This window comes from Amyelois transitella, chromosome 24 (assembly GCF_032362555.1).
Source record: "Amyelois transitella isolate CPQ chromosome 24, ilAmyTran1.1, whole genome shotgun sequence".
NCBI lineage: Eukaryota > Metazoa > Arthropoda > Insecta > Lepidoptera > Pyralidae > Amyelois > Amyelois transitella.
Genome location: NC_083527.1, coordinates 6,277,772 through 6,421,950, shown reverse-complemented (window position 1 = coordinate 6,421,950; position 144,179 = coordinate 6,277,772). Strand labels below are relative to the sequence as shown.

The window sequence follows — 144,179 nt, the reverse complement described above, 5'->3', positions numbered from 1 at the left end:
AGAAGCAGATACGTCGGACGCGGTTACGAAAGAATTCCGAAGCGAATTGATATAGAGACTGGTTGCTAATTTAGCCTTTTCTTGTTTATTTAAAAGTGAAGACTAAAGATGAATGAAGAACACAATATAATATGACAGTGTTCAACAGTTTCACATTAAGACGCGGTTGCATTACCTTGGTCATCTATCAAAAGAGTAGAGCGGATAGTGAAGAATAGACAGTGGACAGTATACATTGGACAGTGTACAGTGGACAGTGTACAGCGGTCAGTGATAGTGGACATCGGACAGCGCGCAGTGGTGAGTGGCCAGAGGACAGTTGTCAGTGTACAGTTGTCAGTGTACAGTTGTCAGTGGACAGTTGTCAGGGTACAGTTGTCAGTGTACAGTTGTCAGTGATAGTGAACATCGGGCGGTAAGCAGTGGTGAGTGGCCAGAGGACAGTTGGCAGTGGACAGTGCGTAGTGGGCAGTTAACAGTGTACAGTGGTCAGTGATTGTGGTCATCGGACAGCGCGCAGTGGTGAGTGGCCAGAGGACAGTTGGCAGTGGACAGTGCGTAGTGGGCAGTTAACAGCGTACAGTGTACAGTGGTCAGTGATAGTGGTCATCGGGCAGCGCACAGTGGTGAGTGGCCAGAGGACAGTTGGCAGTGGACAGTGCGTAGTGGGCAGTTAACAGTGGACAGTGTACAGTTGTCAGTGATAGTGGACATCGGACAGCGCGCAGTGCTGTGTGGCCAGAGGACAGTGGGCAGTGGACAGTGGACAGTGGCAGGGGACAGTGGACAGTGAGCAGTGGTTAGTGGCCAGAGGACTGTTGACAGTGGACAGGGGACAGTAATGAACAGCAGATAGTGAACAGTCTAATATGAATAATGGTAAATACATACATTCATATAGTCACGTCTATATCCCTTACGGCGTAGACAGAGCCCATAGTCCCGAAAAGACTGAATGGCCGCGTTCAGCGGCTCGGCTTAATGATGGAATGGATCGATTTTATAAGCCTATCTATCCCTTAGTCGCCTTTTACGACATCCATGGGAAAAATATGGAGTGTTCCTATTCTTTTTTGCATCGGTGCCGGAAACCACACGGCAAATAATGGTAAATAAAACCGCTAATACCTCTTGACTTGGCCCTGCCTCATATGACACACAATAATATGACAGCGCTAAACAGTTTCACACTGAGATGCGGTCTCATTTCCTTTACTACGTATCAAATGTACGAGTTTAATATCATTTGGACTCGGCTCCATGAACAATAAACCAGTGACGCGAGGGCAATATGTGTCTGACAGCTGCTAACTATCGGTTTTATTATGTGTTTCACTAGCTGTGCCCGCGACTTCGTCCGCGTGGAATAGTTATTTTGGGCATTGAAGAATTCAAGGATGAATAATGTTCCCCGTTCTTTTCACATGTTCCATTATTTCTTTGCTCCTTATAGTTGCAGCGTGATGTTATATAGCCTAAAGCCTTTCTCGATAAATGGTCTATTCAACGCAAAAAGAATTTTTCAATTCGAACAAGTAGTTCCTGAGATTAGCGCGTTCAAACAAACAAACAAATTCTTCAGCTTTATAATATTAGTATAGATTAACTAACATCGAAGAAGGAGGTTCTTGATGAATCTTAACCTCATCATAAAAGACAAGGCTATTAAACTTGGGATTCTTGTTTTAGGTGATGGGCTACCAACCTGTCGTTATTTGAATTTCAATTCCATCATTAAGCTGAACGTGGCCTTTTATTTTTTACGACCCTGTTGACTTTGTCTTCTATGTAAGGGATGTAGACGTGATTATTAAATACATACAATTACGTCTATATCCCTTGTGGCGTAGACAGAGCCAACTGTTGTTTGGCTTAATGATAGAATTGAGATTCAAATAGTGACAGGTTGCTCGTCCATCGCCTAAAAGAAGAATCCCAAGGTTACAAGGCTTTCCCTTAGTCGTCTTTTACGACTTCATGGGAAAGAGATAGAGTGGTCCTATTCTTTTTTCTATTGGTGCCGGGAACCACACGGTACGACATTATTGTATGTATGTCTTCTTCCTCGTGGGGTTAATACTGGTTATATCCTCACCTCCCTGGAGAAGATCCCGGGGTGCGCCTTTGACCAAGATCCCGGATTGGGTAAGTGAGGTATTAACACGAAGCGATTCCCATCTGACCTCCGCGACCTTTGCAAGGAAACCTAATCCATTTTGAATCATAGTCAAGTAATGGCACAACAAGATATTTTACGGAACTGAATCATATTTCATTTTGACTGTTTTTAAAATCGCACCATGCCCTTGAAAGCAGAAGTTCATTTATAAAAAGCTCAGTACCAAAACAATAAGTTAATAACAGTTTCAAACGAAAATGGTACTACAGAGTGGGGGTATTATTCTGAAACCAGACCGGGGTATAAATCATTGACCCACCAGAAATAAAGCTTTATACTTTGAAGAAATGCCAAGAACTTTTTTGGGTTTGTTGGTTTATAAAGATAGAAAATGAAAGGAGCGTTGGTTCGACGTTTTCATGTTTATTTCAGAACATTGGATCGGAATCGGAGGAGTATAAAATCAGTGCATATCGGTAAAATCGTAACAATGCCATCTAGTGCAAATCGGTTGAACTACAAAAGGTGAATTAAGTGATGTTTGAAATGTCCCATAAACTTATATATAAAATTCTCGTGTCACAATGTTCGTTCCCGTACTCCTCTGAAACGGCTTGACCGATTCTCATGAAATTTTGTGAGCATATTGGGTAGGTCTGAGAATCGGCCAACGTCTACTTTTTTCATATATGTCCCATAACATTTTTTTTAACTAGAAATAACTTAAAAATAATTTATATTCACAACGTTTGCCGGGATGGTAGTGATGAATATATTTTTTTTTAATTTTATAGCCTAGCCACGTAGATGGGTCCCTCAGGATGAATTTGATCGGGCTGATGCCAAAATGATGACATATTAAAAAAGGGTAAATATATCCGCTGATGTATATTTGTAAAAAAAACAATAAGTGTTAAATAAATGTTGTTAGTGTGGTTCTTGGCACCGATAGAAAAAAGAAACGGGGCCACTCCATCTCTTACCCATGGATGTCGTTAAACGCGACTAAAGGAAAGGCTTATATACTTGGGACTTCTCTTTTAGGCGATGGACTAGCAACCTGTCAATATTTGTATCTCAATTCTATCATAAAGCCAAACAGCTGAACGTGGCCTTTCAGTGCTTTGATGACTGTTGGCTCTGTCTACCCAGCAGGAGATATTAACGTGATTATGTGTTATGTTATAAATGTTGAAACTGTATTTCTAGACCATCGATGTTATGTGATTGTGGTCGCAATGCCGGAAGCCACTCGAATAAAGTTAATATTGATAAGTTATGAGTGTTCCACGCTCGTGGATATTTGGACTGTGAAGGAAAACATACTTACAGTTTGTCATCTTATCTTTGGATATACATACACTATCTTAAGGGCATCGGTGGACAATGAATAAAATCTATACTAATATTATAAAGCTCAAGAGTTTGTTTGTTTGAACGCGCTGATCTCAAGAACTACTGGTTCGAATTGAGAAATTCTTTTTGAATTGAATAGACCATTTATCGAGGAAGGCTTTAGGCTATATAACATCACGCTGCGACTATAAAGAGCGAACAAATAATGGAAAATGTGAAAAAAAAAACAGGGAAAATGATTCATCCTTGAGGGCTTCAATGATGCCCAAAATAACTATTCCACGTGGACGAAATCGCGGGCACAGCTAGTGATGATATAATAACTTCTAAACTTACTTACAACGTACATTAAAGAAATATAAAATTATTCAGTCTACGCCGTGTCGTTGCCGCAAATGCCGCAACTGAGAATAGGACCACTTAACTGTATTTTCTGGACACTGTATATATGCGTGATGTTATATAGCCTTACGCCCTCCTCGATAAATGGTCTATTCAACACAAAAAATATTTTTCTATTCGAACCAGTAGTTCCTGAGATTAGCGCGTTCAAACAAACTCTTCAGCTTTATAATATTAGTATAGATTTACCTTAAAATGCTTTTACGTCTTTTACAGAAAGAAATGTAGTCCTATCTCTACTTTGCTAACGAAAGTGACTTGATAATATAAGTCTGTAAGCACATTATCAATTGTAAAATATAATTAAGTATTACACAGTATCAGCATATATTATAATTAAATTCATCCCGAGTGTACACAGACTGTCGCCTTAGTACCTATAAATTTATATATTTATGTAATGTGTCTTTAGCATAGAATACATTAAGGAGTCCCAAACATGTCGTAACTCGTTCTAAATACTAAAACAAGTCATGGTTTTAATTAAAACTTGGCATATTAAGAGGGACGAGATTGGTAAAGGTTGGCGGACTGTGAAAGTTTTTAAATTTCCAACCGACCTCAAAATCACGTCTATATCCCTTGCGGGGTAGACGGAGCCAATGTTCTAATAAAGACTGAAAGGCCAAGTTTAGCTGTATGGCATTGATGGAATCGAGATTCAAATAGTGACAGGTTGCCAGCCCATCGCATACAAGATGAATCCCAAGTTCACTAGCTTATCCCTTAGTCGCCGTTTACGACATCCATAGGAAAGAGATGTCCAAAACTCATCATTTCTCATTTGGTCCCAGTCAATTTCGGTCGATCTGGGTCTAAACTGTTTTTTTTTAATAAAAGATTTGAGTAAGTTTGACCTCAATCTAGCTGGTGGTAAACAAGATGAGGCTTAAGTTGGTGCACGCAAGCTCAAATAATGCTCATTTCCTTAGTATACCTAATACATACATACATATGATCACGTCTATATCCCTTGCGAGGTAGACAGAGCAAACAGCCTTGAGAAGACTGATAGGCCACGTTCAGCTGTTAGGCTAAATGATAATGACAAAGTAATTTATTTGACGTCAACCAAGTTGTTAAACCATACGACAATTATTAAGCGATATAATAATATCCTATAATAATGAATAAAAATTTTGAATTTGAATTTTTGAATTTTGATAGAATTGAGATTTAAATAGTGACAGGTTGCTAGCCCATCGCCTAAAAAAGAATCCCAAGTTTGTAAGCCTATCCCTTAGTCGCCTTTTACGACATCCATGGGAAAGAGATGGAGTGGTCCTATTCTTATTTCTATTGGTGCCGGGTACCACGCAAAGCAAGCTCAAATACCTAATGCTCATTTCCTTAGTATACCTAATCAATATGAGAGTACCGTACTGACAAATTCTGAACTTCTGCACAGTATTAAGAAATTGGATTTTCAAATATTCAAATCGGTGAAAAGCGAACAAGAAAATGTCAAACTTTAATACTCGTATGTGATTTTGGTAAAATTTATCGCTTTGTTTGTTAGTGCCGAAGTGATTTTAAATTCTATGATTTAATGGTAAAAGTGTGACAAAATTACTACTTTATACATATACATACAATACAAAAAAATATAGGATTACTCTATCTCTTTCCCATGGATGTCATAAAAGGCGACGAAGGGATAGGCTTACAAACTTGGGATTTTTTTTTAGGCGATAGGTTAGCAATCTGTTACTATTTGAATCTCAATTCCATCATTAAACCAAATAGCTGAACGTGGCCATTCAGTCTTTTCAAGCCTGTTGGCTCTATCTACCCCGCAAGGGATATAGACGTGACCATATGTATGTATGTATGTATACATATAATCACGTCTGTATCCCTTGCGGGGTCGACAGTGCTAACAGTCTTGAAGAGACTGATAAAACTTGGCATATGTGTAGAATGAAACTTGAAATAAAATAATGAGTTCTTTATATCTCGAAATTACCATGTAAACTAAGCCTTACTAATTTTTAAATACATACATATAACAAGGGTGCACCTAGCGAAAAATAATTAGTATAATAGTAGCCATTGCTTATAATGAAAATAAAAAAAAATTCATACAAAGATTGATTGATGATCATTCATTCGCGGCATCCTTTATTTTGTCTGCCGCATTTTATTTGGCGGGAAAATTTCGCTTTTGTTTGCAATTTTGCCGGGTAATTTTGCGGCAAATGGTATAGGGTAATATTTGTAAGGGAATTTCACAATGTACCTACCATATATATAACTTAACATAACATAAAATCACGCCTTTTTCCCGGTGGGGAAGCAGAGACTACATCTTTCCACTTGCCACGATCGCTGCATACTTCCTTCGCTTGTACAACGTATATACCATGTACATATATAACTAAGAACAATGGAAGTTGTGCCGTGTGGTTCCCGGCACCGTTAAAAAAAGAATAGGATCACTCCATCTCTCTCTCGTCGTAAAAGGCGATTAAGGGATATGTCTATAAACTTGGGATTCTTCTTTTAGGCGATGGGCTAGCAACCAGTCACTATTTGAATCTCAATTCTATCATCAAACCAAAATGCTGAACTTGGCCTATCAGAGTTATGCAGGAATATGGCCTGATTTCTCAAGACACAATCGTGAAATCTCTCTAAAGATGACCGTAATTTTATTTGTTCAACACACAATAAAACGCTAAAAGCCAAACTGTTTTGGAAATACTTTGAAAATTAAAGTTTTAAATCTTTTCGCGCGCACTCAGAAGAAAATTTTAATGTTCAGGGTGCTTAGCTAACTTTAAGATATTTTGTTTTATAAGTACCTAAGTTATATTGAAGAAATTCCTTCCTGTTTTAACGGGAAAGGTCAAAAGTACCCGAAACCGCCGAGCTTGCATTAAGAGAGTTATGAATGTGGATGAAGCGAAGGAAGTATGCAGAGATCGTGGCAAGTGGAAAAAGGTAGTCTCTGCCTACCCTGCCAAGATATGTATGTACATACATATGTAAAAGTGAATCAAGATATAGGCTTATAATGTCACAGAGTTTAAAGTGGCCTTCAAGTCTTGTGATCAATAGCTCTGTCTATCCCGTTAGGTGTTAAGACGTGTTGTTTTTTTGCCCATTGCTCAATAGCCACATCTCTATATTGATTTGCACGATTTTAAATAAAAAAATGAACAATGGTTTCCTCTCAATTTTTTGACCGCTTTTTATCAACGAAATAAATTTCAATAAAGTTGAATATATTGTTCTTATCGTTCGGGGTATACGGTGTTTTTGGCCCGGGCGGATATCCGGGCGGCCATAATCCGGCCAAGTGTGATTCTCACCTCAGTTTTAATGGTTCCGTACGTCCTCAAAGTTTATATTAAGGGCTGTGTGTTTCCGGATTTCCAAACGGCGTTTAAGACAATAAAAATTTAGTTATCTTTTACATACACACATACATATATTTACGTCTATATACCATGCGGGGTAGACAGAGCCAACAGTCTCCAGCCCACGTGGCCCAATGGTAGAATTAGTGACAGATTGCCAGCCCATCTATGCCTAAAAGAAAAATCTCAAATTTATAAGCTTATCCTTAAGTCGCCTTTTACGACATCCATGGGAATGAGAGGGAGTGGTCCTATTCATTTTTTTATTGGTGCCGAAAACCATACGGCATCTTAGTTATCCTTTGGTTGCAATAAAAAATTAATTGTTGTTGATAAAATAACGAATCGGTTAGTTTTATTTTTTTGACTTTAAACGATTTGGTTTTGGAGATAACTTGTATAAGCAGTAGTGATATTGAGAGTCGGTGGTCGAATGAGTAAGGAGGCGAAAGAGCGCCTGCAGTCACAGGTTCGAATCCCACCGCGGCCATGGACCAATGACTATTTAGGAAGTTATGTACATTAGTTTGACAACTAACCAATGCTTTTACATCGAGGGAAAATATCGCGTGGAAACCTGCACATTCAGGCAACTGGATGTGTAATTTGATCCAATACGGCCGAGGTCAGAGGTCAGATGCGAGTCGCTTCGTTAAAACCTGACTCACCCAATCCAGGATACATAATCACGTCTACATCCCTTGCGGGGTAGGCAGAGCCAAGAGTCTTGAAAAGTCTGATAGGCCACATTCAGCTGTTTGGATTTATAGTAGAATTGAGATTCAAATAATGACAGGTTGCTAGCCCACCGCCCGAAAGAAGAATCCCAAGGTTACAAACCTATCCCTTAGTCGACTATTAGGACATCCATGGTAAAGAGAAAGGGTGATCCTATTCTTTTGTTTCTATCGGTGCCGGGAACCACACGGCACATAGTCTACATTCAGATATTGTAAAGCAAAGCCCTCTCGTGTGTATGACAAATGTGACTAAATCCCAGGAACAGAATAATTTAGCACTTAATATAGAGTACCTGAATGCTAATGGCTTGTATAAATTTGTATCGTCTCTATGTTTAATAGCCTAGCTCTCGAATGTAAATCTGAGTTTTGAGATTCGGTCGCAACTCACTATTCACATACATACATACATAAAATCACGCCTCTTTCCTGGAGGGGTAGGCAGAGACTACATCTTTCCACTTGCCACGATCTCTGCATACTTCCTTCGCTTCATCCACATTCATAACTAACTAGTTTGAAGGTTTAATTGACATTCTTAATTGTATCATCAAAAGCAACGGTCCTTAAGTTATACCTAATGTTACAAATGTACATACATACATACAATGTGCCGTGTGGTTCTTTTAGGCGATGGGCTAGCAACCCGTCACTATTTGAATCTCAATTCTATCATTAAGCCAAACAAGGGTAAGGGATAAAGACGTGATCATATGTATGTATACATACAATATATGTACATACATACAAAAATGTGTTTTCGCCTCAAGTTGATTGGTACAACTCGATTCCTTCGCAAACAAAAAAATATTGGCGATTAATTCGCTTTTTTTGGATAATGCTAATTTCGTCCATTTTTTTTCAAAGTAGCGTTAAATTTGTCGCTTTTTATAGATTGGCTTTAAATTCACGCGGGCGAAGCTGCCGGTAAGAGTCCATCAGGACATCCCTAAGTCGTTCTAGTTTCAAATCACGGGTATACGGGTTTCTCTTGAGCCGCGAGGGTATTTAATACCTATCTATAGGTAATCACTACATAGTATAAAACAAAGTCGCTATTTTAGTCTGTTTGTCTATACATATGCTTAAATCTTTAAAATGACGCAACGGATTTTGATGCGGTTTTTTGTAACAGGTAGAGTGATTCAAGAGGAAGGTCTTTATGTATAATAATATTTATAATTTTGCACCCGTGCGAAGCCGGGGCGGGTCGCTTCGCTAGTAAGTAATAAGTAATAAGTAATAAGTCTTTTCACTCATTTCAGTAATCGCTGCACCTATTTATTTATGTATATTGTTTATCTATTGTATTTATTATGTAGGTTTATTATAATTATGTTATTTAATATTTTGTGTAGGTATACATATATTTATTTGGTTTAACCCCACATAAAGTTCTCTGTCAGACCCAATGGTTGACTGGAAGATAATGCTTCTAGCATTAAGTCGGCTAATTGTGCTATACATTTGTATTTTATGCAATGAAGTTTAAATAAATAAATAAAAGCTTTTAATATGTATCTGCTAAAAATATTGAGGGCGATTAAGCTGAACAGTAGACAAAAACACCTGTCCTTTTGTCTGTTAATCTGTTTATTTGTATGTCTGTTTATACACGCTAATCCCCGGAAACACTGCACGGTTTTTAATAATCCTATTTTTATACCATTTTTCAGTCTGGACTGAATTTGTTTTATAAATGATAAAATAATAGAATGCCAGATGAACTAAATATCTCGAGTTCGAATCCCGGCTATTGCATGATGAGAAACGAACTTTTTCTAATTGGCCTGGGTCTTGTCTTGGATGTTTATCTATATAAGTATTTACTTTAAAATATGCCGTGTGGTTCCCGGCACTAATGAATAAAAGAATGGAACCACTTCATCTCGTTCCCATGGATGTCGTAAAAGGCGACTAAGGGATATGCTTATAAACTTCGGATTCTTCTTTTAAGCGATGGGCTAGTAACCTGTCACTATTTGAATCTCAATTATATCATTGAGCCAAATAGCTGAACGTGGCCTATCAGTCTTTTCAAGACCGTTGGCTCTGTCTACCCCGTAAGGGATATAGGCGTTATCATATGTATGTTCATAAAAATGCCACAATAACTTAACTGGTTTTTTTTAAAATTTTTGGTTTAACAAATAATAATTAAAATGAACTCAAATTAAAACTAGATTTCTGTTTTTCTATAAGTATCGAGGTTCATTGCTAGTAAAACAGTATAAGGCTGTATTAAATCTATTTCAAACGTGCTATAAAACTTTATAACAACTATAACTCACCTTTTGTGGTTTAGCTGCCTTCATGAAGAATTGAAATTGCTATCCTGGAATAGGTTATACTCGAGTCTTCACTCATAAATCCCAATCTGAGCTAATATTAAAAATGTTATTATGTGGATGGATAAATATAATAAACTAGCTGTTGTCCGCGACTTCGTCCGCGTTAATTTCGATTTTTCCTTGAGTTCAGTCAAATGACGATAACTTTTTTTTTGTGAACCGATTTTGATGAATAAAATTTTAAATGTTTTTCTGAGTTAAAACAAAGCAATCGGTGAAAGTTTTAAGTAAATCGGTTCAGTACTTTCGGAGATAAGCGTGATCAAACATACAGACAGACTTGACATAGACAGACATGAATACTTATATATGTAAACATCCATAAATAAGGTATTTCTCTTTCAGATTTCTTTGAACTGTTGATCAGATAAACCAAAGTTGCTGAGAAAAAGCTGGTGTTTATAAAGTGACCCAGTATTTTTTAAATAACCCATTTTTTTTAAAACCACTTTACCAACACCCGTTGACATGGATTGCCTTTCAACACGACAGGTTAAATATTTTGAAAATGTTCCTAAAAATTCAGTTAGCTCTGTAGGAACATAGATATATATCTTAATAGATTATGAAAGTACAAACACAAGTAATTTTTTTGATTTTAAGAATAGGATCGTGCGGTCTCGTCCCTAGCACGTTGTGAGGGGCGACTAAGTAAAAAAGCACTTTCTGCCTAAGGAGAAAAAAAAATACAGGAGAATGATGATGTGAAAGGCGATTAAGGGTCAATTTCAACAAACATGTTAACCATATGAAAAAAACAGTTGTTTTAAATCCAGAATTTCAGAAGTGAAGGTCCGAATGGTCAGAGCTCCTTTTCTTTAGTCACCGTCTACTATATTTACAGGAAGAAATGGCGTCTCTCCATCTCTCTCATCTTTGCGTGTTCCCCGTTGCACTTTTCAAGGACATGCTTCTGGGCCCAACTCCTATAGCATGTCACGCGCGACGCCGTTTTTATCGCGCGAAAAACTATTGCCGTTTCGCTTTTTATTACGACCTAAAACGGGACAGCGATAGTTCGTCGCAGGGGTGAGGTCAGTTAACTTCTTGTTACTTAGTCCGCTCTTTGGCGTTCTCAAATTGAAGTCCATTGACTACTAATATAAATGAAGAGATTACAGAAATCGCGATAATATAGATTAAAAAAAATAGAGTGTCTATTTCTATGCATGTCAATGGGAAATCTTATTGAATTTTCCAATCAGAGGTGCACCCAATAGTTTTACAACGTCAACTAAATTAGAATATTTTTTCGATTTTTAGTTAAACCATTTGACAACGTGCCGTGTGTTCCGGCAACTGAAGAATGGGACTCCTCCATCCCTTTACCATGGATGTCGTAAAAGGTGACCAAGGGATAGGCTAATAAACTTGGAATGGGCTAGCAACCTGTCGCTGTTCCAGGCACCGAAGAATGGGACCCCTCCATCTCTTTACTTTGAATGTCGTAAAAGGCGACCAAGGAATAGGATAATAAGCTTGGATTGGGCTAGCAACCTGTCACTGTTCCAGGCACTGAAGAATAGGACCCTTCCATCTCTTTACCTTGAAAATCGTAAAAGGCGACTAAGGGATAGGATAATAAACTTGGAATAGGCTAGCAATCTGTCACTGTTCCAGGCACTGAAAAATAGGACCTTTCCACATCTCTACCTTGAAAATCGTAAAAGGCGACTAATGGATAGGCTAATAAACTTGGTATGGGTTAGTAACCTGACACTATTTAAATATCAATTCCACATATAGCCATTCAGCTGAACGTGGCATTTCGGTCTTTCTCAAGACTGTTGGCTCTGTCTGCCCCGTAAGGGATTAAGTCGTAGTGTGTAAGCATAGCCCCGGACACAACTAGTATAGCGATAAACCACTTCAACACTTCGCATTTAATTGCCTTGCTAGGACACTCACAGGGCCGGATTTAGGACGAGATAATAAATAAATAAATATAGATAAAAATAAATAAATATAAATAAATAATTAAATATAAATAAATAATTAAATATAAATAAATAATTAAATATAAATAAATAAATAAATATAAATAATTAAATAAATAAAAATATACGGGACAAATTACACTGATTGAGTTACAAGGACAAGAAAATGAGTATATAACAGCTAGTAAGTTTGTGTAAATTCATTCATTCATTCATATAATCGCGTCTATATCCCTTGCGGGGTAGACAGAGCCAGCAGTCTTGAAAGGCTGAGGCCACGTTCAGTTGTCAGGATTAATCATAGAATCTATATTCAAATATCCCTCTTCGCCCAGTGACTTCTTAGTGAGTGGACGTGTGCGCGTAATTTTGCAATAATTCTGTGCAGTTATAGTAACAAGTGCAATCAATACAGTTTACTGGGGCTATTGACCTAAGTGCGACTTTCGGTTCCAAAGCATTAAATAAAATTTTAAAACATTCCACTACATTTCGCACGGTTTGACAAGCCGCGGAGCGGGTAAGCGAGCGGGGGGCCTCCTTCACCTCCGCGAGAACAAACAGCTGCATTTTTTAACTCTTTCCCACACCGCTCGCTTCTGCGGTCCGCTGCAAGCTACGACATTCTACATGTGCTACGGGCTACGAGCTACGAGCCCCACCATCAACTACTTGCAACGTGTGCGCGGGGCCCGGGCGGTGGAGCAAACCCTCTACGCCACTATACGTGTCGTAGCATATAGACTGCTTCAATCAGCACTACTTAACTCAGAGGTCTACGACATTCCTTTCCGTCGCCTGTGCTACGAAATAAGGTATTATCCGTTTAAGCATACTACGGCTGTTGTGTACTGTAATAGATGTCGATGTTAAAATTAAAACGTACTCCACCACAAACACCGACCTCGGCTTCTGCGCCAAATATTTCGGCCTTGGAGCTGGATACTCAAGTTGCGCAAACTTCATGTGAAAACGTTACATTAAGGAGTTTAAAACGCTCCCGTGATGATTTTGCTGAATTAAAAGAGTACTTACTTGATATCGTCACTGCGTCTAAGCAAGAACAGAATGCCAAGCTTAATACTTTAATCAGTGCAGTATCGGAAATCAAGGAACAAAATAACGATATACGCAACTCTGTGGAATTTGTTTCTGCCAAGTACGACGAGTTAGCTACAAAAGTGAGCTCCCTTGAAGAAGAACGAAAACACGATCGTGCGTACATAAAGGATCTTGAGACCAGAGTTGAGATATTGGAGCGACAAATAAAATCTTCATCTTTGGAGTTACGAAATATTCCATGTCAAAAAAACGAGACTAGAGAATATTTACTGAATATTGTTAAAGCTACTGGGTCAGCGTTAGACATTCGTGTGGAGCCGTCAGACATCAAAAATGTGTATAGAGTGCCTGGCAAGACTGAAGACAACAAACCAATTGTTGCTGAGTTGAATAGTGTCGGGTTAAAAGATAACCTTATCAGAGCGGTCAAAGCTCACAATAAAAGGAATCCCGAAAACAAGTTCTCAACCTCTAACCTGAACTTAAACGGTCCGTCTAAACCAGTATACATATCTGAGAGTCTTTCTTCAAAAACCAAAAAACTATTTTATTTGGCCAGGTATGCAGCATCGACCAACGGATATAAGTTCTGCTGGGTCTATAATGGCAAGGTCTTTCTTCGCAAATCCGAGGGTTCACCGCAGATACGCATAGGGTCAGAAGAGGATCTCAATTGTGCAATCACACAATAGTTTTTGTCCTGCTCGTTCATTACATCAAGAAAAACACTAGTTAGTGTTTTTCTTTTTATTATTATTTTTGTTTTGTGTACACTATACTACGTGTTATTTACTTAACATTTTGTAATCACTCCACACGCTCGGGAAAGAGGTATCTCCTTCGGGGTTGATTTGTTCTGCAATTAATTAATCAGAAAAAAACTAGTAAACATATTAAATTTATTCGTTTCCCTACACCTTTGCATTTGCCTATATCTTCTTTTGGCATTATATATATATCTTCTCTTTCTAATTATAATAACTCTTATACAATGGAGGAAGTTCTTAACCAAATAGATGAACTTTCAATAGCTAGGGCCGTAACGTGTAGTCCCGAACAAGTGTCTAATACCATCTTGAGCTCAAATAACAATCTAACTGTACTTACCCAAAACATACGTAGCATTTCTGCCAACTTCTCCCAATTTTTGGTACTCTTAACAAGGATGGGTATAGGAATGGATGTTATTGTGCTCACTGAGTGCTGGCTTTTGTCCAATCCCCTCATTCCCAGTCTAGAGGGTTATTCACACTGGCTTAGTACTAACAATACCCTGCAAAACGATGGAGTCGTTGTTTACGTCAAAAACTCCCTATCAAATGTAGTGACTATGTCATTCGACTTACTTGATGCAAACAATGTGATCATTAGATTGGGGCAGCATACTGTAATAATGGCGATATATCGGTCTCCGTCATTTCAAGATACTACAAACTTCCTCCTTTCTCTAGATAACATTCTCACTAAACTAAGTTCCTTTAAAACATTATTGTCGTTGGTGATATAAATATTAATATTGCAAATAGCCATGATGAAAAGGCGTGCAAATACTTGGATCTCTTAGCATTTCACGGTCTTCTACCGGGCCACAGTATTCTAACACGTGTTGATTCGTGCCTAGACCACATCATGCTTAAAACTTGTTCTCCTGCCGTAACTATGGTGGTGGATTCTGTGATAACAGATCATCATCCAGTACTACTCGCCCTTTCAACAAAAAAGTCATCTAACTCCAAGTCAAAGCGAATTAATATTAACTACTCAAAGCTTGCTTCTGAAATTTCCAACATAGATTTTACTTCATTATTTGATTCATCTGATCCCGATTTCGCGGCTTCCTATTTAATCAACATTTTAAAGCAATGTATCAACTCCAGTTCAAAATTAATTTCTATTTCATGTCGCAGACGCCCTTTAAAACCGTGGATCACTCCAGGATTAGTCAGATGTATGCAAAACCGGGACAACATGCACAAAAGCCTGAAACTTAATCCTAATAACGAATCGCTTAAAATAACTTACATAAGATATAGGAACTATTTATGCAATCTAATAAAAAAGTTAAAAAGACAGCATGATAAGGAAGAAATAAGAAAAGCTGGTTCAAATTCCAAGAAGCTTTGGGAGGCAATACGTAGGGCAACGGACATGAGCAAACAGACCAACCAATCTGAATCTCTTTTGTCTATAAAATCAACGCCTGGAGAATCTGTAAACTTTGTCAATGAATACTTTTCAGGAGTTGGAGCAACATTGGCATCGAAAATCACTCCAAATTCTCCATCCTTAATTTTGCCAACAACTGCTATGTTAAACTCCTTTGTTCTATCCAGCGTCGACGAAATAGAAATATGCAGCATTATTGACTCTTTAAAAGCAGATGCCACCCCGGGATGGGACAACATCTCTTCTAAATTGCTCAAAAAATTTAAAAAACAATTAGCCCCAGCTATCACACATATTTGCAATCTGTGCATTAAAAAAGGTTATTTTCCTAAGTCGTTCAAAATTGCTGTAATTCACCCAATTCTCAAGTCCGGAGATAGTGATCTTGTTGATAATTACCGCCCTATTAGTATTCTTACAGCACTCTCTAAAATCATGGAACGTATTATTCATAACGCCTTAATTAAATACCTAGAACGAAATTCCGTTCTATCTAAAAACCAATTTGGTTTTCGTCACAACTCATCCACTTCTGAAGCTGTAAACTCGGTGGTTGGTAGTGTTGCTCAGGCATTAGACTCAAAGTTAAAGTGCGTGGTATTATTCCTAGATTTTAAAAAGGCCTTTGATACCGTGTCCGTTCCATTGCTGATCACCAAGCTGGAGAGGATCGGTATCAGAGGCACACAACTCAATTTGTTCAGGGAATATCTAACTGATCGTGTTCAACGTGTGAAGATTGGCATGTACACAAGTTCAGACCAGAGCGTCAATTATGGGGTTCCTCAGGGGAGTATATTGGGTCCTTGTCTGTTCTTGATATATATGAACGATCTGTGCAATCTCCCACTTCATAACGGTAAAATCGTGTCATTTGCTGATGACACAGCCCTTGTTTTTACAGGCACGAATTGGTCAGAAACTTTTAGATCTGCACAAACGGGTTTGGATTGTGTAAAAATGTGGCTAAATGATAATTATTTGACACTGAATGTTACTAAAACCAATTATATTGCTTTTACTATTAGAAATGTAAACCGACCAAACCCCGTTGAGCACTGCTTGATTGCACACTGTCACAAGTCTTCCCAATGCAATGATAACTCATGTCAATGTCCCAATTTGAAAAGTGTGGGCACCACCAAGTACCTTGGCATCACCATTGATCAACATTTGAGTTTTGAAACCCATATCGTATTACTAGCTAAACGTACAAGAAAACTTATATATATTTTCAAAAAATTACGCTATGTGGCAGATGCGAAGGTCCTCCGTATGACATACTTGGCTCTATGTCAGTCCATCATTGCTTACTGCATCACTTCCTGGGGTGGTGCATCTAAATCCCACATTCTTCTTCTCGAAAGGGCCCAAAGGGCTGTATTAAAAGTATGTACCTTCAAACCATTTAGATATCCCACTTCCGATCTCTATAAATTATGTGGTGTCCTTACAGTAAGGCAGCTTTTTATTCTTGCAACTGTCATGCTACAACACTCTCGGCTTCCTTACGTACCCCAACCGGAAATTAGGAACAGAAGGCTCAGACTTCCGTTGCCAGACGTTGAAACCCAATTTGTAAAGAATTTTTTTCACTATCTCGGACCATATCTTTATAAGAAAATTCATTCTAAGTATTATCAATATATATAGTCTCAACAAATTTAATTGCAAAAAAACTGTAAGCGTCTGGTTACAAACCCTCACTTATGACGAGACTGAGGATCTAATGATCTCATTGTCTTAGTCTTAGTCCAATCTTTGTCCATGTCAGTGATATGTCCCCCTATTGTCTAGACTCCTATATATATATATATATTTTCGTTGATATCCCTTGAGCACAGACACAGTTGGGTTACAGTTTTGTCTGTGTACCTATTGAGCAACCATGGTGCTTGTGTGTGCTCACACAGTAACCAAAAGTTATTTTATAATAATAATTTTCTCGCCTGGCCAGGCCATACGCAACACATACACTCCACATACTTTAGAATACATCTGAATAAGTACTAACATAGATTAGTCTTAACTTAATTACTGGGTGAGACCTGGTGACCCGTAACACAGGATCTTCGGAGCCTAGCACGGGCACCAGTCTCCACTCCTACATGTTTTGAATTATTTACTGTAACTAGGTTAATACTTTGTTTATTGTGGAGAAAATAAATAAACTTTTTATTATTAAATAGTGACAGGTTGCTAGCCCATCGCCTTAAAGAATTCCAAGTTCGTAAAGACGTTCGAAGACGTCGTAAAAGGCGACTAAGGGATAAGCCTATCCCCTAGTCGCCTTTCGACGTCCATTGTAAAGAGATGGAGTGGTCATATTATTTTTTCTATTGATGCCGGGAACCACACGTCACAGTATGTGTAAAATAAGCAAATAGTTTAATCCTTCGAGACTTAGTATTAGTATTCTATCTAGGCTTAAGAGCTTAAGTGCTCGTAACGTGTTAACATGAACACGCTTCTTCATCAAAGGAGTCTTAGTCCGTACAATTTGCAATTAGTTTATACTTACGAGATGTATAAGGTGTGTTCGAATCCCAACATACATACATATAATCACGTGTATATCCTTTGCGATGTAGAAAAAGCCAACAGTCTTGAAAAGAATGATAAGCCACGTTCAGCTGTTTGGCTTAATGTTAGAATTGAGATTGAAATAGTGACAGGTTGCTAGCCTGTCGCCTAAAAGAAGAATCTCAAGTTAAAAGTCTATCCTTTAGTTGCCTTTTACGACATTCACGGGAAAGAGATGGAGAGGTCCTATTCCATTTTTTTTCTATTGGTGCACGAGAACCACACGCTACTGTAGAGTAGAGAGATTATGTACAACTAACAAAAAAGATATCACATCAAAGTAGGTACCTAAAGATAAAAACTGTACCCAGTCCGTATTTTTATTTATTTATTTAAACTTTATTGCACAAAAACAAAAATGTACATAAGGCGAACTAAATGCCGTTTGGCATTATCTACCAGTCAACGAGCTGACCAAACAGAAAAACTTTAAGTTGGTGGTGCGATAAAGTGCACATGTATACTGACAAAATACATACATTACAAAAAAAAAATGCGTAAATACATACAAGATACATAATATACACTATAAATACATATACATACATAAAATATCAAATTAGGATGAGTCCGTACCTGGCTACTACAATACAACACTGGCTAAATGCCAAACGCATGCATTTTTTACGACGTATCTGCGTCGCTAGCCATGATGGCGGACGGATATCACGGAGATAGATCAAGCTAGACCATCATCGGCTAAAGCGTGTATACATATACATACATATAGTCACGTCTATATCCCTTACGGGGTAGACAGAGCCAATAGTCCGTAGCAGAAAAGACTGAATGGCCACGTTCAGCTGCTCGGCTTAATGATGGAATTGAGATCCAAATAGTAACAGGCTAGCCCATCGCCTAAAAATAGGATCGCAATTTTATTAGCCTATCCCTGAGTCGCCTTTTAAGACATCCATGGGAAAGAGATGGTGTGGTCCTATTTATTTTTTTATTGGAGCCGGGAACCACGCGGCACTGCCGGGAACCACACGGCACTGCTGGGAACCACACAGCATGGCTTAAGCGATTAATTTAAATTTGACATTCCATTTTAAATAATATTATTTTGTTTGTTTGTTAATATAACATATACAAAAACAGTTATTGGATTTAGAAGAATATATACGTACAATGGCGGACCAATTAGGATTTCTCCCAGTCAACCAAAATTACTTGAATACTTGAACTTTATTACTTGAATTTCAATAAAATAATTTTCATAGTAACAATGTTTTCTCTCGTCCACATTTTGATTCTAATTCTATTATAGTTTGAATGATTCTGAAATTGACGTCATTGAAGAAAATGCTGCGGTGTAGTTTGTTACAGCTTCTTCGGCAATGACACTTTTGGAAGCGGCGGTAAACTTAGTTTTAAATAATTAAGTCGATGTTGTTTGAAACTAATTTTACCCCGCGCGTTTAGTACAATCACTTGCAACAAAATTGTATACAAATATATACATATAGTCACGTCTATATCCCTTGCGGGGTAGACAGAGCCAACAGACCTGAAGAGACTGACAGGCCACGTTCATCTGTTTGGCTTTATGATAGAATCGAGATTCAAATAGCGACAGGTTGCTAGCCCATCGCCTAAAATAAGAATCCCAAGTTTATGAGCCTATCCCTTAATCGCATTCACGGAAAACGAGATGGAGTGTCCTGTTCTATTTTATATTGGTGCAGGGAACCACACGGCATTTGACTTTATGTCAGCAGAAAATTTGTCACCCTAAGTTTTCACACACACGATTTAACTGGCGGTATCTAGCTAAAACTATGTCTGTGGATGAAAACGCTTTGAAAAACTTTGTTCAAAAATGTATTTTCTGTATATAGTTTATTTGAGAAAACTGAATAAATGTTACGATATTTTGTTACGAATAAAATAAAATAAAACGATTTTGCGATTGTCATTGCTACACATTTAACAACTCGAATAGTTTAAATTTGTATAAAATTAATGTGTGTCATGTGATTATGGTTACCGGTACTTGAAGATACGATCACTTCATCTCTTTCCCATGGATGTCGTAGAAGGCGTATAAAGAAATAGGCTAGTGTATAAAGGTTTCATGCTGGTCTGGTGGCAAAGAAGACCTATGATGTATGCCAGCTGTTCTCATTTTGTAAAGATTATAAAAGACATTCAACCAAATGGCTAATTCATTTATTCATCACGTCTATATGCCTTGCGAGGTAGACAGAGCCAGCAATCTTAAAAGACTGGCAGGCAATGTTATGCGGTTGGGCTTAATGATAAAATTGAGATTCTAATAGTGACAGGTCTATAGTAAATCACATAAAAGAAGAATTTCAAGTTTATAAGCCCTTTAGTCGCCTTTTACGACATAAATGCCTAATAAATTTGGGATAATTATATAGGTCGCTTGTCACTATTATTATATCTCAATTTCATTATTAAGCCAGCATTATTACAGCTGAACGTGGCCTTTCAGTCCTTTCGTGAATGATGGCTCCGTTAGTCTCGTAAGGAATTAAGACGTGACATATGTATGTAAAGATTAGGTATAAATTTCTATGTTTGGTTTATTAGTTACGTAAAACCAACTTCTGAATTAACCCGTACGACGGAACATATAAACTTTTTTTTCAGGAAACTCCCAAGAACTGGAGCGAAAACACAAAAACATATGCTCGCAAGTATAAAAATAAAATATCCACTGATGAGACTTGGTACATCCTTCCAAACGATCCCTAATACATTAGTAGAATGTTTGGAATATATCCAAATAGGACATACAATTACATATATAAGCAATCAGTAGATAGTTTGGCGTAACGTTGCGATGTTATAACGATTTTAATCGGTTGTTAATTGTAAGGATATTAAGGGAATTAAGGCTCAATAGTTTATTTCTTTGTTTGTAAACTTTTTATTGCACACAAAAAGAAATAAGAAATGCTTATAAAATTGCGATCATTTTTTTTAGGCGACGGGCTAGCAACCTGTCACTATTTGGATCTCTATTCCATCATTAAGCTGAGCAGCTGAACGTGGCCATTCAGTCTTATCGGGACCATTGGCTCTGTCTACCCCCTAAGGGATACAGACATGACTATATTATGTTTGTTTGTATAAACATACGTAAATAAGAATATGGATAAACATATATTATAAACAGACGAACGTATCTTGATCAAATTAAGGACGTCCTGGTAAAGGGTCAGGTCAAAAGTACCCGAAACCGCCGAGCTTGTATGAAGAGAGTTATGAATGTGGATGAAGCGAAGGAAGTATGCAGAGATCGAGGCAAGTGGAAAGAGGTAGTCTCTGCCTACCCCTCCGGGAAAGAGGCGTGATTTTATGTATGTATGTATATATTATAAATAAACGCTCTTTTTTTATCAATACCTAATGTTTTACGGGGTAGACAGTGCCAATAGACACAAGACACGAAGGCCACGTTACGTTTGGCTGGTTTAATAATAGAATTGAGTTTCAGAGAAAGCGTACATAAGCCTTTCCCTTGATTGGCTTTACAATCCGCGCGGGAAGACAAACAGCTGGCAACACTTTGTGCCCCACGTTGGGCGCCACTGTAGCGTTGTAGTAAAATTTTATTTATATATATAATGTCTATATCCCTTGTGGGATTGACAGAGTAAAAAGTCTTGAAAAGACTGATAGGCCACGTTCAGCTATTTGGCTTTAAGATAGAATTGCGATTCAAATAATGACAGGTTGCTATACCATCGCCTAAAAGACGAATCCCAAGTTTATAAACCTATCCCTTAGTCGCCTTTTACGACACCCATAGGACAAGTAGGAGATGTTGTCGAGTTAAGCCAAGAGACGTGATAATAATGGGACGTATTAAGAAAATGCCGAAATACGTAAAGTGACGAGCTGTCAACTAAACCGGAAAGAGATGGAGTTAGCCGGAAACCACACGGCATCTGTTCGATTTTTTAAACAAATATTTCAAGTTTGAACAATTTGTATTTTTCGAACAAATTTAAACGAAGGAGGGAGTCTGTTCCAAAATTAAACTTTAAGGTATTTTTTTTTCATTTTCAGTCTTACATGTTTGAGCATCAAGCACTTGGTAGATTTGCAGCGCTTGGATGACACAGTGCACAGAAGCCCACCGTCTGTGGCGTTCAATGCTCTGTCCTCATCAACTGTATCTGACAGCGTCCTAAGTTTTGCCCAATACGAATTAATTCGGCGACTAACTTTCACAAAATTTAAAGGAGAAACCATAAAATCTAATTATTCAGATTTCTATGATTCACTTTGATTCAAAAATTAACGAAAGTTTCTTATGTTGATTTCATCAAGTTAGTTACAATCGCTTTTTAGAGTAAATTCAAGTTATTAAGATTAATTTAAGTCTTAAGTTCGTTTTTTTTAATGTTATGTGTTTAAGTAGTGTGGTTTATCACCAATGAAAAATAAAAAATAGGACCACACCATCCATCCATGGACGTCGTAAAAGGCGACAAAGGGATATGCTTAAAAACTTGTGATTCTTCCTTTGGGCGATGGGCTATCTCAAATACAATCATTGAGGATGGTCAATGTCAAATCATCAAGGGATATAGACGTGATTATTTGTATGTATGGCAAACTTTCAACACCCCTCTTTTATTCGGTTCGTGCACCAGTGTAAACTATACTATAAAATATCTGAATCGTTAAAAAACATGGATTGACTAAAATCCACCACGATGGATGCACTCGGATTTCCCCGCGGGTCTGCCTGATCCCGGCCGTATGTCGACCCCCCTCCCCTCCCCCCCTCTCCTCCTCCCCTCCTGACCTCCCTAGGGAAATACATTCAATGTGGAGACAGTCATACATTCCACTGAGAGAGAATCCACATATCTTTATAAGTCTATTTTTAAAGAACACTGGCATATTTACAAGATATTTTTTTTTAAGAATGTTTAAAAAAAATTTAAAAAAAGAAATCTCTTATGATTTTTAATCTATGCGTAATGAGTTACGATAACTAATCAATGAGTTACGATAAAGGTTTATGAGTGACATACATATGTACATACACACATGCATACATAAAATCACGCCCCTTTTCCGGAGGGGTAGGCAGAGAATACATCTTTCCACTTGCCACGATCTCTGCGTGCTTCCTTCGCTTCATCCACATTTTGTGTGGTGAGGATGCAACCGGGACTAAAGCCAGGAGGAAGAAGACATAGGACATTAATAGCACTCAAGGTGTTAAAGAGTTTGCTCTCTTCTTGTCTTGCGCTAGGTCTTCCATCAAGAGACAGGACCGGACTCAGTAGATATTTAAGTATGATATAATACATATAATAAAAATGTTCAAATGTTAATTATAAAAATTTATATAAAGCAAACTTAAATTTATGTTAACCTAACACCCGTGTACAATCCAATACTTAGGGCTCAACAACCAGTGATATTGGACTGTTGGCTCTGTCTACCCCGCAAGGGATATAGACGTGACTATATGTATGTATGTAACTAGTATTTACACCCATAGTCAAAAGACACGTAGACCCAGTTTCTGTATACTATTCACTATATTTTTCAGAGCCAGGTCATTGCTCTAGCGTGCGGGTATCAGTAACGACGTAGCTCTCAAACCGGCGGTTGAAAACAATAGGCTTTTGCAACCCGCTCTGCAAACAGACGTGGATTTATTTTTCTAGATGAGACTACTGCTCAATTTTATAAAATATAACACCAAAAAAAAGTCTGTCTTGACTGACTGTACCTATATACAATCACGTCTATATCCCTTGCGTGGTAGACAGAGCCAACAGTCTTGAAGATACTGATAGGCCACGTTCAGCTGTTTGGCTTACTGATAGAATTGAGATTCATATAGTGACAGGTTGCTAACTCATCGCCTACAAGGGAGCTCCCAAGTTTATAAGCCTATCCCTTAGTCGCCTTTTACGACATCCATGGGAAAGATTCTACATGAAGTGACGGGAACCACACGGAATGTTTATAAATAAAACAGGTTGCTAGCCCGTCGCCTAAAATAAGAATCCCAAGTTTATAAGCCCATCCCTTAGTCACCACACGGGAAGTGAACCGGCTGGGTTGCACATATTTATTTCTAGACCAGAATGCAAGGTGGCGTAATAATCTATACTATTTCTATACTAATATTATAAAGCTGAAGAGTTTGTTTGTTTGAACGCGCTAATCTCAGGAACTACTGGTCCGAATTGAAAAATTCTTTTTGCGTCGAATAGACCATTTATCGAGGAAGGCTTTAGGCTATATAACATCACGCTGCAACTATAAGGAGCAAAGAAATAATATAATATGTGAAAAAAAAACGGGGAATATTATTTATCCTTGAGGGCTTCAATGGGCGTCAGCCCATAATAACTATTCCACGCGGACAAAGTCGCGAGCACAGCTAGTAAATAATAAAGGTGCACATCCAGTAAAATGTAAGCTATAAAGAATGTTCCGCAGCTGCATTATGTCCGCGCGAGGGTCGTTTGTAAGAACCAACAATAAGCCATTAATACGCTATCCTCATTAATGGCAGACAAGGCTTTAGACACAGTTTAAGTTTTATCCGAAATTTTATAGCTCTTCTTATTATTAACTAGCACACACATAGTCACGTCTTTATCCCTCGCGGTGTAGACAGAGCTAGCAATCTTGAAAAGACTGATAGGCCACGTTCAGCTGTTTGGCCTAATGACTATCCTATAGCGATAGCCCATCGTCCAAGAGGAATTCCAAGTATAAAAGCCTATCCCTTAGTCACCTTTTACGACACTATTAACTGGCATATATAAATTTTTCGAAAATTTAACACAAATATATATTTCGCCCGCGCGTCGTCATCGCGCGAAGAACTATCGCCGTCGCGTTTCGCGTCTTAACGAAAAGCGAAACGGCGTCGACTTTTATTAAGTGTCGGGAACCACACGGCATAATAATAAGTATGTAATATATGTTTCTACCTGTCTCAAAAAAGCATCGAACGAATCCAATCATGTTTTCAATAGAACTGCGTGTGAGTTACAAAATTCAATTCAATAAATTCTCCCTATCTTCTAGCAGTCAGACTTTGAACATGTAATATTATCTAGACGAAATCTTGAAATAGTGTATAATTTATATTCAGTGGTCGATGAAAATAGTGAGTTCGATCGAAAAATATGAGAAATGTTAAAGGGAAGTGCCGTGTGGTTTCTTGCACTGTAGAATAGGGCCAATAATAAATAGGCAAAAACTACTTAACCGATTAAGATTGAAATTTGATATGTAGATAGATGAAAACCCAGCATATAGGCTACTTTTTATCCCGGAGTTCCCGCGGGATTGATAGGGTTTCCATGCGGACAAAGTCGCGGGCACAGCTAGTGTAAGATAAATAACAGTTCAACATCAATAGTAATTTAAGACTTCAAGCAACCGTCGACCTCTTTTCGTCGGAATTAAATCTCATTCACCTGGCGAGAGAGCAATTAGTGTCAGAGAGCGAGACGAGACACTTGTAGCGACACTTTACACCGACACCAAAATAATGTCAATACAGAAATTACTAGTTCGTGAGGGAACGCGAATTCTGAATTAGAGAATTCACATTCAGGCAAATGGATGTGTAATCATTGTGTTGGTCTCGGATTCATATAAATGATTAGACTTGAATTAGGTTACTTGAGTTTATTAAATGAACATAAGAAATACAAGTGTCGCGAGTAATGGCTAGCCCTCAACCCGGTTGGGACGCCATCTTTTTCTACTAGTGATGTAACACAACAATAGTGACGTGACATAAACATAATCATAACATGTATGTAATCATAATTGTACTAACATAATAATAAGCACTACTAACATATTATGAGTCTTTTGTTACTTAAATAAATAAATTCATTCATTCATTCATAACAATCATGATCCAATGCAGATTAGGTTCCCAGATAAGGTTGCAAAAGTCAGAAGGTAGTCGCGTCGACGTGGAGCGAAGCGAAAAGCTGACTCACCCAATCTGGCACCATGGTCAAATTCGCACCCTGGGCTTGATTCAGATGAGGATGTATTCAGAATTGAACGACGGCGACGGCCTCTGTGGCGCAGCGGTAATACGCTTGTCTGTGACATCGGAGGTCCCGGGTTCGAATCCCGGCCAGGGCGTGATGAGAAACGAACTTTTTCTGATTGGCCTGGGTCTTGAATGTTTATCTATATAAGAATTTATTATAAAATATAGTATCGTTGAGTTTGTATCTCGTAACACAAGTCTCAAAGAACTTACTTCAAGGCTAACTCAATCAGTGTAATTTGTCCCGTATATAGGTATTTATATTTATTTTATTTATGAAGCTAGAAAGTAGGAGAAATGTCGACGTAGGATAATACGATTTATTTCTCGTTTAGAATCCTACGAAAGTTTATAAATTTTCCATGAAGTTTGAAAACTAGCTTGCTTCTTGTTACTTCCCGTTGACTATATGAACATATATGTATCAAACTCGGTCGGCACCCATATAAAAAATAATAGGACCACTTCATCTCTTTCCCATTGATGTCGTAAAAGTACTAAGGGATAGGCTTCTAAACTTGGGATTGGGACTAATATTTACCGTGTATTTAACCGTGTGGTGAAAATTGGTAATTTGGGCTAAATTAAAAAAAAAGGACAATGCAGCATAAGGCTAGCGAAGTAAGCGTGGTTGGCACTTCTATGTACAGAATATAATTTTAAAAAAATTCGTTTATTTACTCCACAACAACATGGCCTTAAGTAAAAATGTGTGGTTATACTTATTATCTCCTGTAAATATATCTGTGGACAATAATCGTTGTGGAGATCTGGTGCCTACGCTAGGTGTCAAAAGAACCTATGTATTGCAGGTCACCAGGTCCCCCACCCGGTATGACACAATTCATAATTATTAATAGAAGTTATTCTTCTGTGCTCTCATTATTCTGTGCTCGTGGCGACACTCCGTTCTTGCATTCGTCTAATTAGGTGATTCCTGGCCGTTATTTTTTTAACTACTTTTTGTCAGTGACTTTGTCTGCACGAGGCATGATTGTTATTGACGGAAATGTGAAAATTCTTACCGTTTTGTCATAAACTTGTTTCTTCCAGTGATGTTTTTGAAATTATACATATATATAATCACGTCCATATTCCTTGCGGTGTACACAGAGCCAACAACAGTTTTGAAAATCTGAAAGGCCACGTTCACCTGTTTAGCTTCATGATAATGTTAAGATCCAAATAGTAACAGGTTGCTTGCCCACCGCCTAAAAGAAGAATCTCAAGTTAGCTAAGTTGGCCTATCCTTTAGTCGCCTTTTACGACATCAATGGGAAAGAGATGGAGTGGTCCTATTCTTTTTTGTATTGGTGCCGGGAACCACACGGCACCACGGCTACGGCGTTTAATACCTGTATTATTTATAAATTGATTCATTTTATCAGACTTTTTGGATCAGGTCTTTCTATCTTTTAGACTCAAGTGAGTGAGTCAAGAAGTAATTGGTCAGAAGCCCTTTGAAGATATACCTTGAGGTTTATTCAAAATTCCGAAGTCCTTCTAACTAAAATACGCAACAATAACACTATTACAGAAGCCCCTAAAGAAATATTTATTTCCTATGATTCGCTAAGGTTACTTATTTCTCAATAAACATTGTCACGATTAAAAAGTGTATATAAAATTGAAAAAAGTCCATCAATTTAATTTTGAAACTTATTTCGATATACAATGGAAGCGTGTTCAGTTAATAATAAATACTTATAATCACGTCTTTATCATCTACGGGGTGGACAGAGTTAACAGTGTCCCAAAGGCAGAAAGGCCACTTTGCTCTTTCTAACCCCGTAAGAGATAAAGACGTGATTATGTGTATATACTCGTATGTATGAGTAATATTCATTAAATTAAAGAATAAAAACGGGTGTTATTATTTTATTTATTTATTTATTCTTCATTGTAACTATTACAATTTGTAAAGTACATAATATACTTTATGTTTAGTTCAATGATATTCACCAAATTAAAATTGACTATCGCTTCTCATACTATTTGAATATTTCACAAAGTTCTTGAGTTCAACTTAACGCTAATAGCATTATCTAACAGCCTACCATTGGGTTAAGCAGATAACCTTTGTGTGGTGTTCTTATCTCTAGCATTTTTTTCCCGCCCAACTAATAGAAATCTTGTATTTTATTTCATACTAGCTGTGCCCGCGACCTCATCCGCGTGTAATAGTAATTTTGGGCATCATTGAAGCCCTCAAGGATGAATAATTTTCACCGTTCCTTTCACATTTTCCATTATTTCTTCGCTCCTTATAGTTGCAACGTGATGTTATATTGCCTAAAGCCTTCCTCGATAAATGGTCTATTCAACACAAAAATAATTTTTCAATTCGAACCAGTAGTTCCTGAGATAAGCGTGTTCAAACAAACAAACAATTCTGCTTTATAATATTAGTATAGATAACAGGCAATATATATCAACGGTTAAGTAAAAAAAAAGTAAACTTAGCGAATCTGGGAGACGTGTCGAGTAGTAATGTTAAGGAGAAAACGCGATAAAATCTATTAAAACTACAAAAGGTTTCCCGTTAGGGGTTGAGTGCTCTTCTGATGTTAGATGTACACATTTTGATTTAATTAAACCTTTTTGGACAGAATAATTTTGTTACGAGTATATCCCAACGCGGCCATGACTCATTTCTGAGTTACTATACATTAGTTTGATTGACAACCATGCAAAAACCATTGCGAGGAAACCTGTAAGGCTGTATGAGAAGTGTTACCATAGAAGTTAGACGGAAGGCGCATTCGTGTAAAATGATCATATTATATGATCTTCATGATTCTCATTAGGATTGAGCGCGTCGTATTTTGCACTGTGATTGGCTGATGGCGTGTGACGTCAGTGAAGTAGCTACCAAGCAAAAGAAGTTAGCAGCGATCGTGTTTCGTCGAGTTTGAATTAAGTTATAAGGATAACATTGAAATGCTATAACTTTAGCGGTGCGCGAAGGAATGACAAATATTTACATTTGTGATAGAACACCCTGGATAGTTTTAAGACTATGCTCTAACAAGGTTTAGTGTAACGCTTGTTAAGAATTCCACGTTCAGTTTCATAGCGAGAATGGCATTGTTTACATACATTCATATAATAATTGCATAATCTCTATCCCTTCAGGAGTAGACAGTGCCAAAGTGGGGGTTAACAATTAAATAAATTGGTCCTAATATTTGTCCTTGTGGAGCGCCATCTCTTTTGTCTAGAAGAAGAAATTAAAGTTTATACCCGTTTTTCTTATTACGCCTTTCTCTTGTGGTTTCGATTTGAATAAAAATTAAGTTATATATGGCGTGCAACCCACAATTATAAAACAAGCGGCTGGCAAAAGTATCGTATACCTCAAAGCTCCCATAGTAAATTGAGACTCTTGGACTCACTTATTAATTTCTTCGCAGGTTGTGACTTATGTATTATTGTACCTACAGACAGACATACATACATAAAATCACGCCTCTTTCCCGGAAGGGTAGGCAGAGACTACTCTTTCCACTTGCCACAATCTCTGTACACTTCCTTCGCTTCATCCACATTCATAACTCTCAATGCAAGCTCGGCGGTTTCGGGTACTCTTTCTCTCACTTACCTAGAGACTTTATAGAAAACATTTTATAACTATTGGACATTTCTTTGATTCGATTTCTTCTAGTATTCGATTCGGTACACAATCGATTCTGTAAGTGCCCGACGATAAACTTGTTCGAGGATTTGCTATTTGTGGAAATATCGTGAAGTTTCAAATCGATTCCAATTTACTATCGGCGATTATTTGAATCGGGAATTTCTACAATAGGTACTTGAATTCTTTGATGATCATTATGTTTATTGGCAATACGAGTTATTTTTAAATTGTCTTTATTTATTTGACTTTATTGTGAAATAATATAACAGTCAGTCATGTCTGTAATTAATTTTGCTATGTATTACCGTGTGCTGTGTGGTTCCCGGCACTAATAAAAAAAGAATAGAACCACTCCATCTCTTTCCTATGGATGTTGTATAAGGCGACAAAGGGATATGCTTATAAACTTGGGATTCTTTTTTATGCGATGGGCTGGCAAACTGTCGCTATTTGAATCTCAATTCTTTCATCAAGCCAAATATCTGAACGAGGCCTTCCTGTCTTCACAAGACTGTTGGCTCTGTCTACCCCGCAAGAGATATAGACGTGACTATATGTATGAATTACCATGATACCGAAATTATGCAGGAATCAATTACCCGGGGTCACACATATGCTACTTTTTCCTGGGATTTTTTACCAGAAACGGAAAAGGGATTTTCGTAACGGCGAAACAGTTCAATAAGTTTTTCTATAAGAGGTTCAATGATCTTAATGTAAGGACTTTTTACTCTTTTTTCCAATCCTTTGAATGGGGATTAAGCTTTAAAGGGCTTTGAAAGTAGCACCCTTCTTAGAATTGCCGACGCATCATACGATCCGCACGGACGGAGAACCATACGGTAGTATTTTTATAGGGTTTTAGTGAAGGTAGGATTTACTGCACATTATAGCTGTATTTCAACCGACAACATTTAAAAATAATAGGGATTTATAAAGCAGTAATAAATATGTTATCAATTTTTGATTTACGGACGTCCTGGCAAAGCGTTAGGTCAAGAGACCGAAAACCCACCACCACCAAACCACCCGAAACCGTCGAGCTTGCATAAAAAGTTATGTGTAGTGGATGAGCGAAAAAAAATCGTGGCAAGTGGAATGATGTGGTAGTGAGAAAATGCTCGATTTTATGAAATGTTTTTACGAAATGATTTTATGTATGTGTTTTATATTGATTTATTTATTTTTTATATTTTTACTATTTTATGTTAGCTTTATTTTAGATAAGAGATAACTCTGAAAGTAAAGGAATATTTTTTGCTGGAAAATAATAATATATATATAGAAACTGAAAATGGTTGATTTTTCAGAAGATCACCTACAGCTGAAAGACAGGGGTATAGAATAAATACAACTATGTGAAAAATCTCTTAAAATTTATTTACTTACAAATTTACAATATGTAAAATACAGTTAGTTATATACACACTATTTACACTACCAAACGACTAGATCATACAAGTATATTGTAGAAATGAAAGCTGATTAATAAAGATAATAAAATTTATCAGTTTCGAGAAATTTGTATTGTCTAGAATTTATCTTTAATTGTCATTTTTAGTGATAAATCTTAAATCCGAATGAAGTTTCAAATTTTCCTTTTCTACAATATTATTTAGCTCAATAACTTTAACTGTTTTAGGCTAAGTTTCACAAAATCTCTTAATTGCATTTTATGTGCGTTCACTTATTTCATCGTCATTTTCAATATCAGTGGTTAAAAATATGATTTATAGTCATAATGAATAACCACACATTGAGTAAGCAAACTAACAAAGCAAAACAAAATTTACATTGTAACATCATCATATTTACATCATTATAGTTAAAAAATAAATCGGTTCTAGTATTTGCCCTTGTGGAACGCCATCTCATTTTACAAAATATTTCAAAAATTCTTTGAAGAAACAAATTAACTCTGACATTGTGCACTGATTAACAGCATAAAGAACTACTTTCGTGACATTTCTCGGTTGGAATTCTTGCAAAGTTTAAATTTGACCAGCGTAAACTTCAGTCAAATGCTTTTGATGTTTTATAATAACAGTTTTGGGGCAACATTGTAAGTTTATGATTCATTTTGCACTGTCGTTTGATAACTATAAAAAAAGGAAAACTTTATCTCAAAGTCTATCTGAACTATAAATATTATTGCATATTTGGCAGTAGCATTTTCATTATCACTAACAAAACATATTATTATTCAATATTACTTCGAGGCTAACTCAATCCGTCTAAAAATATATAAAAATGACTAGATAGATTTCATCATAATGATTATATTACGCCAGTGGTTTCCAGATGTCGTAAAAGGCGATTAAGGGATACTTAGGCTTATAAACTTGGCATTCTTCTTTTAGGCGCCAGGCTAGCAACTTGTTACTATTTGAATCTCATTTCTATCATTAATCTAAGCAGCTGAACGTGGCCTATTAGTCTTTTTAAGACTGTCGGCGCTACCCCTATCTAAAATATAGACTACTTCCCCGCAAGGGATATAGACGTGATTATAATAATATGTATGATATGATTATATTATATTATGATGATGCAAAAATAAAGCAGAACAGACTTTTTTAATTAACAATAATGCTGTCTGAATCTGCAAACTTATGTTGTAGGTAAACCTTTATTGGATCCTGGTTACACATCCAGTTGCCTGAATTATATAATTCTCTCACAATACAGTAAACCGAAAGAGAATCGGTTAGAAATATAATTTACATTTGTTACATGACTCAGGAAAGAGTCAGGGGTACTCTGCAGACAGTAAATTTGAAATTGAAGTTACATATCTTAACTACTCGCATATCAATGATAAATTATTTGTGACATCCGATTGAAATGATTTATTTTTAGATACACTCTTCAATTTTATCGAATATGTGAGCGGCGCTTTAAAATTATTATCTATCACTAGAGGCCGCCCGCGACTTCGTCCGCATGGAAACCCTATCAATCCCGCGGGAAGTCCGGGATAAAATGCTAGCTTTTATGTTATTCTGGGTCTTCAGCTACCTACATACCAAATTTCATCGTAATCGGTTCAGTAGTTTTTGCGTGAAAGAGTAACAAAAATCCATACTGACAAACTCACAAACTTTCGCATTTATAATATTAGTAGGATGTATATCAAGTTTGACCTCATCAGGCTAGCGCTGTTTTTGGGAAATATTCCCTTCACAATTTCAGGGAATCCTCGTTTTAAGGCTCTGGTACTTTCATCAAACGTTATATTTCATACCACATTTCAGTTTCCTACGTTTAGTTGTTCGGTTTCGTTGTCTGTCAGTTTGTCAGTAACGTTTGATTTTAGATTTTTATAGATATAACTAGCTGTCCCGGCAAACGTTTTTTTTGCATTTTGTGGATATGAAAAATAGATGTTGGCCGATACTCAGACCTATTCAATATGCTCACAAAATTTCATGACAATCGGTCAAGCCGTTTCGGAGGACGGACCGTACGGGAACGAACATTGTGACACGAGAATTTTATGTTAGATTTTAAGATTTAATAAATTTCATATTTAATAAGCGTAATGAGGTCAAATTAATTACAGGGGTTGTCATGCTTCTACCATCAATCCAAATAGGAGTGACAGAATTTTATAAAATGACAATGTACGAGGTATGTCTGGCTGTTGCATCGAAGTCAAACGAATGGATAATTTTAAAATTTGATTATTTAATCGTTATATATAAAAAAGTATGCCTGGAAAACGAGTTTATGTTTAAAAATTCATGGAACCATTAATGTGCTCATAGATTCCTATTTAATAAATATTTGCTTTAAATTAATTTAAATTCATCATAAAGTAATACAATATTAATCAAGAGATTAAATAATTCTACCATCGAATTCACTATTATATACAAAAATTTGATATTTAACGCGTTTTGTGCGAATAACAAGCATTAATTTTTATTTGGTCTACTTACAACTACTTAGTTCCACTTGCACTATAGCTGCCTGCCTCCGGAATAAAGATATTATCGTTAATTAAATAAATATATTTTGAGGGGAAGTTCCAAAAATAGCAACATCGGTATTCTGATATTAATTTTTAATCGGTAATATATCATCGATTTCACCATTGGGACGATTCTACCTTCGAAATATAAGTACTCAATATTCGAATCTTAATAACAAATTTACATACATACATAAAAATCACGTCTTTTTTTCCGAAGGGAGGGAAAGACTTTCCACTATAATAAGAAATTTTAACAATAATAACTTTACAATATTGACAAATATTTTTTTAGGTTAATTTAAATTCAAACATTGAAACAATTTATCAAACACGCTAAATTAAAATAATAATAATAATTTATTTTACAAAATTTGCGACTTCAAATAACATTCTTTTCTACAAAAATATTTATAGTACTAAGTATATCCATACCATTCAATATAATGCAAATATTTGAAAAGTTTTCCATATTAATGACTTTTGTCTTTAAATTTTAAGACATGTCTCCTTTTAAAATTCCTACCATCAGTTTTGACCAAATGAATTTATCATACCTCGGAATTCATTTTAACCTCTTCCGGAAAAGAAAATTATTTAAAAAAAAATTTAATCACAAAAATTTTTGTATTTAGCCAGGGATCATTGTTTTTTAAATCTGCTGAAAATATATATTTTTTTATTATTAATTTAGCAGTACTGACCCCTTTTTTCCGAAACCTTATGATGCATTAATTTATAATGGTAACCAAATAAAATAATCATTGTATCCTATTTAACATGTACGTAGTTAAAAAAAAAACAATCCATAATTTAAATTTAACTACATTAGATTTAAACATAGCAAGTGGTCCATCAAACCCGTGGCTTTTTAATAACATTATCTCCGTTACAACAGGTTAACAAGACAATTAAAAAACATGTTTTTTTATCTGTAAATAAAAAAAATAAAATATGAGCATGACATTAGATAAAAATTTAAAAAAATCCGACATATGCCTACAATCTGAAGAATTAGGCCTTAACGTATCGCTAACAACACTATAAACATTTCAAAAATCAAACATTCGTTATCTGGGGGCTTCTATGTCAGCCTTTACGACAAAAGTTTTATGTCTCCTACAAGGAGAGTCATCAACTCCATAAAAACACACAGTCCTTTGAGGGTACACTTTGGGCTTCAACTCCACAGACGAGCCAAGATTCCTCGGCAGCGTTTTCGACTTGAAATCACTTTTTAAACAATAATCGTAAATAATTTTTGGTCCTTCGCCAAAGTATTGGCTGTAATACCCGTTGTAGTCGAAAGAGGTGCTCTTTGACATTTCGTAGTAACAGTGGGGTTGGTGGGACCCTTCCGGACATGTTCTGGGCTCCGTCGGGTCCCAGAAGTCCGGAGGGGTCGGGGCCCAAGGCGCGGGCCCCAGGGGTCACCCTCAGCGAATCGGTTTGGACACAATGATGACGTCAGGGGCAGATCTCGTAGTTTCCGTGCTCATCGGTCGCCGGTCAGGAATTTTCTTCACTGCAACAAGATGTAAAAAATTAAGAATACATACATACATACATACATATCGTCACGTCTATATCCCTTGCGGGGTAGACAGAGCCAACAGTCTTGAAGACTGAATGGCCACGTTCAGCTATTTGGCTTAACGATAGAATTGAGATTCAACTAGTGACAGGTTGCTAGCCCATCGCCTAAAAAAGAATCCCAAGTTTGTAAGCCTATCCCTTAGTCGCCTTTTACGATATCCATGGGAAAGATATGGAGTGGTCCTATTCTTTTTTGTATTGGTGCCGGGAGCCACACGGCAATAAAGAATACATACAAATAATCATGTCTTTACCCGATAAAGGGCAGACTGAGCCTGAAGGCTACGTTCAGTTTCACGGGTTAATGATGGGGAATTGAGATTAAAATAGCGACAGGCTGCTAGCCTAAGTTTCTAAGTTTAGGTGTAATTTGAACCTCAATTCTATCATTAAGCCGAATAGCTGAACGTGGCCTTTCTGATTTTTTAAGACTGTTGGCTCTGTCTACCCCGCAAGGGATATAGACGTGACCATATGTATGTATGTATGTATCTATCTATACTTACACGTTTTGCTAGGGGCCTGAGGCGTCACTTGGCTCAGTAATTCTATAGTGATTTCAGAAGTGGCCGTCTGTGGCGGGGGCGAAGGCCTAGCGATCGTTGCGCCGGAGTACCCGAACGTTGAGAAACCCCGGCTGTTGCTGCCCGAGCCTGTGGGAAAGAGATAAAAGATTGTGCAAAAGAAGAGAGAGATTTTTTTTGAACAGATTATTATTTTTTATATTTGGTATCTTAATTTTAAAGTCACCATGAATTGGATGAAAATAGTGGTTGTTTTTAAAAAAAATAAAAATAAATGGTTATTAATATCAGTAGGTTCCTGAATATTCCAATACCAACTTTATAGGTGCTTTATGCGTATGTGAGTTTGTATATTAAAGTCTTTACGCTTTATTTTGTCTTTATCAAATCATTACATACATATATTCACGTCTATACCCCTTGCGGGGTAGACAGTGCCAGCAGTCTTAAAGACTGATAAACCACGTTCATCTGTTAGGCTTAATGATAGAATTGAGCTTCAAATAGTGACAGGTTGCTAGCCCATCGCCTGAAAGAGGGATCCCTAGTTCACCTCTCTTTCCCAATTTATGAATGAATACCCCGAAAAAAGTAGGTACTGTTTAAAAGCTACTAATCAATAAAATCTTCTTTTCGCTAAACCAGGAGGTAATTTAGGCACGATAAATAATAACGCGTTCATTTAACGTTGCCGCATGCATAATTGATCGTTTGTGGCCGTAGAAATTAATCAAAACACGAACAAACTGACAAATTTCCACACCGAATTGAAACTGTAATAGCGGCCGATGTCCACAGGTTAGTTAATATAGGTACATTTGGTATTCTCATAATTTGTCAAAGTTCCACACAATACAGGAGTAAAACGTGAATTATTTGGTAAATTGTTGATGGAAGTTTTAGATAGGTGGGTGGGAAGGCCTAGACGAACGTATTTTGATCAAGTTAAGGACGTCCTAGCAAAGGGTCAGGTTAAGAGTACCCGAAACCGCCGAGCAGAGTTATGAATGTGGACGAAGCGAATGAAGGAAGCAGAGATCGTGGCAAGTGGAAAGATGTAGTCTACCTACCTAGCCTACCTTTTCGAGAAAAGTTGTGATTTTATGTTATGTTATGTTATGTTAAAAGTTTTAATGACCTTGCACGGACCAACCATAAAATGTCTATGGAGAAAGTAATTTCTATTTTATGGGTAACCTTCCTCCCTCTAGAATTAACCTCTCTCCCCCTTTTCTTGTATAAATCCAGGAAATTGCGCGTGTAACCATATGATCCAATACGTAGGTTCAGCAAAGGGTTGCGGAGGTCAGATAGGAGTCGCTTCGTGTAGAAACCTGACTCACCCGATCCAGGATCCATGTTTAAGAGCTTACCCCGGATTCCTCTCCAGAGTGGTGAGGATGCAACTAGGATTATAGCCAAGAAGAAGAAGAAGTCTCTTTCGCGCAAAATCTTCCGAACAAATTTAACTGAATCATAATAACAAATAGACTACAATCCACACAAGAGAGAACAAATTTGACTGTAACCTTTGAGAGAAACCTTGGGTAAACGCTAGTTAACCTTGGGTAAACGCTAGTTAACCTTGGGTAAACGCTAGTTAACCTTAAGTTAAATAACTCACCATCAGAACTAGGGGGCGGGTCAGTCTGGAACAGACTCTCTCTAGTTTGACATCCAGACTCCTTAGTATCAGGCGCACCAACCGATGCATCTCTTATCTCCCTCTTGTCCTTTCTCTCGTCTCTTCTCTCTTCGCTGTCTCTTTTCCTGATAGACTCCTCCTTTTTGCTAAAGTCGCTCCGTCTCGTTCTACCGTTGCGTTCGACTTTCACGTTGTCTGCGTCAGGGACGCTGTTCACGTCTCGTCTCCACGGTTCATCGTCAAGGTCTAAATGAGTTTCTTGAATGAAGTCTGATTCGTCAATGCTGCTTTGCTGTTGATAAAAATGTATGTGAATGAAGCTATCACCAGCTTGCTTTGGGTGAAAAACATAATTATAATAACTAAAAACAATGATTAAATAAAAATCTTTAGTTGAGCGTTGGCGGTCGAATCGGTAAGTTGCCCGGTTAAAATGCGTAATGAGCAGAAAGGCACAGGTTCAAATCCCACTTTGGCCACGTTCCAATGATTATTTTCAAAGTTATGTACATTAGTTAAAATACCAACCGATGCTTTAACGGTGAGGGAAAACATCGCGAGGAGACCTGTACTGCCTGAATGTGCAGGTCTCCTCGCGATGTTTTCCCTCACCGTTAACCGTTAACTCACTGGATAAGAAACCATGATCGATCCAACACGGGTTAGGTTTACCCGCAAAGGTTGCAGAAGTCAGATGGGAATCGCTTCGTGTTAAAACCTGACTCACTCAATCCAGGATCTATGGTCAAAGGCATACCCCGGGCTCCTCTGCAGAGAGGTGAGGATGCAACCGGGAAGCTAGGAGGAAGAAGAAGTTTAAATCAATATATCTCTAGCCTTTTTATATTCCATCATTAAGCCAAACAGCTGAACGTGGCCATTCAGTCTTTTCAAGACTGTTGGCTCTGTCTACCCCGCAAGGGATATAGACGTGACTATATGTATGTATGTATGTATCTCTAGCCGCTCCCTCATTCCTGAACCACTGTTCCAAACAGAACAGTATCTTACCCATTTAATAAGTGAAGAATCAGTAACAGAAGTACCTTATGTTTGGAGAAACTCCTCTGCTTCTTCACCATCTCATTTGTATGGTTCTCCCTCTCTAAACTGGCCCTGGGCTCACTGTCTCTTTCCAGGCTCATGGCGTCCAGCGTCAATCGTCTTTTGGCTAAGTTGTCCAGACCGTCTTCACAGGATTGTTGTATATGAGCCTTAAATATTCATATCATTAGAGAAAAAGAAGAATTAAGTATTAAGTAAAATAAAGACTTTTCGAGACTGTTGGCTCTGTCTACCAGCAAAGGATAAAGACGTGATTATGTGTATGTATGTTTGCACTCACTATACTATTACTCACTTCCATCCTAATGTGATATTTTATGTATGTATATGTATTTATAATGTATTTTTTTGTTTCTTGTATTTATTTTTGCATCTTTTTTGTAATGTATGTATCTTGCAGTATGCATGAGCACTTTATTGTACCACCAACTTAAAGTTTTTTTCTGTTTGGTCAGCTGGTTGACTGGTAGAGAATGCCAAACGGCATTAAGACCACTTTTTGTACAATAAAGTTTTAAATAAATAAATATACTTTAATAGTATGTGTGACCTAACAAGTAATAACTATATACTCACTTTAATAAGTTTATGGTCCTGGTATAGTTTCCTGATGCATTTGAACAGGAACACGAAGGTCATCCCGGATAATATCAGGGAGAATATAACTAGGATCACCAGGATGTGTGTTTGACTGATTATTGATTCGGTTTCACCCTGAAAAGCATTAAATTTATTAAATACTTAATAATAGGATCGTATATCTGACAAGAAATAAATAAATATGTACGGGACAAATTACACAGATAGAGTTAGCATCGAAGTAAGTTCTAGACTTGTGTTACGAGATACTAACTCAATGATACTATATTCCATAATAAATATGTATATAGATAAACATCCAAGACCTAGGCCAATCAGAAAAAGTACTTTTCTCATCATGCCCTGGCTGGGATTCGAACCCGGGACCTCCGATGTCACAGACAAGCGAACTACCGCTGTGCCACAGAGGCAGGTTTGACAAGAAATAATAAGATATAGGTATAGTTCCTCTTGTAGGCGATAGGCTAGCATCCTGTGACTGACTATTCGAGTCTTTATTCCATCTTTATCCAGGATAGCTGAACATGGCCTTTCAGTGTTTGCGAGACTGATAACTCTGTCTGCCTCGAAAGAGATGAAGATGTTATGATGATGAGAGGTATATAAATACATTTGGCAATTAGTAGAACTATATGTAACCAATTTTATATCAAGTTATCTGATTTAATTTGAATTTAAATTCTATCCAGCTAATGTGGTCTATCAGTCTTTTCAAGACTGTTAGCCTCGTCTACCTCGTAAGACATATAGACGAAAGAAAGATAAACAGGAGTATCAGCCTTTACCTTACAAAGATCAGCTTCTTCATCAGCTTTCAGCCGGCAGTTCGCATAAGAATTGCATTTCAAATCTGCTGCTATGCACGTGCTGTCTTGACAGTCGAATTCTTCGTCTTCGTCGCATTTGTCTGAAGCAAACAAATTGGGCGACTAAGGGAATGTGCACACATACATATATATGGTCACGTCTAAATCCCTTGTGGGGTAGACAGAGCCAACAGTCTTGAAAAGACTGATAGGCCACGCTCAGCTATTTGGCTTAATGATACAATTGAGATTCAAATAGTGACAGGTTGCTAGCCCATCGCCTAAAAAATAATCTCAAGTTTGTAAGCCTATCCCTTAGTCGCCTTTTACGACATGCATGGGAAAGAGATGGAGTGGTCCTATTCTTTTTTATCCTGGTGCTGGGAACTACACGGCACTGTGTGCACACGTTCTTTACAAATAAACAATGAGAGTGTGAATAGGATCGTTTGAAGGGAAAGACTGGAAGAAAAGCGAAAGGTCAGGTCAGGAGACTCTAAACCAACGAGCACGTGTGAAGAGAGTTACAAATGTGGATGAAGCGGGAGAAGTTTGCAGGACTGAATCGTGGAAACTGGAATGATGTAATGTAGACTTGGGATTAATTTCTTTATTTTTGACATGACCTTTCACGAGAACTTTTTTTAAAATTTGATTAAACTACGTTGATGTTATGTAGATATGGGATTTATTTCTTTATTTTAGCTTTGTTTATTTTTGACATCACCAGAACTTTTTTTTTAATTTGTTTAAACTAGGTTGGTCCTTCGAACGTCTCTATTTACGCTCGCCTTGTGTAACTTAATCTTATTCAAAGTATTTTAAGAACGAGAGATATTTATATTTATATAGGAATGAGGAAATTGGTCATAAAAGTTCTTTCTCAAAATTTTAGATGTTTGATAATAACAGAAATAAAAAGAGTGTGATAAATATAGATGTTACTGAAATCTGTAAAAAAAAATTTTTAAGACTTTTGTTTATGGTGTTCAGACATGACAATATTGATTTCAAACAATACGTATTTAAATTTTTCCATCTCTTTTCAACAATGTGATAGGCTCCTAATTTTGCAATCCTTTTAAGCGATGGGCTAGTAAACTGTCACTCTTAATTCCATCATTAAGCAATACATCTGAACGTGGTTACTCATTTGAAGACTGTTAGCTCTGTCTATATCATAACATAACGGATAGACATGATTATATGTATGTAAGTTTAGTTATTGTTCTTTAACCTTTATTTTTTACATTATTCTTATTTTGACACCGTGTGGTTCCCGGCACCAATACAAAAAGAATAGGACCACTCCATCTCTTTCCCGTGGATGTCGTAAAAGGCGACTAAGAGATAGGCTTACAAACTTGAGATTCTTTTTTTAGGCGATAGGCTAGCAACTTGTCACTATTCGAATCTCAATTCTATCTTAAAGCCAAATAGCTGAACGTGGCCTATCAGTCCGCTCAGGACTGTTGGCTCTGTCTACCCCGCAAGGGATATAGACGTGATTATATGTATGTATGTATGTATGTATGTATGTATGTATGTATTCTTATTTTCGTAGCTATCTAAAAAGTTCACTTACCATTTTCATTGGTAGAATCTAAAGTCCTAAAAACAGTGTAGTGAGCAGTGAATTTGGTCTCGTCTTTAGCAGATTTGGACGCATACAAACGTACGTGCATGACGTTGCCTTCGTCATTAGGAGTTTTAGTGGTATCCGTTTTGGTTGTGACAGAGTTGGCAATGGAGCCACAGTAATGAGCCAGTCTGTGAAGATTAAAACAAAGAAATTGAAAACTCTGAAACTTATTGAACCATAATTCCGCCAAATAAGAATTATTTTAAAGGCGTTGGAATGATTATAAAACAAAATGAGAATTGGACTGCCTTTGCCTTTAAAACCTTTGATAACAAGCAAGATGAGGTGGTGCATGTAAACTTAAATTATATTCTTGCTATGGCTTATTAAAATATTGACGTATTGCGAAGTTTAATTTGCAATGCAATAGCATCATTGGACGATACGGCGTGGGCAGGGATTCCATCCATATGTGGTCCATACGTTCCACCCGACGTTTCTCACCATTTTTCAAATACTTTATTATGCGAACTGCTTGAATTTGGAATTCCCTTACCGCGACTCTCTTCCTTGATAGCTTCAACTAAGTAACTATTAAGTCAAGAGTCAACAGGCATTACTTAAGTTTGCTTGTACCATTTTTATTCTCATCTTGCTTACCATCAGACAAATTGAGGTCAAAAGCGCTGAAATTGTCAATAAAAAAGTTCAGTTTCTCAAAATAGTTACACTTACTTAGCGTCAAACTCAATGACCGAACCGAATACTTGGACGACATTGTCTTCGCAGGCATTGGGTTTAGCCAACTCGAACAGCGTGAAATTCAGATATATCTGAAAACAAATTATGTTCTATCAAATGTCAAATCAGCTTTTATGATATCTACAGGAAAAGGTCGAAACAAAAGAGTTTAGAAAAAAATTTTAATAAACAAAAGAAAAATTACACAAATATAGGCACTTAGCGATAAAAACTTTGTGAATTTCATACAGAGAGACCATATATTTTTCACTTACCTACATCAGCTATGAGTTTTTAACAGCTAAATGTGGCGTATGAACGGTGAGAGGGTATGGTCAAGTGTATATAGTGGATGTAAAGTTTAGTATATATGGATGACAAGAGTATTTGTTTGTTTGTTTGTAAACTCTTTATTGAACATAAAAATAAATATAACAAATTACAAAACAGTTCTTGGATTTAGAAGAATATGTACAATGGCGGACTTATCCCAATTGGGATAAGTCCGCCAGCCAATCGAAATATAAAAGAAAATCTATAGATGAAAAGGCAGCGCACATAAAAAGCATTGAGGATGCGTTATATTTTATTTAATTATTTATTACTTATTTATTTTGTAATTATTATTAAGGTTACTTACCTTATGGTTCGGCTCAGCTTCTATAGTCCACAGCACGTCCAGTTCCTGATTCTCACTGTCATCTTTACACTTTTGTTCAATCGTCTTTATGTCGAGGATTCCATCGGTACCGCTAAGCATGAAGTGACAACTTTCTGGTATAACATCTGAAATATATAATCACGTCTATATCTCTTGCGGGCTAGACAGAGCCAACAGTCATGAATGATAGGCCACGTTCAGCTGTTGGGCTTGATCATAGAATTGTCATTCAAATAGGTTGCTAGCCCATCGCCTAAATTAAGAATCCCAAAGAATCCCACGGCCTCTGTGGCGCAGTGGTAGTGTGCTTGTCTGTGATACTGTAGGTCCCGGGTTCGAATACAGGCCAGGGCAAAATGAGAAACCAACTTTCTCTGATTGACCTGGGTGTTTATCTATATAAGTATTTATTATGGACTTTAGTATCGTTGAGTAAGTATCTCGTAACACGTAAACTTACTACGAGGGTAACTCAATCTGTGTAATCTACCTCGTGTCCTATTTATGTATATATGCGAAGTCGCGCGGCCGTCCTCAAGTAAATTACATACATAAATCACGCCTCTTTCTCGGAGGGGTAGGCAGAGACTACTTCTTTCCACTTGCCACGATCTCTGCATACTGCTTTCGCTTCATCCACATTCATAACTCTCTTAATACAATCTCGTCAGTTTCGCCGACTCTTGACCAGACATTGTGCGAGAACGTCTCCAATTTGATCAAGGTACGTTCGTCTAGGCCTTCCCACTCCAACAGTCCCATTCACACTTCCTTTGTATATTTGCTTAGTCAACCAGTTTTTATACATCCTCTCGACACTCGACGAAAAAACTTATATGCTTTTTTCAACCCTCATGGTTGAAAAAAGCATATAAGTTTTTTACGAAAGTTTCAAGAAAGATAAGAATTAAATATTTCATGTTTTTTATTAATAAAACGGGAAAATATGAAAGAAACGGAAAAATACAATAGGAAAAGTATTGATTAGGTACCTTACAATATGCATCATTGTTTTAAAAATTTAATAATACATAGAATATATATATAGATTTCTAATCGTTTTTTTTTTATTTTTCGAAACAAACGACGAAAATCTCAATAAAACCGTTTTTCCCCAAGGTTTTATTCTGATATACATATTTCAATGTAACAAACCAATAAAACGGTAAAAACCGAAAAAAACAAGTTGTTTCTTTCGGAATTTTCAACGCTAGACATGACCGAACCATAAAAATTATAAAATAACTTACGGTTTTTAGACACTGGTTTCACAGCGATTTTGATATGGAACCCCTCATATTCAATGGTGTCATCTGAATGGAATTTCAACCATGCATACGGCCCAGTCGTGTGGATTGGCCTGGGGAACTGCTGGCCGCAGATTTTCTTGCCCCCCAATAGTGGTGCGTAGCCTCGAAGACCGTCGCGTATCTGAAAAATATAATTTAGTTAGAAACTTTTTTTTTTTTTTTCTTTTACGATTATCCATACTTACATAGATATTAAAAAAATACAAATACAAATACTTTATTTGCTATACCTAAATGCGGTACAATTATAGGTGTTACAAAGCATAATGTATTTCGCGCATTTAACCAGTCATGGCATGCAAAAAATGCAATAAAAATTACACAATAAAAATTACATAGGTACCTTTTAAAAAAAAGAAATTGAAAATTATGTATATACTCACCTCTAAATAATCGTAGTCACAATCAGGATGGTCTTCTATACGGAATATGTCTACAAATGTTAATTCTAGAATGGTACCCTCTGAACCTGAAAACAAGTGACAGTATTAGATTTACATACATACAGAAATCAGATAGCTATATATTAATCCGACTATCCTACTAATCCTACTAATATTAAAAAGGCGAAAGTTTGTGAGTATGTCAGGATGATCAGTATGGATGTTTGTTACTCTTTCACGCAAAAACTACTGAACCGATTAAAATGGAATTTTGTTATGTGGGTAGCTGAAGACCCAGAATAACATAAACGAGACGTGACTTGATGTATGTGTGTATATTATACATAAGTCATGTGTACATTTTATAAGTGTTTTTCATATAACGTCTTCGAGGCCGTGACAAAAATTTTACGTAATAATATCAGCCAACCAACGTCGTTGTAAATTGTTGAAACGTGCAGTCCCATACTAAGGTAGAATTGCAAACAGCTTTGACAGCCCCGGCTTCGCACGGATTCACAGCCGATACTAAATATGTATATCTCTATTAGAACTAACCAAAATAAAATATAGTCTATGTTACTCGTGGATAATGTAGCTTTCGAATGGTGAAAGAATTTTTAAAATCGGTCCAGTAGTTTTTGAGCCTATTCATTACAACCAAACAAACAAACAAACAAAGTTTTCCTCTTTATAATATTATTATGTAGACATACATAAAATCACGCCTCTTTCCCGGAGGGGTAGGCAGAGACTGCCTCTTTCTACGATCTCTACATACTTCCTTCGCTTCATCCACATTTCGGGTACTCTTGACCTGACCCTTTACCCTGCTCTTACGGTGAGGGAAATCGTGAGGAAACCTGCACATTCAGGCAACTGATGGGTAACCATAGATCCAATACGGGTTCGGTTTACCTTCTAAGGTTGCGGAGGTCAGATGGGAGTCGCTTCGTGTAAAAACCCGACTCACCCAATACAGGATCCATGGTCAAAGGCATACCCGGGCTCCTCTCCAGAGAGGTGAGAATGCGACCGGGACTAGGAGGAAGAAGAATTCTTGAAATACGACAAGATGGCGAATGTTTTTTCTCATGTGTAATATCAGTTACCGCAAATCCTTTGGGCACAGTATTGATTTTCAGGCACAAAGGCACCATGTGATATGCCCTTTTCAATATATCTATATTTTACAAAATTTTAAGAACTCTTGCGGTTACGAGGTCATAGCGAGAAGTGGTAACAAACACACAAATAAACAATCAAGTAAGGACACGAAACGATTCCGTCTGCGCGCCACAACTTTTGCAGGAGAACTTATTTAATATTTTTATTTTATTTATAAGAAATAGCGACAGCCATTCTTAAAAAACAATACAATATGTCTTAATCTGATACAACACGTTTCCGGCCATAACGTTGTTTACCGCTCAAAAAACAATTTTATGTAACACTTATAAACTTATACACTTTAATAAACCAACTTTCTTAGTATAAACTAGGCGCCCACATCAAATGCCGTAAAAAAGTTATATATTATTTCAACCTGCCAACACAACTTTAAGCAATACACTTAACCTATACATACATACATACATATGGTCACGTCTATTTCCCTCGCGGGGTAGACAGAGCCAACAGTCTTGAAAGACTAAATGGCCACTTTCAGCTATTTGGCTTAATGATAGAATTGAGATTCAACTAGTGACAGGTTGCTGGTCCATCGCCTAAAAAATAATCCCAAGTTTGTAAGCCTATCCCTTAGTCGCCTTTTACGACATCCATGGGAAACAGATGGAGTGGTCCTATTCTTTTTTGCATTGGTGCCGGGAACCACACTTAACCTATACCTTAATATTAATAATATTCTATGAATAAACGTTCATGAATATTACTTACCATTTATAACAGTGACACAATCAATTTTCCTATAATAATTAGAATTGCTCGGATTATCTTTCGGATGTGGATGCCATATGTCTACTTGATCATTATCAACAAATTTGAAAGCTGCACATCTATCATCATCACCATTCCTTTTCACTCTTCTATTAACTGTTAAACTAGTATCATTAAATTTTCTATTAAATCCCCTCAAAGTCGTTTCATTAAATACTCTTAAATTATTTCCCTTATCTAAAGCAACCATAGTTGGTGTAACAAAATTGACTTTATCTTTAACGCTATTGGTCCTTGCTTTTGTGTTATTGTTTGTATTTATGTGTGTGTTATATGTCCCATAATCAGCTGTTACGTCCGTGGCGCCGGCTTTGGTACAAACTGAAACAAAAGAAAATTTTACGTTAGTTAAAAAACATTTGTAACATCATTTATTCCTTGAGATGTAGACAGAGCTGAGATCTCGGACGGCCTCTGTGGCGAAGCGGTAGTACGCTTGTCTTTGACACCGGAGGTTCCGGGTTCGAATCCCGGCCAGGGCATGATGAGAAAAGCTTTTTCTGATTGGCCTGGGTATCTAAATAAGTATTTATTATAAAATATAGTAACGTTGAGTTAGTATCTCGTAACACAAGTTTCGAACTTACTTCGAGGCTAACTCAATCTGTGTAATTTGTCCCTTATATATTTATTTATTTATCTGTAAAATACCACGCACTGCTAGATGGCTTTAGAATGGAACGCAATTCACATGCTCATGCGCATCTCTTGAACGATGGAAAATGGGATTGTCTGCGTCACCGAAGGTCCTGAGTTTGAATCCCGTCAAGGACATTATGAGAAACGAAGTTTTTCTTGGATATTTACGAGTACATATTAATTGTAAATTGATTATGATTGACTTAATCCCAGAACGCAAGTCTCAAACTCACTTTGGGACTAGCTCAATCTGTGTAAATCGTCCGGTAAATATTTGTTTATTTATCATAATCATAAGCATTTATTCTTGAATATTACTTTATAGGTCTTAATTATAAAAACTGCTTAATTATAAAAATCCCACGGGATAGTTCCCGTAGTGTTAACAGTGATGTAAGGTACCCTATGTATTTTTCCAGACTCTTAATTATATAAACGTGATATTTCAAAAATATTAATTTAGTAGCTAACCCGTAACAATTAAAAAAAAAAGACTTTTATTTATACACATTTATTATATTATTTGCCAAGTGGTTCCCGGCACCAATACAAAAAAAAAATAGGACCACTCCATCTCTTTCCCATGGATGTCGTAAAAGGCGACTAAAGGATAGTCTTACAAGCTTGGTATTCTTTTTTAGGCGATGGGTAAAGCTACCTGTCACTATTTGAATCTCAATTCTATCATTAAGTCAAAAAGCTGAATGTGCCATTCAGTATTTTCAAGACCGTTGGGCTCTGCCTACCCCGCAAGGGATATAGACATGACCATACACGTATGTATGTATGTGTATGTATTAGATTATTTGAAATAGTTGGAAAACAGAAGAGAGTTTATTATTAGTGATATTGTCCAAGAAATAAGTAACACGTAATACTGATAAAATAGTTTTTCCCACAAAATTTGTCATCGCCTGTTTTCTGAAACGCCTATTATGAAAGCGCTCACATTACGTGAACGAACGTACGCTTTTTTCCATATAGAGCCGCTGATTTGTCTCTGTGATGTGTTCATTCGATTTATTTATTTCAAACCTTCATCTTCTTTTTTGTCCTCGTTTTGACAGTCCCTTAAATTTTTTTTTCACGTCACAATAAAAAGCGAAACGTCGAAAGTTTATCGCGCAGTAAAAATGGCGTCACGCGCGCATTTGAAAAATATTTTTAGGGATTCCATTTTTCTTTTCTGGCAACTGTATACTAAATTTTTATTTCTTAATTTTCTCCCATAAGTGCAATTAATATTTCCATTCAAATCTCTTTTTTGAACCCAAAAGGACACCACCACTCTGGTTTAATAAAAGACGGGACCAGAGGTATATCGTTTCCCGCCATAAATTTCCAGTTGGCACAGATAATAAATCATTCCTCTGTGTAGGGCCGATACCAGCCGGCATTTTTGACCTTGACGGGACGGCGAGTGGAAAAAGATATTGTACACGCTAAAAAAAAGATAATAAAAATGAGATTAACTTTTTATCTTTTTACATGAACAGCTGATCGCGGTGTTACACTATACAGGTGTAAACTACATGACTGCAGGCTATGATACATACATACCTACATACATACATAAAATCACGCCTCTTTCCCGGAGGGGTAGGCAGACACTACCTCTTTCCGCTTGCCCCGATCTCTGCACACTTCCTTCGCTTCATCCACATTCATAACTCTCTTCATGCAAGCTCGGCGGTTTCGGATACTCTTGACCTGACCCTTTACCAGGACGTCCTTAATTTCATCAAGATACGTTCGTCTAAGTCTTCCCATTCCGACCTTTCCCTCCACACTCTCCTTGTATATCTGCTTAGTCAACCTGCTTTCATTCATCCTCTCCACATGACCGAACCATCTGAACAGGCTATGATATAATCAGATAATTATTGGATTATTAATTATTCATACCGAAAGCCAATGAATACTTTTATAGTACAGTCACGTAGTATATTCATTGGGCATGATATTATACCTTATCGCACATTAAGGGCTGGCCCTAGCATAATGGGAAAAGGGCGTCTGTTCCAAGCGCCGTGTTTTAGGGGGCGCCAGTATATACACACATTGATCTAGTGTAGCTTTCTTATAATAATTCTAAATGTTTAAGGTTTTTCTGAAAAGTTTGCGGAGGTCAGATTGGTGTTGCTCGTTGTAAAATCCTGACTTACCTAATGCAGTCCAAAAGCGCACTCTGTGATCTTCTCCAAAGATGTGATGAAAGAAGCAGAAGGGCTATAATTTAATCTAAAGCCCACTGCTAAAACCTGTCATGGGCCGGCACCACCACGCTGATTATATTACTCCGGGTAAATGCTGCGTACGCACAGATTTAGACTTAGTTAGATACGGCAAATTCACCAATCTGTTTGTAAACCAACCTTTTTACTCTAGCTTAAGCTCATTGTTAATTAACATGGTAAAATATTTAACAAAGTCTTTTTTCTCGACCAATTCAATAGTACTTAAGTATATATTTTTTTATAATTAAATACATATGAAGTTTACTTTACATGACTTTACACTTACTGGAGAGATAGCTAACAGTCACAGGAATCAAAGGTTACTTTCAGCTGGATGGCTTAATATGGTAGTGAGGTTAAGACTTAGTAACATTACTAGCATATTATACTTCGGTTCAATACGATACATACATATGTAAATCACGCCTCTTTCTCGGAGGGGTAAGCAGAGACAACATCTTTCCACTTGCCACGATCCCTGCATGCATACATCTTTCGCTTCATCCACATTCAAAACTCTCTTCATGCAAGCTCGTCGACCCATTACATGAAAATGAATGACATTGAATGAAGCAGTTTCGAAAAGAGTTGGTGACGACACTAGCTTACTACACGATTTAGAACTTCAACGGAAAAATAACTTAAAACTAACCTTCTGGTTTTTGTGAAAGGGATATTTTCCTCATGATTTTATTTGTCGTTGATTGTAGGTACTAAAGTCACGGGATCTAGCTAGATCTATGTCTGTTTACAAACGCGTGCAGTCGTGTTTACTGACAAAATAGGGATGGAACGAACGAATATTGTTCAGGAATTTTAATTGAAGGTTTATTCGGTTTGGGCGTGTGGTTTATAAGGATATATTTATAAGCAATGATATGTGGACGCCGCACTAATCAGTGCAAATATTTTATAAGTGAATAACCCTTGATATTATAGGCGAGGATAAACAGGAATGTTGGTAGGGGAAGGCCAAGATGAAAAGTCCAGTTGTAGAGTATAATATAATGTCAATGTATATAATGTAAAGATTACATACAGATATGCCGTGTGGTTCCCGGCAACAATAGAAAAAAGAATAGGACCACTCCATCTCTTTCCCATGGATTGCGTAAAAGGCGAATAAGGGACTGGCTTTTAAACTTGGGATTCTTCTTGTAGGCGATGAGCTAGCAACCTGTCACTTTTTAAATCTCAATTCCTTCATAAAGTCATACAGCTAAACGTGGCCTTTCAGTCTTTTCAAGTCTGTGGGCTCTATCTACCCCGCAAGGGATATAGACTTGACTAAGTATATGTATGCCTGTACGTAGTAAATCTCATGCAGTCCAGTCGGTTGAATACCTTTAACGTATTTTACCAGAACGTTCCTAAATTGAACAAGGTCTCGTCTAATCACGACTTATAAATAAAAAAAATAATAATTCATGCCTTTTCTTTTTCTCCCTTGCTAATTAAAAAAAAAACTTCGAAGTGCTCAAAATAACCGACCGATAGTCTTAAAGACATTACAAATTCACGATTCCTTATTATTACGTTCCGTTATACTTAACTGCGAAAAGGCAGAAGTAACTTTGATATTTACAGCAGTTAGAAACTCCCCGTTTCGGGTAACGGAGCGTAATCCTAAACCGTTGAAGTTTATAGGTTTATTTACTTTTGGTGAACGTTAAATTACTGTTTATTTAAACAGATTCGTGGTAAGACATTATTTTAGGAAATAATTATAACAACGTTTCATTGTTAATAACTTATCATACCCCACATAAAGTTCTCTGTCAGACCCAATGGTTGACTGGTAGATAATGCTTCTAGCATTAAGTCCGTCAATTGTGCTATACATTTGTATTTCGTGCAATGAAGTTTAAATAAATATCATGCCGTGTGGTTCCCGGCACGAATAGAAAAAAGAATAGGGCCACTCCATCTCTTTCCCATGGATGTCGTAAAAGGCGACTAAGGGGTAGGCTTATAAACTTGGGATTCTTCTTTTAGGCGATGGGCTAGCAACCTGTCACTATTTGAATCTCAATTCCACCTTAAAGTCAAACAGCTGAACGTGGCCTATTAGTCTTTACAAGACTGTTGTCTACCCCGCAAGGGATATAGACGTGATTATATGTATGTATGTATAAATATTATACTATAATCTGCGCCTTCTCCTCTGGGAAAGAACGTGATCTTAATAATAGAATACTATCATGTTAATATTTATAAATGCAATAATAAAACATTTTTACGCAACGCGAATATTAAGAACGCGAAAGTAAAGTTGTTTGTATCAAACAAACCTACTTAACTAATCTTTTTGAAAATACCTATGCGTGTGCACCCATAGAAAAAATTAGAGGACCACTCTATCTCGTGCCCGTGGATGTCGTAAAATCAAGTAAGGGATAGGCGTGTAAACTTTGGACTCATACGCGATGGGCTAGTAACCTATCATTATTTGAATCACAACCCTATCATTAACCAAATCATTAAGCCGAACTGCCGACCGTGGTCTTTCAGACTTTTGAGGACTATTGGCTCTGTCCACCCCGTAAGGGATATAAACGAGACTATATGCATGTATGTTTTTCTTTTCGCCCGACTGCTAAGAAAAAGATCGTTCTTTTAGTTGATTAAATAGCAATCTCTATATGTATTGTATTTATGTATACATATATACTAACAAACACAGATTCGAATGTTAGACATAATAATGTATTATTCTAATACCATTGAACTTTGACTTAACTATGACATCGGCTTACCAGCAGTATACTTAATTAATGACATACAAATATGAGGAACGATAATTAAGATATGGTTAATTATCTGAGAGAGATCTTCAAATAATGTGTACGCGGATATATATCCCGGATTATTTGCTTTAATTAGCTGTCACAACGGGAATAATGGCATCCCGTTTGGTGTATACATATAATCACGTCTATATCCCTTGCGGGGTAGTCAGAGCCAACGGCTGCAGTGTAGTTTGTTCCACCGCTTAAGCTGAAGCGGTAGTAGTTGTAATTAGATTTAAGTGATGTGACGTCGATAAGTGATACCTTGTATCCTTTGAAAATAAATCTATTCTATTCTATTCTTGAAAATAATGATATCACGTTCAGGAATAGGCTTGTAAACTTGGGACTCTTCTTTAAGGCGATGGGCTAACAACCTGTCACTATTTGAATCTCAATTCTATCATTAAGCCATACAGCTGAACGTGGCCTTAGTCTTTTCAAGACTGTCGGCTCTGTCTACCGCGTTAAGGATAAAGACGTGGTATGAATGTATGTATGTTCTCTTACAGCTTAGAAGTGAAAAATGTCTGGCCGCTCAGCGTTGTGAATAGAAGGAGTTCTGAATAAATTAGAGGTTAGCTCAGGGCGCGTCCCTCGGGATCAATTCGTGCTAGTGTTGTGCTTCACCGTCGCTTGTCGATAATGAGACGTACTAGGGATGCGCAACTATGTTTTACCTCACCTGCAACATTTGAACAGTGAGCTAGCAAAGATTTTTGGATATTCTCACAAATAAATATCGTTAACTACTTAGTTAAATTAATGGCACAAGCTAAAATTACTCAGACCACGACTTTGATATGTAAATACATACATACATATTATGGTCACGTATATATCCCTTGCGGGGTAGACAGAGCCAACAGACTTGAAAATACTGAATTGGCCACGTTCAGCTATATGGCTTAATTATAGTATTGAGATTCAAACAGTGACAGGTTGCTAGCCAATCGACTAAAAGAATCACAAATTTATAAGCCCATCCCTTAGTCGCCTTTCACGAAATCCATGGTAACGAGATGGAGTGGTCGTATTCTTTTTTTATATTCAGACGTGGCTATATGTATAGATAGATAATTAATTTATTTGATTTTGAAATTGTAAATTGTGTGTAGCACACACAATTTACAATTTCATATGTAATACAAATCAATTAGGGAATTAGTGTATGTACCTATGTAAAGCCGAGGGAAAATGCTTGTGTTACATAAATAAGGATCTGTTTATGTTGTTCGTTTCATTCATTCACAGCGAACTGCCATAAAGCAGCGGAACTATCACAAGTTTTCCCATAACTCTTCAAGATGGCGTTCCTTTTAGGGATCCGCTTGTGTAAAAGTAATATTTTCTTTTCTTGATAAAAAAATATAGGTACCGTGCCGTTTAGTGCCACGGCACTAAAGAATAAAACCACTCCATATTTTTCCAATGGACGTCGTAAAAGGCGACTAAGGGATAGGTTTATAAGCTTGGGATGCCTCTTGTAGATGATGGGCTAGTGACCTGTCACTAATTTGAATCTCAATTCCATCATGAAGCTATACAGCTGAGCGTGGCCTTTCAGTCTTTACGAGACTGTTGGCTCTGTCTGCCCCGCAAGCAAAAAAGACGTGACTATGTGTATGTATAAAAAATATATGAACTTGGCGTTTTTGACTTTTCGAATTGAAATTTTTATTTGCACGATATGAGTATAACACGAACATACACTTTTATAACTGATCTTTGCATAAACCCTTTCGGATATTGAATATTATATGGAGCTAAATTATACCTATAATTAGTTTCTAAATATATTAAATGAAAATACTGTACGTAAGACATTTGGCTCTGTCTTCCCAGTAAAGGATTAAAACGTGATGATATGTATAGTATGTAAGTGGAACCTCAGTATGGAAATACGACTAACGCTTGGCATCTCTTTATTACTATACGGCGACAGAAAAGCCAATCCCTTACGACTTTGCATTTATCGTGTGTTAAGGGTGATGGGCCGTGTGGTTTCCGCCAGTTGAATAAGACCACTTTCATATACATAACACGCCTTCTTCCCGGAGGGGTAAAATAATAATAAATATATACGGGACAAATAAAACAGATTGAGTTAGCCTCGAAGTAAGTTCGAAACTTGTGTTGCGAGATATTAACTCAACGATACTATATTTTATAATAAATACTTATAAAGATAAGTAAGTAAGTAATAAATACTTATAAAGATACTTATAATAATAATATGTAAGTTTATATATTAAATATTAGGTATGTACACAAGCCAATGCCTTTCTTTACACTTTCCTGTCGTGGGCCTGCTGGAAGAAATTTCTCTAGAAATAAGTAGTGCCCTTGTACTGAATTTCTCTTTATTTTAAGTTTTTTTTGCTAATTTTTCTTGTTGTACATAAATATATAAATAAATAAATAAAAAAAGATTAACATCCGAAACCCAGGCCAATCAGAAAAGTTCTTTTCTCATCATGCCCTGGCCGGGATTCGAACCCGAGACCTCCGGTGTCACAGACAAGCGTACTACCGCTGCACCACAGATTGAGGATGCAACTGGGACAAAAGCCAGGAGGAAGAAGGTTATATAAATTCAACGTATTCTCTCGTCCACATTCTATTCTAAGTTTCAATGATATTGTGAAGTTGGCGTTATTGAAGAAAATGCTGCAGTGCAGTTTGTTACCGCTTCTTCTGCACTGACGCCTTGAAAGGGGCAGTAAACTTAGTTTTAAGTAATTTATTTGACGTCAACCAATGTTGTTAAGCCATACGTTTTGACAATTATTAAGCGATACGAAGTATCCTATAATAATGAATACAAATTTTGAATTTGAATTTGAAAAATGCTACCCGCGCGAATGCGGGGCGGGGTCGCTAGCTAAATATAAATTAACATTTCATACAACAACGCTTCACAGTCAACACAGCTGAACTAATTTAATTATTTATGGCGCAATGGAAATTCATGTCCAGGTGAAAGCGATTGTTCTGATTATAATGCGGTTTTGGTCAATCAGTAGTTGGGATCGTTAATTCGTTGAGATTAATGTGTGAACATTTAATTGATAATTTAATTCATAAAATGCTGGTCAATTAAATTGCGATGTTGATTTAATGTGCCGTGTGGTTCCCGGCACCAATACCAAAAAAGAATAGGACCACTCCATCTCTTTCCCATGGATGTCGATAAAGGTACGTACAAACTTTTTATTATTATTAGAGCTAGATGTGCCGTGTGGTTACCGACACCGATACAAAAAAGAATACGGCCACTCCGTCGTCTTTTTCTCGTGGATGTCGTAAAAGGCGACTAAGGGATAGGCTTACAAACTTGGGATTCTTATTTTAGGCGATGGGCTAGCAACCTGTCACTATTTTAATGTCAAATTCAAATTCGTTTATTATACGTAACTATTACTAAATACTAAAAGAATACAAAAAGAAAAAAATATATGCAAACTGTATTTATGTGTGACAGTGTGTATGTGGTACTCTCATTGTCATCATGTCAATTCTATCATTAAGCCAAATAGCTGAACGTGGCCATTCAGTCTTTTCGAGAATGTTGGCTCTGTCTGCCCCGCAAGGGATATAGACGTGACCATATCTATGTATGTTGATTTAAATATCACAAAACGTTGACAATTAAATGAGGTGATAAACTTTTAACTGTCTACAATTTTTTTTACAACTTATCATTTCGACCAACAGCGTTCATTTTGCGTAATAAATAATAGATATTAAATTTCGACTAAAGTACAGTGAATTCAAATTAAAACTAAAACTACTGATAAAAAAGAAAGAAAAAAAAAGATGATTATGTAGAAACTAAAATTAAATTTACAAATTGCGCAGTCCAATTGCATAGCATCATCTTAATTAAAGTCTTTAAGTAATGTTTATGTAATAAATACAAAACTGCAGCTTATTTCAAAATAACACCAGTAAAACATAAAACACGAGTTTTATAGCGAGCCCAGGCTGTTATCAAAATCAGTTTACGTTATGATTGCGCCCGCCCCGCCTCGCGAGCAGATGTGTTTCTATTGAATTTTGATGTCGCTACAGAAGCTGTCTTACGAAACTACTTATAAGTTTAGGCAAGCGGTTCGCTTTTTATTTATCTTTTTATTTATGTACACAAAATTATACTACTCTGTCAAGAAAGTAGCAGGAAAAGATCAATAATACACAAACTGTTTGTTATTCATCCAAATTTATTTTATCACCTTCAAAATATGCTCCTTTAGAAACGATACACTTACGCCAACGAATAATCCAATCATCAAAACATTTTTTAAACGCTGTTTCCGGAATTGAGGTCAGTTCTCGCCGCGAATTCTCTTTTATGTCTTCTACCGATTGAAAACGGGTGCCACGAAGTGGTAATTTGAGTTTAGGAAAAAGAAAAAAGTCGGCTGGAGCCATATCTGGTGAATATGGTGGTTGCTCGATGGTATTTGTTAAGTGTTTGGTTAAAAATTCGTTCACAATGATGGCCTTGTGCGAAGGTGCATTATCATGGTGCAAAATCCAAGAATTTTCTTTCCACAAATCTGGCCTTTTTCGTCGGATTTGCTCTCTTAAACGCCGCATAACACTCAAATAATATTCCTTATTTACCGTTTGACCTTCCGGCAAGAATTCCGAGTGCACAACACCGCGATAGTCAAAGAAAACAGTCAACATGACTTTGACTTTTGAACGACTTTGGCGTGGTTTTTTCGGTTTCGGTTCAGTTGGAAGGCGCCACTCCGAAGCTTGTTGACTAGTTTGCATGTCAAACTCGTAAACCCACGTCTCGTCACCAGTAACAATGCGTTTCATGAATGTTGGGTCGGAATTGACTCGTTCTAGCATGTCCTCAGCGACTCTCATGCGATTGAGTTTTTGAAAAAAATTCAGGTCTTTTGGGACTAGCCGAGCGGCAACATGTTTCATACCCAAATTATTAGTTAAAATGGTACGGATCGACTCGTGAGATACAGAAAGTTCGGTGGCTATCTCTCTCAAAGTTGAATGAGGATTTTCAGTCACTATTTCCTTCACTTTTGCGATGTTAACTTCAGTTGCAGACGTTGATGGCCTACCAGAGCGAGGCAAATCTTCCATCACATCTCGACCGCTTTTGAACGCTTTGTACCACTCATAAGCACGAGTTTTTGATAAAGTCGATTCACCGTAAGCCTTCTGTAACATTTTCAGTGACTCCGAACACGATATTCCATTGGCAATGCAAAATTTAAGACAAACTCTTTGTTCGATGTTTTTATCCATTATGAAATTAGCAATACACACTAGATATGATATAACTAAAAATAGCACTGTATTTAATGTAAACAACAGATGCAACTCAAACTCCGCGCCAAAATGGAAAACAGTTGTGCCAATCTAACAACAACAAAAAAAACAAAAATTTGAATTTGGAACCATAAATAAATAATCCATTCCCGATACTTTTCTGACTGAATGTATACAGGAGCATTTAATACAGTAATTCTAGTACGTACAAACTTTTTATTATTATTAGAGCTAGATGTGCCGTGTGGTTACCGACACCGATACAAAAAAGAATACGGCCACTCCGTCGTCTTTTTCTCGTGGATGTCGTAAAAGGCGACTTAGGGATAGGCTTACAAACTTGGGATTCTTTTTTAGGCGATGAGTTAGCAACCTGTCACTGTTTGAATCTTAATTCTATCATTAAACTTAATAGCAAAACGTGGCCATTCAGTCTTTTCAAGACTGTTGGCTCTGTCTACCCCACAAGGGATATAGACGTGACCATATGTATGTATATATGTGTATGTAGAGCTAGATTTTGGCTAGGCGGGTAGTTAACTGATAGATAAATTACAATTCTGCTATCCACATTTCTATTCTAATTCGGAGTTTGGATAATTGTGAAGTTGACGTTATTGGAGAAAATGCTGCAAAGCAGCTTGTTATCGCTTCTATCTGAACTGTTCGTGCTTTTTCGATTTAAAAACAAACTAGTTTTGCTTTTATTTCCACTGCTTCTACGGAGCCAGACGGGAAGAAAATTAGCGTTTCTTTTTCGTTTTTCAGCAAAAAAAAAAGCATAAAAAATTCGCTTTCGCTCGCAAAGACTTTGGGAGAAATTAAAAAAAAGAAAAAAATGTAGATTAACGGTTATAAAGAGTCCGGCGGAGCGAAAATGTTTGTGGAATTAATTTAATATCCCGCACTAGTTTTACACTGTTATGCCGTGTGGTTCCCGGCACCAATACAAAAAGAATAGGACCACTCCACCTCTTTTCCAGGTATAGGCTCACAAACTTGGGATTCTTTGTTTGATTGAAATTCAAATAGTGACAGGTTGCTAGCCCATCGCCTAAAAGAAGAATCCCAATTTTATATAAGCCTATCCCTTAGTCGTCTTTTACGACATCCATGGGAGAGAGATGGAGTGGTCCTATTCTTTTTTCTATTGGTGCCGGGAACCACACGGCACTCAATTCTATCATTAAGCCAAATAGCTGAACTTGGCCTATCAATATTTTCAAGACTGTTGGCACTGTCTATCCCACAAGGTGCATAGACGTGACCATATGTAAAAAAAGGGGAGATGTTAGGAGTACCAGTCATAGTCGAATATGCATGAAAAGTGAAAGGAGTGTGGGGGAAGCGGGAGAGGTCTTTAAGGATCGTGGTAAGTGGAAATCCACAGTCTCTGCCTACCCCAATGTGAGTGATGGTATGTTTGTAATGTAAGTAGGTACTAGTTAAGCATGTTTGTTGCTGCATGCATGCATGTTTTTTTTATGTAGACAATGTGCATTCGTCCACGATTTAGATTTAAGAGATCTATGTTTGTAAATTGACGTCCTGTAAAAATGCTGCAGTGTAGTTTGTTCCGCTTCTTCTACACATGCGCTTTGGAAGCGGAAGTGATACCTTGTATCCAATTTTGAAAATAAATATATTCTATTCTATTCATGAACTACAAGCTACTTACTTAAATACATACTAATTTTGCAGGCAGCCTCTGTGGCGCAGCGGTAGTGCGCTTGTCTGTGACACAATATGTCCCGGGTTCGAATACCGGCCTGGCCATGATGAAAAACAATTTTTTTTTATAGTTCTGAGTCTTGGATGTTTATCTATATTAGTTTTAAAGAATTAAGTATCGTTGTGCTGGTATATTGTAACACAAGTCTCTCGAACCTATTTCGAGGGTAACTCAATCTGTGTAATTTCATTAATTCATTCATATAATCACGTCTATACCCTTTGCGGGGTAAGTAGAGCCCGCAGTCTTGGACGACTGATAGGCTCGTAGGGCTTTTAAGCTTAGATCCCAGGGTGCGCCTTTTCGAACATGATTCAGAATTGGGTGAGTCAAGTTTTTACAGAAAGCGATTCCCATCTGACCTCCACAACCTTTGCATACGTATCTAACCCGTATTGTATCATCATCATCATCATATCATATATTACACATTCAGTTATCTATGTTATATATATGTCTATGCTGCAGTGTAGTTTGTTCCGCCGCTTCTTCTACACATATGCCTTGGAAGCGGTAGTACTTAGTTATAATTAGATTTAAGTTATGTGACGTCAATAAGTGATACCTTGTATCCAATTTTGAAAATAAATCTATTCTATTCTATTCTATTTACCTCACGCTATTTTCCCTCACCTAAACAGCTTTGAAGTAATTGACACTTTTTGTGTGAACCCTTACATAACATAACATAATATAAAATCACGCCTCTTTCCACTTGCCACGATCTCTGCATACTTCCTTCGCTTCATCCACATTCATAACTCTTCATGCAAGCTCGGCGGTTTCTGGTACTTTTGACCTGACCCTTCACCAGGACGTCCTTAATTTGATCAAGATACGTTCGTCTAGGTCTTCCCACTCCGACCTTTCCCTCCACACTCTCCGTGTATATCTGCTTAGTTAACCCTTACAAAGATAAAAATAATGTCTCTCACCTACCACGCCCACTGGCACTCTTAATCAGGGCATTTAGTCTGATTTCAGCAATATACCGAATTTATTAGCAGGTAGGCCCTTATTGGACCTTTTTGGTTGTAACTCGACACGCCCAGGACGTAGTTTTCTGGTGAAATAGTGCAGCCGAGCGGTGTTAGGATTTTTTGGGCCTATGTCAGATAAGGGTGGGGTGCGACGTTTTGTTGGCCTAAGTATATTTTTTTTTAATTTACACAATATTTGTTTTTTATCCAAAATTTTTATTTAAAAAATAATAGGTTTTGAGGCAACCGTCTTTATGTACGCCATAGCAACGGTTGCCATGGTTTGTTTAGTTAGCAAAATATGCCAGATAAGAATTATTTTTATTGTCAAATATTTTTCATTTTATTTCCATAATAATATAGTATAGTGTGGTTCCCGGCACCAATACAAAAAAGAATAGGAACACTCCATCTCTTTCCCATGGATGTCGTAAAAGGCGACTAAGGGATAGGCTTACAAACTTGGGATTCTTTTTTAGGCGATGGGCTAGCAACCTATCACTATTTGAACCTCAATTCTATCATTAAGCCAAAAAGCTGAACGTGGCCATTCAGTCTTTTCAAGACTTTAAGCTCTGTCTACCCCGCAAGGGATATTGACTTGACTATATGTATATACGTTAGATATTTATAACCTGTTGCGTAACCCTAAATCAATAAATAGTGTGTGTGATCAATGAATAGGTAAGAGTGTTTAGAGACAATTAAAACATATAAGACTAGCTATGACCGCGACTTCGTCCGCGTGGAATAGTTATTTTGGGCATCATTGAAGCCCTCAAGGGTGAATAATTTTGCAGCGTAATGTAATATAGTCTAAACATTTTTGTAAGTAAGGATCTCTGTGTCTGCAATAAAGATTTTATTATTATTATTATAAAGCCTTCATCGATAAATGGTCTATCCAAAACAAAAAGAATTTTTCAATTCGAACCAGTAGGTCTTGAGATTAGCGCGTTCAAACAAACTCTTCAGCTTTATAATAATAGTATAGATAACGACAACGTTTAGTTATTTGCAATAGCATTACAAGTTTTACGAGAGCGTGGATATACATGTGTATATTTTCTAAGAACAGTTCATGAATACTACAGAGTGATCGGATTTGTATCTTACCTTCGTCCATTCATCTAGAATTCCCACGGGAGTTCGCTCCCGGAAAAATAACTATTATAATGATAATGTTCACACTGGCACCCCACCCATTTCTTTAGATTTATCGGCACGTTTCTCCCCCACGGGAATAATAGGGGGAATGTGCCGAAATATACATTTTTGAATCGGTAGATTTGCGGATTTATTTGTGAGAAACCTTCCCGTTTTGAAATGACATTCTTATTCAAATATCTTAAACTCGATGTTTACAAAAATAGGTATGTAAAAAAAAGTAATTTAAAAAATTATGCTGGTGCCTGAGCTAATAATAAAAATAGGGCTAAAATATAAAATTTACAAAAAAAGTTTATAAAGGCGACTAAGGGATAGGCTAATAAACTTGGGATACTTCTTGTAGGCGTTGGGCTAGCAACCTGTCACTATTTGAATCTCAATTCTATCTTAAAGCCAAACAGTTGAGCGTGGCCTTCAGTCTCTTTAAGACTGATGGCTCTGTCTACCCCGAATGGGATATAGACGTGACTGTATGAATGTAAAAAGAATTTTTCAAATTACACAAAAATACGGTCGAATTGACAACTTCCCGCATTTTTGTAATCGACTAAACGGTTTTTTTTAGCCTTATTTTACAGCCTCGACAGTCTTCAAAGAGCTCATACCGTAAGCCAATATCACGTTTTCCCATCAATCACGCGTCGTACACCCGATCATATCCGATATCCGCTCAGCGGATCCGACAAAATTCGAATATCCGCACACGAAATTCCGTTCACTATTCCATCTTTACCTAAGTCGGAAGTGAATAATACTTATTGCAAATATGTATACTGGAGATTATTGTTATGTTGATTCCGCCGCCAATACAAAAAAGAATAGGACCACTCCATCTCTTTCCCATGGATGTCGGTAAAAGCGACCAAGTGATAGGCTTACAAACTTGGGATTCTTATTAAGGCGATGGGCTAGCAACCTCTCACTATTTGATTCTCAATTCTATCATTTAGCCAAATAGCTGAACGTTGCCAATCAGTATTTTAAAAGCCTGTTTGCTCTGTCTACCCCGCAAGGGATATAGACGTGATTATATGTATCTGTATGTAGGTATGTATGTTTGTAATAGATTTTTAATCTGTGCACTATCCTACAAAAATCAAAAATAGATTTTCAATCTGTGCACAATCCTAAAAAAATCAAAATAGATTTTTAATCTGTGCACTAATGGAGACCAAGTGAAGTTGTTCGCAACTAATCTAAGTTTCTCCTGTTTTCTTAGCACTTGAGAATGTGTGCTATCTGGTACGGAGTTCAGTAATTATCCAATTAAAACCTCAGAAGAAAATTAAACGAGTGAAATCACTTGTTAAGTCGGCTTCAACGAGTTTCAGACGCAAAAAGTCTTAGTCTTGTCTTCCGTTGTCTAAACAGAGCGTAAAGAGCAAGAGTTTAAATCACTGGCCGCCAAAAAAAGTACGCTATGCGCCTAATAAAATACATACATACATTTAATCACGTCTATATCCCTTGCGGGTTAGACAGAGTCAACAGCCTAAAAAAAACTGATAGGCCACGTTCAGCTTTTTGGCTCAATGATAGAATTGAGATTCAAATAGTGACAGGTTGCTAGCCCATCGCCTAAAAAAAAATAATCTCAAGTTTGTAAGCCTATCCCTTAGTCGCCTTTTACGACATCCATGGGAAAGATGTGGAGTGGTTCTATTCTTTTTTGTATTGGTGCCGGGTACCACACGGCCCAAAACACTACGCCTAATAAAATACTAGTTACGAAATTCCCACAAGAAAGACGCCTCAGTTTTCACAACTGTATTTTATATATGTATAGTTATTTAGCAAAAAATATATTGGTAGCCGACCACAATGAATTGTTAAAACAAATTGTTATTGTATATTAAGTGCCAAGTTTCGTTCCCTTACTCGGCGGGCACTTAGCTAGAACTTTGTACCATAAATATCTCATGAACGGTGGTGAAAAATGAAAAAGTTTGATGAGAAAAAGGCGCGTTTATTTTTATCCAATTTTAGGTACTAAGCGTTAGTACCTACTTACAATTTGAAATTATTGTCAAACTTTTTTTTGAATGCGTTTTCGTTTGCAAAATTTTCGGATAAAAAAAATATTACCTATGGGTTGTGGAATGTCTGTCAGTCAATCAGTTATATTGATTGTCCTATAATCTGTACCGGGTTCGAATCTCGGCCCAATCAGAAAAGAACTTTTTCTTATAGGTTTTGGGTCTTGGATGTTTATCTATATAAGTATTTATTGTAAAATATAGGTAGTATTGTTGAGTTCTCGTAAACATATCGTTGAGTATCTCGTAACACAAGTCTCGAACTTACTTCGAGGCTAACTCAATCTGTGTAATTTGTCCCGTATATATTTATTTATTTAATTTAATGCACATCATCCGAAATGTAGCTAATAAAATTTAGACACACACGTTTAGCAAACTATGCAGCCGTCCGGCCATATAATGGCGTTGGCATGTCTATATGTTGTGTGTACCTCTCACACAGAGCACAGAGCGCGCCAAGTCTGATCTTTGCTCTGTGCTCCTGAGATTATACGGCCTGCGATGTGTACCGATACTGCCAATCTATACGGTCAGCCGTGCAGAAAGGAGAGTTACAGTGCAGTTCCACTACTGCGTATAGTGTGTTCGTAAAATTGAACTAAGTCTTTTACACTACGATTATTGTGGGTTTCTAGTAGATATGTACTTAGTTTGTATCTTTCTCTCTCATAATAAGGTGTACCAGCATTGGAATTGTGGTTTTTAAGGACGCTTGAAACCATTGATTATTATATCTGAAAACCTCTATATCTAAATTTGGAATGGCAACTGGATATGTGCAAAAATGAGAGACTCAATCAATGATCTTTACGAAAATAAACGGGTCATTATTTCAAAGCACAAAGCCCGTATAGTACTTATCATAGTTCTTGCTCTGTGCTCCTGAGATTATACGGCCTGCGATGTGTACCGATACTGCCAATCTATACGGTCAGCCGTGCAGAAAGTAGAGTTACAGTGCAGTTCCACTACTGCGTGCGTGTTCGTAAAATCGAACTAAGGTTTTTACTCTACGATTATTGTTTCTTGTGTATATACACTTAGTTTGTATCTTTCAGTTTCTTTCTTTCTCATGAAGATGTGATCCAGCATTGGTACTGTGGGTTTTTAAGATACTTGAAACCAGTCATAAAACAACAAATTGATTCTTTTCAGAGTAAAATTTTATGACTGAAACCCCAGACCCCAAATTTAGAGTGCTACTAGAAATATGCAAAGACGAAGCACTCATACATGATAACAAACGGGTCCTTTTTCAGAGCACAGAACACGTAAAGTACTAACTATATTTCATGCTCTGTGGTGTTGAAATTATACGGCGACTGTCAGGCTGCGATGTTTGCCGATACCACCAATCTATCATTCAGCCGTGCGGAAAGGAGAGTTACAGTGCGATTCCACAGCTGTGTATGTCTCTCGTGAACTAAGTCTTTGGCAAATATATTTAACAATTTTTTTTCCACGTTGTTAAAAAACTCTTTATTGCACCATAAGAGTAAAACATTCAAAACAACACAAAGCAGATATAGATGGTACAAAGGCGGACTTATCGCTAAAGCAATCTCTTCCAGTCAACCTTTGGGTGGAAGGAAACCAAACAGGAGATCGGCGTTGGCGCAGAGCAAGATAAATAAAACGTACGTCGTCGTTTATTGCAAATCTAAATTACATGGATAAGAAAGGATTTTTCAAAAATCTGTTCAAATAGAAAATTCATTCATTCATATTAAGACGTTTATATCTCTTGCGGGGTAGACAGAGCCAGAGGTTTTGAAAGACTGACAGGCCAAGTTCAGCTGTTAGGCTTATTGATAGAATTGAGTTTCAATTAGTGGCAGGTTGCTAGCCCATCGCGTATAAGAGGAATACCAAGTTTATAAGCCCATCTCTTAGTAGCCTTTTACGAAATTTTTAAGAAAGATATGGAGCGGTCCCCTTCTTTTTTTGTATTGGTTCCGGGAACCACACGGCATATTAATAACAGTTAGAATAGGTAAGTACGGTTAAAATGATTTACAACTGAATAACTTGTGCGACTCTGTATTTATGTAATTGACTTCTTTTTTAGGCGATGGGTTAGCAACCTGTCACTATTTGAATCTTAATTCTATCATTAAGTCAAATAGCTCAACGTGGCTATTCAGTCTTTTCAAGACTGCGGGCTCTGTCTACCCCGCTAGGGATATTGATGTGATTATATGTATGTATGTTACTGATATTAAACTTTCACGATGCATGATACTTACCTACACATCGGCGATATTTATTTCTCAACAATTTTGAACTTAGCAACGGATTCGTACCTTTCGGGTCAGGCAGGGGCGAATTGATATCGATGCAGATTATGCAAGGGGTGAAATGGGCCGAGTTATTGACGTACAAGGGGACCAAGGGTTTTTAATAGCCACGGCGTATGTTACGGCTTCTGTGCCTATCAAAATTGAGAATAAACAAACATACTCGTACGTACATAGAAAAGGAAAACTCTAAAACGTCGCCTTTGAGTCGAAATAACATGTTTCGTTTAATCTTTGTAATAATATTTGGGATACATACATACATACTTACATAAAGTCACGTCTGTATCCTTTGCGGGGTAGACAGAGTTAACGGTCTTGAAAGGCCACGTCCAGCTCTTCGACTTTATAATGAAACAGATCAGAATCCTCTTATTCTTAATTAATATTATAGATGTATTGAATTAAAGAAAGGTGCTAACACTGTTCTATTTGGTACTTGTATACAGTAACATCATATCAACCTACCCAGATTCACTGCAAATTCGCCTCTATTACTGGGTCATACAGTTCTATGCAGAACTTGATATGCGGTTGACTGTACACTCTATACACATGAATGAACAAAAACACGCTCAAATTAGTAATCAAAATGATCCAAAATTATTCCAACTCCGAATAGAATTCGGGAAATTGAAATTATTTGGTTTTGACGCAGTGTGATTAAATTACTGTTCTAAATGAAGTACAGTGACGCGGAAAATGATAATGGAACATATATACATATAATTACGTCTTTTTCCCCTGTGGGGCAGACAGAGCCAACAGTCATTAAAATACTGAAAGACCAATGATAGAATTGAGATTCAAAAGGTAGTGACAGGGTGCCAGCCCATCGCCTAAAAGAGTATATAAGCCTATCCTTTAGTCGTCTTTTTCGACATCCATGTGTAAAGCATGGAGTGGTCCTATTCTTTTGGTGCCGGGAACCACACGGAAAATTAGAATGGTATATATTTACGCCTTGATCCCTTACGTGGTAGACAGAGCCAACAGTCTTGGAAAGACTTGTAAGTTCAGTCTAATAATGGAATCATGGCTTAATAATTGGAATTGAGATTCAAAATGGGACAGCTAGCTATGCGTATAAAAAGTGTTCTTATTCTAAACAAGAGGTCGCCCGCGACTTCGTCCGCGTGAAAACTCTATCATTACTTAACAATCAATCCCGCGGGATAAGTAGCCTATATGTTATTCTGCGTCTTCAGCTACCTACATACCAAATATCATCGTAATCGGTTCAGTAGTTTTTGCGTGAAAGAGTAACAAACATCCATACTGACATCCTGTCATACACACAAACTTTCGCATTTATAATATTAGTAATGGAACCTTTTTTTCTTAAACTTCTTTTTTGAAAATAAATGGACGAATTTCAAAAATCGAACGTGGAATATTCAATGTTTTCTTTTTTACCGAATTCCAGAAGTCGTGCCGGCGAATTTGATACAGAAATATTTTATTCATTTCATTCGGAAAAAGTCGTGTGCGCTTTGGTGTATTCAATATATGTATGTAAAAAAAATTGTGCTGGTTCATGTAAACTGTAATTGGCAACAAACAAACCCAACATGTGCCGTGTGGTTCCCGGCACCAATACAAAAAAGAATAGGACCACTCCATCTCTTTCCCATGGATGTCGTAAAAGGCGACTAAGGGATAGGCTTATAAAATAGCAATCGTTTTTTAGGCGATGGGTTGGGAACCAGTCACGATTTGGATCGCAATTCCATCATTAAGCCGAGCATCTGAGCGTGGCCATTCAGTCTTTTCGGGACTGTTGGCTCTGTCTACCCCGTGAGAGATATAGACGTGACTATATATATGTATGTATGCAAACCCAACATTCCAGAAGTTATTACTTAGATAGATAGATAGATAACACTCTTTATTGCACCATAAGAGAAAACATACAAAACAACACAAAACAGATAGAGATGGTACAAAGGCGGACTTATCGCTAAAGCAATCTCTTCCAGTCAACCTTTGGGTGGAAGGAAACCAAACAGGTGATCGGCTATACTTACCTTAGTTTTAAAAAATCATAGATATAAAAAATACATTGTATTAAACGCGCACGTAACGTACCTTTATTTTATTTCAAACATTTTGAATCATTTTACAATGATCCGTGGTCACCGGTTACACGCGCGTATTAAGGAATTTATATTAATTATTGACATGTTGCTAGCCTACAAGAAGAATCTCAAGTTAGATATCTAAGTCGATCTATTTGTTTAACACGTAATATATTTTTAATATTGGCATGATAATAACTTATGTAATAACTGAAGATTGGAACAGGTAGATTGAATTGGGGTCAATGAACTGAAACGTACATATATATTGATATGGACATGCCTCCGTCCGGGATTGCGGATTTGTAAATTATAAGGATTTTTTCCGGAATTTTTACAAGTGGGATGAAGAATATATTAGTGGTAGCTGTTTTCCCCCGACTTCGTTCACGTAAATTGTAGTCCTATGTTACCCGCGGACAATGTAGTTTACTGTAAGTGTAAGTACTGAAATGGAATCCCGGAAAAGAAGTTTATCCATGTTATGCTTTCTATGGTAACTCATGATGCAAGTACATAAAATCAATCTACCTATTCTGATCTCTGGCAATAACTTTAAGCAGAAGGTCCTTTAAGTAGAGACTAGATTAACCGACTTGGTGTTACATGGATCTCACAACTTTTTACGGTAGAAAGGAAAGACTGAGCTGCGAGACTTGGGTTTTTTTTACAGGATGTTTTTGATGGTACCCTTTTCTATTCCTGTAACTAGATACATACATACATATGGTCACGTCTATATCCCTTGCGGGGTAGACAGAGCCAACGGTCTTGAAAAGACTTAATGGCCACGTTCAGCTATAGATATGTAACTAGATAGATAGATAATTCATTTATTTGTTTTGCTACACACAATTTACAATTTCATATGAAATACAAATTAATTAGGGTGTGAGTTGCAGCAATACAAAAAGGTCACAACTCAACTACATCGTCTTTCACATCACAGCATTCCCTTATCACGCATATTGATATATATATGTTATATGTACACACTAGAAATTAATATGGCTAGAGTATAGTTCTAACACAAACGGCGTATTGGCAATGCAACCACAAATGAAGTTAGGATCTCATTTGATGCAATGGCGGATATATTCCACGTAAATTGAGAATAGCATTCGGAAAATGAGCAATACGTCTGCGGTCGAGCTGAAATTAGAGTGAAATCCAAAAATACAAACATTGGGTCACGTCTATATCCCTTGTGGGGTAGACAGAGCCAACAGTCTTGAAAATACTGATAGGCCACGTTCAGCTGTTTGGCTTACTGATAGAATTGAGATTCAAATAGTGACAGGTTGCTAGCACATCGCCTAAAAGAAGAATCCCAAGTTAGTAAGCCAATCCCTAATCTAAAAATTGTATCCTATAAAGTGTATTATTGTAGCTGAGCGTGGCCTATCAGTCTTTTCAAGACTGGTGGCTCTGCCTACCCCGCTAGGGATATAGACGTGATCATATGCATGTAAAGTGAATTAGGGGCTTATTATTGATACAATCTAATACGCAAGTTAACAGAAAAATTTACATACATACATATATTCATGTCTACATCCCATGCGGGGTAGACAGAGCCAACAGTCTTAAAAAGACTCATTACGAGGTAGACAGAGCCAACAGTTTAGAAAAGACTGAAAGGTCACGTTCAGCTGTATGGCTTAATGACGGAATTGAGATTAAAAAAGTGACAGATTGCTAGCACATCACCTACAAGAGGAAGTTTATAAGCCCATATATACCCTAGTTGTCTTTTACGACATCAATGGGAAAGAGATGAAGATGGAGATATATACTTAAGCGTGAAAAAAGCATAAAATAGAAACGAAAAAAAAAATTTTTTTTTACTTAAGAATTGGTTAATCTCTTTCCCATGGATGTCGTAAAAGGCGACTAAGGGATAAGGTTACAAACTTGGTATTTTTTTTTTGGCGATGGGTTAGCAACCTGTCACTTTTTAATCTCAATTCTATCATTAAGCCAAATAGCTGAACGTGGCCATTCAGTGTTTTCAAGACTACGGCTCTGTCTACCCCGCAAGGGATATAGCCGTGACCATATGTATGTATGTATGTAGGAAAACCAAAAAGATACTCACTAAAAGCCAGACTGAGGAGTACAAAGACCGGCGCTGTCATTGAGCTGCCGGATAGAATGCGCTGGTCGCCACATCGACGCGGGTAGAACCATCAAATCGTATCACTGACACATCACAATATCAGTAAGTCTGTGGCATTTGGTGCACTGCATATGTTATCTGTGGACAAAGATGACATAATTATATTATTTGTCAAATAACGGAAAGTTTATAATTTTGGGGTTTAGGGGTAACAACTTATGAAGAGCACTGATTAATGACATATACCAACGCATAACCGAAGACGTTGTTATTGTATCCAGGGATTTGAAATTTGAAGAGTAGGTTTCTAATGTGGTCTAGTTTCTTCATTAAACTATCTGAACATGGCTTTTGAGTTTAAAAACCATCGACTCTGTCTATCCCGTAAGGTAAAAGCCGTGATAGTTTTGCATATTTGAGTTTGAAGCCAATTACTGACTGTTGGCTACAAAATGACAAAAATATTGTACCCAAGTCCTTTGTTAAGAAAAATTCTGCTTCACATAGGTATTGCTGTTCAGTATAATGAAAATACGTCTTGTTAACAAACCTACATACATACATACATATGGTCACGTCTATATCCCTTGCGGGGTAGACAGAGCCAACAGCCTTGAAAAGACTGAATGGCCACGTTCAGCTATTTGGCATAATGATAGAATTGAGATTCAAATAGTGACAGGTTGCTGGCTCATCGCCTAAAAAAGAATCCCAATTTCAAGAAATCTTTGTTACAATAGATTCTGCAAGATATTATGTAACTTCTTCCTCCGGGCGTGAGTTCCGGTTATGTCCTCACTTTTCTGGTGGCGGGAACCACACGGCACCAATAGAAAAAAGAATAGGATTACTCCATACTCTTTCCCATGGATGTCGTAAAAGGCGACTAAGGGATTGGCTTATAAACTTGGGATTCTTTTAGACGATGGGCTAGAAACCTTTGTCAATATTTGAATCTCAAACCCATCATGCTATTATGTCATACAGCCGAACGTCTTTTCAAGACAGTTGGCTGGGTCTACCCCGCAATGGATATATACGTGACTATATGTATAGATAAGAAAATGTATGCAAAGGTTTATTTGCTGTTGGAAGATAGAACGGACAGGTAAACGGAATCATCTTTAATCTATTATTGAATCTGCTTTCCAGCTTGAAGCTTCCAAGAGAAATAAGATTATTATCTTTACGTTTTCTGAGATTGAAGAAAGAATCTGATTTCGCTGAATATCTAGTTTTAAAAAACAAAGGTCTTCTAGATATACTAGAACGAAGTCAGATAAGTTTAATCTAGATTATTTCTAGGTATTCATACTAATAGCTGATTAAAGATTACCCTGTATACTGCACATTTATTATTAGCAGCCTTCTATTAATAAATCTGCAAGTAAATGATGGCTTTACATATGTAGCGGGAGCGATGATTCGGCTCGACCGCCACCAAAGGGAAGATCTTCCGCCAGGCTAGGTGTGATGCCTGGGGAACCGCGCGACAGACGATGCTGTGTCGGAGGTTGTATATATTTAGCTCCAATCCGTGAAATCTTCACTTGCGCGATTTAGGTCTTTCGCTATTTTAGATTGATAGCGTCGCGTAATTTTATTTTTGTGAATTTTTGCATATAGATTTCGCCACACATACATACATACACATAATCCAATTGTGATATTTCTCCTATTGTGAGATTTCTACGCCACAAGTCACAAAAACAAAATCCCGCGACGCTATCAGACAAAAACAGCAAATACTTAGTCTAAATCGCGCACGCAAACATTTCACGGATTTGAGCATATATACAACATACATACATATATATGGTCACGTCTATATCCTTTACGGGGTAGACAGAGCCAACAGTCTTGAAAAGACTGAATGAAACTGAAAAGAAAGAATGGCCGCGTTCAGCTATTTGGCTTAATGATAGAATTGTATTCAAATAGTGACAGCCTATCGCCTAAACAAAACAATCCCAAGTTTGTAAGCCTATCCCTTAGTCGCCTTTTACGACATCAATGTTAAAGAGATGAAGTGGTCTTATTCTTTTTTGTATTGCTGCCGGGAACCACACGGCACAGTAATTGAATTAAGTGCAATAATGAAAGATTTCTTTATTATTGAACGTAGAAATAAAAACAGGGATAGAATATTCTGCATTGGGTTTGATACAGCGGTCGGTAACGTTCTAATGGTCACTTCAAACGCGGACGAGTGTCGCGGGAGTGCTACGAGAGTGCTGTACAAGAGGCAATGCCGGAGAAATGGAAACATGTACACACACACACATACATTGTTGGCAAATCGTTGTGATGTAATTTTAAAGAACACTTGCATACATAATCACGTTTAATCTGTACGTCGCCTTTCGGTCTTTTCAAGACTGTTTGGCTCTGTCTACCCCGCAAGGGATTTAGACGTGATAGTATGTATGTATTGAATCACGTCTTTATCAATGTAGACAGAGCCAACAGTCTTGAAAAGACTGAAAGGCTACGTTCAGCTGTGTTGGTTAATGATGGAATTGAGATTCAAATAGCGCTAGCCCATCGCCTACAAAAGGAATGCCATGTTTATTAGCCTTTCCCGTAGTCGCGTTTTACGAACTGTTGGTCTGATTTTGATGAATAATATAAATGTATGTAGGTATCATAAAGCTATATCAATAGAGTGTTTAAGTTCGTAGAGCATCAAAATCGGTTAAGTCGTTTTTGAGATAGTCACAATTTTGTGAAAATTAAGTGTTCGCGAGGTCAAAGTTAGCGACAAACGACTATTGTCGTTCAATTTAAATTCCGGCTACAGCCTATGACGGTATAAAAACATCGTGAGGAAACCTGCACATTCAGGCAACTGGATGTGTAACCATGATCGATCCAGTACGGGTTAGATTCCCCTGTAAAGGTTGCGGAGGTCAGATTGGAGTCGCGTCTCTAAACTCCGTAAACCTGACTCACCCAATCCAGGATCCATGGTCAAAGGCATACCCTGGGCTCCTCTCCAGAGTGGTGAGGATGCAACCGGGACTAAGACAGGAGGAAGGAAGCCTATGACGACAAAACACACGAGTTTTACACATAATAATAGCTTGGATATTGAAACTCGGCGTCTAGACGTGAGGAATGCTGGTTGGCACGGTGCCGACTGGATATGATGACCATAATCGTCGGAAAAAATGGGATTTAAAAAAAATTACATATGAGGATTAGTTTTCTCATTAATTAATTTCCTTGTCGCTTGAAGAACTTAAGAGTATAGCTCAATTGGCGGCCTTATCTACATACATATATTTAATCACGTCTTTATCTCTTAGTTAAACTTTTTCCCATGGATGTCGTAAAAGGCGTCGAAGGAGAGGCTTACAAACTTGAGCTTTGCTAATATTCTATTTGTAGGCGATTAGCTAGCAACATGTCACTATTTGAATCTCAATTCTATCATGAATTTTTAACAACTGAACGTAGCCTATCAGTCTTTTAAAGACTATAAGCTCTGTCTATCTTTCAAGGGATATATACCTGATTTTATGTATGTATGTATGGAAAAGATAGTAAATATAGTAATAGTCTCGAAAAGTCTGAAAGTCCATGTTCAGCTGCTAATTGATATTCAAATAGTTACAGGTTGCTAGTCCATAGCTTACAAAAAGAATCCCAAGTTTATTATTCACTTAGTTAAAAAAATAAATAATGATGTCCCTGCGGGAGTCATTGGTAAAACTAGTTGTTTAAATAAGAAACTCTTCATAAGAATAACATTTTTTTTTTGTGTTTGTTAAAAAAAATATATAATAATTAATTTAAATAAATTTCAAAATATTAAAATTAGTTCAAGTCTAAATTTAAAAAAAAAAATATGGTTCTGGAATTCGCACAAAACACGCGGAACAAAAGTAATTTTTTTTAGTTGGCAACGTTTTTGTAAAACAAATGAATGAACGCTATCATTATCCGTTTATTAATACGATTCATTCAGAAATAACTTTGACGCGTCATTATCCAAGTTTTGCCAGACGTGTGGTCACTGTTACAGCGAGAATCCGCTTTTGTACAGGCAACGGCACATCAAATTATACAGCATAGTGTGTTTTATTTCACAGTTTCACTGCCAAATCTGACATGCTTTTTGTAGACAATTTTTGTTTTTGTGTTTCTTAAATGGCTATCATTGTATTGAAAGAAATGTAAATAGATGTAAACTTGACGTACATCATATGTATCATCTCTTCATCTATTACTCAAACTATTTCCCATGAATTTCGTAAAAAGCGTTTAAGGAGACGCTTACAAATACTCTTTTTGTTGGCGATTAGCTAGCAACCTATTAATATTTAAATCTCAATTCTATCATTAAGCCAAACATCGTGGCGTTTCAGACTTTTCATTAAGTCCGCCTTTTGTACATTTTTGTTTTTGTGCAATAAAGTTGAAATAAATAAATAAATATTGCTCGTTTAAAAGGATAGGATAGGACATTTTGTACTCTATTATCAAAAGTTGATCAAAATCTCTATCACAGTTTAGACACTGTGATAACCTACAGGTTCCTGTGCTGTCGTTTGTACCAGTGAACGTAAACTTAGCAGGTTTGCGTTATGCGACCGAAATTTGGCTATTTGTACAATTTATAGTTCGCATTCAAATAGTTTCTGGTTACAATTACCATTTGTGTTAACGAAATAAATTGGTTAGAAGAATTACGATTAATAACTAACTAACTAACTATGATTAATAACTAACTCATACCGAACTATATACATGTACTAGTTGTCTCGGCAAACGATGTTTCGCCATATAAATAATATTAAGGAATTATCTAGTTAAAAAAAAATTAAGGGTTGACAACCCTTATCATTATATCGATTTTCAGACCTACTCAATATGCTCACAAAATTTCATGAGAATCGGTCAAGCCGTTTCGGAGGAGTACGGGAACAAACATTGTGATACGAGAATTTTATATATAAGATAGTATCACGTCTATATCCTTACGGGGTAGACGGAGCCAACAGTCTATTCCAATATAGGCCCAAAGAGAATCTTCATCCTGGCTTTAGTCCCAGTTGCATCCTCATGGAGGGTGTGGAGGGAAAGGTCGGAGTGGGAAGACCTAGACGAACATATCTTGATCAAATTAAGGACGTCCTGGTAAAGGGTCAGGTCAAAAGTACCCGAAACCGCCGAGCTTGCATGAAGAGAGTTATGAATGTGGATGAAGCTAAGGAAATATGCAGAGATCGTGGCAAGTGGAAAGAGGTAGTCTCTGCCTACCCCTCCGGGAAAGAGGCGTGATTTTATGTATGTATGTATCTCACCACTCTGGAGAGGAGCCCGGGGTATGCCTTTGACCATGGATTCAGGATTGGGTGAGTCAGGTTTTTACACGAAGCGAATCCCGTCTGACCTCCGAAACCTTTGCAGGTTGCGTAGTAATAAATGAACCTTACCCGTATTGGATCGATCATGGTTACACATCCAGTTGCCTGAATGTGCAGGTTCCCCTCACCGTAAGAAAACCGTAAAAGGTCTAAAGAGAATACATACATACATACATATAATCACGTCTATATCCCTTCCGGTGAAGACAGAGCCAACAGTCTATTAACAGGCCAAAGAGAATGAACCCTATAATCTATTTAAAACTTTCGGTGAAAGGTGAGTCTCCTCTGGTTATTACGTTAAAAGTTTCCTCACTAGAGGCTTGGTTTTTTTGCTTTTCTTAAATGAATTATAGTTTTACTACGGCCTGTTTGGCACAGTGGTTCTATTATATCTATACTACGAGTAATATTAAAAAGCTGAAGAGTTTGTTTGAAGAGAAAAGTTTGTTTGAACGCGCTAATCTCAGAAACTACTGGTTCGAATTGAAAAATTATTTTAGTGTTGAATAGACCATTTTTCGAGGAAGGAGCTTTTGGCTATATAACATCACGCTGCAACAATTAGGAGTGAAGAAATAATGGAAAATTTGGAAAAGACGGGGGAAATTGTTCATCCTTGAGGGCTTCAATGATGCCCAAAATAACTATTCCACACGGACGAAGTTGCGGGCACAGCTAGTATTGCATATAACTATATAGGTACATACATATAGTCAAGTAAATATTGATTTTTGATTGAACTGACAGATATTGATAAAGACGTGACTATATGTATTCTTATTATTATGCCGTGTGGTTCCCGGCACAAATAGAAAAATGAATTGGACCACTCCATCTCGTTGCCATGGATGTCGTAAAAGGCGACTAAGGGATAGGCTTTTAAACTTGGGATTCTTCTTAGGCGATGGGCTAGCAACCTGTCACTATTTGAATCTCAATGCCAAACAGCCGAACATGGCCTGCCTATCAGTCTTTTCAAGATTGTTGGCTCTGTCTACACCGCGAGGGATATCCCGTGTCTATATGTTTGTATGTATACTATAATTATATTCTTAAATTTGAATAACAGCTAGAATTTTATATGAAATCGTATAAATCTTAATAAGAGAAGATTAATTAACAGTGCCTTAAATTAGAAAAATACTAATTTGCAATTAAGAAAATGCGAGAATAAAACAAGACTCATTTCGTAGCTTTGATTCAAAGTACCAACAAAAAAAAAATCACAGCGTCCAAAATTAAAAAAGAAAATTTTCAAGTCAGAGCATTTTAATTAATAAACATACCGAAAGCTGTTACAAAAACGAACGCGTGAAAGCTAAAAGTGCTTTTAATAAAGCACCTTTTAATTAATTATGGGGAATGTGAATTATGAATTGAGTGTTTTTTGGGCGCGGTTTGTCGAAAGAGTGGAAACCATAATTGAATGAGGTATATTCTGTCAAAGCTTGTCACAAATGTAGGTTACCCAGATACCGCTTTTTAGGGATCTGCATCGCTAAAGAAAGAATAAAAAGAAATTGTTAATAATATAATTTACTAGCTGTGCATTTTGGGCATCATTGAAGCCCTCGAAGAGGAATAATTTTTACCGTTTTTTTTTCACATTTTCCATTAATTCTTCGCTCCTGAAAGTTGCAACGTGATGTTATATAGCCTAAATCCTTCCTCGATAAATTGTCTATTCAACACAAAAATAATTTTTCAATTCGAACCAGTAGTTCCTGAGATTAGCACGTTCAAACAAAGAAACTCATCAGCTTTATAATATTAGTATAGATTTAAAACTTTATTGCCCAAAAATATGTACAAAAGGCGGACTTAATACCGTTCGGCATTCTCTACCAGTCAACCAGCTGACTAAACAGAAAAACTTTAAGTTGGTGGTGCGATAAAGTGCACATGCATACTACAAAATTAATAAATTATCAAGTCGAAAAAAAAAATCATACTAAATTCATAAATGCAAAAGCGAGTTTGTTTGTTACCTCTTCACAGTACTCGATCGATTTGCATGAAATTTTGCATACATATAGGGCGGATTACGGAGAAGGGTACAGGAGTAGCTTTTATTCCGATTCACGCTGGATTTGCGACACTGTGTTCTTTTGTAGGTGACGCTAAATTAAATGTTCCAAGTTGATAAGCCTATCCCTTAGTCGCCTCTTACGACATCCATCGGAACGAGGTGGAGTGGTCCTACCCTTTTTTTATTGGTGTCGGGAACAACACAGCACTCATAAAAAATGTAATATAATTTAGTGTTTTTAATGTAGAACATTTATTATTTTTGTAAGTAGGTATTTTTGTTTTAGATTAAATTATTTATTTCAAATTATGGCTGCGCTGCGCCGTTGAAAATGTCAAATTGCTCTTATGGCAATCCCGTACGATGTGACGCAGAGGTCTCGTAACTTTTTAAATGTGATACATATTTTCCCTTTATGACTTCCTTTGTGAGTTAAGAGTAATAATTTATCTTCGGAAACCGGGTTTAATGTGATGTTTTTTACCTCGAAATGTCACTTGTAGATGAAGGGTATGATTTAATCACGTCTATATCTATTGCGGGGTAGACAGAGCCAAGAGGCTTGAAAAGACTGATAGGCCACGTTCAGCTGCTTGGCTTAATGATAGAATTGAGATTCAAATAGTGACAGGTTGTTAGTCCATCGCCTAAAAAAAGGATCGCAATTTTATAAGCCTATCCCTTAGTCGCCTTTTACGACATCAGTGGGAAAGAGATGGAGAAATACTTTTCTTTTCCTATTATGACCAAGAACCACACGGCATCTAGGCGATTAAAACACAGAGTTTTTTTTGTTTTAGAGGTTCTGCCTGTCCCGTTGAAGATAAACGTGTTTGTGAGCTAAAAACCTTTATTTTCCTCAGTGGCATATTAGCTAAAGTATTTCACGCCAAGTCATACTCAAAATGACGCCAATACAAAAAGTCATCTCAAAATGGCGGTTCATTCATCTATACTAATATTATAAAGCTGAAGAGTTTGTTTGTTTGAACGCGCTAATCTCAGGAACTTCTGGTTCGAATTTAAATATGATTAACAACAAAAAAAATATAGCTATTCCACACGGACGAAGTCGCGGGCACAGCTAGTTAGGTAATAGAATTTCACGCCAAGTCATACTCAAAATGACGCCAATACAAAAAGTCATCTCAAAATGGCGGTTCATTCATATAGCTATAACGCTGTCATATAAGGTTTCATATCGATACAATATTATTAGTGGAATGATTGATGTCCTAACACTACCTATAGCAAAAAAATTGTGGTGAAGTACAATGAAATACGTCAAAATGATACATGACCCACGCTCTTAAGTATTATAGGGTATTTTTATATCTTCCTGTATCGAATAAAGGGATTTTTTTCCTTTTTTCTGACAACTTGATAAGTCAATTCCTTTTGGTTTCACTTTACATTATGATACTTCATTTCTTTCCCTCATGGTCGTCAAAAACCGATGTTGGGATAGGCTAATTAACTTGGGATTCTTCTTTTAGGCGATTGGCATAGCCTTTTAGTCTGAGAGGCTGTTGGCTCTTACGGGACAAATTACACTGATTGAGTTAGCCTCGAAGTAAGTTTGAGACATGATTATAAATATGTATATATGCAAATTGCTTACACGAGTATAAGTGCTTTATATACATATAATCACGCCTTGTTCCCAAAGGGGTAGGTAGAGCCAACAGTCTTGAAAAGACTGAAAACCCACGTTCAGCTGTTTGGTTTAATGATAGAATTGAGATTCAAACAGTGACAAGTTGCTAGCCCATCGCCTACAAAAAGATTCACCTTTTACGACATCAACAGGAAAGAGATAGAGAAATCTATTCCTTTCTTTATTGGTGCCGGGAACCACACGGCACGGTGTATCAACTGGACGGATTTTGATGAAATTTTGTACACAGATAGAGTGCAATCTGAAATACTGCATAGGGATACTTTCTATCCCAAAATTCCCACGGGAGCGGCGCAGGGCGCAGCTAGTAGTTTTACACTTTCATTCTCTACATAATTTTCAAACGTTAAAAAGCGCGCTCGGAAAAGAAGAATTATGATGGTCATTTATTTGAAGATTCTGCTGAATTTCCTCTGTTTTCATCTCGTAAACAGACTGTTTATTATTCTTGCTCCCGAAAAGGCAAATACTCGTTGAATTTGAATGTATTCTGAATATTGTACTATTATGGGAAACATACATACCTATATATACTATATACTATCATTGAGCCGAACACCTGAACGTGGCCTAACAGTCTCTTCAAGTCTGTCGGTTCTGTCCACCCCGCAAGGGATGTAGACGTGACATCACGCCTATTTCCCAAAGGAATAGACAGAGATCTTTCCACTTGTCACGACCCCGCTACTTTTATCTGATTTTAATTATTCGTGTTGCCGTGGGGTTCCCGGCACCAATAGAAAAAAAAGAATAGGACTACGCCATCTCTTTCCCATGGATGTCGTAAAAGGCGACTAAGAGATTGTCTTATAAACTTGGGATTCTTCTTTTAGGCGATTGGCGTAGCTTTTCAGTTTGAGAGGCTGTTGGCTCTTGACATAAATAAATAAATATATATGGGACAAATTACACTGATTGAGTTAGCCTGGAAGTAAGTTCGAGACTTGATTATACATACATATGTATGTATGCAAAGTTGCTTACACGAGTATAAGTGCTTCATATACATATAATCACGCCCCGTTCCCAAAGGGGTAGGCAGAGCCAACAGTCTTGAAAAGACTGAAAACCCACGTTCAGCTGTTTGGTTTAATGATAGAATTAAGATTCAAACAGTGACAGGTTGCTAGCCCATCGCCTACAAAAAGATTCATCTTTTACGACATCAACAGGAAAGAGATAGAGAAATCCTATTCCTTTCTTTATTGGTGCCGGGAACCACACGGCACGATGTATCAACTGGACGGATTTTGATGAAATTTTGTACACAGAAAGAGTGCAATCTGAAATACTGCATAGGGATACTTTCTATCCCAAAATTCCCACGGGAGCGGCGCAGGGCGCAGCTAGTAGTTTTACTTTCATTCTCTACATAATTTTCAAACGTTAAGAAGCGCGCTCGGAAAAGAAGAATTATGATGGTCATTTATTTGAAGATTCTGCTAAATTTCCTCTGTTTTCATCTCGTAAACAGACTGTTTATTATTCTTGCTCCCGAAAAGGCAGATACTCGTTGAATTAGAATGTTTTCTGAATATTGTTGGTACTTTTATGGGAAACATACATACATTTATATACTATCATTGAGCCGAACACCTAAACGTGGCCTAACAGTCTCTTCAAGTGTGTTGGTTCTGTCCACCCCGCAAGGGACGTGACATACATACATATATACATGAAATCACGCCTATTTCCCAAAGGAATAGACAGAGATCTTTCCACTTGTCACGACCCCGCTACTTTTATCTGATTTTAATTATTCGTGTTGCCTTGTGGTTCCAAGCACCAATAGAAAAAAAAATTAAGACTACGCCATCTCTTTCCCATGGATGTCGTAAAAGGCGACTAAGAGATTGTCTTATAAACTTGGGATTCTACTTTTAGGCGATGGGCTAGCGCCTACGCGTTATAATGATCCGTGGTCACCGAGCGACTTGTCGTGTTTTATTTATAAATGACTCTGTCTATCCCATAAGGGTGACATGATACACTCTTCCAAGGTGAATTAAACTACAGTTACTCGGCTACGAGGTAAGTACAGCTATTCACTATATTTCGTGAATGGCCCTTAACACAAAGGCGACATTAGGCTGCGACACACGTACCCGTTTTATCTGCCAACCGCAAGATTTATACGCGGTGATCGTGATTTACCGACCGTGTGAAGACACCTTAACTTTAGGTGTACGGAGTTTGAAAATAAAGTTGACCAATGTATAAGATAAATTGAAATTTGTAAGTTTCTCTCTTATAAGTATCGAAAATCTGACCGATATTTAATAACACAACATAACTTATAATCACGTAATATTGACGTGCGGGGTAGACAGAGGAAACATAGAGTCATAATAAGACAGAAAAGCGACGTTCAGCTGTTAGGTTTAATGATAGAATTGAGACTTACTCAATAGTGACAGGTTGCTAGACTATCGCCGAAAAGAGGAATCTCGATCGACTAAGGGATAGTTTTTTAACCTATCCCTTAGTCGACTTTTAGGAAATCCATGGGAAAGAGATGGGAGTAGTCCTATTTTTTTTTTTCTATTTCGATATCGCATACATACATACATAATAAAATCACGCCTCTTTCCCGGAGGGGTAGGCAGAGACTACCTCTTTCCATTTGCCACGATCTCTGCATACTTCCTTCGCTTCATCCACATTCACAACTCTTTTCATGCAAGCTCAGCGGTTTCGGGTACTTTACTTAATTTGATCAAGATACGTTATATGCGATGATATCGCATTAAAATCAAATTCGAAGTGTAAAGACATTTGAAGGGGGTAGACATTTTGTAACAGCGAAATAAACAGCAATCCAGAAATATGGCGCCGGTTGAGACTGCCAATTCAACAATACTGACACACTGTTAAGTAAACACTCGATCATAATTGTGTTGGGTTCAATTCTCATTGAAGAAACGTTGATTTTTATTCAAAAGTTTTTCCCTCGATAAACAAATATTTTATAAATTGAATTAATTTATAAATGTGTATCTATCTGTGAAACTGATGATAAAATATGGGATGCTCAAGCGGGATTTTTAGTAGTACATAATATGACATAATAAATATATACAATGGCGGTCTAATCCCTATGAGGAATTTCTTCTAGTTGTTTTGGTATTATTTTTACTTAATAATTTTCAAGTTCAATTCTGTTTATAGATTCGCTTAACTTTAGAGCAGTGTGTCACGCAAAGGATATTGTTTCTTCAAGCGGCTGAGCGTAGACTAATGCGTGCTATTTCCGGAAAATCCAGCTAACAGCGACTTTTAAATCACTTTAATTCAGGTAGTATGCCGATAGATGGCGTGCATATACTATAGGCAACGTAATTTTTGATATTTAAGGATTTAAAGCTACGTTTCGTAAGAATAAATATACATGCATACATACATATAATCACGTCTATATCCCTTGCGAGGTAGACAGAGCCAACAGTCTTTAGCGGACTGATAGGCCACGTTCAGCTATTTGGATTTAAGATAGAATTGAGATTCGAATAGTGACAGGTTGCTAGCTCATCGCCTGAAAAAGAATCTCAAGTTTGTAACCCTTTCCCTTAGTCGGCTTTTACGACATCCATGGGAAAGAGATGGAGTGGTCCTATTCTTTTTTGTATTGGTGCCGAGAACCACACGGTACTATAGTCTTAAAAACATATAAACTTTTGCGACGTAGACAGAGTAATTATCTCGAAAACTGGAAGGCCACGTTTAGCTGTATGGCTTAATGATGGATTTGAGATTCAAATAGTGGCAGGTTGCTAGCCCATCGGCTACGACAAGGAATCTTTATTTCCTAATAAGTTTAACTTCCTCCAAAAGTAGTTCCTTGTAGAAAAATTGTATCCATATTAATATTATAAATTCAAAAGTAAGTTGTGTGTATTTGTTTGTTGTATCTTCAAGCGTTATCTATTGAACCGTCTTGAAATTTTTGCGTATATACCTACTCGTAAATTAAGAGTCTGGAGAAGGTCATACGGTACGTTTTATACCAGTAAAAACAACAGTTCCCGTGGCATTTGCAAAAAACCTGTATTCTTTTGTACATACATACATAAAATCATGCCTTTTTCCCGGAGGGGTAGGTAGAGACTACCTCTTTCCACTTGCCACGATCTCTGCAAGCTATTATTCTTTTGTAGGTGGGGCTAAATTCGCGCGGGCCAAGCCGCGGGTAAAAGTTAGTTCTCTTTCAAAACGGAAGCAATTCGACACTTGGTACAAGCATCAAAGTGTCAAAACTTTTTCCCAATTCTTAAGTAAGCTCAAGTTATATCAACTTAAAGTTCTAAAGGCATTTTAGGCGCGAGCTTTCGTGACTTTTATTGCTGGGAGAACTTTTTCAACTTCAAAAATTGAAAGTTCAATTACGTTGTTAATTTTAATTAAGCAGGGTTATTTTAATTGTAAGCACCTTTTTCTAAGTTATTTTGATACAATTTCTTTTTTGACAGATTAGATAATGTGTTCTTTTTTTAATTATGAATGTAGCTTCATGAATGATGAAAGTTCAATTACGTTGTTAAATTTAATTAAGCAGGGTTATTATAATTGTAATCACCTTTTTCTAATTTATTTTGGTACAATTTTTTTTGACAGATTAGATAATGTGTTCTTTTTTTAAATTATGAATGTATGTAGCTCATGAATGATTTAATGCTTAACGTTTTATAAAAAAGGAACAATGCGTCTGAGTATCAGCGAGGGAAGACATCCTGAGGTGACCAGTACATTTACTAGATTATAAAATCTTTGTAACTTATTTCAGAATTAACATTATCGATCATGACTTAACTCATAACGTGACACAAAGGAGAGCCACAAAACAAATCATACATTCATATATATAATCATACATATAATCATGTCTATATCCATTGCGGGGTAGACAGAGCCAACAGTCTTGAAAAGACTGAAAAAACACGTAACAAGTCATACATACATACATGCATATAGTTACGTCTATATCCATTGCGGGGTAGACAGAGGCTTGAAAAGACTGAAAGAATACGTTCAGCTGTATGTAAACAAATCTTTATGAGAAAGTCTTAAAACTGTCTTTGTATCAGCCATCATAAAAATCCTTTAAAAGGAGCCCCAAAAAATAATATTACCAAAAACTTTCCACAAGATGGCGCTCTTAAACCAAAATGGCGTCTGCAAGAAATGGCGCCATAACTTTAATTAGAATAATATTTAATTGAGCATGATTAGAGCGTAAAGCTCATATTCTACAAAATTTGATAATAATACTGTAATTTTAGGGTATTAAATAGACCATTAAATGATATTAATGGCGTTTGACCTTCCTGATATTAACAGTCTCAGACTTAATGCATTTTATCAGATTTTTTTTATTTAACTGAAGAGAGGTTGAGGTCATCTGTCACTATTTGAATCTCAATTCCATCATTAAGCCAAACAGCTGAACGTGGCCTATCAGTGTTTTCAAGACTGTTGGCTCTGTCTACCCCGCAAGGATATAGACGTGATTATATGTATGTATGTAGGTTGAGGTCTGGGTTTATCTTTTTCATCATCACTATAAAGATGACAAAACAAAAGATCAGAAGAAGAAAATCTTAAATTGTTGGTTCCCGGCACCAAAACAAAAAGAATAGGACCACTCCATCTCTTTCCCATGGATGTCGTAAAAAGCGACTAAGGGATAGGCTTATAAAATTGCGATCCTTTTTTTAGGCGATGGGCTAGCAACCTGTCACTATTTGGATCTCAATTCCATCATCAAGCCGAGTAGCTGAACGTGGTCATTCAGTCTTTTAAGGAGTAAGGAGAGGAGCCCGGGGTGCGCCTATGACCCGGGTTTATTGGATAATTCAGGTTTGTGCACATGCTGATTTTTGGCATTGGTTTTAAAAATTTCAAATCCACGTTTGTAACGTTTCTCAAGCCTTTTTCCCGGAGGGGTAGGCGGAGACCACATCTTCCCACTTGCCAAGATCTCTGCATACTTTTTTCGCTTCATCCACATTCATAGCTCTGTTATATTCTTACAAATTATCTAATATTCATATCATATTAGGGTTCGTTAAAAAATTCATGATGAACCCTGAACTTTGAAGCCATTATCGGAGAATGTAATCACTACATTACGATGTGTTAGTTATTCGTGTAACGTTTTCCGAGAGAATTCACGGGAACATGCTTAACGAATAAAGTTACTACTTATTCGGATTCAACCACCCCTATCTGGTTCAGACTGGATTGAACCGGCTAATCTTGAAAAATGTCTCGCGATCTTGTGTTATCGGTTCGGTCGGTGGTCCACCTATAGTGAAGCGGAAAAGATGTTTTAGCAAGCTATCATCTGCCGGCACATTAGAATAGAACTACTCCATGTATTTCCAATAGATTTCGTAAAAGGCAACATAGGGCACATTCATCATATCTGTAGACGTACATTCATCTTATATAAAGAAAAATCATATTGTGTGCCAGCGGCTTCTTTCCCGTGCAGTTTGTAAAAATCAATCAAGGGAAAGGCAAATAAATTTGGGATTCTTTATTAAAGCGTTGAAATAGCAACCTGTCACTTTTTCAATCTCAATCCTTACTTTAGGGCCATACAGCCGAGCTGTGCCCTTTCAATTCAGTCTTTTCATGTCTTTTCAAGACGGAGGTCTCGGGTTCGAATTTCGGTCAGGGCAAGTTACTGTTGGCTCTGTCTACGTCATAATGGATTAAGACGTGACTATTTGTATGTATTATCTACCTAGTGTTTGTATGATGATATATAAGTTGTAGTATAAGTTATCGTTTTCAATTTTATGTACAAGAATGAAATATTCTACAATATACTACCAATCACTGTAAAAACATGAACATCCTTTTTAGAAACGATAAAAGTGTTTGTAAGGATGTACACAAATGATAGACCTACCCAATCTACACTATGAGAAACATTAACAGCCTTTTAACTAACTTGAATTATATTTTAACTTTTGAAGCTACAAAACTAATGCCGACATATTATAGCAATCACTACAAAACGAACTTAGCTAAACTGGGGAGCATACCCTTGGGGATCATTAATGCCGACTTACCGCTAAAGAGGGTTATGAGTTTCGCATATCGGCTAGTTCTCGCCAGATTACCGCCTTTGGGACGTATTTTTTCTCCTTTTATATTGCTAATGTTGAATTCTTTATTTTTACACGATTTATATGAGAAAAGTATGTTGTTACAGCTGAACGTGACCTATATATATATATATACATGAACGTGATATTATAAATATGTGTATTTTATATATTAAGATGGAGTGGTATTATTCATTTTTTATTGGTTCCGGGAACCACACGGATGTTGTAAAAGGCGACTAAGGAATAGGCTTATAAACTTGAGATCTTCTTTTGGGCGATCGACTACCAACCTGTCACTATTTGAATTTCAATTCTATCTTAAAGCCAAACAGCTGAACGTTGCCTATCAGTCTTTACAAGACTGTTGTCTCTGTCTATCCCGCAAGGAATATAGACGTTTATATGTATATATGTATGTATATATTAACTAACACTCGCCTTAGACATTTTACTCGTGTGAGATCCCTTGGTCATCTTTACCACTCCTCCTCCTTATTTCAGTTCCAATATAAGTAACATCGGTTGTACGTTTTGTATTAGTCAAGTATATAATAACTCTTTTATATATTGATTGATTGATGATGTAATTATTAAGGTTCGTGTGTGTATGTTTACGTGACCTGGAAGTCCTGGGGTCTAATCCCGAGGGACGCACGACTTCCCGGCCGCACTCACTAACCTAAGTTTCTTGATTGGAGGTTGCTTATGTCAGTATAAGCTTCTGTAATTGTCATTTTTCTTACTACGAAGTTTCTCTTTGATTTTAAACTAGGTATTACCCGCAGCTACGACCGCGTGGCTTAAAGTTCATTGAAATAACATATATCTTTTAAAAATAAACGCTAATCAAAAAAACGCATTCATTCATACATTCACTTACTCACTCATTCGTTCATTCACTTACTCACGCATTCATTCATTCACTTACTCTCTCATTCATTCATTCTTCATTCATTCATTCATCCATCCATTCATCCATTCATCATTCATTCACTAATTCGTTCATTTATTTATACACTAGCTGCTTAAAGCTGATGCGTGTATATCACTGTACTTGTGTTTTCAAATGTTTGTCCAGTCTATTTTTAAGAGTGTTTACACTTAGAGCACTTATCATTGTCTCTGGTAGACTTATCATTTCGATTTCTGTGGTTTTAATATTCCTAATATAGGCGTTAACATAAAAGCGAAGACATTGTCGTATAATACTAAATACAAACATACATCATCCCATTCAGTCGTTGACCTAATCTTACGATCATTTCCATAATATTAAGGATCAGAGAACATAAGAGTCACCCACTTTTTGTGAGATAAACCATCTTATATGGACCTACCCTAAATGCTGGTGTAATCATTATTTGAAATGACAACTTAGATATGTAGATCTCTGCATACTTCCTTCGCTTCATCCACATTAATAACTCTCTTCATGCAAGCTCGCCAGTTTCGGGTACTCTTGACCTGACCCTTTGTTATACATATAAGAATTCTTTGCCAAATACTTTAAGAGGTGTTGTACTACTACCGTTGTGTAATTGGCGTAAATAAATAATTAAAAATGTCGTTTGGTTCCCGGCACAATTTCAAAAAAGAATAGGACCACTCCATCTCTTTCCCACGGATGTCGTAAAAGGCGACTAAGGAATAGGCTTATAAACTTGGGATTCCTCTTTTAGGCGATGGGCTATCAACCTGTCACTATTTGAATCTCAATTCTATCACTAAGCCAAACAGCTGAGCGTGGCCTATCAGTCTTTTCAAGACTGGTGGCTCTGTCTACCCCGCTAGGGATATAGATGTGATCATATGTATGTATGTATGCAAATAAATAAAATAAATAAATAATCAGTTATATCTCATCTATTCGTTATGTTATCTGTGTTTTATATCTGAAGAGGAATAAGAAAGCCTTTTTTCTGCGAAAGATCAAGAGCACATTAGGGTGTGTTGCAGACACAGCTATTTATTTAACTGTAAATGACTTGATCTCTGAGATGAAATGTTAGGCCGATTCGACTTTGCTGGGCCTAAATATGGCGGAACGATAGACGGCCTCTGTGGCGCAGCGTATTACGCTTGTCTGTGACACCGGAGGTCTTGGGTTCGAATCCCGGCCAGAGCATGATGAGAAACGAACTTTTTCTGATTGGCCTGGGTCTTGGATGTTTATCTATATAAGAATTTATTATGAAATATAGTATCGTTGAATTAGTATCTCGTAACACAAGTCTCGAACTTACTTCGAGGCTTACTCAATCAGTGTAATTTGTCCCGTATATATTTATTTATTTAACGATTAAAAAATCTATGGCTTGCTTTCGGCACATGCAAGACAGTGAATTCAGTTTTAGAGTTCCCTACATTAAAGGTGTAAACAGAATCCTTATTGTTCGGGACGACCAAAATGGTCGGATTTAAAAAAAATGTTTCTTTTATTCAAATGTAATTTTTTTAAATATAGTGTTTTTTTTTCTGTTTTGTCAGTGGAAAAGTAAACCGTATTTTTGCAATCTCTTCATTTTATTTATTCCTGCCGCTATAAAGTGCCGTGTGGTTTCCGGCGACAATAGTAAAAAGGAATAGGACAACTCCATATCTTCCCCACGAATGTCGTAAAAGGCGACTAAGGGATTGGTTTGTAAACTTGGGATTCTTCTTTTAGGCGACATGCTAGCAACCTGTCAGTATTTGAATCTCAATTCTATCATTGAGCTAAACAGCTGAATGTGGCCATTCAGTCTTTTCAAGACTGTTGGCTCTGTCTACCCCGCAAGGGATATAGACGTGATTATATGTATGTATGTATGTAGGTACAAAGATTAGCTAACAATTTCCATCTTCACTTCAATTTTTATCTACTGTACCACCTCATTTGCGAATCAAAAGCTATTTCAACCGAGAGTGTCTGAAATACGATCAAATACGATATGCAGAGCTTTCAAAGTCAAAGCTGCGAAACTAGCTTTCCGGCGCTATGATTGCACGCTTCGATCATACTATATTTCTGTAGATGCACATATACATTTAAAACACATACATATATATACAGGGTGACTTTTAATTCGACTGCATAAAAACTGTTAAGTGTACTCCTCTAAAGGATATTTAAAACGTTAAAAGAAAAATATCGGTTCATATTTCAGAAAGTACGAAAAAAAATAAAACTATCAAAATCCACGATCCTAAATACGTCATATCACCCCGGCCGGCGGAAAAGCGACGCGTAAGATTCAGAGGTCAACGACACAATTCATTCAGCTGAGTGATCTCGACAACTTTGTACTTTACTTGATCTTAATACTAGAAAAATAATTAATTTTTCAGACATTTATTTACATGTTTAGTTTTAATTTCTTTTTGTAGTATTGGTATTTAATAAAGCGTGTGACGTAGATTTTAGGGTATTTTGAATGTGAAAATGATGTCGTTTAATTTAAATAAAAATAGGCTCAAACGGCTCAGAAGCATGGGTATAGTTTATGTTTAAAAGGATGCAGTTGTTTTAAATGTCACCCTGTATATCCATCTTATCCCCATAGATGTCGTAAAAGGCGACTAATTAATAGGCTTTTTTCGGAGCCGATGGGGTACCTATTACTATTTGAATCTCAATTCCATCCAGTTGAACGTAGCCTGTCAGACTATTTAAGACTGTCGGCTCTGTCTACTCCGCAAGGGATATAGACGTGATTATATGTACATTAAATGTAAACATATTATGGACAATTATTAACCAGAAAAATATTTTTTCATTTATTAACATAGCGTTAATTTAGATAAATCCGCCTTCGTACCATCTCTATCTGTTTTGTATGTTTTACTCTTATGGCGCAATAAAGAGTTTTATCTATCTATCTATCTACATATATTTTATGTAGGAATTCTCAGCTTCTTCCCAAAGCTTTGAAAGCTCTGTACCCGTTCGGGAAACATTTTAGTTCAATGGGTAGTTACTAAAGCTTTCCTACAATGTTGATGTTGTATTGAGTAGCTTTTGCCCGTGACTTGTCTCCTGCGGCCTGTTACCGCGTGAATGTATGTAAAATATCCAAGCGTACCTTTTAACAATAATACGAGTAACTTGCAAAAAGAGAACCGCCTCCAATAAATTGTCCTTCTTTTTTGAAGTTGGTTAAATTTCTAAAAACCTCTCCTAAGTAAGTATAACAATTTATAATTATCACACTTGATGTTTATAATTTATTTGAACCAATGAAGATAATGTGAACGAATGAATATAGAAATTCAAATTCAAAATTTTTATTCATTACTAGCTGTGCCCGCGACTTCGTCCGCGTGGAATAGTTATTTTGCCCGAATAATTTGGCCCGTTTTTTTTTCACATTTTCCATTATTTCTTCGCTCCTAATAGATGCAGCGTGATGTTATATAGCCTAAAGCCTTCCTTGATAAATGGTCTATTTAATACAAAAGCATTTTTCATTTCGAACCAGTAGTTCCTGAGATTAGCGCGTTCAAACAAACAAACTCTTCAGCTTTATAATATTAGTATAGATAGCAGACACTTAATATCACTTAATAATTGTCATATCGTTTGGTTTCACAACATTGGTTGACGTCAAATAAATTACTTAGAACTAAGTTTACCGGCGGTTCCAAAGCGTCAGTGCAGAAGAAGTGGTAACAAACTACACTGCAGCATTTTCTTCAACAACATCAGCAACAATAATAAACTAATTCTGACAATTTTCAAAAACATTTAAAAGAGCATTCGGCCTCATTGCATTAAAGCAAGCGTCGTAAACAGATTTCCTGCAGAATAAATGTCAGAAAATAAATATTTTCGCCCGAAATCGGCTGAATTCAGGCAGACACCCTGTCAGCAGTAATTCAGACTCACCGCTGCCTAAAACCGGTGGGTCTAAGTGATAACTTTGTTTAAAAAAAAAATTAGCTTAGGTAGTTCTATTTTTCAACTTTAGCGTTGAATAATATTGTGCGTAAACACGTCTTTATCCATTACGGGTGAGACACAATAGCTATTGAAATAGTGACATGTAGTATTGGAGATTGCAACGCCCCGGTCATTTTTGGTAGATAATTTCTACCTTCACACTTTAACCGACTTAATAAAGGAGTTGTTTTTCTCTTAGTTCAATTTTTCTCTTAGTCATGGCGTGGAGAGGCGTCATTTTCGTCGAGAGTTGAGTCGGTAAGGGGTTCGAATCCCACCTCGGCCATGTACCAATCACTATTTTCGAAGATATGTACGTTAGTTTGAATACTAACCGATGCTCTTACGGTGAGGCAAAACATCGTGAGGAAACCTGCACATTCAGGCAACTGGATGTGTAACCATGATCGATCCAATACGGGTTAAGGTTCCCTTGTAAAGGTTTCGGAGGTCAAATGGGAGTCGCTTCGTGTAGAAACCTATCTCACCCAATCCAGGATCAATAGTCAAAGGCATAGGTTTACAAACTTGGGATTCCTTTTTAGGCGATGGGCTAGCAACCTGTCACTATTTGAATCTCAATTCTATCATTAAGCCAAATAGCTGTGGCCATTCAGCCTTCTCAAGACTGTTGGCTCTGTCCACCCCACAAGGATCATACACGTGACCATATGTATGTATGTATGGTCAAAGGCATACCCCCGGGCTCCTCTCCAGATTGGTGAGGGTGCAACTGGTACTAAAGCCAGGAGGTACAGGAGAACCTTCACAAGAGTCTAAAGTCCCAATACTCCACACATTTCTACAACATGACCATTAAACTAATAATAATCGCGCTCCGACCTCGTCCGCCATTTGGCGCGCTCGTCGGGTCAAGGCGCGTGCGCATACGCAGCGTGACAGCGTGTTGAGTACGGTATGCGATCAGGAAACCAGTATATATAAATTGACATTTAGAATTTAGAGTATTGAGGCGCCAGTTGATAGATTTGTATGATCAGGAACGCCCCGGTCAGGTCAGGTCAAGTCAAGATTACACTAAAGCGACATTGCATGGGGTATATTTAGAAGAAGAGTTATGAATACAGATGAATCGATATAGGTTAGCAAGAATCGTGGTAATTGGAAAGATGTGGTCTCTGCCTATCCTTCCAGGTATAATGCGTGATTTTATGTATGTATGTAGGTTTGGTTACATTCATACATACAAATAATCACGTCTGTATCCCTTGCGGGGTGGACAGAGCAAAATAGTCTTGAATGGTAGGCCACGTTCAGCTGTTTGTCTTTATGAATTGAGATTTAAATAGTGATAGGTTGCTAACCCATCGCCTTAAAGAAGACACAAGTTTATAAGCCTATCCCTTAGTCGCCTTTTAAGTCTTCTTGAACTGTCACTGAGTATTTAATTCTCAATCCTATCGTCTTTTCGAGACGTTGGCCCTGTTTACCCCGCAAGGGATATAGACGTGACTATGTGTATGTTTACAACAGCTAGTGCTTAATCATAAGGCACCACACCAAAACTCAAACGATAAACTGAAATATCTCATAAACTATACGACAATCAACTACATTGTATGTTCGTATGCAAGTCTTTACGACCTAATCTCAGAAACCACAGCTTTAAACGCGCAGATTTGAGTTATGAACTCCCCCCACACAAAATATATTACCTATTTGCTTTGGCAACTTTGTATGTATTAAATCTTTTAAATATGTAGTATAGTTAGTCCATTCATTAAGCTCTTTCCCATGGATGTCGTTAAAGGCGACTAAGGCTTAATAACCAAAGGCTAAGTAACTTGGAATTCTTCTTTTTTGATGTGCTAGCAACCTGTCAGTACTTGAAATCCCAATTCTATATCGTAAAGCCATAGGTACAGCTGAACGTGGCCTTTCTGTCTTTTCCGAGTCTGTCGGCCCTGTCTACCCCGTTAGAGATTAAAACGTGTTTGTACGTAGGTATGTATTTTGTGAAAACCTATGTTGTATTGTCACATGTACCTAATTCACGGAAAATGGATTTTCGTTGTCCATCGAAGCTTTTAACGGATTTACATATTACATGCATACATAGATATAGTCACGTCTGTATTCTTTTCGGGGTACACAGAGCCAACAGTCAATTAAAAAAATTAAATTCAAACAAACAAACTCTTCAGCTTTATAATATTAGTATAGATTTATCGTAAAAGTGTACAAACTTGAAGTTGTTTCGCGAATGCCAAATTGTGTTTGAATAAATCACGTTTTGTCGGTTTGTTAGCTAAATATTTATACTTTACAAATCTTGATTGTGACTTGTTTTATTAATTTCTGAATAAGCTTTTGCATTGAGATTCAAATAGTGACAGGATGGTAGCTCATCGCCCGCATGAGAAATCCCAAGATTATAAGTCCCAGTCTTAGTCTTCTTTATAACTACTAAGTACCGCTTCCATGTGTAGAAAAAGCGGCGGAACAAACCACACTGCAGCATTTTCATCGGACGTCAATTTACAAATATCTTCAGAAAGTAGAGACTCAATTTAAACTAACGCCAGGAGTATGATAAGAGAAAATATCAAGTTCCTGTAAATTTACTAATACGAATCACTTTATAACGAGACGCGTTTAAAACATCTTCAATTGAAAGTTCTGATTGAATATAAAGTTATTGTTAGCTGAACGTAGCCTATCAGTCTTTCCGAAACTGTTGGCTCTGTCTACCCCGCAAGGAACATAGACGTGATTATATGTTAGCTTTGGCTTCTAGATATGGCGCGATTAAATCTATGATTCCTGCCTGAAAACCTCCTATTTCCTCTGTGTGTATGTATGCTCTAATCTCGGAAAGTTGTGGACGGAGTTTTAGGTTGTTTGAAATGTTGGAGAGAGTTTTCTGAGAAAGGTTTATATCTATTAATGCTATTCGTGCGAAGCCATGGAAGGGGATATGCATAAAATTTTAAATGGCCTAAAGTATTTTTTTCTCGAATACTTATTACCGTCATATTATACATACATACATACATAAAATCACGCCTCTTTCCCGGAGGGGTAGGCAGAGACTACCTCTTTCCACTTGCCACGATCTCTGCATACTTCTTTCGCTTCGTCCACATTCATAACTCTCTTCATACAAGCTCGGCGGTTTCGGGTACTTTTGACCTGACCCTTTACCAGGACGTCCTTAATTTGATCAAGATACGTTCGTCTAGGTCTTCCCACTCCGACCCTTCCCTCCACACTCTCCTTGTATATCTGCTTAGTCAACCTGCTTTCATTCATCCTCTCCACATGACCGAACCATCTTAACATACCCTTTTCTATTCCTGTAACTACATCTTCTTTCACATCACAACATTCCCTTATCACGCTGTTCCTTATCCTGTCACTCAATTTCACACCCATCATACTCCTTAACGCTCTCATTTCCACTGCATTTATTCTGCTTTCATGCTTCTTTTGCCATACCCAACTTTCACTCCCATACATTAATGTCGGGACCAACACGCCCCTGTGCACAGCCAGTCGAGCCTTTTTGGATAGTTTCTGACTGCTCATAAAGGCATGCAAAGCTCCATTCACCATGTTCCCCGCGTTCACTCTCCTTTCAATATCACTATCATACTTGCCATCTGATGTAAACTTTGATCCTAGATATACAAACTCTTTCACTTGCTCCACTCTTTCTCCTCCAATCAAAATATTACATGCTGTCATTTCTTTCTCCATTTCAAAAACCAGTGTTTTAGTTTTACTTACGTTCACTTTCATTCCTTTCTCTTTTAAAGCTTCATGCATACAGTTTACCATCTCCTGTAACTCCTCCGCTGATGACGCCAGTATAACCTGATCGTCGGCATAGAGCAGACATTTGACGAGTAACTCATTCATCCTTAATCCACTTTTAGACTCTTTCAAATCTGTCAAGCAGCTATCCATAAATAGGTTGAACAGCCACGGTGACGCAACACATCCTTGCCTAACGCCTTTCTCAATCTTAAACCACTCAGTGTGCGCTCCGTTTATCCTGACACAAGCACTCGAATCCTCATATAAGGATTTCAGTGCTCGTATTAAGAGACTGCTCACCCCATGCATAGAAAGTGCTGACCACAATTCATTCCTCTCAACTCTGTCATAGGCCTTTTCCAGATCTACGAATGTGCAATAGACTTTTTGACTCTTGGCCAAAAACTTTTCGGCTATGCACCGCAAGGAAAAGACCTGATCAGTACATCCCATTCCCTTTCGAAATCCCGCTTGAGCATCCCATATTTTGTCATCAGTTATCATATTATAATCGAAAGGTTTTTTTTTCATTTACTTATTATTTAAACCCCTAAATTATTATCCAAAAAGTGCAAAATAACGGCGCGAAATTCAAGGCAAAACGCGCCACCATTGGTCGACCAAAATGTGACGTCATGCGGCACAACATTGAATTTATCGGTATCGAAGCTCCTATTGTGTAGTGAGAAAAATAAATATTTAAAGCTGTTTTCTTGTGCTGATTGTAGTGGAGTTTAGTTTAGATTAGTAGTAAATGTAGAACGATGACTGAAGCTGGTTTTGTCAAAGCACAATCTACCGAAAATAGATGCATTTATGATGACATCATATTTTGCATCAAATCCCGATTTTAAGAGCGCAGAGATCAGAGGAGTGAAAGCTGCAAGGTAATTATTATGTTACATAAAATATTTTAGCCCATAACATGGATTTTTATTAATAAATGCATACAGCAGTTCACTTATAATTCACCAAAACATAACCTATACATATCCAGTTGTCATTGCTCTGAAACTTATATTTTTACGTCTACAAGATAATAATATAAGTACAGTACATGTTATATTATTGAAGTTCACTCAAGTATAATAACTTTGACTTTGTGTGTATCTGAGATATATATATTAATGATTTAATTTCTATAAATTGATATCCTGATTTAATAACTAATGCAAAACGTACTTTTTACTGATTCACACTATGCTGTACCTAAATAAAGTATACTTACTTAGGTACAGCATAGCTTCGCATCGTCTGGAATACGAAAAAACAATTTGTCTGGTGTTTTTCGAGTAGTATTTGTGCACTTTGGTACTATACAGTACTTATAAGATGCCTTTTTGGCTTCTTCCATGATTTTAAAGTTATCAATACTGTAAATAAGTACGAAGTAACTGAAAAGTTCACAGTAAATAAACACTGAGAGTGCCGCGTGACGTCACGCAAAGCGCGCGCAAAATGACGGCGTTTGAACTGCTCAAATAAATTCAAAGTTTTAAATTTCATTTTGAAAAATATCTAGACTTTTTTGAAGCTTAATTATATTTTTTTCTACATTACAATGAAGTAAAATATTGATTTATGACAAAAAAAAAACATGAATATCCCCTATTACATATTGAATTAAAATTTACATAGAATTAAGTCGGAAGAAGTTTATTATACAAGTATTGTTCCTTTGGCACTAAATCTTGATTTAAGTTCAATTCGTTTTTGTGGTATATACATATAAAGTAAATTAACTGCGCTAATAGCATTGGGAGCCGGGCGGTCATTTGTCTCAATACAAAAAGATCGATCACCATTCCAATTTATGTGGAACTTAATAATTAAATAGTGTGCTGAATATTCAAAATTTATGTTCGGTTACTTATATCCTCATAATATTATAAGTGCGAAAGTTTGTGAGTAATTCAGTATAAATACATACATACATACATAAAATCACGCCTCTTTCCCGGAGGGGTTGGCAGAGACTAAATCTTTCCACTTGCCACGATCTCTGCATACTTCCTTCGCTTCATCCACATTTATAACTCTCTTCATGCTAACCTGGCGGTTTCGGGTACTCTTTTAATTTCTAATTCAGTATGGATGTTTGTTACTCTTTCACGCAAAAACTTCTGAACCGGTTACGATGAAATTTGGTATGTGGGTACCCGGAATAACATACAGGCTACTTTTAATCCCGGAGTATTAAATTTTAAAAATGATTGGGTCTCCATGCGGACGAAGTCGCGGGCGGCCTCTTGTTATGAATATAAGCCATTTAAGAAGTTCAAGTATAATTATAGGTGTTCTTCTTCTTAAATTTAAGAGCAAACTCTTGTCGGCGGAGTTAAGTGGAGCGTCCTCCATTCATCTCTCTTATGTCGGTATAATGTTGTAACGTATACTTTTTGCATCATTTGATCAAAATATTTAATTCTTTATCTTCCTCTTACTCACTTTCCATTAATATTTTCCTTCTGTGAACTTCTTACATACATATATGGTCACGTCTATATCCCTTGCGTGGTAGACAGAGCCAACAGCCTTGAAAAGACTGAATGGCCACGTTCAGCTGTTTGGCTTAATGATAGAATTGAGATTCAAATAGTGAGTTGCTAGCCCATTGCCTAAAAAAGCATGCCAAGTTTGTAAGCCTAACCCTTAGTCTTCTTTAACAAAATCCATGGGAAATAGATGGAGTGGCCATATTCTTTTTTTGTATTGGTGCCGGGAACCACACGGCACCATTTCACCATAAGAAAAAGACAAAATAACATGATTCGGCGATAAACGGTAGGTTGGAAGATCCACGGGTCTATGGTGGGATTGTTTACATACATATTTTAGACTTAGGTTCATTAGTATTCCCAAAGGAACTCAGGTTAAGCACCTCATCGACCCGCCAGACGATATAAACGCACCCCTAAATTAGATATCAGGTAGGAACCCAAAGCTGTAAAGGTTCTTGAAAAGTTTACGTGTTTTCGGGATTGGAAGTAAATTTTGGACATAAAGTATTGATAAGTTTGGTCCAGAGTCCAAAACCGCTGCACCGATTTTGATGTGAGAAGTTCAAAGATAAAAATTTTTCTGGAAAAATCCACGCGACCTGAATCCAAAGTTTTGTCAAGGAATACAAAAAATTTTGCATGCCTATCTAAGACATTCATTATTCTACTAAACTTAAAAGTTAAATATCTAAGTATTCATTTTTCTACTAAACTTAAATGCCGTTTGAAGCTGACAAAGCCACGGGTAAAAGCCAGCTAGCGCCGAGACTCACACGGCACAATGATAATAATAAGAAAATACTTACATATATATAGTCACGTCTTCATCAATATCTGTCAGTTCAATTAAAAATCAATATACATACATACATATGATCACGTCTTTATCCCTTACGGGGTAGACAGAGCCAACAGTCTTGAAAAGACTAATAGGCCAAGTTCAGCTGTTTGGCTTAATGATATAATTGAGATTCAAATAGTGACGGGTTGCTAGCCCATCGCCTAAAAGAAGAATCCCAAGTTTATAAGCTTATCCCTTAGTCGCCTTTTACGACATCCATGGGAACGAGATGGAGTGGTCCTATTCTTTTTGTATTGGTGCCGGGAACCACACGGCACTTTTGTATTGGTGCCGGGAACCACACACAAAATCAATATAGACGTGACTATATGTATGTATGTATATATTTATATCTATACTATACTATAATATTATAAAGCTGAAGTGTTTGTTTGTTTGTTTGAACGCGCTAATCTCAGAAACTACTGGTTCGAATTGAAAAATTCTTTTAGTGTTGAATATACCATTTATCGAGGAATTCTTTAGGCTATATCACACATCACGCTGCAACTATTGGGAGCGAAGAAATAATGGAAAATGTGAAAAAAAAACGCGGTAAATTATTCATCGTTGAGGGCTTCAATGATGCCCGAAATAACCATTCCACGCGGATGAAGTCGCGGGCACAGCTAGTTTAATATATATGTATTGTTATATTAATCATCATCAATTCACACACATAGTAACATAGTATGTTTTGCTACACTCACACCGCACAGCCATTAGCCTGAGCGTCGGATACCGAATTCGCAACATTTGTCAAGATCACACGAGCGTACTTATTACGTATCGTAGCCCATACAGCTGAACGTGGCCTATTGTCGAGACCGTTGGCTCTGTCCACCCCGTTAGGGATAAATATGACATTATATTGTATTTATCCCTAACGGGGTGTATAGTGCCGTGTGGTTCCCGGCACTATTACAAAAAAGAATAGGACCACTCCATCTCTTTCCCATGGATGTCGTAAAAGGCGACTAAGGGATAGGCTTATAAACTTAGGATTCCTCTTTTAGGCGATGGGCTAGCAACCTGTCACTATTTGAATCTTGGTTCTATCATTAAGCCAAATAGCTGAACGTGGCCATTCAGTCTTTTCAAGACTGTTGGCTCTGTCTACCCCGCAAGGGATATAGACGTGACCATATGTATGTATGTATGTATTATATTTGTTATACATACATACGTACAGATAGATAGATAGATAGATAAAACTCTTTATTGCACCGTAAGAGTAAAACATTCAAAACAACACACACAGTCACGTCTTTATCCCTTATGGGTAGACAGAGTCAACAGTCTCAAAAAAAGACCAATAAGCCACGATCAGCTATTTGGCTTAATGATAGAATTGAGATTGAAAAAGCAATAGATTGCTAGCCCAACGCCTACGAGAAGAATCCCAATAGTTTATTAGCCTAACCCTTAGTCGTCTTTTACGACATTCATGGGAAAGAGATGGAGTGGTCCTATTCTTTGGTTTGCACCCTCCACAGAAGTGTCTCGGGGCTCGGAGTCCGCCTTCCTTGCCGTTCAGTGCCGGGAACCACACGGCACTTTCTGTTAGCCAAAAAAAAACAGCGAAAAACCTAAATCGCGCGAACAAAGATTACACGATAATAGTGGAATAATGGAGTAATCCATAGTCTCTGCCTATCCCAATGGGAAACAGGCGTGATGGTATGTATGTATGTAAACATTTCACGGATTGGAGCATATATACAACCTCCGACTCAACATCGTCTGTCGCGCGGTTCCCCAGGCATCACACCTAGCCTGGCGGAAGATCTTCCCTTTGCTGGCGGTCGAGCCGAATCATCGCTCGCACAAGGCTTATTCCTCTGTTACATACATACATACATATGGTCACGTCTATATCCCTTGTGGGGTAGACAGAGCCAACAGTCTTGAAAAGACTGACAGGCCACGCTCAGCTATTTGGCTCAATGATAGAATTGAGATTCAAATAGTGACAGGTTGCTAGACCATCGCCTAAAAAAATAATCCCAAGTTTGTAAGCCTATCCCTTAGTCGCCTTTTACGACATCCATGGGAAAGAGATGGAGTGGTCCTATTATTTTTTGTACTGGTGCCGGGAACCACACGGCACTTTCTGTTATCTCCACTTATTTACGTAATAGGGCCCTCATAAAGCGATTCGTCTTCCGTGACACTCCACTTTCCGACCGCATCGTATTTTTTCGCGATAGTCCAAAGTTATTGGCTCGAAATCTAAACAATTGAAACCACAATTCAGTTTCAATTCTATCCACAATTTCTTCAATTGGAGTTGAAATTGAAGAAATTATGGATTGATACGAAGCTGTTAGCCGTGTGGTTCCTGGCACCTATACAAAAAAGAATAGAACCACTCCATCTCTTTCCCATAGATGTCGTAAAAGGCGACTAAGGGATAGACTTACAAACTTGGGATTCTTTTTGAGGCGATGGGCTAGCAACTTGTCACTATTTGAATCTCAATTCTATCATTAAGCCAAATAGCTAAACGTGGCCATTCAGTCTTTTCAAGACTGTTGGCTCTGTCTACCCCGCAAGGGATATAGACGTGACCATATGTATGTACGTATGACTATGGAATTTATTAATAATGATTTATACTTATTGGCTGTGTATTGATATGTTAGTCAATAAATCAGTCAGTCACACATTCCCACTAGAACAAGGCCCTTGACGAAAGCAAAGTCATCAATAAAACCAAAAGACTTTTACCAACAAACTATTTCATGGAAATCATTCACTTATTCATACGGTCAGCAAAAAGGTTTTCAGCTACCCTCTTTTCTAAGCACGGACGAATGGACACAATGACATAGGGGGTTTCAAGTTGAGTGTATTTGAGTTTAAAATGAAATGGAAAGTCTTCTTAGAGAGCAATGAACTTTTAACTGTTAGATGTAGGGTTGAGGCTTATAAACTTGGGATTCTTCTTTTAGGCGATGGGCTAGCAACCTGTCACTATTTGAATCTCAATTCTATCATTAAGATAAACAGATGAACGTGGCCTATCTGTCCTTTCAACTTTCAACTACAGTCGCACAGGATGTAGATGCGATATTTTAGTGCCGTGTGGTTCCCGGCATCAATACAAAAAAGAATAGGACCATCTCTTTCCCATGGATGTCGTAAAAGGCGACTAAGGGATAGGCAGCTTACAAACTTGGGATTCTTTTTTTTGGCGATGGGCTAGCAACCTGTCAATATTGGAATCTTAATTCTATCATTAAGCCAAATAGCTCAATGTGATCTATCAGTCTTTTCAAGACTGTTGGCTCTGTCTACCCCGCAAGGGATGTAGACGTGATTATATGTATGTATGTTAATGATGAGTCACGCTTTAAGAACGACCAAAGATAACCAAAACAAATTAGACTTTAAAGATCCATTCTACACAAACATTTATTGTTGATATTCCAATCGAAAACCAAATGCGAGACCGTCTGTCCGCGCCAAAATAAACGGTTTAATTGACAAGAGCAGACAAACAAAGTCTGGCGGGTATAAATCATAGTTTTATATAGATTTTTGTGGGTGAAGGCCAGAAGTTTGTTGGTTATGTGCGCGCGCGCAGTATTCTGAAACGCGCGAACCGATCGACTTTTATTTTATGATGAATCTAAGTTGCAAGCTAAGTATGCAGGGATCTTGGTGAGTGGAAACAAGTCTCTGCCTACCGGGAAAACATATTCCAATGATAAATGGCATTCCGTACTGCGATCGAAGATGTGTCAAGCGTTGATGGGTCGTCGTGCGTTAGCGCAGTAAGGCACAGGTTCAAATCCAACCTCGGCCAATGTACCAATGACTATTTTTAAAGTTATGTAAAATGGAAAGAATATATTATATATAAATTAACGTAACAAAAAAGGTCAAAAGTATCCGAAACCGCCGAGCTTGCATGAAGAGAGTTATGAATGTGGATGAAGCGAAGGAAATATGCAGAGATCGTGGCAAGTGGAAAGATGTAGTCTCTGCCTACCCCTCCGGGAAAGAGGCGTGATTTTATGTATGTATGTAACTAAAAAATGTAACGACATTTTAACCTGTTTTGAACAGACCGATCAAATATATCAATTGACAAATATTTTGTACAGTTGATATAAATCAGTAAGAAGAAAGTTGTGGAATTACATGAATCTTTGATTAGTACGGTAGTAAACGTGTTTGTGACACCGGAGGTCTCTGTTTCGAATCCCGGCCAGGGCATGATGAGAAAAGAACTTCTTCCGATTGGCCCGGGACTTGGATGTTCATCTATATAAATATTTATTATATTATAGTATCGTTCAGTTAGTATCTCATAACACAAGTCTCGAACTTACTGCGAGGCTAACTCAATCTGTGTAATTTCCGTCTATATTTATTTATGTGTATAATCTTTTAAATTTTATTAGTTCATTATCCCACTGGTGGGTAAAATCCTACGACAGTTTTAACCCAGACGGTTTAATTTCTGACTGCAAATAATGTGACTATTATCGAGATGCCAAAAATATGGCAATATTGGACGCGGTAGAAAAATCGAAACATAGTACCTACTTAAAAACTAGCTGCTCTCCTGGAAATTTTGGGATAAAAAGTACCCCAAAGGTTACTCCAAGTTATTTAATGCGTGTATTAAATTTCATTAAAATCGGTCCAGAAAATTTTGCGCGAAGGAGTACCTAACGCTATGACGTCGTGCCTCTGCGATCTTGTATATTTGTAAATTGACGTCCGGTAAAAATGCTGCAGTGTAGTTTGTTCCGCCGCTTCTTCTACACATGCGCTTTGGAAGCGGTAGTAGTTATAATTCGATTTAAGTGATGTGACGTCAATAAGTGAAAACTAGTATCCAATTTTTAAAATAAATCCATTCTATTGTATTCTCCTCAGCGAGTGATTTAATTATTTTATAACTATGTACTATTTCTTATGACTATGTAAATTTCTGTGTAATAAAGACACAAACAAACAAACATATCCACACATTTTAACAAACTTAATTCGTAGAATAGAAGAATAGATAACGTAAGACAGCTATAAGTAACCCAAGTCTAGATTTTACAAAAGAAATGGCTATATTTTCATCTTTAGTGTCTCGTTAAGCCTTATAATGTATCATCCGCTTTTGTGCGCGAATGTACATTGGCATTAAAGTGCTTTCAGCTTATTTGGTTCAATAGCTTTGAATTAATCAAACATGTTGTGTGCATACATACATACATATGGTCACGTCTATATACCTTGCGGGGTAGACAGAGTCAACAGTCTTAAAAAGACTGAATGGTCACGTTCAGCTATTTGGCTTAATGATAGAATTGAGATTCAAATAGTGACAGGTTGCTAAGCCATCGCCTAAAAAAGAATCCCAAGTTTGTAAGCCTATCCCTTTGTCGCCTTTTGCGACATCCTTGGGAAAGAGATTAAGTGGCCCTATTCTTTTTTGTTTTGGTGCCGGGAACCACACGGCATAACATGTTGTGTGTTTTGTATATTATACTAGCTTTTACTCGTAGATTCGCACGCGTGCATTTAGCATTGAAATAAAAATCATTTACAAAAAGCAACGAATTTAACGCCACTTACAAAAAGCGACGAATTTAGCGCCACCCACAAAATAATTAAGGTTTTCGCAAATCCCACGGGAATTTAAGTTTTCACCGGGATGAATGACCCTACATGTTTCTATAGACTTCTCTTTGATTAAAAAAAATTGATAAATTTGGCAGTTTCATAAAAAAAAATATTTAAATCAAAAACCAAATGTTAGTTAGTAGTCAATGTTCCAGAGAATAAGACTAAAGGATAAACAAACGAAGTCACAGTTCACCCGCTGCGTTGCAAAGTTAGTCGCAAGTTTAATTATTTCATGACGAGTGGCAGCCAGGGTAAGGGTATGGTGTAAGTTATAAGCGACAGCGGGAGAAAGGTCAGGGATTGTTTTAAATAGAAACTTTCATACATCCAGCGCAGCGTTTTCATATCACTGACCACACAGTTCCTGCTTGTGCCACTATTTGCTTTGTCTGTATACATATAATAAAAAAGGAACTGTGGGTTACTGATATATTCATTATATACATATACTGTATGCATTCATTATAGTCACGTCTTTATCCCTTGCTGGGTAGACAGAGCCAACAATCTTGAAAAGACTAATAGGCCACGTTCAGCTGTTTGGCTTAATGTTGGAATTGAGATTCAAATAGTGACCGGTTACTAGCGTAAAAAAGGAATCCCAAGTATATGCCTACATAGCCTTTAGTCGCATTTTACGAATACGTGGACTTTTTTTATTGGTGCCGAAAACCACACGGGAAATGTGTATAAAGTGAAAAAAAAGAATGCTATCGTAGTAATAACAAATATGTATCTATCTAGCTATCCCAAAAAGAGACGTGATAGTATATTATACAAGAACAATATACTGTTTTTTTTTAATGAACTTTTAAAGTTTTAGTGATGTTTGCAAAATATTTTAATAGAATCGCTTACGCGTATAACTTGATCTATTCAAATCCTTCAAATGAACAAGACTTTATAATTAAATTGGAGACAGCACAATTTTAATAGAGACTAACTTTTTGCCTCTTTTGTGTGCACATCATCCCTATGTCCCCTTTTCCCTCATTCCCGTGGGAATACTAATGAATGAATAGAATTGATATAGAATAGAATACATTTATTTTCAAAATTGGATACAAGGTATCAGTTATTGCCCTCATATCACTTAAATATTATTATAACTACTACCGTTTCCAAAGCGCATGTGTAGAATTAGCGGCGGAATAAACTACACTGCAGCGTTTTCACCGGACGTCAATTTAGATCATTTAAATCTAAATCGTGGACGAATGCACATTGTCTACATTAAAAAACATGGATGAATGTACAACTAAAATAATTTATTTTGCAATGAATGTGTCATTTTACAGTTGTTACATTTGTTTTAAGCATTAAACATTGATCCGCAGTTGAAATGCAAAAAATATAGTCTTATGAATTTACATTATAAACTTTATCAAATAAATGAATCAATACAATAAATTATTATTATATTAATCAGACAATTTCATGATTTACTCATTTCAGTCAGTTATCATTATAATTTACAATCAATAATCATTATAATTTCCCTTTATTTACTTTCACGATCAATGAAAACCTATCTATCTATCTTTTATAACTATGTAATTACTATTTTCTAGTTACTGTGTAAATTTCTATGCAATAAAGATATAACAAACAAACAACCAAACCATGACACTCACTCAGAAGTTCGCCAAGAACCACACGGCACTTCTAAGTTAAAGAATGTAAAAAATATTCCCAAAACATTTAGAACTTTAAGAGAAAAAAAAATAACAAGACGCGCAAAAATGTCGCGTCAAAACAAAAAATAAAGACTTAGTGTAGAGTTCCCGAAATATTTTAAGGATGACGGGCGGTGTCACGAACATAAATTAATGGTTTCTTGCTTAATTTTATGAATTTTCCTTTTTAACACGGACGGAAAAAGTGGGGTGTTATAAGTTTAACGTGTCTGTGTGCGGCATCATGGCCTGTTTGACTTTTAATCGGCATGAGAAGAGACACCGCCGGCACTCGTTCATTCTATGTTATTCTAGCAGCACAGATAAAAACGATGAATATAACCATAATTATTTTCAAAGTACCGTGTGGTTCCCTGCACTAATAGAAAAAAGAATAGGACCACTCTATTTCTCTCCCATGGATGTCGTAAAAGGCGACTAAGGGGTAGGCTTACTCATATACTTGGGATTCTTCTTTTAGGCGATGAGCTAGCAACCTGTCACTATTTGAATCTCAATTCTATCTTAAAGCAAAATAGCTGAACGTGGCCTATCAGTCTTTTCAATACTGTTGGCTCTGTCTACCCCGCAAGGGTTTATAGCCGTGATTATATGTATGTATTATTTTCAGAAAGCGCCCAAAAAAAAATACTCAAAATACCACAGATAATGTTACCTCTCAGATGTCTTGTTTAACTGACAAATCGGGCGCCATTATCGCGGCAATATTTTGGCGCCATTTTCCGCCATTTTGCGGTTATTTATAACAGACATTTCGTGGGCTCAAAATTGCGTGTTATAGAAATTAGCTGCCTAATATCACTGAAGATAATATGACACGCTTAAAATAGTGTTAGGAGGAAATGAAAGGAATCATTGCTTATTACGAAAATATTCTTTAGTTTTAACCGAAGACTAACTATGGCCGTGTGGTTCCCGGTACAAATATAAAAAAGAATAGGATCATCTCTTTCACATGGATGTCATAAAAAGCGACTGAAGGATAGGCTTATAAACTTGTGATTCTACAGTTAGGCAATGGGCTAACGATCTGTCTCTATTTGAATCCCAATTCTATCATTAAGGCTAACAGCTGAACGTGGCCTTTAGTATTTTCAAGACTGTTGGCTCCGTCTACCCCGCAACAGATAGAAACGTAAATGATGTGTATGTATGTACATTCCTAATGTAATCTAGGCACTCAAGGCTTTCCAGAAAATTGCCGCGGAAACGGAAATAAATGGGATTTATTGTTAAACGCGGACGGTACCGTGGGCGTCTTTTAATGTAAACAAACTAAGTAACGCCTACTTTAAAGACAAAAGTAAACATTCGAAGTGGTTAAATACTCCTTTCAATTATCATAACAAAAAAATAATTAAGTCGAGAGCAGAGATAAGATCTTTAATTGTAAAGGCACACAGAGGTGCTCTTGATTATGCAAATTAAAGGTGTTTACTTAGTCTTTGGTGAATGGTATTTTATGTGGAACTGTATTAACAAAACAACTAAAACTTCACTTTTCCTGTACTTATATCAAACTGTATTCAATTTCCACAAATATATGTATATACATATATACATAACATTTAATTTGTACTTTTTAAAATATTAATAAAATACAATCACACGGTAAATTTTGCTCTTGAATTCGTCTGACGATCGTCACTTTTTTATTTTCGTTCTTTTTCGTAATATCTTTTTTTTTGTGGCCAACAACATAACAACAAATATAAGAAGGTTGCATATTTTCCAAACAAAGGAGTTCTACTTACGCATCGGGTTGTGGTACAAAGTCCCTGGAATCACAACTAATATTAAAAATGCGAAAGTGAGTTAGTCTGTTTGTTTGTTACCACTTCACACGCTATCTACTGGAACAGTCTTCCTCATCGAAGTGAAGGACATCGTGTACCTTTCATTCCAGTTAAAAATTATAGTTCCAGTTTAATTTGCGAAAAAATTGTATTCTTTACTTTGGGCGCTAAATTCGCGCAGGTAAATGCTAGTAATTTTATAAATATGTAAATAAATAAATATATACGGGACAAATTACACAGATTGAGCTAGCTTCGAAGTAAGTTCGATACTAACTCAAAGATACTATTTATTATAATAAATACTTATATAGATAAACATGCAAGACCCAGGCCAATGAGAAAAAGTTCTTTTCTCAACATGCCCTGGCCGGGATTCGAACCCGGGACTTCCGGTGTCACAGACGAGCGCACTGCCACTGCGCCACATATCTACTATAAATATTAAATAAATTATTGAACTTACACAATTAGCAAAAGTACAAGGTTTCTATCCAACACTAATTTCCGTTCCTGAAACAATGATATGAAAATTATGTACAAACTGAAATATATTGTAATTTATCTACTGATATAGATAAACATATTTAAAGGGTATGTTAAGATGGTTCGGTCATGTGGAGAGGATGAATGAAAGCAGGTTGACTAAGCAGATATACAAGGAGAGTGTGGAGGGAAAGGTCGGAGTGGGAAGGCCTAGACGAACGTATCTTGATCAAATTAAGGAAGTCCTGGTAAAGGGTCAGGTTAAGAGTACCCGAAACCGCCAAACTTGCATTGAGATGGAGTGTGCAGAGATCGTGGCAAGTGGAAAGATGTAGTCTCTGCCTACCCCTCCGTGTGTGTTATCTACTGATGGTCACCTGGTTCTCTTGTCCTATTGTCCTCTGTGGCGCAGCGGTAGTACGCTTGTCTGTGACACCGGAGGTCTCGAGTTCGAATCCCGGCCAGGGCATGACGAGAAACGAACTTTTTCTGATTGGCCTGGGTTTTCAATGTTTATCTATATAATTTATTTATTTATTTTAAATTTATTTATTTATTTAATAAATAAATTTAAAATAAATAAATAAATTATATAGATATATTATATAGATATATAGTATTTATTATAAAATATAGTATCGTTGAGTTAGTAACACAAGTCTCAAACTTACTTCGACGCTATCTCAATCTGTGTAATTTGTCCCGTATATATTTATTTATTATTTTATTCACGTACCGGTAAAGTGCTAGTGTTTCGAAGGGCAACCTCAGATGCACCTATGATCACGAATGAGCGGCCTATCCAATCACGCTTTATATAAATTTGACATTTCTTGAAACTAAGGTCGTGACCAAAAACAGACTTGAACCCTCCAAGGGTTGAATTACAGGAGATAAACGCGTTTGTACAATTTATCTGCTATGTGTTGGCTCAGGCCTCATTTTATTATGATTCGTGAGTCACGAGCGACAGCGATTTTATAAACACACAAATAACATCTTTACTTTGACAATACTTGTTAGACATAAAGGCCACACTGATGGATAGAACGCACATCACGTCTATATTCCTTTCGGGGTAGACAGAGCCAACAGTTTTGAAAAGACTGATGGTTCACGTTCATCTGTTAGGCTTAATAAAAGAATTGATATTCAAATAGTGACAGGTTGTTAGCCTATCGCCTAAAAGAAAAATGCCAAGTTTATAAGCCTATCTCTTGGTCGCCTTATTACCGAGATGGAGTGTATGGATTGATTTTTGAAAAAAATTATTTGACTAATTGGCTTTATTAACTAAGCTTCTACACCGTCTAAGATTTTTTCAGTTTCAAACGATCATGAATCAATAATTACATTTATGTACAATATTTATTTTAAGGGTAGGTAGGTACTTATGTCAATGATTTTTTTTAATGAATTTTATTAATTGGCTTTATTAACAGCCTCTACACCGTCTAAGACATTTTCAGTTTCAAACGATCATGAATCAATAATAGCATACAATATTTATTTTAAGGTCTTAGGTACTTATGTCAAATGTACATATATTTAAATGCTATTCAAAATAGCTTTACAGGTCATCTGTAATATATATTACCATCCAGTGTACCATTTTTAAACACAAATAAAGATTCAATTCTAAAATAAGTACCAATTCATACTAAATTTCGAAAAAAGACCCACTTTTTATAACTTGTACCAAACACAAGAACAAGAAACTTATCTTTTACCGTGCCTTATTTAATTCGATTAGCGCCGAGGACAGTGTAGACAAAAAGCGGGTTTAATTTTCCGGAAAATATATATTATATCTCTGCACACTTCCTTCGCTTCATCCACATTCATAACTCTCTTCATGCAAGCACGGCGGTTTCGGGTACTCTTGACCTGACCCTTTGCCAGGACGTACTTAATTTGATCAAGTTGCGTCAAGTGGAAACATGCAGTCTCTGCCTACCCCTCCGGGAAATAGGTGTAATTTTGTGTATGTATGTATACACACATACACATATGTGGTCACGTCTATATCCCTTGCGGGATAGACAGAGCCAACAGTCTAGAAAAGACTGAATGTCCACGTTCAGCTATTTGGCTTAATGATAGAATTGAGATTCAAATAGTGACAGGTTGCTAGCCCATCGCCTAAATAGAGATGGTCACGTCTATATAGACGTGACCATATATATGTATGTCACATATAATTTTGCTTAAATGTGTTAGTTACCTTACGATGTTTTCAAGCACCGGTTAGCGCTCAGACTAATGTACCAGCCAAATAAAATATCATTCCAAATCCAATCTTTATCTCTCATATCCGCTGTATTCCCTTTCATTTCATTATCTTTTCACGCTTGGATACATTCTGAAGTATAGAGTTGTTATTTTACTAGAGTGCGCACTTTGATGTGAAAGATTTAATAGAATAATATTTGCGCTGCATAAGCCTTAGGTACTAATAATAAATGCAGCTATATTCCTGAGCTGATAGGCAGATCGCTTTTGCGGATTGTGTAATTTTGACTAATGGGAAAAGATTTAGGAAGGATATGCCGTGTGGTTCCCAGCACGAATGGATACAGGAGTAGGACAATCTCTTTTTCATGGGTGTCGTTAAAGGCGTCTAAGGGATGGGCTATGGAGTCTTCATTAAGGCGATGTGTTGATGATCTGACACTATTTGAATCTCGATACTATCATTAAGCCAAACAGCCGAATATGGATGATGGAATTGAGATTCAAATAGTGACAGGTTGCTAACCCATCGTTTTAAAGAAGAATCCGAAGTTTATAATATCCCTTAGTCACCTTTTACGACATCCACGGGAAAGAGATGGAGTGTTTCTGTGTCTTTATTCTTTTGGTACCGGGAACCACACGGTACATTATAACATATTAAGTATATTTATTTTCATATAAATTTATAACTTGGTATTACTCTTAACCTGACCTTTCGTCATCAATTTTTTTTTTACCGTAAATTAAAATGTTACGAACGCGCGCTCTTGCAATTAATAATTACTCTTCAACTCCATTTTGAATTTCTACCGGCTTAAGTCAGTTGAAACCGGTTGAGGGCGGTTTAAACCAATAAATGAGATGGAAAGGTAAAAATTCCGTACAAAGAAACAGATGGTTTCATGCACTCGATTAACTTAAATTCTTTTTAAGTCAGTTCCTTAGTTTTTGTACAAATAAATGCCTTAAATGTTTGTTCTTGCTGTTAAATGGAGTATTTTGGTGTCAGTTTAAGAGTTACTTAGTTTTTTTTAAGTAGCTATAGTTTAGGGAGACAAATGTTTGCAACATCCGAAAGGGTAAATATGAAGATTTGGTATACAAATTTGAGACCTTGTTGTACTCATGTTATGTATAAAAATTTGAATTTGACTTATCCCATACTAGCTGTGCCCGCGACTTCGTCCGTGTGAAATAGTTATTTTGAATTAACTATCATTGAAGCCCTCGAGGATGAATAATTTTCCCCGTTTTTTTTTTATTTTCCATTATTTCTTTGCTCCTTAAAGTTGCAGCGTGATGTATGTAACCTAAAACTTTCCTCGATTAATGATCTATTCAACACAAAAAGAATTTTTCAATTTGAACCAGCAGTTCCTGAGATAAGCGCGTTCCTACAAACTAACAAACTCTTCAGCTTTATAATATTAGTATAGATTTAGTGATTCTATGGCTATCTTTAGTTGTAGTTGAATGAAATGTACTTAATTCTTCATGAAATGCCCTTGTAGCTCGCTGGAAGATGGATAACGCTATAAGACCGCCTTTAGTACATCACCTTAGCATAAGTTTAGGATATAATTATTTTTTGTTACAATTAATTTGCAATAATGGGTATTCTATCTATCCGTATCCCGCAAAGTATATGCCGTGTGGTTTCCGGTACCAAAAAAATAAGAATAGGACTCCTCCATCTCCTTCCCATGGATGTCGTAAAAGGCGACGAAGGGAGAGACTTAAAAACTTGGGAAACCTTTTTCAGGCGATCGGCAAGCAACCTACCACAATTTGAATTTCAATTCTATTATTAAGCCATACAACTGAACGTGGCCTTTCTGACTTTTCCAAACTCTTGGCTCTGTCTACACCGCAAGGGATATAGACGTGACTATACGTATGTATTTTATTTGCATTTGTTTTCTTTATAATGGCAGTCCCGTGTAATACCAGTGTAACTCAAACATTTGCTTTATAATATCGGGCGGCATGCAAATCGTTAGGATGTATGGAGTTTAATTATATCAAAACATCCCTTAGCCATGAGGTATTCAGATTGGATCTCGGAAACAATATTACTTTGTATGAACAAATGGTAAAGCTGATGCTTGGATTAATTATTATCTATTTAAAAATGTGTATAGGATTATAAACTTGGGGATTTTTCTATTAGACGATGGGCTAGCAACCTGTCACTATTTGAATCTCAATTCTATCATTAAGCTAAATAGCTGAACGTGGCCTTTCAGTTTTTCAAGACTATTGCCCCTATCTACCCCGCAAGGGATATAGACGTGACCATATGTATGTATCATTAAGCTAAATAGCTGAACGTGGCCTTCCAGTTTATCAAGACTGTTGCCTCTATCTACCCCGCAAGGGATATAGACGTGACTATATGTATGTATGTGTAGCGGGAGCGATGATTTGGCTCGACCGCCACCAAAGGGAAGATCTTCCGCCAGGCTAGGTGTTATGCCTGGGGAACCGCGCGACAGACGATGTTGTGTCGGAGGTTGTATATATAGCTCCAATCCGTGAAATCTCTGAAATCGCGATTTAGTTTTTTCTCTGCTATTGGTTGAGCGCGTCAATTTCTTCGCGATGTCTGTCAATACAGTTGTTGTGAGATTGGATGTTGTGACGAGTGGCGTAGAGATGTCGCCACATATGTATAATTGGGAATTTCTCGAAACAATATCTGGCGTCCATGTTTAACGTCTCTTACCAATATGGCGGATAACCTTACATTACCCGAATCAAACATCCGCAGAACGGTAGGAGACAACCCTTCAATAATGAAAAATCCCAAACCCTTTCATCACAATAGCATTGCAAAATATTAAGTTTGCAGAAGAACAACCAAGAACATGTTTCCCGTGGGATCTTAAGTTTATCATCCTATCCCTTAGTCGCGTTTTACGACATTCCGTGGGAAAGAGATGGAGTGGTCCTATTCCTTTATAATATGACTTCATACAAAATTTAATAAATTGGGTGATAACTAGGTTATGATTTTTTATTATATTTTATACTAGAGGCCGCTCGCGACTTCGTCCGCATGGAAACACTATCAATCCCGCGGCAACTCTGGGATAAAAAGTAGCCTATGTGTTATTCTGGGTCTTCAGCTACCCACATACCAAATTTCATCGTAATCGGTTCAGTAGTTTTTGCGTGAAAAAGTAACAAACATCCATACTGAAATCCTGACATACTCACAAACTTTCGCATTTATAATATTAGTAGGATTCCCCTATTTTCATTTTTTTGTTACTGTATATCGCGAATCTGTTTGAGCTAGCGTCAGTCCCTGTTACATCCTCCCCTCAGAAAGGAGCCCAGTTGCACAATAATCTTGAATTGGGTTTGTCAATTTTTTACACTAAACGACTCTTTCTCTGTTTTCTCCATATTTTGTGCTATCATTTCAAAAGGCCGCCACAATCGGGAGAGACATTCCGACGAAATTTTCGCGTGAATGTTGAGCATATCCAGTTTTATTGCTGACTGTGGCGCCCCCGACCGCAAAACAGCTTGTGTCGGAAACTGTAAACCCCATTTTTATGTAACGGTTTTGTCCTTGAGCGAGCGCGGTTTAATTTTTGAGATAGGAGCGGGTAGTGTAACATCCATATATACATACAATCATGTTTATAAATAAATAAATATATACGTGACAAATTAGGACACATATTGGAGTTGGCCTCGAAGTAAGTTCGAGACTTGTGTTACGAGATACTAACTCAACGATACTATATTTTATAATAAATACTTAGGTATATAGATATACATCCAAGACCCAGACCGATCAGAAAAAGTTCTTTTCTTATCATGCTCTGGTCGGGATCCGAATCCGGGACCTCCGGTGTCACTGACAAGGTGTACTACCGCTGCGCCACAGAGGCCGTTATATAGGTAGACAGAGCCAACATTCATAAAAAGACTGATAGGCCACGTTCGGCTTAATGATAGAATTGAGATCGTAAAAAGTGAAAACCCATCGCTTGAAAAAAGAATCACAAGTTTATAAGCATAATTTGTGGAAAGAAACGTATTTTTTTTTAAGTTTTATTTTTTAAGGTTACTGTTTTGGTGCCGGGTACCACACGGCAAAAAATAACGATTCGACCATTCCATCTCTTTCTTATGGTTGTCCTAAAAGGCGACTAAGGCAATTCTTTTTTAGGCGATGGGCTAGCAACCTGTCACTATTTGAACTCAATTCTATCATAAAACCAAAAAGTTGAACGTGGCCTATCTGTCTTTCAAGACTGCCGGCCCTTTCTATCCCGCAAGGGATATAGACGTGGTTATATGAATGAATGAATGAACATACATACACTACACACACACACGTTAATACAAAGATATTCAGAAAATCTCGTGTAACTTGAACCAACGGCCAAAAATCACACGGTCAGCTTTGATGGTCTTTGACCAACCAATGTACTCAAATGGAACAAAGAACGTGTCAAAAAAATGAACATATTGTAACGAATGTTATATATATATATATATATATATATATATATATATATATATATATATATATATATATATATTAAAAGTCACCCTGTATAACATTCGTTATAATGCAAGTTCGTTGAGTCATTCGCTATTCGTAGAGTCGGCACAGATGTTACTTTTTTTTCCAATTACTTCTGTCAATTGCCATCTCACTGGTCACTCTCTTTCTCCTCATACTATCCTTTACGCTGTCCATCCATCTCTTTTTCGGTCTTCCCCTATTTCTTAAACTTTTCAATTCCATATTTAAGTGCCGTGTGGTTCCCGGAACCAATAGAAAGAAAGAATAGGACCATTCCATCTCTCTCCCATGGATGTCGTAAAAGGCGACTAAGGGCTAGGCTTATAAACTTGGTATTCTTCTTTTAGGCGATGAGCTAGCAACCTGCCACCATTTGAATCTCAATTCTATCTTAAAGCCAAATAGCTGAACGTGGCCTATTAGTCTTTACAAGACTATTAGCTCTGTCTACCCCGCAAGGGATATAGACGTGATAATATGTATGTATGTATGTTTAAGGCTCTTTTTGTAACATGACCTCCCTCTCTTCTCATGATAATATGTTTAGTGATATCATTACGTATGTATATATGTATATCGTTTTACGGTTCAGTGTGTGTGTCTGTCACATACCCTTTGTCTCTCATTCCAACCGCACAGGCAAAATAGATTTCGTTTAGAAGACAATCTCATTTGTCAGGCATTTAAGGACGGTGTTCCACTATCGAGCAAGATATAACCGGATATTTATTTGTTTAAGCTTCTTTTTCTTTATTCAGTCCCCTTATTCACGAACGTCAACAAGACATGTTATGTCTTATCATCTCTCTACATACACACATACTTAAAGTCACGTCTATATCCTTTGCGGGGTAGACAGAGCCAACAGTCTTGAAAAACTGAAAGGCCACCTTCAGCTGTATGATATCATTGAGATTGAAATAATAACAGGTTTCTAAACCATCGCCTTAATGAAGAATCCCAGGTTTATTAGCCTATCCCTTAGTCGCCTTTTACGACATCGACGACGATGGAATGATCCATTTTTTTTTTGGTGCCGGGAACCACACGGCACAATACCAATGACTATTTATTTAGATTTTTATTGTGATGCCATCTACCTACTTAGGCACATTTCAAACAATTCTCAATGTCGCCGCTCGCCATACTTTTAAATCGCGTAGCTCAGATATGGAACAGCGGCTTTAAAACCTGTACCAAAGTATAATATAAAGCTATTTGAATGTACAAATTTCGTTTACGAATCCGACTGAGTTTCAGATTGACGCGTGTCGGTGTTTCGACGTTTTGATTTGGGGGTATGCAATTGTTTTGTTTATATCACGATTTTCGAGGAATAAACTTAAGTAGGTATACACGATGGAAAATATAAAAGAAATAATGGAATCAATTTGGGGAATACATGTTTAATGCTAAAATCAGTTTCTGTTTATACATACATACATACGGTAATAACACGTCTTTATACTTTAAGGGGCAGGCAGAGCAAAAAGTTACGATAAAAAAGACGACGATTTAGGGCTTCTGAAGGACTAGAGGCCGCCCGCGACTTCGTCCGCATGGAAACCCTATTAATCCCACGGGAACACCGGGATAAATAGTAGGCTATATGTTATTCTGGATCTTCAGCTACCTACATACCAAATTTCATCGTAATCGGTTCAGTAGTTTTTGAATGAAAGAGTAACAAACATCCATACTGACATACCCACAAACTTTCGCATTTATACTCGTAATATTAGTAGGATTTGAGAGTCAAGTCCCTTACGGTAAAAACATTGTCAGTAAATCTGCACATTCAGGCAACTGAATGTGTAACCATGATCGATCCAATAAGGGTTAGGTTCCCCTGCAAAGGTAACGGTGATCAGATGGGAGTCGCTTTAGGAAAAATATTGGAACTGTCAAAAATCTTACATGGATCCCGGCACCAATAAATTTTTACGATGGATGTCGTTAAAAGCGACTAAAGGATAGTCTTACTTGGGATTCGTCTTTTAGACGACGGGCTAGCAACCTGCCACTATATGAACCTCAATTTCATCACTAAGCAAAACAGCTAAACATGGCCTATCAGTTTTTTCAAGACTGTTGTCCCTGTCTACCCCGCGAGGCATATAGACTTCTACGACAACCATGAGAAATAGTGTTCCTATTCTTTTTTCTATCGGTGCCGGGAACCACACGGCATAAAAAACATTTAAGTTAATTAAAATTACTTTCTCGATAACTCTTTTAAGATTTGTTTTTCCTCTGTTCCAATATCAAAAGATAATAAACTTTAAAACTAGATTCTCTTAAGATAATTGGGAGGAATACCTTCTAAATCAGTTAAAGATTAAAAGAACTTTTGTTATTCCGCTGAAGCAATTCATTTCCCAAATAACTTTTTAATTCCCGGAGGAAAAATACCCAGATATAGGGACAGGCTTATAAACTAGGGATTCCTCTTGTAGACGATGGGCTAGCAACCTGTCACTATATGAAACTCAATTCTATCATCAAGCCAAATAACCCAACGTGGCCTATCAGTCTTTTGGATTGACTATTGGCTCTGTCTACCCCGCAAGGGATATAGAAATACATATAGTCACGTCTATATCTTAAGAAGACTAATAGGCCACGTTCAGCTGAATTGAGATTCAAATAGTGTCAGGTTGCTAGCATATCGCCTAAAAGAAGAAACCTAAGTTTGTTAGCCTATCCCTTAGTCGTCTTTTACGACATCCATTGTTGCCGTGAAGTTTTTGACTGTTCCCATATTTTTCTTAGATGGAGTGGTCCTATTCTTTTCAATTGGTGCCGGGAACCACACGGCACTCGGGATCCACATGTACGCTACATTACTCAAATATTATTCTAACCTTGTTTACTGAGTGGAGAAACTAAACACGCCTCCAAAGTCTTATGTCACCGGTGTTTATATTAAAGTGTATTGTCCCTTGGCGTCTGTTTGTGTTGACTGTTAATTATTTTGCAGGATCACCCTGTAAATCAAGAGTACCCGAAACTGAAGGGCTTGCATGAAGAGAGTTATGAATTTGGATGAAGCGAAAGAAGTATATATGAATGGATAAAGGGAAAAAGGAATGATTTTATTTTATATTTGTATGTAAAAATGCAGGTAATTTTGACATTCAACATATGTACTTAAAACGACTTATAAGTTTGGCAACCTATGACTATTATCAAATGATTCATTTTTTGTTAAGTATTTGTACTGGACTCTATACATCTAAGACCAAGAATAAAATATATTGATTGAATAAAGCAAAAAGTAAACATTACAACATACGAACAAATAAAAAAAATACAGAGAAAAGAAATGAATGGAGGACGCTCAGTTAACTCCACCGATAAAAGTTAGCGCTTAAGTTTAAGAAGAAGACTTGTACTGGTTATAAAAGGTTTTGTGGTGATATCTACAGGGTGACTTTTAAAACAACTGCATCCTTTTAAACATAGACTATACCCATGCTTCTGAGCCGTTTGAGCCTATTTTTATTTAAATTAATCGTCATCATTTTCACATTTAAAAAACCCTCAAAAACTACGTCACACGCTTTATTAAAGACCAATACTACAAAAATAAATTAAAACTAAACATGTAAATAAATGTCTGAAAAATAAATTATTTTTCTAGTATCAAGATCAAGTAAAGTACAGAGTTGTCGAGATCGCTCAGCTGCATGAATTGTGTCGTTGACCTCTGAATCTTACGCGTCGCTTTTCCGCCGGCCAATATCACCCCGATATTACGTATTTAGGATCGTGGATTTTGATACTTTTATTTTTTTTTCATACTTTCTGAAATATGAACCGATATTTTTCTGTTAACGTTTTTAAATATCCTTAAGATGAGTACACTTAACAGTTAAATTTATGCAGTTGAATTAAAAGTCACCCTGCATACGCCGCAAGTCACAAAATAAAATCATGCGACGCTATCAGTTAAAAACAGCGAAATACCTAAATCGCGCAAGCAAAGATTTCACTGATTGGAGCATATATATGTTAGTACAACCTCCGACACAACATCGTCTGTCGCGCGGTTCCCCAGGCATAACTCCTAGCCGAAGTCGAGCCGAATCATCGCTGCAGCTTCAATAATTTAACTATACAAGTACCACATACTCACAGCGAAAAAAATTACCAATGTGCAAATGAGATAAAGAATTTTTGATTGAAATGTAAATGATATGTACACACTGAGCCAGCGCTGGCTGTTTCCAGGCCAGCATTGTTAATGTCTTTGGGTTGGCAATGAGTGCCGTGTGGTTCCTTGCACTTCAAAATAGGACCACTCCATGTTTTTACCGTGGATTTGGTGAAAGGCAACTAAGGAAATAGGTTATTTGATTGAAAGAAAAACGTAAGCTCATGTAAGTTTGTGTCTTAATTATTTTGTACACAAGCCAATGACTTTCTTTGCATTTTCCTGTCGTGGGCCTGGTGGAAGAAATTTCTTTAGATATAAGTAGTGCCCTTGTACTGAATTTCACTTGATTTTAAGTTATATTCTTATTTTTTCCTTGATGTACATAAATATATAAATAATAATGCTGCTGTTCCGGAACAGAAAAGGCTCGTTATATTAGGATTTTTTTTGAGGCGATTGTTGTTATTTGTATCTCTTATTCCATTACTAAGCCATCTAAGTGAATGTGGCTTTGTGTGGAGTGATTATTGGCTCTGTCTACTCCAGTAGGTATGTAGATGTGACGTGTATATGTATGTTAACTTGGCTTGGCTTCACATTCTTCTTCTCATGGTGTTGTCTCCTGTCGGAGTTTGGCTATCGTCACGATTATTCTAATTTTCTATGTGCCGTGTGGTTCCCGGCACCAATAGAATAAGGAATAGGACCAGTCCATCTCTTTTCCATGGATGTCGTCAAAGGCGACAAAGGGATAGGCTTATAAATTTGGGATTTGAGACGAGACTGTTGACATACATATAATTTAACAATATAATAACATACATATAATCACGTCTATATCCCTTGTGGAGTAGACAGAGCTAACAGTCTATTCTAGTTAGGTACGCATTATATGACCAAGATATTTCAGTTTTCTAATTTTTATTGTTAATAAGTTTTCTCTTTTCTTTAACACTCTTCACACTGGCTTTGGCAAGTAACTGGACCAGTACAAGACACTGGCCCAATGCTAATTGAGCGAATGACTTCACTGAGTGAGTGGAAATGATTGTACTTCAATTATGGTAAGTGAATGATTTACGTTACGCAAATGAACGGCTTTTTATTTCGACGGTAAGGGCAATTTATGGTAAAATACGTAGTTTATGCATTTTGCATGAATCGGACAGAAAACAAGAATAATGATTTTGTATTAAGCTTTCAATGTTTTCGAGACTGTCGGCTCTGTCTACTCCGTAAAATTACAAACGTGATACATGTATGAAAAAAAAATAATGTTTTTATATTAAGCCAGATGAACTCGGCTTTCAATGTTTTCGAGACTCTTGTCTCTGTCTATTCCGTAAAAGTTAAGAACAACCTGACCATAATATCCAGCATTATATATACATAATGCTGGATATTATGGTCAGGTTGTTCTTGTACCATAATATCCAGCATTATATATACATAATGCTGGATATTATGGTCAGGACACATAAATGTATGCAATGTCCGGTATAGGTACCTTAGTCAGAATTTACGACATCACAGAGTGAGCTGTTAGCCGGATCATTAGTCCGGTATCCGACATCCGGCCCGGATATTGCAGTGCGGACCTACGGGACTTTTAGGCGGGAATAGTGATGGGAGAAGATTTGTGGGAATGTCCCTTTGTGCTTTGCAATTGTCGTATTTATAAAAAACTAGCTGTGCCCGCGACTTCGTCCGCGTGGAATAGTTATTTTGGGCGTCATTTAAGCCCTCAAGGATGAATAATTTTCCCCGTTTTTTTTTCACATGTTTCAGGAAGAGATGGAGAAGCCCTATTCATTTTTCTATTGGCACATTGTAAGTTATAACTTTACATAGGTACCTAATAGGTATACCTCTGATTTCAATATATAAATCACATTTTGTACGGTCCCTTTAACATTGTAATCCTGTTTTGGGTTTATATTGTCTTCGGTTCATAAATTTTATATATAAATAGATTCATAGTCATGGTCCGGGTCTTGGATGTTTATCAATGTAAGTGTTAATTATAAAATATGGTATCGTTGAGTTAGTATCACGTAACACAAGTTTCGAAGTTACTTCAAAGCTAACTCAATCTGTGTAATTTTTCCCCTATATGTTTATTTATTTACTAGCTGACCCGGCAAACGCTGTATTGCTAATTATTTTTTTTCGAATGGTGAAAGAATTTTTAAAATCTGTCCAGTAGTTTTTGAGCCTATTCATTACAACCAAACAAACAAAGTTTTCCTCTTTATAATATTAGTGTAGATAGCTTTTGTTCGTTGAAAAATTCTTTTTGCGTTCAATAGACCATTTATCGATGAAGGCTTTAGGCTATTTAACATTACACTGCAACTATAAGGAACAAAGAAATAATCGAAAATGTGTAAAAAACGGGGAAAATTATTCAAGGATGAAAAATAAGGAGTAAAGAAATAATGGAAAATGTGTAAAAAAGCGGGGAAAATTATTATTATCCTTGAGGGCTTCAATGATGCCCGAAAAAAATATTCCACGCGGGCGAAGTTGCGGGCACAGCTAGTGTAATATAAAGTTAGAACTCCTACCGCAGATGTTCATTTTTGGCAGTTTACACATACAGTTATCTTTTATAGTAATAGTTTCATAGCTTATATATTATACATATAATAATAACTATAACAATAAAGACGGCACAGTTGGCCGCGTTGAACCATTCAAACTGTATGTTACCCGGATACTCGTATCTCGTAAACTTTTTCTTGTATTTATTTTGCTTGGAATTTTTATACCGTTGGAAACTTGAAAATCAGCGGAGTGTGGTAAGCTTTTAAGAGGCTGTGTCGTCCCCGTACTTTTTATAACGTATTCTATCACTTCCTTATCTTTTAATTGTCTTAAAAAGACTAAAAGGTGACGTTAATCTGAACGTGGCCTATCAGTCTTTTCGACACTGTCGGCTCTGTCTACCCCCCAAGGAATATGGACGTAATTAAATGTATGTATGTATGTAATCTAAATGTCTTAGTGAATTTAGTGATGTAAGTTAAAATTGTAACTTGAGGGAATGTCGAATAAATTTGGGATTCCTCTCGTAGGCGATGGGCTAGCAATCTGAACTTTTTTATAGGTGCCGGGAACCACACGGCTATGCTGAAAGACCAGAATGGAACCAATGGAATATCGATAAGATAGATATTAAAATATACCTCCTTTCCATAGATCAAACGGTATTTTATTATCCCTGTTACACAGATAACATAATCCGTGACAACCCTATAATTCATCCCGAAATCTGTGCCGGTCGTGACTGAAATCTCCAAATTTTGAGCTACCATAAACCACCAATTCCGAGACCTCCCATCTTCTTATATATAACAAGGAAGCAGAGGCCCATTAAGCTGGTCTCGATCCGATACGAACTGGATTGAACCAGATTTTACGACGCGGGTAAGATAAGCATTATCTTACTTTAATAGTAATTGGTTCTTGGTGTCTTGAATTTTAATAAAATCCACGGCTTTCTAGACGGTAGCGCGGATTTAGCGCCACCTTCACGCACGAATTTAGCGGCACCTACAAAAGAATACGGATTTTTCGCAAATCCCACGGGAGCTATCGTTTTTATCGAGATGAAAAGTACCCCTTATCCTTGTGAAGATTCTTAATTACAGATACGTGTTATATCAAAAAGTAGTTAACCCGTGAAGAGGTAGCAAACAAACAAACAAATAAAACTTACTTTCGCATTTATTATATTAGTTAGGGTAAAAACTTTTACGTCTATAATTACATCTATATCTCCTGCAGGCTAGACAGAGCCGACAGTCTTCAAAAGACGCCATTAAGCCAAACAGCTGAACGTGGCCTATCAATGGATTGAGCAATGATGTATGATGGAGCGGTCCAATTCTTTTTACTATTGGTGCCGGGAACCACACGGCTATGGATTTTTCCTGTTTTAACAACATTTAACACAGCAAATAATATGTGCTGTAATTAATTAACCCTGTTATGAGACATTACTCAATTGGTATTTAAGGTACGGTCATGGAAACCTAACATCAGAAGAGACCTTGATATACATTCAGTCAGAAAAGTATCGGGAATGGATTATTTATTTATGGTTCCAAATTAAAATTTTTGTTTTTTTTGTTGTTGTTAGATTGGCACAACTGTTTTCCATTTTGGCGCGGAGTTTGAGTTGCATCTGTTGTTAACATTAAATACAGTGCTATTTTTAGTTATATCATATCTAGTGTGTATTGCTAATTTCATAGTGGATAAAAACATCGAACAAAGAGTTTGTCTTAAATTTTGCATTGCCAATGGAATATCGTGTTCGGAGTCACTGAAAATGTTACAGAAGGCTTACGGTGAATCGACTTTATCAAAAACTCGTGCTTATGAGTGGTACAAAGCGTTCAAAAGCGGTCGAGATGTGATGGAAGATTTGCCTCGCTCTGGTAGGCCATCAACGTCTGCAACTGAAGTTAACATCGCAAAAGTGAAGGAAATAGTGACTGAAAATCCTCATTCAACTTTGAGAGAGATAGCCACCGAACTTTCTGTATCTCACGAGTCGATCCGTACCATTTTAACTAATAATTTGGGTATGAAACATGTTGCCGCTCGGCTAGTCCCAAAAGACCTGAATTTTTTTCAAAAACTCAATCGCATGAGAGTCGCTGAGGACATGCTAGAACGAGTCAATTCCGACCCAACATTCATGAAACGCATTGTTACTGGTGACGAGACGTGGGTTTACGAGTTTGACATGCAAACTAGTCAACAAGCTTCGGAGTGGCGCCTTCCAACTGAACCGAAACCGAAAAAACCACGCCAAAGTCGTTCAAAAGTCAAAGTCATGTTGACTGTTTTCTTTGACTACCGCGGTGTTGTGCACTCGGAATTCTTGCCGGAAGGTCAAACGGTAAATAAGGAATATTATTTGAGTGTTATACGGCGTTTAAGAGAGCAAATCCGACGAAAAAGGCCAGATTTGTGGAAAGAAAATTCATGGATTTTGCACCATGATAATGCACCTTCGCACAAGGCCATCATTGTGAACGAATTTTTAACCAAACACTCAACAAATACCATCGAGCAACCACCATATTCACCAGATATGGCTCCAGCCGACTTTTTTCTTTTTCCTAAACTCAAATTACCACTTCGTGGCACCCGTTTTCAATCGGTAGAAGACATAAAAGTAACTTAATTATTTTGTACCCAAGCCAATGCCTTAATTTGCATTTTCCTGTCGTGGGCCTGCTGGAAGAAATTTATTTACTTAGAAATAATTAGTGCCCTTTTACTGAATTTCTCTTTATTTTAAGTTATATTCTTATTTGTTTTCCTTTTTGTACATAAATAAATAAATAATGATGCTGCTGTTCCGGAACAGAAAACGCTCGTAAAATTAGGATTTTTTTTGAGGTGATTGTTATTATTTCAATCTCTTATTCAATTACTAAGCCATCTAAGTGAACGTGGCTTTGCATCATGTGACTATTGGCTTTGTGTACTCCGGTAGGTATGTAGATGTGACGTGTCTATGTATGTTAACTTGGCTTGGCTTTTTATTCTTCTTCTCATGGTGTCGTCTCCAGTCGGAGTTTGTCTTTCATCACGGTTACTCTAACTTTCTGTGCGCCGTGTGGTTCTAGGAATAGGACCAGTCCATCACTTTCCCATGGATATCGTCAAAGGCGACTAAGGCATATGCTTATAAATTTGGGACTCTTCTTTTAAACGATGGGCTTGCAATCTGTCTCTTTTCGAATCTCAATTCTATCATTTACCTAGAGACGAGACTGTTGACATACATATGATATAACAATATAATAACATACACATAATCACGTCCATATCCCTTGTGGGGTAGACAGAGCTAACAGTCTATTCTAGTTACGCATTATATGTCCAAAATATGCAGTATTCTGATTTTTATTGTAAAAAAGATTTCTATTTTCTTTAACACTCATCACACTGGCATTGGCAAGTAACTGGACACAACGTAAAGACACTGGCCCAATGCAAATTGAGCGAATGACTTCACTGAGCGAGTGGAAATGATTGTACTTCAATTATGGTAAGTGAATGATTTACGTTACGCAAATGAACGGCTTTTTATTTCGACGGTAAGGGCAATTTGTGGTAAAATAACTTATGCATTTTGCATGAATCGGACAGAAAAATAATATTTATTTTTTTGTATTAAGCCATGTGAACGTGGCATTCAATGTTTTCGAGATTGTCGGCTCTGTTTACTCCGTAAAATTTCAAACGTGAGACATTAAAAAAAAAATTATGTTTTTATATTAAGCCAGATGAACTCGGCTTTCAATGTTTTCGAGACTCTTGCCTCTGTCTATTTCGTAAAAGTTAAAAACGTATAATGCTGGATATAATGGTAAGGACACATAAATGTATGCAATGTCCGGTATAGATACCTTAGTCAGAATTTACGACATCACAGAGTGAGCTGTTAGCCGGATCATTAGTCCGGTATCCGACTTCCGGCCCGGATATTGCAGTGCGGACCTACGGGACTTTTTGGCGGGAATAGTGATGGGAGTAGATTTGTGGGAATATCCCTTAGTGCTTAGGAATCCTCGTATTTATAAAAAAAAAACTAGCTGTGCCCGCGACTTCGTCCGCGTGGAATAGTTGTTTTGGGCGTCATTGAAGCCCTCAAGGATGAATAATTTTCCCCGTTTTTTTTTTCACATGTTCCAGGAAGAGATGGAGAAGCCCTATTCATTTTTCTATTGGCACATTGTAAGTTATAACTTTACACAGGTACCTAATAGGTATACCTCTGATTTCAATATATAAATCACATTTTGTACGGTCCCTTTAACATTGTAATCCTGTTTTGGGTTTATATTGTCTTCGGTTCATAAATTTTATATATAAATAGATTCATAGTCATCGTCTGGGTCTTGGATGTTTATCAATGTAAGTATTAATTATAAAATATGGTATCGTTGAGTTAGTATCACGTAACACAAGTTTCGAACTTACTTCAAAGCTAACTGAATCTGTGTAATTTTTCCCCTTTATGTTTATTTATTTATAGCTTTTGTTCGTTGAAATATTCTTTTTGCGTTCAATAGACCATTTATCGATGAAGGCTTTAGGCTATATAACATTACACTGCAACTATAAGGAACAAAGAAATAATGGAAAATGTGTAAAAAAACGGGGAAAATTATTATTATCCTTGAGGGCTTCAATGATGCCCGAAAAAACTACTCCACGCGGACGAAGTTGCGGGCACAGTTAGTGTAATATAAAGTTAGAACTCCTACCGCAGATGTTCATTTTTTGGCAGTTTACACATACAGTTATCTTTTATAGTAATAGTTTCATAGCTTATATATTATACATATAATAATAACTATAACAATAAAGACGGCACAGTTGGCCGCTTTGAACCATTCAAACTGTATGTTACCCGGATGCTCATATCTCGTAAACTTTTTCTTGTATTTATTTTGCTTGGAATTTTTATACGGTTGAAAACTTGAAAATCAGCGGAGTGTGGCAAGCTTTTAAGAGGTTGTGTCGTCCCCGTACTTTTTATAACGTATTCTATCACTTCCTTATCTTTTAGTTGTCTTAAAAAGACTAAAAGGTGACGTTAATCTGAACGTGGCCTATCAGTCTTTTCGACACTGTCGGCTCTGTCTACCCCCCAAGGAATATGGACGTAATAAAATGTATGTATGTATGTAATCTAAATGTCTTAGTGAATTTAGTGATGTAAGTTAAAATTGTAACTTGAGGGAATGTCTAATAATTTTGGGATTCCTCTCGTAGGCGATGGGCTAGCAATCTGAACTTTTTTATAGGTGCCGGGAACCACACGGCTACGCTGAAAGACCAGAATGGAACCAATGGAATATCGATAAGATAGATATTAAAATATACGTCCATTCCATAGATCAAACGGTATTTTATTATCCCTGTTACACAGATAACATAATCCGTGACAACCCTATAATTCATCCCGAAATCTGTCCCGGTCGTGACTGAAATCTCCAAATTTTGAGCTACCAAAGACCACCAATTCCGAGACCTCCCATCGTCTTATATATAACAAGGAAGCAGAGGCCCATTAAGCTGGTCTCGATCCGGTACGAACTGGATTGAACCAGATTTTACGACGCGGGTAAGATAAGCATTATCTTACTTTAATAGTAATTGGTTCTTGGTGTCTTGAATTTTAATAAAATCCACGGCTTTATAGATGGTAGCGCGGATTTAGCTCCACCTACACGCACGAATTTAGCGGCACCTACAAAAGAATACGGATTTTTCTATTTAGAAATCCCACGGGAGCTATCGTTTTTACCGGGATGAAAAGTACCCCTTAAGACTTTTAATTATAGATACGTGATATATCACAAAGTAGTTAACCCCTGAAGAGGTAGCAAACAAACAAACAAATAAAACTTACTTTCCATTTATCTTATTAGTTAGGATAAAAACTTTTACGTCTATACCTATATCTTCTGCAGGCTAGACAGAGCCGATAGTGTTCAAAGACTGATAGGCCACGTTCAGCTATTTGGCTTAATGATATCTAGAATTGAGATTCAAATATTTGCTAGCCTTTCGCCTAAAAGAATAATCCCAAATTAGTTTATAGGTAAGCCTATCCCTTAGTCGCATTTTACGACACTTATGGATACGACACTTTTACTATTGGTGCCGGGAACCACAAGGCTGTGGATATTTTCCTGTGTTAACAACTTTTAACATAGGTAGCAAAAAATACGTGCTGTAATTAATAAACTCTATTATGAGATATTGCTCAATTGGTATTTTAAGGTACAGTCATGGAAACCTAATATCAGAAGAGACCTTGATATATAACGTACTAGCTGTGCCCGCGACTTCGTCCGCGTGGAATAGTTATTTTGGGCATCATTGAAGTCCTCAAGGATGAATAATTTACCCCGTTTTTCTATTTTCACATTTTCCATTATTTCTTAGCTTCTTATAGTTGCAGCATGATGTTATATAGCATAAAGCCTTCCCCGATAAATGGTCTATTCAACACAAAAAGAATTTTTCATTTCGAACCTGTAGTTCCTGAGATAAGTATGTTCAAACAAACAAACTCTTCAGCTTTATAATGTTAGCATAGATTAAAAACAAACAAACTCTTCAGCTTTATAATATTAGTATAGCATAGTATAGATTAAGTGATCAACATAAAACGAACGTGATCAAAGTGTTACAAAGCAGATTTATTTCTCTGATCGGCTTTAACGACCCAGAATAACAGCCTTACAATCATCCAATGTTTATAATTGAATTGAGTTGTGTGGAATCATGAAAAAATACGAGCATTGGTCTGAACTAGTTAATGCCCGCAGGTATGACCGTAAAAAATAAATTAAACACACATACATACATATGGTCACGTCTATATACCTTGCGGGGTAGACAGAGCCAACAGTCTTGAAAAGACTGAATGGCCACGTTCAGCTATGTGGCTTAATGATAGAATTGAGATTCAAATAGTGACAGGTTGCTAGCCCATCGCCTAAAAGAAGAATCCCAAGCTTGTGAGCCTATCCCTTAGTCGCCTTTTACGACATCCATGGGAAAGAGATGGAGTGTCACTATTCTTTTTTTTTTTTGGTGTTGGGGAACACACGACACTTAATTATATATACATACATAAAAGATTGTAATAGTATTTAGGTAACTTGGAAGGCAATAATATGTCAGTCTCCTAGCACAGTTGAGAGATCAATATTTGTCAATTGAGGTGAAAACTTTTAAATTGACGTCCGGTGATAACGCTGCAGTGTAGTTTGTGTTGCGCCTTCTTATACACATGCGCTTTGGAAGCGGTAATAGTTATAATTAGATTTAAGTGATGTAACGTCAATAAGTGATACCTTGTATCCAATTTTGAAATTAAATCTATACTATTCTAGTGTAAGAAGTAAGGAATGAACGAGGCAAGATGGCGGTTGTACTGCGTTATGAATTAGTTATTATATTAGATATTATATAAATAATTCAACGCACACTTTTGTAAAATTTCCTGTTGATTTCCGAAAGTATTTCTCAGAATCGATAAGGAAAAAAACCGTTGTCGTAAATATTGAAATCTGTTTTGTCAACTGAAAAATTCTGAGTAATTGACATACAATTTATTTTTGGACAAATGTATATAATTAATCATCATTTTACCGGTGTTATATATTTGGTTATCCTCAAATTCTCTGGAGTGGAGCCAAGGGTCCAATTAAATCGCATTCCAGTATTAAGTTCATTCACGTTTTTTAATGTAGACAATGTGCATTCGTCCATGATTTATATTCCATTCCATTTCTTTTATATCATCAGTCTTAATATAATTTTTTTGGAGCGATTTGTAATAACGAGAGATGAAAATATTGCATTATTTTAACAAAATCCGTCTCCGAAAATTAGGTTTTTTTATGCAGCTGTGATCAAAACTATTCGAAACACCAACAAGCTCTGTATGATATTTATGCGAAATCTACGTCACTGCATGCCATGGCCGCCATATTGCTTAAAATCGCGTTTTGGCGGCATATTTGAATATTGCATTTCCTTTTTCGATTTTTTAATAAAATAGCTAAAATAAATACAGAAAAGTATTTTTTTAGGGCTCTTTATAAACAAATAAATTCCCTAAGATAGTTTTTAGAACTTTGTACAATAGTCTATTGTTTTACATGTCTACCTCATGATATGAAGAAAATAATAAACACAAGACTGTCCCAAGCCGCTTCTCATTTCGGATTAAATCACGACTCCATAAGAAAATTCTCAGTCGATTTCATTCAAGATTGATATATTAAAACTCAATTTTTCAATTTCGCCATTGACATGCATTCATTCGTAAATCCATTCAGGGGATTGATTGGTTCGTTTCCTGAATCAAATTGAAAGTTAAGTATTTAGCCTTAGATTTTTTCATTCATTCATTTATACATATAATCACGTCTATATCATTAGCAGGGTAGACAGAGTCAGCAGTCTTGAAAGACTGGTAGGCCTCACTCAGCCCAGTTTAGCTTTAAGATAGAATTGAGATTCAAATAGTGACAGGTTGATCCTATCGCCTAAAAGAATAATCCAAAATTTTAATAGCATATCCCTTAGTCGCTTTTCACGACATCCGTAGAAACGAGATTGAGTGGTACTCTTCTTTTTTATTAGTGCCGGGAACCACACGGCACCGCGTTCATGATGGACTATATCCTGAAATATGGATCGCGAATCACCAGACACCCTGTATAATTTTCTTTGGTGTTTCTTAAACTGTTTTTAAAGAAAAGCATGTGATTATTGAAACTCACACATTTTTTTTTGTGGTGTCATAAGGCCTACCACGAGCGTACCTTGATCGAGTCGTGGACGTCTTGGTGAAAGATCAGGTCTTGAGTACCTGAAACCAAAGACCTCGCTTGTATAGAGTGAAGAATGTGGATGAGGCGAAAGAAATAAGCAGGAATCGTGGCAAGTGGAAAGCTGTAGTCTGTGCGTACCCGTCCGATAAAAAGGCGGGATTTTAGGTAGGTAAGTATGTATTTTTTTTCTTTTCTAATTTTTTTTCTAAAAGTTTTTTTATAGCATTGAATCATACTAAATAACTAAGTATACCACTATTTTCCCTAAGTCCTTGGAAGCTGTGTGGTTTCGGCACCAATAAAAAGAGAATAGGACGTCTGCATTTCTTTCCCATGAATGTGGTAAAAAGCGACTAAGCGATAGGCTTATAAAACTTTGGATTCTACTTTAAGGCAATGGGGCTAGCAATCTGTCACTATTTTAATCTCAATTCTATCATTAAGCCAAACGGCTGAACATGGCCTATCAGTCTTTTTAAAACTGTTAGGTTTGTCTACTCCGCAAGGGGTGTAGACGTGATTGTGAATATGTTACTCTTCAAATGTCTGCTCTATGCCGACGACCAGGTTATACTGGCGTCATCAGCGGAAGAGTTACAGGAGATGGTAAATTGTATGCATGAAGCTTTGAAAGAGAAAGGAATGAAAGTGAACGTAAGTAAAACTAAAACACTGGTTTTTGAAATGGAGAAAGAAATGACAGCATGTAATATTTTGATTGGAGGAGAAAAAGTTGAACAAGTGAAAGAGTTTGTATATCTAGGATCAAAGTTTACATCAGATGGCAAGTGTGATAGTGATATATATAATGTAACAGGTAGCGTACCTAACATTGGTCAATCTGATTGCCTGGCGGCAGCGTCAAGCGGCAGATTTAATTGAATCGTCCTAATTTGGGGAGGGTCGAAATAGGAACCGATAAACGAGCGCCCGATAGATGTGACGGTGCCTTTATGTGACACACGGTTGGGGAAAATGGCGAGCTTCGTAGCTTTGAATGAACACGAACGTTGTTAGTTCTGTTTTAAAGCCGTGCCGTGTGGTTCCCGGCACCAATACAAAAAAGAATAGGACCACTCCATCTCTTTCCCATGGATGTCGTAAAAGGCGACTAAGGGATAGGCTTACAAACTTGGGATTCTTCTTTTAGGCTATGGGCTAGCAACCTGTCACTATTTGAATCTCAATTCTATCATTAAGCCAAATAACTGAACGTGGCCATTCAATCTTTTCAAGACTATTGGCTCTGTCTACCCCGCAAGGGATATAGACGTGACCCTATGTATGTATGAAAGCAAACGTTAAGTAACGTTTTTGTTTTGAAAACTTGTAATTTTTTAATATAATCATGTCTATATCCCTTGCGAGGTAGAAAGAGTTTTGAAAAGACTGATAGACTACGTTCAGCTGTTTGGCTTGACGATAGAATTGAGATTCAAACAGTGGCAGGTTGCTAGTCTATCGTCTAAAAGAATTATCCCAAGGTAATAAGCCTATCTCTTAGTCGCCTATTACGCCATATTTGAAAAAGAGACGGAGTTATTTTTCGTCTATATTTTTGTACAATTGCTCTGTAAATGAAGGTTTTAGTAATATATTTTTTCATTTGAGACAATCATTTTTTTACATTTGTACATTTTTGTTTTGTGCAATAACTTTTTAAATAAATAAATACATCATGATGATTACATTTATGTTACACTACCTGATCCCTGCATCCTTCTTTCGCTTCTTACACATTAATAAGTCTTTTCATGCAAGCTCATCGGTTTTGGGTACTCTTGAATTGACCTTTTGCCAGAACGTTCTCGAACTTATTCAAATAAATTTATGAAAAAAATTTACTAAATATAACTGTCAAACCACTGCTACAGTGTGTACCACCAAAATGTATTAAGACGACCAAATTACCCCGACCTTTCAGCTATTTACTCCTCATAGATAGCTCTTTAGATTAATAGTTATTACAGGTCTAAGTTCGCTGGTCAATTGAGACATTGGTTGACTGTAATCATAATTAGACCTTGCTTTTAGTCTTTGACTTATAATGTTCTTAACATTATCTTAAATACCTGGGTGACCGAGCGGTGTCCGGTGGACGTAAGTAATATCATATAATAGCTGTAAGAAAAAAGAGTCTGCTTCTTTTATGAAGTCGGTTAAATTTCTCAAAACTTTTTCTTAAGTGTAACAAACACTTTCCTGAAAACCACATCAAAATCGGTTTAACGGAACGCAAGATAAACGCGAATAACATACATATAGGTCAAACTTAATACCACTTTTTTATGTAAATTAGGCCTGCACTAAGTGAGTATTTCCCGAAATTACCGCGGGAACGGGAATAATTTGTCTCGAGACCTTCCACTCTTAAAATGTACGTGTACCATCAAAGATCCTACAGATGAAATCCAGATTCAAATATTATTAAAATCCTTTTATATTCAACTTGCCGATATGCAAACTCAGCGAGGAGAAATAAAATTTAATAAAAAAAATGGCTAAGCGCGAGTTGGACTCGCATTGTTTGAATAAAAAAGTCATAGTTTGCTGTTTTCTAAAAAGTATTACGAATATCTCAAAAACTGCTCATGTTCACTGTTAACGTCGACTAATTTTAGTTAACAGTTAACATTTACATACATACTCATATTAACATATCATCACGTCTATATCCCTTGCGGAGTAGACAGAAGCGACATTCTTGAAAAGACCGAAAGGCCACGCTTGGCTTTATAATGAAATTGCGAAATTCAAATAGTGACAGGTTGCTAGCCCATTGCCTACAAGAAGAATCCCAAGATTATTAGAATATCCCTTAGTCGCCTTAACGACATCCATCGGAAAAAGATGGAGTGGTCCAATTCTTTAGTGCCGGTGTATCACACAGTTCCTATGACATTTATTTTTGACATTAGCATTTCTATAGAGCCTATCTTTGGAATTATTGATTTTAAAAGTAATTGTTACAGGATCTTCATTTTTAAAGACTTCGTTTTAAAGGTTCACTCTCAGTTCCACGTATATAGGATATCCTTTCACATATTTCTTTTTTTAATTTTTGTCTTTTTATATACTAATTTATGTACACAGAAAACATCAAGAATGATAAACACGATAAACAAAATTACATAGGTTCTGCTTATTTCTTTTATTTGCTTAAAGAAATCTCTTCCAGCAGACCCGAGTCTCCTATAAACATGATGAAAAGGATGTAGTCCACACACACAACTATAAATAAAATAAAATATTATAAAATGCCGTGTGATTCCCGGTGTCAATACAAAAAGAATAGGACCATTCCATCTGTTTCCCATGTATGTTGTAAAAGGCGACTAAAGGATAGACTTACAAACTTGGGATTCTTTTTTATGCGATGATGGGTTAGCAACCTGTCACTATTTGAAACTCAATTCTATCACTAAGCCAAATAGCTGAACGTAAAGACTGAATGGCCGGTCTACCCCGCAAGGAATATAGACGTGACCATATGTATGTATGTATTATAAAATATATATGTTAATACGAAACTATAAAAATATATAAAGTTTATATAATTTTTTTATATTAAACATTAAATTCCAATTATGAAGTCCTTATAGTTCTGGAATTAAGTAGAAATGCCATACGTACAGACAGACCGCCATGATTAATTTATAAAGGTCCACCATTCAGCTGTGGAACCCTAAAATTGTGATATCCAGCGGAAATTTAGCGACGCAATGCAGCAGTAATGATATTGCAGGTCGATCGTGTCTTCGTATGAATTATAATTTACAGACATACATACATTGGTATTTAGAATGAGGTAGATATTTGCACGCTACAAAAAATTTTGACATTGTTCTTTTGAAATATTTGTCCTTTTTTTGAATTATTATAATTTTTTTTTATGTTGGTTAGGTATATTTAGGTAATGATGTGTGATTATAGTTATAAATATATAAATTTGTTTTTATTTGTGACATTGTTTATAATATATTATTAGTGATATTTGTTATATATTTGATCTTGTTTATGAGTTATATATATTTTTGTATGTGTTGGGTATAATTTTTTAAGTTAATTGTGTTTGTGTATATGTCCCTTCAGGTACATAAAATCACGTCTTTTTCCCGGAGGGGTAGGCAGAGACTACATTTTTCCACTTGTCACGATCTCTACATAGTTCCTTCTCTTCATTCACATTCATAACTCTCTTCATGCAAGCTCGGCGGTTTCGGGTAGTACATTCTATTTAACTTTATTTTAAACCTATAAAATGTTATTTTAACTGTTTTTATTTATCTTCCTCCTGTCTTTAGTCACGGTTGCATCCTCACCACTCTGGAGAGAAGCCCGGGGTGTGCCTTTGACCATGGATCCTGGATTGGGCAAGTCAGGTTTTTACTCGAAGCGACCACGTTTATAAGCCCTTCTCTACGTCACCTTTTACGACATCCACGTGAAAGATATGGATTGGTTCTAATCTAAAGTGTAAGGGAACCACACGGCACGACGAGTCTAAATCATTTTTTGACGAATTAACAATTCCACTTGCGTTCCACACTTCAAAGGATGACAAAGTAAGTTTTTTTATGGCAACATTTGGGGTTGGTGCCGATAAAAGGCTTTTTATGGGCTATATCTAAACTGCGTTAAACTAAAAACGCTACGTCACATGTCAAAATGGCTGACCATCGCTCTCAGTGATATATTACTTACTGCTACAATTCTCGGGTGGATTCAACTATTTTTAGAGATCGGAATGAAATTCCTCTCTTACACTCTAATTCATTCGCAAAACATACATTTAATCACGTCTATAACCCTTGCGGGGTAGACAGAGCAAACAGTCTCGCAAAAGAGTGATAGGCCGCGTTCAGCTGTTTGGCTTAATGATAGAATTGAGATTCAAATATTGCGTATAATCACGCCTCATTCCCAGAGGGGTAGGCATAAACTGCATCTTTCAGGAACCACTCACTAGGTTGCCCGCGTACTTATTTCGCTTTGTGGCGACATCTATACGCCACAAGTCACAAAAATAAGAAATAAAATCACGCGACGATATAAGTCAAAAACCTAAATCGCGCAAGCAAAGATTTCACGGATTGGAGCATATATACAACCTCCGACACAACATCGTCTGTCGCGCGGCTACCCAGGCATGACACCTAGCCTGGCGGAAGATCTTCCCTTTGGTGGCGGTCGAGCTGAATCATCGCTCCCGCTACAGCTTCAATCCACATTCAAAAGTCGTTCAAATGACTATGAGTTAACATAAGTACAATATTCATAACCATCGTACCTTTATATATTGGAGCCGTGTGGTTTCCGGCAACAATACAGAAAATAATAGGACCACTCCATCTCTTTCCCATGGATGTCGTAAAAGGCGACTAAGCGATAGGCTTACAAACTTGGGATTCTTTTTTAGCCGCTGGGTAAGCAACCTGTCACTATTTGAATCTCAATTCTATCATTAAGCTAAATAGCTATACGTGGCGATTCAGTATATTCAAGACTGTTGGCTCTGTCTACCCCGCAAGGGATATAGACGTGACCATATGTATGTATGTATTTATGTATGTATGTATTTATAACCACGAAAAAAAAACCAGTTATCTCCTTGTCGTAAACTCTCCAGGCAATTTATTCAGAAACTTGGACATTTCACAATAAGTCTTATTTAGAACGCTTACCGCAACTTGAGGATATAATGAGTTACCGTAGGATAATAAATAACATCTGAATCCAGGTCTTAAGCAGTATTCAGTAAGGTTTTATGGGGATCAAATGTAATTGAATTGAATGGAACATTTATTTAATGGTGTAACATTTCAACGAAATAACAAAATATATTTGCTACATACATACATACATATAGTCACGTGCATGACTATTAAAGTAAACTATGATACTCTTATTATTGCTATATATAGATCACCATCATTTAAAAACATTTCTAATTTTCTTGAATCATTAAATGACATTCTAACACGTCTTAAGTCTTTCTCAAATATTCTGATAACTGGTGATATTAATATTAACATCAAACCTGAAAGTACCAACACTGACTCATCCGACTACCTTAATTTGTTAGCTTCACACGGTTTGACAGCGGGGCATACTTTGTGTACTCGTGAAGATAGATGTCTGGATCACTCGATGGTTAAGTCTATAAATTCGTCCACAAACATAGTTTTAAACCCCCCGATAACCGACCATAATGCAGTCATTGTTGGACTTGACCTTAGAGTAAAGAGAAACAAAGCTCAAACTCACATCAAGCACATCAATTTTGAAACCACTGTTACGGACATAAGCAACACTGATTTTAGTAGTATTCTATCGTCGAGTGATCCGGAATGGTCCGCCGAAGAACTCGTTAATATCTTATCTACGTGTATCACCAAAAACACATCCCTTAAAAAGATTCCGAGACAAAAAAGAAATATAAAACCGTGGATTACGCCAGGGCTAATGCGATGTATTTTAAAAAGAGATAAAATGCACATGCAATGCAGGTCAGAACCAAATAACCATACTCTAAAAGAAGAATACAATTTGTATAAAAATCATTGCAACGATTTACTTAAAAGACTAAAGAAACTATATGAAAAAAATGAACTTGAAAGACACAAAAACGATCCTAAAATGACATGGAAGACAATAAATTCAATCACAAATTTGAAATCTCAAAAAACACCGCCAAGGAATTTACTCAATATTTCGGCTACTCCTGAATCGTCCTTAGACCAAATAAACAACTATTTTGCAAACGTTGGAAGAAACTTGGCAGAAAAAATACCCAATAACGATAACTGCCCCGGTGCTTCAAATGGTGGAAACTTGGTATGTAACTCATTATTTTTGGATTGTACTACTGAATACGAAGTTGGCTCGATACTGTGCAAATTGAAAACCGATTGTGCTGTGGGTTGGGATGGCATATCCTCTAAAATTTTGAAAATGACTCACCCTAAATTAGTTCCAGTTATCACCCACATATTCAATCTTTGCCTATCTGCAGGTGTTTTCCCGCGGGTATTCAAAAAGGCACTTATCCACCCCATACATAAATCCGGAGATAAGAACGTAATAAGCAATTATAGACCCATCTCAGTACTCTCAGCTCTCTCAAAAATATTGGAAAAAATCATGAATAAAAGATTAGTAGAATACCTTAATAAAAATAACATCATTTCCAAAAAACAATTTGGATTCCAAGCTGGAATGTCAACTGAAGATGGAGTGGTCGAGCTTACAGAACATGTCGCAAAATTAATAGATAATAAAAAGAAATCCTTAGGCATCTTCTTAGATTTGGCTAAAGCGTTCGACACGGTCTCTATTCCTAAGCTCTTAAAACAAATGGAACGGCTGGGTATTCGTGGTCTGGCTCTAAAACTGTTTAGGGACTATCTTTCTAATAGAACGCAAAGAGTTGTCATTGATGACTATGCTAGCTCCGATGCTGCAGTAACATTTGGAGTACCACAAGGCAGCGTGCTTGGGCCAAGCCTCTTCTTAATATATATTAATAACCTGTGCAACATGAACTTATTCAAGGGAGAAATATTCGCATTTGCCGACGATACCGCACTAATATTTCATGGTGACACTTGGGAAGAAACTCGTAAAAACGCTGAGGTAGGGCTGGGACAGGTAATGAGTTGGTTATGTGCTAATACCCTTACACTAAATGTTAAGAAAACTAACTTTATTACATTTGGTATAAACCGTAACCAATTGCCATCCTCCTCAAAATTCCAAATTAAAGCCCACACCTGTAACCTCAATGCTCATTCAGGATGTGCCTGTAGCTCTTTGGAAAGATCTAGTAACATTAAATACCTAGGAGTACTTCTTGACGAAACGCTTTCATGGCAACCCCAAATAAATGCACTTACCGCGAGGATTAGGCGTCTAATACCAATCTTTAGGAAACTGAGGCACGTCGCTGATATTAAGCTTCTAAGATCCGTCTACTTTGCGCTAGGACAATCCATTTTAACATACTGTATAAGAGCATGGGGTGGTACCAGAAAGACAACTCTTTTGATTCTGGAAAGAGCACAGCGTAGTCTATTGAAGGTACTCCATTTCAGGCCATTCAAGTATCCGACCCAAGCACTATACACAGAAAGCGATGTTTTGAGTGTGCGACAGCTTTATGTAGCAAACATCGTTAAGTTTCAGCATAAAACAACACCCCTTAAACTTGATCAATATAACTAAAAAAACTTGGGATTCTTTTCTTTGGCGATGGGCTAGCAACCTGTCACTATTTGAAACTCAATTCTATAATTAAGCCAAATAGCTGACCGTGGCCATTCAGTCTTTTCAAGACTGGTGGCTCTGTCTACCCCGCAAGGGATATAGACATGACCATATATGTATGTATGTAAGCGTGTTCATGGTTTACTACGTCCTTAAATATGAAACGCTATTTACCAGACACCCTGTATAAAAATAACATAACCTAAATTCATAGCACGCACTGGCATCTTCTAATAATGGCCACTTCAAAATGGGGTAATTAAATTGACAGATGACATAGGTACGCGGTTTCAAGATGGCGTCAAAAAATAATGATAACACAGAGAAGACAGTACTTGTGTATTTTTTAAAATTTTAATTGTAATGTCAAGAAAAAAGTCTTACCGCACCAACGTAAAACTCAAATCTTAATTCATACATACATACATATGGTCACGTTTATATCCCTTGCGGGGTGGACAGAGCCAACAGTCTTGAAAAGACTGAATGGCCACGTTCAGCGGTTCTTTATGATAGAATTGAGATTCAAATAGTGACAGGTTGCTAGAACATTGCCTAAAAAAGAGCCCCAAGTTTGTAATCCTATCCCTTAGTCGCCTTTTACGACATCCATGGGAAAGAGATGGAGTGGTCTTATTCTTTTTTGTATTGGTGCCGGGAACCACACGGCAAATCTTAATTCCATCGTTAATCCACACAGCTGAACGTGGAATTATAGTATTTTTGAGAGTGTTGGCTCCAATTAATATCCATTCCTGCGAGAATTTGGGAAATCATTTTATAAATCTCCTAGTTCATGTTAGTAGCCTACATGGTAAATTTCTAATCACTAGAACCAGCGGTTTGGACTGAACCTTGATCATCTTTTGTATACATAAATATTAGTAGATATAAACAGTATTGATGCTTCGAGATTCTTGATCGTTTGTCATATACTTATTCTTTGGTAACACACTCCATGTCAAAGTCATACTCACTCTATGAGATGAGACATATGATGATAAGATATCCTCATGGTAACGGTTGCTATGATGTATATATTGTTAATAAATGATTCAAAATGTGAACACATTAAAATGTTTTATTTAACAGTGTTCTTCATTACTGAACCCTACATTAAAAAAACACAGCACAGCTTCTTCTGTTCTTTCCACATTTGCACTAGCGTCTTTTTGAGTTCAGAAATAACGTCCTATTTCCAATGACCTTATTCCGAGTTGTGATCGCGTAGTTTTAATCAAATGTAAATGTTGTTTGCAACTAACGTATGAGGTGTAAAGTTTTGATGAGTTCTCTCACTCATGAAAGCGATTGCACGATTGCATTCTGAGTTGTCAGCTGGAAAAGCTCGACTCTCTTTCCCGGTGGGGTAGGCAGAGACTACATCTTCCCACTTGCCATGCAAGCTGACCTGACCTGACCTTTCGCCAGAAATTAACCGATTTGATCAAGGTAGATACGTTCGTCTTGGCCGAAAACCAAATTAAAAAGAAATCTCTTTTGTGTACATACATACATACATTCACGTCTATATCTCATGCGGTTGTTTTCTTCTTATTCTTAATATTAATATAAAAGTAAACTAACACTGTTCCTTGACAATATTAGAAGGCCTCTGTGGCGCAGCGGTAGTATGCTTGTCTGTGACACCGGAGGTCCCGGGTTCGAATCCCGGCCAGGGCATGATGAGAAAAAAACTTTTTCTGATTGGCCTGGGTCTTGAATGTTTATCTTTATAAGTATTTATTATGAAATATAGTATCGTTGAGTTAGTATCTCGTAACACAAGTCTCGAACTCACTTCGAGGCTAACTCAATCAGTGTAATTTGTCCCGTATGTATATAATATGTATTTATATGTATTAAATATGACAGTTCGGATTCATACTTTGTAACTTAGCTGTAAGTCTTCCGTGTGTAATGACTTTTGTTTATACGTGTACAACGACATAAGTTGTTTCACAAACACATTAAACATTTCAATTTATGCTCCAAGTTTAAGTCCCGTTCACTTAAACCGCTTAAAACTTAACTTGCACTTGCGGACCACACATATGTTAATTATGTTAGCTATCTCTACTGTCTTTCTCTATTTTTATTGTAAAACAACTAAGCCCATTGCCTAAAAGAAGAGTCTCATCTATACTAATCTATACTTATATTATAAAGCTGAAGAGTTTGTTTCTTTGGACGCGCTTATCTCAGGAACTACTGGTTCGAATTGAAAAAATATTTTTGTGTTGAATAGACCATTTATCGAGGAAGGCTTTAAGCTATATAACTTTACGCTGCAAATATCAGGAGCAAAGAAATAATGAAAAATGTGAAAAAAAGGGGTACCTACCTAAATTATTCATCATTGATGGCTTCAATTATGCCCAAAATAACTATTCCACGCGGACGAAGTCCTGGGCACTGCTAGTAAGTTTATAAGACTATCTCTTAGTCGCCTTTTACCACATCCATGACAACACGATGGAGTAGTCTATTCTTTATTTTTGGTGCCGGGTACCCACACGGCACATTTTGAACCTTTTTTAGCTTAATTTTGAAGAACAACATTTAATATTGAATTTTCTTCATTGACAAATTGGACTGACACTCACGTACAAGGCCCAGAACAGGCGCTGTTAAAGATAATTGAGTGTGGCGTGGAAAAATATGTTTCTTTTCAAAATGTAACTTTATATCGGAATATAACATTAAGAGTTAATATCGTACCTATAGGTGACGACAATAAACAAAATAAATAAAGATTGAATAGAAAATAAAAAAAAAAAAAATTGTTGTCTCTTTTTTGTATTGGTGCCGTGTGGTTCCCGGCACCAATACAAAAAAGAATAGGACCACTCCATCTCTTTCTCATGGATGTCGTTAAATGCTACTTAGGGATAGACTTACAAACTTGGGATTCTTTTTTAGGCGATGGGCTAGCAACCTGTCACTATTTGAATCTCAATTCTATCATTAAGCCTGAGCCTAAATAGCTGAACGTGGCCATTCAGTCTTTTCAAGACTGTTGGCTCTGTCTACCTCGCAAGGGATATAGACGTGACGATATGTATGTTAATATCGTAAGACGCGCTCGTAACGTACCTTCCCTCGCACGTTTCGTGTCACGTTACAATGCGTGGTCATTTATAACCAAATAAAAAAAGTAAAAATAAAGGTAACATTACTACATTATATTGGAATGCATTCAGTCTTTTCAAGATTGTTGGCTCTGTCTACCCCGCAAGGGATATAGACGTGACTATATGTATGTATTACTTCATTTCTTGAGCGTTTGAAACCTATATCCTACTAATATTACTCGTATAAATGCGACAGTTTTTTTTTTTATTAGGATTTTGGTAAACTTATCAATTTAAAATAGTTTTCATTTAAGCCTGAAATTTTTAGTCTTATCCTATCCCATGCATACATACGTCTTTATTGCTTACGGGATGGGCAGAGTCTACATGCTTTATAAGAGACTATGATCACGGTCAGCTGTTTTTCTTAATGATGGCATTGTGATTCATATAAGTGACTAGTACGACTTTGGGTTTTCATACATACATATAATCACGTCTTACGGGATGGACAGAGCCAACAGTCTTGAGACTAATAGGCGACGTTCAGCTGTTTGGCTTCATAATAGAGTTGACCTTGGATTTTATTGCGTTATATGAAATGCAAACATAACACCCCTTATTTTCGTCAGTCATGCAATTACTCCAAAGACATACATCAAGACAGAGCCAACAGTCTTGTAAAGACTGATAGGCCACGTTCAAGCTATTTGGCTTTAAGATAGAATTGAGATTCAAATAGTGACAGGTTGCTAGACCATCGCCTAAAAAAGAATCCCAAGTTTGTAAGCCTATCTCTTAGTCGCCTTTTACGACATCCATGGGAAAGAGATGGAGTGGTCCTATTCTTTTTTGTATTGGTGCCGGGAACCACACGGCACTCCAAATACTCGGAGCTATTTGCCACACTGACACAGGTCTATTTATTAATGGCCCCTGGTAATACTTCACACGAATGTACAAAATGACGAAAGTACAGATACAAACTTGCGTGCGCACAGATTATCTAAATTGCTTGCAAATTCGCCGGCACCATACGTACATTATGTCGTTTGTCGCAATTCTTACGACTACATAACTTTGTGCCGTGTGGAACCCGGCACCAATACAAAAAAGAATAGGATCATACATACATACATACATATATTCACGTCTATATCCCTTGCGGGGTAGACAGAGCCAACAGTCTTGAAAGGACTGAATGGCCACGTTCAGCTATTTGGCTTAATGATAGAATTGAGATTCAAATAGAGACAGGTTGCTAGCCCATCGCCTAAAAAAGAATCCCAAGTTTGTAAGCCTATCCCTTAGTCGCCTTTTACGACATCCATGGGAAAGAGATGGAGTAGTCCTATTCTTTTTTGTGTTGGTGCCGGGAACCACACGTCTCAAAAGTAATGTTATTCACTGCGATTTTTTTTTAACTTTAATTTTACTGACTAAGATTATGAACTTGTGTTCTCGTCTCTTGGAACAGACACTACACCGCTGCGCCACAGAGGTCGACAAAATGGAAGGATTGTTTTCTATACCCTCGATATTTTGTGATCGCACGAGAGTGTGAACGATATTTCTATGTCAGAGGCATTGATATGTTAGGCGTGAGGATACAGGCTATAAAGCTAGTTTATATGAAAAATTACTGTAGATATAATATTGAGTTTGTTTTGGAGTTCTGCAGTAAAAAAGGTACCTTTATTGTTTCGAGTTACTAACTTGGATGTTTATCTATATATAAAAGTATTTATAATAAAATATAGTATCGTTGAGTTGGTATCTCGTAACACAAGTCTCGAACTAACTTCTAGGTTAACTCAATCTGTGTAATTTGCCCCGTATATATTTATTGATTCATTTACTAGAGCAAATATTTTTACTTATACTTAACCGTTATTCGGCTTAAATTATTTTCATAATAATTTTTTTTTAAACTTTATTGCACAATAAAAAATGTAAAAAAAGGCGGACTTAATGCCGTTTGGCATTCTCTACCAGTCAACCAGTTGACCAAACAGAAAAACACATCTATACCCTTTGTCACATCTATATCTTTTGCGGGTTAGACAGAGCCAACAGTCTTGTAAAATACTGGAGGGCCAGGCTCAGCTGTATGGTTGTTGTATGTAGTGTATTGTATGGTATTTATCTTTTGCTGCATTTAGCGGGGGTGATTATTCGGCTCGACCGCCACCAAAGGGAAGATCTTCCGCCAGGCTAGGTGTTATGCCTGGGGAACCGCGCGACAGACGATTTGTGTCGGAGGTTGTATATATGCTCCAATCCGTGAAATCTTTGCTTGCGCGATTTAGGTTATTCGCTGTTTTTGACTGATAGCGTCGCGTGATTTTATTTCTTATTTTTGTGACTTGTGGCGTATAGATGTCATGGAGGCAGGTACCATTTTAACAAACTAATAACACCCCTCTTTTTGCGTAGAGGATTAAAAATAAATAAGAAGTTGGCCAGTAAATCTATTGAGACTATTGATCGATATAACATAAGTACTTGTAAAGCTTCGACAAAGCTTCTCGGGAGCTTCCTTATTATATGTGACACGGAAAGTTGAACTTTATACTGTCTGCAAAAAAAGTTGATTTTTTTTTTCAATACCTTCTATATGATAGGATAAAAAAAATGGTTAACATAACTATCATTTTAATAAATGTTAG

General features: G+C 37.0%; 2 protein-coding genes across 2 annotated transcripts; one reads left to right on the top strand and one right to left on the bottom strand.

The window, feature by feature from the left end:
- Window positions 1-13,127: 13,127 nt before the first annotated feature.
- Window positions 13,128-14,021, top strand: LOC132903353 (uncharacterized). The gene has a single exon (XM_060951418.1). It carries the CDS (start codon window positions 13,128-13,130, stop codon window positions 14,019-14,021), a length of 894 nt encoding a protein of 297 aa, XP_060807401.1.
- Window positions 14,022-34,662: 20,641 nt separating this feature from the next.
- LOC106137571 (neuropilin and tolloid-like protein 2) lies at window positions 34,663-107,862 on the bottom strand. The gene is made up of 14 exons (XM_060951286.1): window positions 107,819-107,862; window positions 69,965-70,123; window positions 46,539-46,919; window positions 44,640-44,725; window positions 44,197-44,377; window positions 42,926-43,071; window positions 42,280-42,377; window positions 41,548-41,732; window positions 39,942-40,063; window positions 39,133-39,270; window positions 38,538-38,705; window positions 37,471-37,783; window positions 35,829-35,975; window positions 34,663-35,251 (listed from the first exon to the last, which is right to left on the bottom strand). Exons 2-14 carry the CDS (start codon window positions 70,002-70,004, stop codon window positions 35,163-35,165), a joined length of 2,094 nt encoding a protein of 697 aa, XP_060807269.1. The 5' UTR covers window positions 70,005-70,123; window positions 107,819-107,862; the 3' UTR covers window positions 34,663-35,162.
- Window positions 107,863-144,179: the final 36,317 nt, after the last annotated feature.

What these genes read in the sequence shown, in the direction of transcription:
- LOC132903353 (XM_060951418.1), top strand. Translation starts at nt 13,128, where the DNA reads ATGTCGATGTTAAAATTAAAACGTACTCCACCACAAACACCGACCTCG.
- LOC106137571 (XM_060951286.1), bottom strand. Translation starts at nt 70,004, where the DNA reads ATGACAGCGCCGGTCTTTGTACTCCTCAGTCTGGCTTTTA. An exon ending in AAGAAGCTGATCTTTGTAAG is followed by an intron (nt 39,271 to 39,941) that starts GTAAAGGCTGAT and finishes AATGCTTTTCAG; the next exon opens with GGTGAAACCGAATCAATAAT. An exon ending in TCAGGCCCCTAGCAAAACGT is followed by an intron (nt 35,252 to 35,828) that starts GTAAGTATAGAT and finishes ATCTTGTTGCAG; the next exon opens with TGAAGAAAATTCCTGACCGG.